Below are 101,076 nucleotides of genomic sequence, written 5' to 3' on the forward strand. Positions count from 1 at the left end.
GGGGAAGTCATTCTGGCTTATCCATGGCTTAGCCTGAACTGTGTGTGAACTAAGACAGCGTGTCTGACCCTCACAGCTCATCTGCTTTAACTATTGAGGTTAAGAACGTCTGTTTTGAAGATAAGAATGAGCAACTCCCTTCTCATGGCGTCCATGTTAACACTCCCTGTGAGATAAGGTTCCCTTCCTGGATACCAGGGAACTGCTGTCTCACTGTCTCTGTACCAAGTCTCTCTCTTTTGAAACCTTGAAGAAATGCACCCCATGATGAGTTCTTTGTTTGGGTGAGGTGTAAGATGATGCTGGACACTACCCTTCAGCAGAGCAGTTTCTCAGAGCTAGAGGGACATTGTCTCCCTTGCTATAGTCCTCAATTTGGCTCAAAGAAAACTCTTTCCTATTCTTATTACAGATTGTTTATTGCTTATGTCTGTGGACATAAATTCATTTGATCATCAAGGATCCCGAGAAGTAGGGGCTGTTAACTCGGGGACCACACCAAACCCTCCTCCTTCCCATTCCTCTTACACTACTCAACCTCTCACATTCTGCACATGACCCGAGAGACTCCAGTGTGGGGGAACTCCCAGGTCCAACTGTGTGCCAACCAGAAGATGGGGGCTTAAAATCTCTGCTGTTAATTCAAGCAACAAAAGCATTTAATGAGCATCACACCTGCATCCAGCCTTGCACAAAGGGATGGAAGAGGATAAAGGAGAAGGTGTCCTCCTCGTCCACTTCTTCAAGGAGTTCTGTTTGCTGGGAGAGCTGAGCGCCATGGCAGGGAAAGGAAATAATCTAAGAGGTCATGAGATTTTCTCTTGAGGAAGGAAAATGCCAGAGCAGGAAGTAGAGTGTTAAGGGGAAAGAGGTACTGGTGAAGGGTTGACTAGATTCTGATCTGCATCAAGGGACTCTCATGCTAAAACACTGGGCATGTGTGTGTGTGTTCAGTCATGTCTGAGTCTTTGTGACTCCATGGACTGTAGCCCACCAGGCTCCTCTGTCCATGGGACTTTTCAGGTAAGAACACTGGAGTGGGTTGCCATTTTTCACTCCAGGGTATCTTCCCAACCCAGGGATCAAGTCCATATCTCCTGAATCGACAGGTGACTTCTTAGCCACTTGAGCCACCTGGAAAGCCAAAACACTGGGCACAGACCATCAAAACAGAATTAAATTTAGTGATTGACTCCTAGAAAAACGTTTTTTTTTAATTGAGTTATAGTTGACTTGCTGCTAAGTTGCATCAGTCGTGTCTGACTCTGTGCAACCCCATAGACTGCAGCCCACAAGGCTCCCCCATCCCTGGGATTCTCCAGGCAAGAACACTGGAGTGGGTTGCCACTTCCTTCTCCAATGCATGAAAGTGAAAAGTGAAAGTGAAGTCACTCAGTCATGTCTGACTCTTAGCGACCACATGGACTGCAGCCTACCAGGCTCCTCCATCCATGGGATTTTCCAGGTAAGAGTACTGTAGTGGGGTGCAATTGCCTTCTCCTCCAACCTCTCTATGAACTACTAAATTCTACCCAACCAGACCCAACTGAATGAATGACAGAAGGAGAAAAGGCTATCAATGCTTTAACATCTGCGGTAGCCCAGGCTCCAGCAGTAGGCCATCCTAACTATAAATTGCCATGTTTAAACATTGTGCATTAAGATAGAATACTTGCCCTGGGTGTATTAACTCAGAAACATGGTGACCAGCATTGACTCATTGGCTATTCTAGCCCAGCAGTTAGATTTGTAACCAATTGCTGGTTCAGCCGCTCATCACTCAACAGACAATAAAGCAAGGAACAAGCTTCCACAGAGAGGAATGATGCTTTATTCAGAAAAGCCAGCTATCTCAGGAGAAGGTGGACTTGTGTCCATACCAGTTCTTCTCAGCCATGACAATCTTTAAAGTGAAAGTCGCTCAGTCGTGTCCGACTCTTTGCGACCCCATGGACTATAGAATCCATGGAATTCTCCAGGCCAGAATACTGGAGTGGGTAGCCTTTCCCTTCTCCAGGGGATCTTCCCAACCCAGGGATCAAACCCAGGTCTCCCACATTGCAGGTGGATTCTTTACCAGCTGAACCACAAGGGAATCTTTAAAGGGAAGATGATAATGCCTCAGTTAATCCTTTAGGCAGGAGGTAAGATTATCTGTCATTTCTCTGTTGCTGCTGACTTCTCCTTGTCTTCCCTGGGACACTATCTTACTCAGGAGATCCACCTGCAACTGGAGGTTCTCTTGCCCTCGTGGTCCACCTGCAAATTTACTAAGGGGAACCTAGGGGTAGAGAGTCAGTCATTCTTTAACTACTTAATTCTTCATTCTTACTCCTTATAATCCAGGAATCAGCAGGTTAGGTGAGGCATTGCGCATAATTAGAAAAGCAGAAAGTTAAATGTTGCCTAATGATCTCATCCTTATGATTAAGGTCTAAGGAAAATAGGGATGAGCAAACAGAAACGGGCAAAGGAGTGGCTTATAGTAGGTATATTGGGGCTTTTTAGACAGGATTCTAAGCACACTGACTAGACTGCAGTGTAGTATAAGCATAACTTTTATGTGCACTGGGAAACCGAAAAAAAAAAATGTGACTTTCTTTTATGTCAACTCTGTAGAAGCAAATCAGTAATATCTCCAAGGCTTCCCTGGTAGCTCAGATGGTAAAGAATCCACTTGCAATGTAGGAGACCAGGTTTGATCCCTGGGTCAAGAAGATTCCCTGGAGGAGGGCATGGCAACCCACTCAAGTATTCTTGCCTGCAGAATCCCATGAACAGAGGAGCCTGGCGGGCTACAGTCCATGGGGCCACAAAGAGTTGGACACAACTGAGAGACTAACACTTTCACATAACTGTATGAACTCATCACTTTGGGTCATATCATTTAATTGTTACAGAAAGTGCATCATTTTGCTTCCTGGAGAATTACCCACATTCTGGTTTGGCTGATTTTGGGGGTGGGAGGGAGGGGGGCCCTCACTGTGAGGCATGTGGGTTCCCCAACCAGGGATTCAACCTGTGCTCCCTTGCAACGAGGAAGTCCCTGGGTGACTAAGTTTTCAGCTTAAATGTGAATCTATCCCTAATGTCTGCTCTGAGCTCCTAGGTGATCTAGGGTGCAGGCGTGCAATGTTTAGTCACTCAGTTGTGTCCAATTCTTTGCAACCCCATGGCCTGTAGCCCACCAGGCTCCTCTGTCCATGGGATTCTCCAGGCAAGAATACTGGAGTGGGTTGCCAAGCCCTCCTCCAGGGGATCTTCCTGATACAGGAATCAAAACTGGGTCTCCTGCATTGCAGGCAGATTCTTTACCATTGGGCCACCTGGAAAGCAATTGATGTAGAGACTTGATTAATTCTGAGTCAACTTTTCATCAGGACTATTGTATGGGCAGTGTTCTGGGTTGCCTATCACAGTACGTTGGGTATCACATGATATCTGGCTTTCCCGCATCAGTAAGGGATCAACAACAATCAGGTGATGTCAACTTTTCCATCAAAGTTTCACCTGACAGTCTCATTCTCCATTCATTGCTTCCTAAGTCAGTAATTTCAATAGAACTTGCAAGGTAGTGACTTTCCTAATCCTATTCATTCTCCTCCATCTTTGTTTAAATTCATCTAATAACTTGTACTTGGTTTCTTGACCTCCATATCTCCTCCATATCTCCTTTACTCCACTTCAGTTGTTCCCACAAACAATCCTCTGCCCCATTATTACCAACTTCTTGCATGTCTGTAATCTCAGTTTCAAACATTCTGTTCTGCAGCAGCAACTTTCTGTCCTGTCTTTCGAGGTTTTAGTTCAACCTCACTGGAACCATTTATCAACCAACAATTACATATGACCCCTTCCCCCCACTTCTAACAATGCAGGAAGTTTTCTTTTCCTATTAAGAGTTCTTCATGAGCACTACTGTGTGACTTGAGGACTCTGGGATAGAAAAGTAAAGAAAACCAACCATTTACACTATGTTACACTTTGTCTCAACAAAGCTTGGAGAAAATATCAAAATGATCGCTTCTCTTGATCATTTTTTATTTTTCTACCTTAGTTGCTTATGGGGGTAAAAATAAAACGCCATTAGGGAGAAGCACAGATGAACTATTTATGGAGATGAGGAAAATTCACAATGGCTTGAACGTCTGTGAGCTAAGTATACTAGCATAAGTTCACTAAAGCAAAGCAATTCACAGCAGAACAAAACAAGCAGGGAAAAAAAAGCCATACAGATTTTGAAAAATAGCATCTATGAAAAAGTCTGTGGGAAAATAAAAGGAAATTAACCAATGACGACATCAAGCATCTTTAATGAGGTAAGCCAAACTGCACACATTGGGCCTAAAGGATGTGTGTGCATGCTTGTTGCTAAGTCGTGTCTGATTCTTTGCGACCCCACGGGGCCCGCCAGGCTCCTCTGTCCATGGGATTCTCCAGGCAAGAATACAGGAGTGGGTTGCCATTGCCTTCTCCAAGAAATGATCAACTTTATCTATTGCTATTCTTTTGATCAAAATCTAATTTGTCTGATAGCAATATAGCTACCCTAGTTTCTATTGTTAATATTTGCACAAAATATCTGTTCCCTTTCTTTTACTTCTAGCCTATTCATGGGCTAATATTTATGTGTAACTCTTTTAAAAAATCTTATTTGTTTCTTTATTTGGCTGTGCTGGGTCTTAGTTGTGGCCTGTGGAATCTTAGTTCCCTAATCAGGGCTCAAACCCATGCCCCCTGCATTGGGAGCCCAGAGTCTTGACCACTGGACCATTAGGGAAGCCCATAAAGTATAACTCTTGACATAATACATAGTTACCTGAGTTTCTTTCCCATGGGGCAATCTTTAGTTCTTATTGGAAATAAGTACAAGAAGGTGCTTCTTATGTGCAGGCTCATATTTTATTTCTTCCTCTATTTGTTAGTTACATCATAGTACTTTCTTTGTAAAGATTCATCTTACTACACACTTATGAAGCATGCAATTTTCTGTATGCATATTAGCTTTAAAACATTTACTTAAAAATTATACAATAGCAAAGTCATTGTGTCCATTGGCAATAAATACTAAATATTTATACTAAATACTTTCCACCTTCACAGTCCATAGAGGCTCAAAGCGCGCCTTGAATCAGCAGATACCTCCAGTGTATGGAGGGGCCCACACAGCATCTATTTCCTTTGGCTAAGATGCTTCATCACTAGGGGTGTTTTAGTCCAGAGTCTGGGAGGTGGAGGCTGGTGTCTATGGCTCATTGTTCTCCTACAAGCTGTGTTGGATCCCATATCCAAAGTATATGGCAAATCCTAGTAGAGAGATGAGACAATAAGAAGAAAAACAGAGGCTCTCCTCACTTATGAATACCCACTAAGCCTCCTATTATGGCGTATGGCACAGTTTAGGGAAGAAGTACTTAGAAGAGGATTGGGTTCAGTCACCCAAGAAGCCTCTTCACCCTAGACAGTCACTCACCAATGGCATTCCAGACACCAAATAGGGTCCAGGTCCAAGTAGTCATCTGCATCATCAGATAAACGTTCAGAAAGATGCTCACCAGTGGGAGGACAGGCAGAGCAGGGACCCGCAGGCAGAGTCAGTTCATCCCTGAACACAGCCCAGACACCTGAAAGGGAGACCCTTCCCCATGTGGGCGAGACAAGTTCAGTCCACTTCAGGCTTTGTGTTCCATGCCTATTGAGCCTGGTTTGTAAGCACTGAGTGTGGATCAGGGAAGAGTCCATTGGTTTCAGCAACTCCCCTTTTTTCTTGGTCCAGCAAAGGATGTTTAGACCTCAAAGCACACAGACTTCATTCACTCAAGGTGGATACTTTGGCCACATAAGGTCACCTTATCCTGAACGTAAGAGGACTTGGGCTCTGGGGCTGCCTCCGGATGATGACCGTGATCCCAGTGATGAGCAGCAGCAGCACAGCCACTGTTGTGAGCACGGGGTCTCCAGAGAACACATGTCTGGGCCACTGAGCCAGGATCAGGCCCAGGATGGTCAGCAGAAGAACCGCAAGGGTCAAGGAGAAGGAGAACAGGCTGGACCCAGAAGACAAAGATGTCAGGACCTCGGGTCACACCCCTCCCTGAAACCACCAACATCAGGAAGGGCCATCATATCTCCAAGACTACTCAACTGACAAAATACACACTCTCACTCCATCCAGTCAATTTCAGAATACAAATAAAGGGAAACCCCACTGCTCACCAAGCAGGAAGGCACATCCAGAGACAATCTGGACAGATTTCTGGGTGAGGGTGATGCTGGTAGGGAACCACAGGCTCCTTAGAATGTTTGAGGTTCCTGCTTCAGGTTCAGATTCCAAAGGACTTCCTTCAAGTACACACTCTATCTCAGTTTCTTCTTCCGTTTTCTTATTCTTACTTAAATTCTGATCTGGCTGGTACCTGAATTAGAGGTTTAAAGGCAATATTAACAGCAGCCACTATTCACACAACATCAGATTGTCTATTCCACTTCTTTCTTCTCTTGAACAATCAGAAGGCAGCATGAAGACACAGACCAGGATGACCTCCCCATCATCCCCATGACCCCAAGCCCCCCGATCAAGGTGTAATGGGGTCTCACCTGAGAGCAAGGACTGAGAAGGACACCATGGAGTAAGCGAGCAGGGACGCAACTGCCATGAGGTTTGCAATGTCGCTGAACTCAAAAAGTAATGCCATGATCCCTAGAATGGGGGAGCAAAAATGCCAGGGGTGGGATTAAGAAACCACTGGAACTGCACTTAAGGGAAATGGACCAAGGAAGGAGTGAGTTTTGTTTATTCACCTGCAAGGTTTCCAGAAGACATGATGGCCATGATGGGGATTTTTGTGTGACCATAGACCCGGACAAGTGCCCGGAAAAGGAGCCCATCCTCTGCCATTGCACGAATTAACCGAGACATGGGGAACATGTCACCTAGGAGGCTGGGAGAGAAAGTGGAGACACGTGTGAGGACGTGGAGAAGCAGGGGAGACCAGGGCATGCGCTCCCTAGTCTGGAGCAAGATGTCTTACCCTCTCATCTCTCAGTCCCACGGGCTGGGGTGCATGAGCATCTGACAGTAGACGGGGAGAAACCTGTGACACTGACCTGGACATAAGAGCACAGAGGATGCCAACAGCCACGACATATCTGGCAGGGCCCCAGCCAACGTGGAGAAAAGCCTCAGGCAAGGGGTTATAGTGATGAATCTGGTGGTAGGGCACCGTGAGGGTGAGTGCCGCTGAGACAGCAAAATATGCCAAAAAGCACATGAGGAGTGAGAAGAGGGAGATGGAGCACTGAGGCTTTAGGTCTCCTCTCTCTGCAAAAGGGGTAGAAGCAGCAGGTCACAAAAACACCATGGGGTAAAAGCACAGAACTGCCTAAAGCAGGCTAACCTTCTCCCAGCCTCTGTGCCCAAAGGCAGCTCAATTTCTGTCCAAACCCTGATGGGACACACGGTTACCACCTTACCTCTAGTGGTAATGTCAGCAAAACCGACAAATGCATAGAAACACATAGCTGCTCCTCGGACGACCCCCTCAAAGTCAAAAGGCACAAACCCTCCAGCACCTGGAGGGCCCAAGCTGTGGTGGGAGAAGGAGCAAGAAAGAATTTGGGTGAGGTGGGTTCAGCCATCACTTCTGGACTCTTCCCTCAATACCACAAACTCTGGAAACCCGCCATCTGGATCCACCAGCCTGGGTCTCTTTAGTCCCCACAAAATTCTCAGCTCCGACTCCCCTACACACACACAGACATTAATATGACCAAGGGTACCCTCCTAACCTATACATGAATACAGCTGTGGCCAATGTGTAGCCCTGATTCATGAGCTTCCAGTTGTGTGGGTCTCCCTTAATGAAGCCAGAGACGATGGTGAAGCTGAGAACCAAAATGTTGATGCCCGTGAACACTCTGTAAACCCAGGCTGACTCAGGAACTCCCAGAGCGAGTAGTACTGTAGGAGAGATGAAATATGAAACATGCACAGTAACGAAGTCCACAGAGACAGAGAGCAGCCTCGGCGGCTGGGGGTTGTGGGGGTGGGGTGGATGGACCGTGACTGCTCAGTGGATACAGGGTGTCTTTTGGGGGGAGATGAACATGTTTGAAACTAAAAGCAGATGATGGCTGGACAACATTGTGAATGTACTAGCGCCCCTGAATTGTACCCATAAGATAGTTAATTTCTTTTCTTATAATTTAAAAAAATTTTCATTTTATTTATATTTGGCTGTGCTGAGTCTTTGCTGCGGCATAACAGAATCTTTAGGTGTGGCGTGTGAACTCTTAGTGGCATCAGTGGGATCGTAGTTCCCTGACCAGGGGTGGAACCTTGGTCCCCTGCACTGGGAGGAGGAGTCTTGGCCACTGGACCACCAGGCAGGTCCTAATAGTTCATTTCTTATTGTGGTGATCATCTCACATAGGCAGGCCTATCAGGTCACCACTGTGGGATTTCCCTGGTGGCCCAGTGGTTGGGAGTCTGCTGGCCAATGCAGGGGACAAGGGTTCCATCCCTGGTCCAGGGACATTCCACATGCCAAAGAAAACTAAGCCCATGTGCTGTAACTACTGACCCCGAGCTCTAGAGCCCATGCTCTGCAACATTAGAAGCCCCGCAAAAAGAAGCCTGAGTATCACAGCAAATAGTAACCCATACGCTCTGTAGCTAGAGAAAACCTGTGAGCAGCTACAAAGATCTAGTACAGCCAAAAACAAAGTCACATTGCACACCTCAAACTTGCTGTGCTGTATGTCAGTTATATCTCAGTAAAGCTGGGGGAAATAGCAAAACAATAAATTTATGCTTTGTGAATTTCCTCTGAAATTTAAAAAAAAAAATCTTTGGTCTCAGTACCAAGACTAAAATATGTCAGTCTAAGTAAATGATTTTCACCTGGGATTAAATTTTATTCCCCAAACATTTGGCATGGTCTGGAGACATTCCAATTGTCAGAATTTGGGGAGAGGGTTTCACTGCTATCTAGTAAGCAAAGGTGGGGGACGCTACTCAGCATCCAACAATGATTTTTTAAAACATCCTGAAATCACAGAACAGCCCGCCCTACCAAGGAATGAACTGGCTCAAATTGTCAAGAGGGCCAAGAGTGGGAAACGATCCTCCAGATCTTGCTTTCCCGTCTCTCATAACACAGACAGTCCTTCCAGTCCTAGTCCCCACCCCCAAGTTTTTCCCAACCTCAGCTCCTCTCCATGCCCTATTCAGTACATCTTTTAAAAAAAAATATTTTATTTAATTAGTAATTGGCTGAGTTGGGTCTTATCTGTGGGATCTTTAGTTGTGACCCAAACAGCAAAGTTTGAGAATCAGTGGATAAGGAATCCACCTGCAATGCAGGAAACACAGGAGACATGGGTTCACTTCCTGGGTCAGGAAGATCCCCTGGAGAAGGATATGGCAACCCACTCCAGCGTTCCTGACTGGAGAATCCCACGGACAAAGGAGCCTATTGGGCTATAGCCCAAAAGGTCCGACATGACTGAGCAACTACACACACACACACACACACACACACACACACACACACACACACACACACATTCTCCAGTTGTACTGTGCAGGTTAAGGACTTGGGCCTAGTTGTTCTGTGGCACATGGGATCCTAGTTCCCTGACCAGGGATCAAACCTGTGTCCCCACATTGCAAGGTGGATTCTTAACCACTGGACCACCAGGGGAGTCCCCTCATCCCGTCTTATATCTGACCCCTGACTCACCCGCAAGCAGCAGCACCAGGCCCAGTGCCAAAAAGTCCGCATATGTGGCCAGCAAGTAGGGCACATGCAGAGGGAAAGTTCCCTCCAATGCCTGAGAGATGAGGTCCCCAATGAGGCTGTCAAAGGCGTACCTCCAGACGCTGTTTGTACACGCAGTGGCTGCAGCAGCAGAAGAATGAACATTCACAGACAAAATTGAACACCTAGTATGTGCCATGGGACGTATTTTGAAGGAAAAAATAGACAAAACATAATCTCAAAGATTTTTTTCATGGGGTATCGAGAGCAGACTGGGATGATTCACAAAATAGGTCCACTATTTAATATATTAGGAGGAGATCAGTGTTTCACAAAGGAAGAAAACAGGGAAGTTGGACCAGGAGGGCCAAAAAGGGAGGGATGAAATTTTAAATCAAGTGGCAACCCCCCAAAAACAAATCACTCAAAGGCAACAGCTGAGCAAAGACTCCAATATAATGAGGTGATGAGCCTGTGGGACACGCCTCCCTCCCACCAGTGCCCAGTTTCCTTTCCTCCTCTTTCTTAGTCCAATTATTTAAGGAAAGCAGGGGAGAGCTGAATAGAATGAAGTTGTGGGGTTTTCCAGCTACTGTTACCCACTTCCCCTAACAAGTCAGGTAACAAAGAGCCCATGAATAAGACCGAAATCGCATCTCCCAGTTTCCTGACCTTAGCCTCCATGCCTTTCCCCCCACCTGTCCCCTGGTCCCATCACCTCACCAATTAAAAATAACAGTATGATGTTCCAGCCAACGATGAAGGCCCAGAGCTGCCCCATCGTGACGTAGCTGCAGACACACGCAGAAGAGGAGCGTGGTACCCGGGCGTCAAACTCCACATAGCAGAGCCTCGACAGCAGAGAAGACAGGCCGGCCACCAAGAAGCAGATGACAATCGCTGGTCCAGCTACGTACTTGGCCACTGCACCAACCGTGATGTACAGGCCACCTCCCAGGTATCTGCCCACACCCAAGAACACCAGTTCTGTGGCACTCAGATGAATCTTGAGATCATCAGACTCCTTTATGGTGTCTGCCCCTCGCCTGTGGGCCAGCTTCTGATCAAACCAGCGAACATACTGACACAGCGTCTTAGACATAGTTGAGGAGGCTACAATCTGCTGAGAAAACAAGACGCAGTCATCCAGATTGCTTATCCGTCCTAGACCCTAGGAGTTAAAGTCCATGAAGTACTGGAGTGATGAGGGGCAGCTGGTTAAAGGACACATCCTTTAACCATGGGCAAGTTCTCCATCTCTGAGCTTTGAATTCTTCAAACACAAAGAAGCCTCTTAATGTGTTTCAAAATTGCTAGAAAGATCGTTTAAAGAGAAGTGACGGGGAGCAGAATGCTGCTGCTAAGTCACTTCAGTTGTGTCCGACTCTGCGACCCCATAGAAGGCAGCCCACCAGGCTCCCCCATCACTGGGATTCTCCAGGCAAGGACACTGGAGTGGGTTGCCATTTCCTTCTCCAATGCATGAAAGTGAAAGGTGAAAATGAAGTCGCTCAGTCGTGTCCGATTCTTAGCGACCCCATGGACTGCAGCCTACCAGGCTCCTCCATCCATGGGATTTTCCAGGCAAGAGTACTGGAGTGGGGTGCCATTGCCTTCTCCAGGGGAGCAGAATACATCTTCTCAAATGTGCCCCTTTGACTGGTTGACTGTTTTGAGCCAAAGGCAGTGAAGACCCAGCAGACTCAGGAGAAGCTCCTTGTGTCTCCCTTAACTGCTCAAAATAAGGTAATCAGCTGGTGAAGAGTCCGCCTGCAATGTAAGAGACCTGGGTTTGATCCCTGGGTTGGGAAGATCCCCTGGAGAAGAGAAAGGCTACCAACTCCAGTATTCCGGCCTGGAGAATTCCATGGACTGTATAGTCCATGGGGTCGCAAAGAGTCGGACACGACTTAGCGACTTTCACAAGGGACCTACAGCAGGAAGAGAGCTATCACCAAAGACAACTTTTTATTTCTAAAAGGATTATCTGCCTGGAGTGGCAAACATTTGTATACCAAACACTTGGGCTTTTTTGTTGTTGTCATTCAGTCACTCATCATGTCCGACTCTTTGTTACCCCATGAACTGCAGCACACCAGGCTCTTCTGTCTTTCACGATCTCGCGGAGTTTGCTCAAATTCACATTCACTGAGTCAAAGCTGCCATCCAACCATCTCATCCTCTGTCATCCCCTTGTCCTCCTGCCCTTAATCTTTCCCAGCATCAGAGTCTTTTCCAATGAGTCAGTTCTTTGCATCAGGAGGCCAAAGTATTGGAGCTTCAGCTTCAGCATCAGTCCTTCTGATGAATATTCAGGGTGAATTTCTTTTAGGATTAACTGGTTTGATCTCCCTGCCATCCAAGGGACTCACAAGGGTCTTCCAAGCATTTTCTCCTCCCATCTTCCTGTGGGTTCTCTTCCTCCCATTTGAAGCCCCAGATTCCTACTCCTTTCTCCTTAGCTCAGGGGAGGATATGAGCCTCAGTTGTTTGAATGTCTTGAGTCTCAGAATTTCTATGGGGCTCCCCAATGAAGCAAATTGAATCTCCTAATCTGTCTTTTTTTTTTTTTTTTTTTTTTGTCTGCACTGGATCTTAGTTGCAGCACGCAAGATCTTTCGTTGAGGCAGGTGAACTCAGTTGCAGCATACAGGGTCTACTTCCCCAACCAGGGATCGAACCCAGGCTCCCTGCAATGTGGGCACGGAGTCTTAGCCACTGGACCACCAGGGAAGTGCCTGTTTGCCTGTCTTATGTCAGTTTAATTATTAAACCAGCCAAAGAGCTTAGAAAAGGAAATTTCTGTCCCTGCAGAAGCAAAACCTTCCGACACAGTGCCCGGTTCACAGCATCTGCTTAATGGGCATGATCTGAGTGGATAAGAATGATGATTTCTTGGTTTTAAGCAAAATCAACCAGTTCTGCCATTTCAAATCCAGCTCTGCTATTTATTAGCTAGCTGCTATTGCACGTGCTATATACCATCTTTGTCCTGCTTTTCTCTATACCACTGGGAAAACTGTCCTTATGATCATTATTTCCTTCTGTCCTAGATAGGGATGAAGTGACTAAGGGGCTTGGTGATCAGAAATCACAGACTCCACCTGTTTCCATGACAAAGATCTTAAAACCTGGTAGCTTCCTGTTTCGTTGCCTGCAGAGTGACATGGAATAGGGACTCTGCTTTGGGGCAGAAGGAGATGGAATTTGTAGGGAGGGACAGACTCAAGCTCAGCTCAGTCAAAGCATCACAGCAGAGTGGCCTCCCAACTAACTGCCTGGAGGGACGAGGAAGTAACCTATACTCTGAATCAGAAATGAAAGGACTCTGTTTCCTGCTGCTCTGGGGTGTGAAATGTCCCCTCACTACACTGCTCTGCAGGGCTAGGCTGACCCAGTGACCACAAGTCACCATCAGGGGGCTTCCACCCCTGATACTCTGAAGTCCAAGTTTAGCATTTTGATTCAGAGCAAGCATTCAAAGAGCCAGGACATTCTGATTAGAATCTTGGCTCCTCGAACACTACTGTGCCTTTGAACAAGTCATACACTTCTCTGGACCTGTGTTTTCTTCTTGCTTAAATGCTGCTGACCAACCCCTGTGCACTGTGAGTAGGAGGAATGTAAGGTTCTCTAAAAAAAACTAAAAGTGAAATTACCACATGATCCAGCAATTCCACTGCTGGCTGTACACCCAAAAGAACTGAAAATAGGATCTCAAAGAGACACTTGTGCACCTATATTCATAGCAGCATTCATCACAATAGCTGAAAGTTGGAAGCAACTCAGATGTCCATCCTCAAAGAAATGGATAAACGTGATGAGGTCTATACATGCATTGAAATACTATTCAGCCTTGAAAACACCAACATTTCTGATACATGCTACAACATGGAGGAAACTTGAAAACATTATGCTAAGTGACATAATACAAATATTGTATGATTCCAGTTCTATGAAGTACTGAGAACAGTCAAAATCATAGAGACGGAAAGTAGAACGGTGGGAACTTGCCTGGTGGTCCAGTGGTTAAGATGGCCTTGCAATGCAGGGGAGACTGGTCAATTCCCGGTCTGGGAACTAAGACCCCAAATGCTGTGGGGCAGCTGAGCCTGCAGACCACAACTACTGAAGCCCGTGTGCTCTGGAGCCCTCGAGACACAACTACAGAGTCCTTGCGTCGCAACGAAAGATCCAGCATGACACAACTAAGACCCGGAGCAGCCATGTAAACAAATTTTAAAAAAGAAAGTAGAATGGTGGTTCAGCAGAGGGGCTGGGGAGAAATAGGAGTTATTATAAAATGGAGACACAATTTCAGTTTTACAAGATGAAAAGAGTTGTGGAGATCAGAACTCTTACAATGTACATAACACCTAACATTACTGAACTGTACACTTTAAAATGGTCAAAATGGTAAATTGTCTGTTATGTGTATTTTGTCACCATTTAAAAAATTGCCACTAATGCTGAATAATATAGTCAGCTTCACAGAGTTGATGGGTGTAGCAAACCCAAAAGTAATATACTATAAGTCACCATACAGTTGCCCCTCATGAATACCCAACTCCACAGAAGCTCAAGTTCCTTACAGTTTCCCCTGTATCTTCAGATGAGGCACCCACAGACACGGAGGGCAGACGGTATATAGAAGACTGAAACCAGGGGTCCACATGCCCATTCAGTGTATAAGGGTAATTATTAATATGGTTTGTACATAAGTCAAAAAAATAGGCTTAGATCGTCAGGATACAGGTCCAATTACCTCCCATCCCCTACACACACCTTTTTTTCACACACACTCCCAGCTCCCAGCTCCTGCTTTCATTGGAAAATGGGTCAGTCAGGGGCTGGGCTGACTGCCCCCTACATTCTGGGATTGCAGGGGTCTCTTTGGGAGGATGTGAACTCAGCGCCCAGTCTCCTACAGAAGAGGGTGACCCAAGACTTAATGGACCCTTGGAGCAGAGCCTGGAGCACTGGGTCAGTCAGGGAGGCTGAGGTTAAGCTGTGCAGGGCTGGAGCTGAGACATCTCCAAGAACTGAAGCGGGGAGTCCTGAGCACAGAAGACTGTCCTCACCCCTGGGTTGTTGGGGTGGAGATGGAGCTGGGCAGGCAGGGAGCATCTGCCATGTTGCTATCAGCCCTGACTCCTCTGTGGTTACCCTCGGGGGAGGTTCTGAGAGGTTTATTTTATTGTGGTAAAACACCCATAACATAACATTGACCATTTTAACCATCTTTAAGTGTCTGATCCAATCATATTAACTGCATTCACCTTTTGTGCAACCAAACTCCAGGACTTTGTTTTCATCTGGCAAAACTTAAACTCTGTACCCATTCAGCAAAAATTCCTGTTTTCTCCCTCAGTTCCTTGCAATCACCCTTCTACTTTCTGTCTCTATGCATCTGACTACACCAGGCGCTTCATTTCCGTGGAGTCGTATAGTATTTGTCCTTTCCTGTCAGGCTCATTTCACTTAGAAGAATGTCCACAATTCCCTTCCTTTCTAATGCTGAATAAACAGTACATACCATATTCCTTGCACACACTACATTGGCTTATCCCTTCCTTGGTCAGTGGGCACTTGGGTTGCTTTCATGTTCTAGTTATTGTGAATAATGCTGCTGTGAACTCAAATGTATAAATGTCTCTTCCCGAGTGTGGTTTCAATTCTTCTGGGTATATCCTCAGAGGTAGAATTGCTGGGTCATATGGTTTTAAGATTTTTATCTGCTGGTGATGGAGAAAATGTTCACATATTGAGGTATGGGGAAGTCATTTTGGCTTATCCATGGTTCAGCCTGAACTCTGTGTGAATTAAAACAGCCTGTCAGACCCTCATAGCGCTTAACCACTAAGGTAAAGAATGTCTGTTCTGAAGATAAATATGAGTAACTCCCTTCTCACAGCATCCGTGTTAACACTCCCTGGAAGATAAGGTTCCCTCCCCAGACACCAAGAAGCTTTTGTCTCGCTATGAACTAGGTCTGTCTCTTTTGAAAACTTGAAGAAATACACCCTGTCATGTTGATGTATGTCCTTTGCTTGGATGAGGTGGAAGACTGCGCTGGACACCACGCTTCAGCAGAGCAGTTCCTCAGAGCTCTAGGGACACTGTCTCCCTTGAGGGCCACAGTTTGGCTCAAAGAAAACTCTTTCCTATTTCGGTTATGTACTTTTCATTGATCATTTCTGTGGACACTTGAACTCATTTGATCAAGGACCGTGAGAAATACGAGCTGTAAGACTTGAGATCCCACTCAACCCTGCTCCCTCCCAGTCCTCTTACACGACTCAACCCCCCACAGTCTGCACCCGACCTGAGACACCCCAGTGTGGGGACCTTCAAGCTCAGCTGTGCCCCAACCAGGAGAAGGCAGCTTAACATCTCTGATGTGAATCCAAACAACGCAAGCATGGAACAAGCACCGTGCCTGCATCCAGCCTTGCACAAAGGGATGGAAGAGGATGTGACTTGGTCCACTTCTTCTAGGAGCTGTTTTCTGGGAGAGCTGAGCATACACACACACACACACACACATGCTTCCCAGGTGGCCCTAGTGGTGAAGAACCTGCCTGCCCATCTACCAGGGAGGGGATGTAAGAGACAGGGTTCTGTCCTTGGGTGGGGAAGATCCCCTGGAGAAGGGCATGGCAACCCACTCCAGTATTCTTGCCTGGAGAATCCCATGGACAGAGGAGGTTGGCAGGCTATAGTCCATGGGGTACAGAGTTGGACACCACTGAAGTGACTTAGCGCGCACACACACATACACACACACACACATGCATGCACACACGCATATATTTGTGTGTGTGTGTGTGTGTGTGTGTGTACATAGCTGTTGTTGGCCAAAATATTGGCTTTCTCTGCCCACTGAAAAAAAACATGTGGAGACAGAGTTTGGAGGTAATATACAGGTGGCTTTAATTCTCAATTGGCAGAGAAGGAAATAAAGTAGGTTCAGGCCTCAAGGACTGTGCCTCCCCTTCTAAGATAAAGGCTTAGAAGATGAAGGCTCACAGTCAGGAGTCAGTGAAGAGGAACCAAGATGGTAGGATCTTGTCTTCTTCCTCTTGCATTCTTTCAAAAACCATCATAGGCTGGGGTCAGTAGCCCAGTGATTGAGCTGGGCAGTTCGGTGGGTCTGCGGCCTTCTTTCTGAAACGTAACAAGGTGAAGGGAGTGTCATAAGGGTAAGCAAAGGGTAATAGGTGTGAAGTGCAGCTCCTCCACAATCAGGGGGCAGAAAAGCAAAGCCAGTTACAGACATGCAGAGTTAGGAGCAATTAAAGTTAAAAAAAAAAAAGGAAATGTTTAGGCCTGCTCACTGTTTTCTTTTTTCTTCTTTGTTCTCAGGAAAGGGAAAGAGAAAAACTCACTCCACTTTTTCCTTTTCACTGCCACATACCCAGCAGTGGACTTGCTACATCATATGGTAGTTCTATTTTTAGTTTTAAGAGACACCTCCATACAGTTTTTTTCTACAGTGGCTGCATCAATTTACACCCCTGCCAACAGTGTACATGGGTCCTGTTTTGTCCAAATCCTAGCCAACCTTTGTCATTTCTGTCCTTTCTGATGACAGCCTTTCTGACAGGTGCAAGGTGGCATCTCTCACGGTTTTGATTTCCATTTCCTTGATGATTAGCGCTGTTGAGCATCTTGTCACGTGTCTGTTGGCCACAGCATTTTCTCTTTGAAAAATATCTATTTAGTTCTGCTCATGTTTTAGTTGAGTTGTTTGTTTGTTTCTTTGATGTTGAGTTGTATGAGCTGTTTATATATGTTGAATATTAATGTATCATTTGCAGATTTATCTTCTCCCATTCAGCAGAAGAACTGACTCATTGAAAAAGACCCTGATGCTGGGAAAGATTGAAGATGGGAAGAGAAGGGGATGACAGAGGATGAGATGTTTGGATGGCATCACCGACTCGATGGACATGAGTTTGAGCAAGTTCTGGGAGTTGGTGATGGACTGGGAGGGCTGGCGTGCTGCAGTCCATGGGGTCGCAAAGAGTCAGACGTGACTGAGCAACTGAACTGAACTGAAGGGTTGATTGCTCTGAGTTATGTCTGATTCTGCAATCCCATGGACAGTAGCCCACCAGGCTCCTCTATCCATGGAATTCTCCAGGCAAGAATACTGAAGTGGGTTGCCATGTCTTCCTCCAGGGGATCTTCCTGACCCAGGGACCAAACCCAGATCTCCCACATTGCAGGCAGATTGTGCTTTCAACCAAATAAGAGGCCAGTAGTACATGTAATGGAGAAGGCAATGGCACCCCACTCCAGTACTCTTGCCTGGAAAATCCCATGGATGGAGGAGCCTGGTAGCTGCAATCCATGGGGTTGCTGAGGGTCGGGCACGACTGAGCGACTTCACTTTCAGTCTTCACTTTTCTGCACTGGGGAAGGAAATGGCAACCCACTCCGGTATTCTTGCCTGGAGAACCCCAGGGACGGGGGAGCCTGGTGGGCTGCCATCTATGGGGTCGCACAGAGTCAGACACGACTGAAGCGACTTAGCAGCAGCAGCAGTACATGTAAGTGCTTACCAGGTGGCACTAATGGTAAAGAACATGCCTGCCAATGCAGGAGACATAGAGATGTGGGTTCCATCCTTGAGTTGGGAAGATCCCCTGGAGGAAGACAGGGAACCTGCTTCAGCATTCTTGCCTGGAGAATTCCATGGACACAGTCCATGGGGTCACAAAGAGTCGGGGATGACAGAACAGCTAACACTTTCACTTTCTTTTTGGGGAACAAAGATACCATATGCCATGGAGCAACTGGATGGGAGAGCCACAACTACCGAGTCCAAGTGCCACAGCTACACTCCATGCACTGAAAGGAAAGATCCCATATGATAAATGAAGATCCTGTGTGCTGCAACTAGGACCCAAAGCAGCCAAATAAAAAAATGAAAAGAAAAACAAAACCCACAATAGCACAGCCTTGCGGTGCGGTAGGGGCAGGATTCTGCCCTGCCCATTTGAGATATATACAACGATACTTTTGAGCTATGTTGCAGATATTGAACCCCCTAGCCAGCTGAAAAAAGTTAACTGTACACTACCCATGAACACATAGACCCCAGACCAGTTGGAATCAGAAAGTTGATGATGCTGATTCCCAGTGACCTCACACCAACCCATCAGAAGAATGTCTATTAGCTCATCATGTTCTCCTCTTTGAACAATTATTATAAACCTCCTCTTACCCTTCCATGTCAGGACACATGGTTTTGAGGGCATTAGCCTGCTTTTGCCCCCTTGGCTCTATCTCCACTATTCAGTTTGGTACTTGGTTACAAAGGCTGGATTTTGGCTACCCTATCACATTGTATAGCTACCCAGGGCAATCTAATAACTTGTACTGTTTCTTGACCTCCTTCACTCTACTTCCATTGTTCCAACAAACAGTCCTATACTTCATTATTACCAACTTTTTGAATGTCCATACTCTAAATTTTAGCATTCTGTTCTGCAGCAACAACTTTATATCTTGTCTTTTTACTTTCACTTCCTATCTTAGAGCTTCACTCAACTATAACCATTTATCAATCACCCATTACCTAAACCACTTTCCCCCACTTCTAGCAATGCAGTTTCATTTTTCAATTGAAAATTTTTCTTTATCAACTCTACTGTGTGACTCTGAGTTTACAATAGAAAAGTAAAGAAAAACAATCATTTACACAATGTTACACTTTGTCTCCAGAGAAGGCAATGGCACCCCACTCCAGTACTCTTGCTTGGAAAATCCCATGGATGAAGGAGCCTGGTAGGCTGCAGTCCATGAGGTCGCTAAGAGTCAGACACGACTGAGCAACTTCATTTTCACTTTTCACTTTCATGCATTGGAGAAGGAAATGGCAACCCACTCCAGTGTTCTTGCCTGGAGAATCCCAGGGACAGGGGAGCCTGGTGGGCTGCTGTCTATGGGGTCACACAGAGTCAGACACGACTGAAGTGACTTAGCAGCAGCAGCAGCACACCATGTCTATGAAGTGGGGGAAGAGATTTTTAAAAAATGATCATTTTATTGATATGAATGATCTACTTTATCTGTTATTATCTCTTTTTTAAGAGTCTACATTGTCCGAGAGTAAAATAACTACCCTAGCTTTCTTCTGTTACTGCTTACACAGTGTGTCTGTTCCCTTCCTTTTACTTCCAATCTGTTTGTCCTAATATTTCAAGTGTAACTCTTGACACAATATACAGTACCCGAGTTTCCTTCCCATGAGGCAATCTCTGGTGTTTTTGCTGCAAAGAGCCACAAGCAGGATCTTCTTACCTGTAGGTTAATATTTTGTTTCTTCCTCTGGATGTTGATTATATCATGGTACTTTCTTTATGAAAGTTCATCTTGCTACACATTTGTGAAGACTGAACTTTTCATTATGCATAATATGCTATTAAAAGTTTATTTGAAAAAATGTACATATACAACACCAATGTGATTTTTTCCACTGCCAGTAAACATAGAGCTTTAAATGCATACACCATCACAGTCTGTCAGGGAACGTTTAATTTTAAGGAATCCTATATGTTGTTTTCTGTTTCTCAAGGGCCTTCTGTTCCTTATAAGTTCCTGGAAAACAGAAATGAGCAGAGCTGCACGCAGTTCTCAGGACTGAGGTCATGAGGTAGAACGCATACATGGATTCCTTTCAGTAACCTTTTTACTTTTCTGTAAAACTACTTAGTCATTTTCCTATTTCCAATACATGGATTGTCTTCTGGCCGTGACAATTGCTATTCCCCTAGTTAGTGTTGCTATGGACCTATGACTATTGTTATTCCCTTAGTTACTGTTGTTAAGCGTCTGGTTTCAGTGTTTTTTACTCATCTTTATTTTTCTGCCTAAAGCTTCCTTGTATAACAACATATAAGCACACGCTGCCATGAATAAAGTACCCTTGTTCCACTAGAGACTTGGGTCCCCCACGTCCTTCTTTTCTTCGCCTTCTTTTTGTTGACTCCTGTCCCCAGGTTCCGGTCTGTCAAGAAGACCATAACAACAGTCCACAGACTCAAAGTGTCCCTTGAACCAGAAGATAACTCCAGTGCCTGGAGGGATTCCACACGGCATCGATGTCCTATGGTTACAGTATGTTTTTGTAAAACACCAGGGATGTTTTTGTCAAGTCTAAGAATTGGAGGCTGGTGCCTGTGGCTCATCATTCCCTGCCATGCTGTGTCGGATCCCATATCCAAAGTATATGACAAATCCTAGTAGGGAAATGAGATGGTGAGAAGGGAAAGTAGGAGCTCTCATCACTTACAAATACCCAATAGACCTCCTAGTATGGTGTCTGACAAACTTTTGGGGACAAGATAGTAGGAAGAGTATTGGGTTCGGTCACACTTCTTTATCCCGGAAAGTCACTTACCAATTGCATTTCAGATGCAAAATTGGACCCAGGCCCCATAGGTGATCTGCATCATCAGGTAAATGTTCACAAAGATGCTGACCAGTGGGAGAACAGGCAGAGCAGGGACCTGTGGGCAGAGTCAGTTCATCCCTGGACACAGCCCAGACGTCTGAGAGGGAGACCCGACCCAACGTGGGTGAGAAGACTCGAGTCCTCCTCAGGCTGTGTGCTGAGTGCCTGCTGAGACTGTGTATGTAAAGCACTCTGTGTGGAACTGGGGAGGGACCACTGGTTTTAGCAACTTCTCTTCTCTGGACCAGGAGAAGATGTTTAGATGTCAAAGCCTGCAGACTGCATTCACTGAAGGTGGACACTTTGGACACATAAGGTCACCTACTTTGAAGTAAAGGGGAGAGGGGTCCTGGGGCTGCCTCCAGATGATGACCATGACCCCAGTGATGAGCAGCAGCAGCAGCATAGCCACTGTTGTGAGCCCGGGGTCTCCAGAGAACATGTGGCTGGGCCACTGGGCCAGGATCAGGCTCAGAATGGTCAGCAGGAGAACTGCAAGGGTCAAGGAGGAAGAGAACACGCTGGACCCAGAAGACAAATGTATCAGTGCCTTGGGTCACACCCCGCTCCAAAGTTGCCCACCCCAGGAAGGGACATCGTATCTCCAAGGCTTTTCAACTTCCAAAATACACATTCCCACCACCTCCTGTCAGTTTCAGAATATGACCAAAGAGAAATCCAACTGCTCACCAAGCAGGAAGGTACATCCATAGACAATCTGGCCAGATTTCTAGATGGGGATGGTGCTGGCAGGGAACCACAGACTCTTTAGAAAGTTTGATATTCCTGCTTCAGGCATAGATCTTGAAGGACTTTCTTCAATTACAGGCCCCACCTCAGTTTCTTCCTCTGTTTTCTTATTCTTGCTGAAATTGTGATCTGCCTGGTACCTGAATTAGAGGTATTAAAGCAATATTAAGAGTAGCCCCTACTGATCCAACATCACACAATCTATTCCCCATCTGTGCTGCCTTAAGCAGAGCAGGATTTTAGAAGGCAGCATATGAGCTGAAGATTACTACCTCCCTATCAGTTCCCACAAGTCCAAGACCTGCAGTCATAGTGCAGTGGAGTCTCACCTGAAGACAAGCACAGAAAAAGCCACAAGGGTGTAAGCAAGCACGATCCCAATTAACATGAATTCCACAATATCTTGGAGCTCTAAGGGTAATGCCACAATTGCTAGAATGAGGGTGGGAGAAGGGAATGAGAAACCACTGGAAAAGTCCAGGTGAGGGGAACTGATTAGAGAAGGAGTGGGTTTTGCTTATTCACCTGCAAGAGTTCCAGATGCCAGGATGGCTATGATGGAGCTGTGGGTACCGGCATGGATCCATCCAAGTCCCCGGAAAAGGAGCCCATTATCTGCCATTGCTCAGATCAACGGAGACAAGACAAACATGGCTCCAAGGAGGCTGGATAAGAAAATGGGAACATGTGGAGAAGCAGGACAGACCGGCCATCTGCTCTCTAGTCCATGTGAGGTGTCCTTCCCTCTTGTCTCTCAATCCCAAGAGACAGGATACCTGAGCATCTGACAGTAGATGGGGAGAAACCCATGACACTGACCTGTATAAAAGATTACATAGGAAGACAACAGCTATGACATGTCCGGCAGGAGCCCACCCAACATGGAAAGAAGCATGTGGCAAAGGATTGTAGTGATGAATCTAGTAGTAGGGCACCATGAGGGTGAGTGCCACTGAGACACCCGAGTATGCCAAAAAGCAGATGAAGATGGAGATCACCATGCTTAAGGGGACGGAACGCTGAGGATTTAGAGCTTATCTCCCTGCAGGACGGATGGAAGTAATGGGTCAGGAAACACACTGGGGTGAAAGCACAAAACCCCCTCCCTCACACACCTCACCTTCTACCCATCCCTAAGCCCAAGGGGAGCCCAAACCATGTCCAAACCCCCGATGGGACATACAATGACCTTGTTACCTTTAGTGACAATGACATCAAAGCCAAAATATGATCTGAAAAATATAGCTGCTCCGTGGAGAATCCCTTCAAAGCCAAAAGGCACAAACCCTCCAGAACCCAGAGGGCCCAAGCTGTGGTGAGAGAAGGAACGAGGATGAACATGGGTGAAGTGAGTTCAGCCTTCTCTTACTGGACTTCTCTGTTAACACCACAAGTCCTAGGCTCCAGGACTACCATCACCTGGATCCATCAGCCCAGGTCTCTCGAGTCCCCACCATGTTGTCAACCCGGCACACCCTCACCCCTCACACGTGTTACTAAGGTCAAAGATACCCTCCAGTCCTGTAGATGTCACTTGATCCAGATGTGTTTTTGTAGTCCTGTTCCGTGAGCTGCCATTTGAGCAGGTCTCCCTTAATGAAGCCAGAGATGATCATGAAGATTGGAATCAAAATATTCAAGCTTGTGAACACTTTAATAATCCAGGCTGACACAGGAACTCCAAGAACCAGTACTCTTTGGATAAGATGGAATAGGAAGCATCCAAAATAAATGAATATATAGAGACAGAAAGCAGATTAGTGGTCACCAGGGTCTGGGGGTTTTTGGACCAGGGTCGAGGTGGCAGATGGACAGTGACTGCTCAATGGGTACCAGGTTTCCTTTTCAGGTGATGAAAATCTCTGGAACTAGGTGGAGGTGATGGTTGTACAACACTGTGAATTTACTAGATGTCACTGAGTGTGCCCTTTATGATGGTTAATTTCTTACTGTGGCAATCATCTCACAACAGGGGGGATCTAAAAAAATCATGACATTGTGTACCTTGAATTTAGACAATTGTTTATGTCAAATATATCTCAGTAAAGGTGGGCAAGTATTAAAATTGTTAATTTTACACCATGAGAATTTCATCTCCATTGAAAAAACATCTTTGGTCTCAATAGAGAGGAAGGAACTTTTTTGGTCTAAGGAAATGATTCTGAGCAGGCATACTTTTGCCTTCCAAAGGACATTTGGCTCTGTCCGGGGACATTCTCAACACCTCAGTTTGGGGGAATGGGCATCAGGGGTATCTAGTGGGTAAAGGCCAGGGTTGTTGCTCAAAACTCTATAATGACTTGGAAAAAAAAAAACCCACCTTACAATGCACAGGACAACCCCCACACCAAAGAATGATCCAGCCCAGAATCTCTACTGCCAAGGGTAGACAACAACCGGCTATGTCCTCCCTTTCTGTCTCTCATATCTCAGACCCTTCTTCCCGTTCTAAGCCCCCCACCATTCCACCACTCCAATCCTTTCCCACCCCACTTCCCCCTCCACACCTCACTCTTCTATCACTGACCCCTTCTCACCAGTAATCAGCAGCAGCGGGCCCAGCACGACAAAGTCGGGGAAAGTGCCGAGGGCAGAGGGCATATACGGAGAGAAGGTTCCTTCTAACGCCTGAGAGATGTGGTTCCCAGTGAGGCTGTCAAAGGCGATGCTCCGGGCCTTGGCCACACAAGTAGTGCCTGCAGTGATAAGAGGAATATTCAGTAACACACATAAACACACATCCTCTGCTATGTGCCTTGGGATGTATTTTTTAAAAAAAATTAAGCAAAAACCCTATCTCAAAGTTTCTCTTCATGGGGGGAGGGGAGAGAGGGAAGGGGAAAGCAGACCCAAATGATTCACAAAATACATCAACTGGTTAATACCCTGAGAGGAAATCAGTGCTATATAAGAAAAGAAGACAGGGAAGTGGGACCAGGAGGGCAGGGAGATGAGGGTGAAATGTAAAATCTAGAGATAATGGAAATTCCCACAAAGACAACAGCTGAGCAGAGACTTCAATATGATGAGGGGGTGAGCCTGTGGGCCATGTCCCCCTCTCATCTACCCTCTACAGTTCCCTTTCTTCTGAGTTCTTGGTCCATCATTTAAGCAAAACAGGATAGAGCTGAGTAGAAAGAAGTTGAAGGGGTTTTGGCCACTATTACCAGCTTCCTGCTGCAAGGTCAACAGCAAGGGGTTTATACATGAGTATGACCCCAATATCACCTCCCTGTTCCTGGATCTTTAGCCCACATCTTCCCCCTACCCATCATCTCACCAACAAATAAGGACAAAATGAGGTTCTAGCCAATGACAAAGGCACACAGTTGTCCCATGATGACATAGCTATGGAGATACATAGAACCAACATGTGGTATCTGGGCCCCCAGCTCAGCATAGCAGAGCCCGAACAACACAGAAGACAGGGAGTCCACCAAGAAGCAGATGATAACTGATGGTCCAGCTATTAGCTTGGCAATGAAGCCAATCAAGACGTACACACCGGATCCCAGGCTTCTGCCCACACCCAAGACAACCAGATCTAGGATGTTAAGATGAGCCGTGGGACTCTCAGACTCTTCTATGGGCTCCAGCGGCCGCCTGTGGACCAGCTTCTGACCAAACTGGCGAACATACTGACACAGCATCCTAGACATAGTTGAGGAGACCATGATCTGCTGAGAAAACAAGACACAGAGCCATCAAGAATGTCCATCCTACACAAGGTCCTACTGTGTAACCCAGGAAACTCTGTTCAATATCCTGTGATAGACCATAATGGAAAAGAATATCAAAAAGCACCAAAATACATATATATAACTGAATCCCTTTGCCATACAGCCAAAGTTAATACATTATAAGTCAACTTTACTTCAACAAAATAAATGTTAGAAGAAAGAATGTCCATCTGCCCTTGGCCCTGGGAATCCAATTCCACAAAGCAATGGAGTGATGGGGAAGTGAGTGAATAGTGAGTCACTCAGTCATGTCTAACTCTTTGCGACCCCATGGGCTGTAGCCCACCAGGGCCAGGCCCCTCTGTCCATGGGATTCTCCAGGCAAGAATTCTGGAGTGGGTTGCCATTTCCTTCTCCAGGGGATCTTCCTGACCCAGGGATTGAACCCGGGTCTCTTATGTCTCCTGAGTTGCAGGCAGATTCTTTACCATCTGAACCACCAGGAGAGTGACGGGGAGCAGGTGGTAAAAGGACACACTTGGCAAGTTCTCCATCTCTGAGCTTTGGTCCCTTAAGCATAAATACACCTTTTAATATATTTCAAAGTTACTGGAAGGGTGGCTGAAGAAAAGTTGGGGGAGTAGAAAACATCACCCTAAAATGTGTCACTTTGGCTTGTGGGTTGTTTTGAGCTGAACACAATTAAGATGCTGCAGACTCAAAAAAAAAAATCTTTTTTCCTCTCACATTATGGCTCAAAATCATTTAGATTAGGCAACCTATGCCAGGACCTATTACCAGGGATAACTTTTTATCTCAGAAAGACTCTCCTGCCTGGAGCCGCAAATATTTTTTCCCAAGCATTTGTTCTACCCATTTTCCTGTAAGTTGTCTTCCTCCCTTTTGAAGCCCCAGATCCCTACTTCCTTCTCCTCAGCTTAGGGGAGTGTATAACCCTCGATTACCTGATTGTGCCTCAGAATTTTTATGGGCCCACCATATGAAGCAATTTGAATTTGTTAACCCTGATGCTAGGAAAGATGGAGGGCAGGAAGAGAAGGGGGTGACAGAGGATGAGATGGTTGGATGGCATTGTTGACTCAATGGACATGAATTTGAGCAAACTCCAGGATATAGTGCAGCACAGGGAAGCCTGGCAGGCTACAGTCCATGGGGTCTCAAAGAGTCAGACACAGCTTAGTGACTGAACAACAACACTTAAAAATGGCTAAGATGGTAAATTTCATGTAACTTGTATTATACACCATTGTTTAAATTGCTACCAATGGTAAATAATAGAACTGGCTTCACAGAGTTGCTGGGTGTGTGTGTATTAGTCATTCAGTCTTGTCCGACTCTTTGTGACCCCATGGACTATAGCCTGCCAGGCTCCTCTATCCCTGGGATTCTCCAGGAAAGAATACTGGAGTGGGTTGCCATTTCTTTCTCTAGGGAATCTTTGAGACTCAGGGATCAAAACCAGGTCTCCTGCATTGCAAGCAGATTCTTTACCATCTGAGCCACCAGGGCTGGGTGTAGCAAACACAAAAGTAATTGAATATAAATCATCAAACTGTCACCCCCTCATGATTACCCAAATCCATAGATGCCCAAGTTCCTTGCAGTTATCCCATATCTTCAGATGAGGAACCCACAGACACGGAGGGCAGAGAGTATAGTGAAGACAGAAATCAGTGGTCCACGTGTCACATTCACTGTATAAGGGTAATTATTGCTATTATATCGGAGAAGGCAATGGCACCCCACTCCAGTACTCTTGCCTGGAAAATCCCGTGGATGGAGGAACCTGGACGGCTGCAGTCCATGGGGTCACTAAGAGTCGGACAGCACTGAGTGACTTCACTTTCACTTTTCACTTTCATGCACTGGGGAAGGAAATGGCAACCCACTCCAGTGTTCTTGCCTGGAGAATCCCAGGGACGGGGGAGCCTGGTGGGCTGCTGTCTATGGGGTCGCACAGGGTCGGACACAACTGAAGTGACTTAGCATAGCATAGCATTTCTATTATATGAGTCAAAAATATTCACATATTGTCAGGACACTGGTCCAATCACCCGCCTCCTCCCCCACACACCTTTTTTTCACACACACTCCCAGCTCCTGCTTTCATGTAGAAAATGGGTCTCTCCAACCTCAGGCTGGAGCCAGGCTGACTCCCCCTGCACTCTGAGGTTGCAGAGGTCTCTTTGGGTGGATGTGAATTCAGCACCTAGTCTCCCAAAGAAGAAGGTGACCCAGCTTGGGGCTGGTGCACTGGGACGACCCAGAGGGATGGTATGGGGAGGGAGGAGGGAGGAGGGTTCAGGATGGGTTCTTAAATTTGTAAGGAATATATTAAATTATTTTTTTTTTAAAAGAAAAAAAAAAAAAGAAGGTGACCCAAGACTTACTGGACCCTTGGAGCAGAGCCTGGAGCACTGGGTCAGTCAGCGATCCTGAGGTTAAGTCATGCAGGGCTGGAGCTGAGACATCTCCAAGAACCAAAGCAGGGAGTCCTGAGCACAGAAGACAGTCCTCACCCCTGGGTTGTTGGGGTGGGGATGGGGCTGGGTGGGCGGGGAGCATCTGCCGTGTTACTATCAGCCCTGACTCTTCTGTGGTTACCCTTGGGGAATAGTTCCAAGATGATTTTTGTTCCAGTATAATATTCATAAAATAAAATTGACCATTTTAACCATCTTTAAGTGTCCAGTTCAATCACGTTAAGTACATTCACATTTTGTCCAACCAAACTCCAGGACTTTTTTTCATCTGGCAAAACCTAAACTCTGCACCCATTCATCAACAATTCCCCCTTTCTCCTTCACAGTTCCTGGCAATCACCCTTCTGCTCTCTGTCTCTGTGAAACTGACCACTCCAGGTCCTTTACTTAAGTGGAATCATAGAAGATTTATTAGTTGTTTCCTGTCAGACTTATATCACTTAGTAAAGTGTCCACAAGTTTCCTCCATGTTGTAGCCTGTTTAATATTCCCTTCCTTTGTAATGATAAATAATACTCTATTATTGGCGCATATCACATTTGACTTACCCTTTCTTGGTCAATGGCATTTGGCTTGCTTTCATGCTTTAGTTACTGTGAATAATGCTGCTATGAATAGGAGTTTACAAATAGCTCTTTCAGAGTGTGCTTTCAATTCTTTTGGATATATTCTCAGAAGTAGAATTGCTAGATCATATGGTTCTAAGATTTTTATATGCCTGTGACGGAGAAAATGTTCACATATTGAGGAATGTGGAAGTCATTTTGGCTCACCCATGTTCAGGTCCAGCCTGAACTGTGTATGAACTAAGACAGCCTGTCCAACCCTCACAGCTCATCCGCTTTAACCATTGAGGTAAAGAGCATCTGTTTTAAAGATAAGGATGAATAACTCCCTTCTCATTATGCCCATGCTAACAATCCCTGGGAGATCGAGTTTCTTTCCCTGACACTGGGGTGCTATTGCCTCACTGTCTCTGCACTAAGTCTGTCTCTTTTGAGACCCTGAAGGAATGCACCCTGTTGTGTTGATGCGTGCACTTTGTTTGGATGAGGTGTAAGACTGTGCTGGAAACCGGGCTTCAATGGAGCAGCTTCCCAGAGCTATAGGGACACTGTCTCCCTTGCTGTAGTCCTCAGTTTGGCTCAGATAAAACTCTTTCCTATTCCTATTACAGATAGTTTATTGATTATTTCTGGGGACACTTGAATTCATTTGATCGTCAGGGACCCTGAGAAGTGTGGGCTGTGAGACTCAGGACCCCACTTCACCCTGCTCCCTCCCAGTCCTCTTCTGCGACTCCAGTCCCCACAGTCTGCACGTGACCTGGCACACTCCAGTGTGGGGGATCCCAAGCCTAGCTGTGCCTGAATCAAGAGAAAGGGAGTTTAAAATCTCTGATGTTAATTCTAGCAATGAAAGCATTTATTAATAACAAGCATTGCATATGTGTCCAGCCTTGCCCAAAGGGATGGAAGAGGATGAAGTGGAATGCAACTTAGTCCTCTTCTTCAAGCAGCTCTGTTTGCTGGGAGAAATGAGTAGAAAGGCAGAAGAGAAACAGAAGGTAAGGGGTAAGGATGAATACGTCACTACACTAGGCACAATTATATCCCCCATAAATTTATCTTAAATTATGTGACACATCTATATTTAATAAACAAATAAAGCTTCTTCATTGTCTATTGGAAACCCACATTTACCTTGCCACCCTGCATTTTGTCTAGCTACCCTAAACTGATTGCCAAAGAAGTTCAATGATAAGGGAGCAAAAATTTACTTTGGCTCGGGACTTCACTGGTGGTCCAGTGGTTAAAACTACATGCTTCCGCTGCAGGTGCACAAGTTCCATCCCTGGTCCGATACTAAGATCCCACTTATCCCAAGGCCAAAAAGAAAAATCTTTTACTTTGGCTATATCAGATCAGATCAGATCAGTCACTCAGTCGTGTCCAACTCTTTGCAACCCCATGAATTGCAGCATGCCAGGCCTCCCTGTCCATCACCAACTCCCGGAGTTCACTCAGGCGCATGTCCATCAAGTCAGTGATGCCATCCAGCCATCTCATCCTCTGTCGTCCCCTTCTCCTCCTGCCCCCAATCCCTCCCAGCATCAGTCTTTTCCAATGAGTCAACTCTTCGCATGAGGTGGCCAAAGTACTGGAGTTTCAGCTTTAACATCATTCCTTCCAAAGAAATCCCAGGGCTGATCTCCTTCAGAATGGACTGGTTGGATCTCCTTGCAGTTCAAGGGACTCTCAAGAGTCTTCTCCAACACCACAGTTCAAAAGCACCAATTCTTCGGCGCTCAGCCTTCTTCACAGTCCAACTCTCACATCCATACATGACCACAGGAAAAACCATAGCCTTGACTAGACGGACCTTTGTTGGCAAAGTAATGTCTCTGCTTTTGAATATGCTATCTAGGTTGGTCATAACTTTCCTTCCAAGGAGTAAGCGTCTTTTAATTTCATGGCTGCAGTCACCATCTGCAGTGATTTTGGAGCCCAGAAAAATAAAGTCTGACACTGTTTCCACTGTTTCCCCATCTATTTCCCATGAAGTGGTGGGACCGGATGCCATGATCTTCGTTTTCTGAATGTTGAGCTTTAAGCCAACTTTTTCACTCTCCACTTTCACTTTCATCAAGAGGCTTTTGAGTTCCTCTTCACTTTCTGCCATAAGGGTGGTGTCATCTGCATATCTGAGGTTATTGATATTTCTCCCTGCAATCTTAATTCCAGCTTGTGTTTCTTCCAGTCCAGCGTTTCTCATGATGTACTCTGCATATAAGTTAAATAAACAGGGTGACAATATACAGCCTTGACAAACTCCTTTTCCTATTTGGAACCAGTCTGTTGTTCCATGTCCAGTTCTAACTGTTGCTTCCTGACCTGCATACAAATTTCTCAAGAGGCAGGTCAGGTGGTCTGGTATTTCCATCTCTTTCAGAATTTTCTGCAGTTTATTGTGATCCACACAGTCAAAGGCTTTGGCATAGTCAATAAAGCAGAAGTAGATGTTTTTCTGGAACTCTCTTGCTTTTTCCATGATCCAGCAGATGTTGCCTATTCGATCTCTGGTTCCTCTGCCTTTTCTAAAACCAGCTTGAACATCAGGAAGTTCACGGTTCACATATTGCTGAAGCCTGGCTTGGAGAATTTTGAGCATTACTTTACTAGCGTGTGAGATGAGTGCAATTGTGTGGTAGTTTGAGCATTCTTTGGCATTGCCTTTCTTTGGGATTGGAATGAAAACTGACCTTTTCCAGTCCTGTGGCCACTGCTGAGTTTTCCAAATTTGCTGGCATATTGAGTACAGCACTTTCACAGCATCATCTTTCAGGATTTGGAATAGCTCAACTGGAATTCCATCATCTCCACTAGCTTTGTTCGTAGTGATGCTTTCTAAGGCCCACTTGACTTCACATTCCAGGATGTCTGGCTCTAGGTCAGTGATCACACCATCGTGATTATCTGGGTCATGAAGATCTTTTTTGTACAGTTCTTCTGTGTATTCTTGCCATCTCTTCTTAATATCTTCTGCTTCTGTTAGGTCCATACCATTTCTGTCCTTTATCGAGCTCATCTTTGCATGAAATGTTCCTTTGGTATCTCTACAGACTTCCTAAATCAATCAGATGCACTTTTATTTTATTGATTTATTTTTTAATGGCAGAACCTTCTTTAGAAATGCTATTTCTTTGTTTCTTTATTTTCGGGTGCACTTGGTCTTTGTTGCAGTGCACGGGCTTCTCACTGTGGTGGCTTCTCTTGTTGTGGAGCAAGGACTCTAGGGCACTCAAGCTTCAGTAGCTGCAACTCTAGAGGACAGGCTCAACAGCTCTGGTCCAGGGACTTAGCCACTCCGTGGCATGTGGGATCTTCCTGGGCCGGGCACTGAACTCCTGTCTCCTGCATTGGCAGTGGATTAAGTCATCAGAGAAGCCCCTCCTCCATCTACTTTTATTTTATTTTTTTTAATTTAAATTTATTTATTTTAATTGGAGGCTAGTTACTTTACAATATTGTATTGGTTTTGCTATACATCAACATGAATCTGCCACAGGTGTACACGTGCTCCCCATCTTGAACCCCCCTCCCACCTCCCTCCCCATACCATCCCTCTGGGTCATCCCAGTGCACCAGCCCCAAGCATCCTGTATCCTGCATCGAACCTGGACTGGCGATTCATTTCTTATATGATATTATACCCGTTTCAATGCCATTCTCCCAAATCATCCCCCCTCCCTCTCCCACAGAGTCCAAAGACTGTTCTATACATCCGTGTCTCTTTTACTGTCTTGCATACAGGGTTATCTTTACCATCTTTCTAAATTCCACATATATGCATTAGTATACTGTATTGGTGTTTTTGTTTCTGGCTTACTTCACTCTGTATAAAGGGCTCCAGTTTCATCCACCTCATTAGAATTGATTCAAATGTATTCTTTTTAATGGCTGAGTAATACTCCATTGTGTATATGTAGCACAGCTTTCTTATCCATTCATCTGCTGATGGACATCTAGGATTCATCTAATAACTTGCACTCAGTTTCTTGACCTCCATCCCTCCTTCACTCTACTTCAGTTGTTTGACAGTCCAATGTTTCATTATTACCAATGTCTTGAACGTCCATAATCTCAGTTTAAGCATCCTGTTCTGCAGCAACAGTTTTTATCTTGTTTTCCTAGTTTCACTTTCTTTTTGTTTTACCCAATTATGATCATTTATCAATCAATCATTACCTCTAGTGCTTTCTTATTTTTCAATTAAGAACTCTTCTTCATCAACTCTATTGCATGACTCTAAGAGTCTCTGCAATAGAAAAGTAAAGAAAAATTATCACAATGTTACACTGTATCTCAATAAAGCTAGAGGAAAACAAAAAAAAATAATTATTTCTCTTCATCATGATGAAAGGATCCACTTTATCTTTTATCATTCTCTTTTTTTCAAAGTCTACTTTGACAGTAATATAGCTACCCTACTTTCTTATGTAACTGTTTGCACAAGGTATCTGTTCTTTCCTTTTACTTCCAGCCTATTCATGCAATGCTGGGCTGGAAGAATCACAAGCTGGAATCAGGATTGCTGGGAGAAATATCAATAAACTCAGATATGCAGACAACACCACCCTTATGGCAGAAAGTGAAGAGGAACTAAAAAGCGTCTTGATGAAAGTGAAAGGAGAATGAAAAAGTTGGCTTAAAGCTCATCATTCAGAAAACTAAGATCATGGCATCTGGTCCCATCACTTCATAGGAAATAGATGGGGGAACAGTGGAAACAGTGTCAGACTTTATTTTTGGGGGCTCCAAAATCACTACAGATGATGATTGCAGCCATGAAATTAAAAGACGCTTACTCCTTGGAAGGAAAGTTATGACCAACCTAGAAAGCATATTTAAAAGCAGAGATGTTACTTTGCCAGCAAAGATCCATCTAGTCAAGACTATGGTTTTTCCAGTGGTCATGTATGGATGTGACAGTTGGACTGTGAAGAAGGCTGAGCACCGAAGAATTGATACTTTTGAACTGTGGTGCTGGAGAAGACTCTTGAGAGTCCCTTGGACTGCAAGGAGATCCAACCAGTCCATTCTAAAAGAGATCAGTCCTGGGTGTTCATTGGAAGGACTGATGCTGAAGCTGAAACTCCAATACTTTGGCCACCTCATGCCAAGAGTTGACTCATTGGAAAAGACCCTAATGCTGGGAAGGATTGAAGGCAGGATGAGAAGGGGACAACAGAGGATGAGATGGTTGGATGGCATCACCGACTCGATGGACATGAGTTTGGGTAGACTCCGGGAGGTGGTGATGGACAGGGAGGGCTGGCGTGCTGTGATTCATGGGGTCGCAAAGAGTCAGACATGACTGAGTAACTGAACTGAACTATTTGTGCCCTAATATTTAAAGTGTAACACATACAACACATATTAATAGTTATCTGAGTTTCCTTCATATGGGGCAGTCTCTGTGTTCTTGCTGGAAGCAGGCATAAAGAAAATGTGCCATAAGATACGATCAACCTTATGTGCAGGTTTAATATTTTATTTCATCTTCTAGTTGCTGGTTAGATTGTTGTACTGTCTTTGTGAAAATTCATCATGCTGCACACTTAATGAAGCCTGCACTTTTTGTATGCATATTATTCTCTGAGAAGTTTACCTGAAGTTATACAATATTAAAGATATTTTGTCTTCTGCAGGGACTCTAAGTGCATCCCACCTTCACAATCCATAGAGACTCAGAGTGCCCCTTGAACCAGAAGATCCTCAAGTACACGGAGAGATTCCAAACAGCCTCTATGTCCTGTGGTTAAGATTATTCACCGCTAGGAATATTTTCTTTCTTTTTACCATGATTGCTACTGCTGAGGCTAAGTCGCTTCAGTCATGTCCGACTCTGTGCGACCCCATAGATGGCAGCCCACCAGGCTCCCCCATCCCTGGGATTCTCCAGGCAAGAACTCTGGAGTGGGTTGCCATTTCCTTCTCCAATGCATGAAAGTGAAAAATGAAAGTGAAGTCGCTCAGTTGTGTCCGACTCTTCACAACCTCATGGACTGCAGCCCACCAGGCTCCTCCGTCCATGGGATTTTCCAGGCAAGAGGACTAGAGAGGGGTGCCATTACAATGCTTGGTCATTTTTATTTTTAAAAAATTTTATTGGAGTATAGTTGATGTATAATGTTGTGCTAGTTTCTGCTGTACAGCAAAGTGAGTCAGTTATATATATACATATATCCACATTTTTTAAAGATTCTTTTCCATTTCATCCATTTCAGAGTATTGACAAGAGTTTCCTGTGTTCTACAGTAGGTTCTTATTAGTTATCTATTTTTGTATGTATATGTACTACTGTATGTATATGTTCATCCCAATCTCCTAGCTTATCATTTCACCCCTTCCACCTCTAGTAACCACGAATTAGTTTTCCACATCTGTGACTCTATTTCTATTTTGTAAATAATTTCATTTGTACCATTTGTTTAGGATCTTCATATAAGCAATATCATATCATATTTGTCTTTCTCTGACTGATTTATTTCACTCAGTATGACAATCTCTAAGTCTATACACATTGCTGCCAATGGCATTGTCTCATTGTTTTTAATAGCCGAGCAATATTCAATTGTATATATGTACCACATCTTCTTTACCCATTCCTCTGCTGATGGACATTTAAGTTGCTTCCATGTCTTGGCTATTGTGAATAAGCACTAGGGATATCTTCATCAATAGTCTGGGAGATGGAAGCTGGTGGCTGTTGATCACAGTTCTACCCTGAGCTGTATCGGATCCCATATCCAAAGTATATGACAAATCCTAGTAAAGAAATGAGATGATGAGAAGGAAAATAGGCACTCTCCTCACTTACTAATGCCCAGTAGACCTCTTATTATGGCTTCTGACAAAGTTTGGGGCAGACATAGTAGGAAGAGGGTTGGGTTCAGTCAGTCAGTAGTAGTTTTTATCCCAGAAAACCACTTACCAATGGCATTAGAGATGCCAATTTGAGTCCAGGTCCAAGTGTTTATCTTTGTCATCAAGTAGACATTCATAAAGATGCTCACCAGTGGGAGGACAGGCACAGCAGGGACCTGTGGGCAAAGTCAGTCCATCCCTGAATGCACCCTGGGTATCTGAAACATAAGCCATACCCAACATGGGTGAGAAGACTCCAGTCTGATTCCAGCTGTGTGTTCAGTGCCTACTCAGATGGAGGATCTAAAACACTTAGCATGGATCAGCAAAAGATCCATTTGTTTTAGAAATTCCCCTTCTTCTCTGGTCCAGAAAAGAATGTTTAGATCTCAAAGCATGCAGACTTCATTCACTCAAGGTAGACACTTTGGGCACATAAAGTCACCTTACCCTGAACATAAGAGGAGTGGGGTCCTGGGGCTGCCTCCAGATGATGGCCGTGACCCCAGTGATGAGCAGCAGCAGCAGCACAGCCACTGTTGTGAGCACGGGATCTCCAGAGAACACCTGGCTGGGCCACTGGGCCAGGATCAGGCTCAGGATGAGCATCAGAAGAATTTAAGGTGGAGGAGAACAATTTCAACTCCAGAAGCCAAATAGATCAAGAGCTTGGATCATATCCCTCCCGAAACCGCCCACCTCAGGAAGGGCCATCATATCTCCAAGATTCCTCAACTGATAAAATATATGCTCCCAACCTATCTTGTCAATTTCAGAATACCACCAAAGTGAGATCCTACTGCTCACCAAGCAGGAAGGCACATCCATAGACAATCTGGCCAGATTTCTGGGTGGGGATGGTGCTGGGAGGGAACCACAGACTCTTTAGAATGTTTGAGGTTCCTGCTTCAGGTTCAGAGTCCAAAGGATTTCCTTCAAGTGTAGGCTCCATCTCAGTTTCTTCCTCTGTTTTCTCATTCTTGACAAAATTTTTACCTGGGTGTTACCTTAATTAAAGATATGAAGGCAATATTAATAGCAGCTCCTACTCATGGAACATCATGCAGTCTAATTAAAATCTTTCTGGACTTCAGCCCAGCAGGACAATTATAAGGCAGTATGAAGGTAGATTTTTCCTCATCAATCCCCACGAGTCTAAAGCCCTCAGCCAACATGTAGTGAATTCTCACCTGAGGATGAGAACAGAAAATGTCCCGAGGGTATAAGCAAGCAGGACCCCAATTATCATGAGTTCAATGATATCACTGAGTTCGAAGAGTAATGCCATGACCCCTAGAATGAGGGCACGAACAAGGTGGGGAGGGAGTGAAAACCAGTATAAACATCCAAGGTAAGAAATTTGACCAGAAGAAGGAGTGGGCTTTGTTTACTTACCTGCAAGAAATCCAGAAGCCGTTATGGCCATGACAGGGGTGCCTGTACGGGTGTGGATCTGGGCAAGATCCCAGAAAAGGAGCCTGTCATTCGCCATTTCACAGATCAACTGAGACATGACAAACATGGAGCCCAGGAGGCTGGAAGGCAAAAAACATGTGAGAGGATGTAGAGAATCAGTACAGAGTGAGGCATCTCTTTCCTGTCTACATGTCGTAATGCATCTTGTTCTCTTGTGTCTCAATGCCAAGGGACAGGATACCTAAGAATCTGACAGTAGACAGGGAGAAAACCATGATACTGACCTGTATAAAAGAGCAAACAGGAAGACAACAGCCATGATATATCTGGCAGGGTCCCATCCAACATGGAGAAAAGCCTGTGGCAAAGGACTGTAAGGATGAATCTGGTAGTAGGGCACCATGAGGGTGAGTGCCGCTGAGAGACCAAAATACATCAAAAAGCAGATGAAGATGGAGATCACCATGCTCACGGGGATGGAATGCTGAGGATTTCGGGCTTCCTTGCCAGCTGGATAGAAGGAAGTACTGGATCAGAAAAACATACTGGAATGAAATCAGAAAATCCTCTTTCCTTTTGCACCTCCAAAATCTGGGTTCACCTTCTACCAATTCCTATGCCCAGGGACAGCCCACACCCCTGATGGGACATGCCATGACCATGTTACCTGTAGTGACAATGACTTCAAAACCAAAATATGCGTAGAAACATAGAGCTGCTCCTTGAAGAAACCCATCAAGGCCAAAGGGCACAAACCCTCCAGAACCCAGAGGCCCCAAGCTATGGTGAGAGAAGGAATGAGGAAGAAGGTGGGTTAAGTGAGTTCAGCCACTTCTACTGGATCCTCCCTCAAGACCACAAGTCCTGGGTTCCAGGATCCCCATTATCTGGATCCACCAGCCCAGCTGTCTTTAGTCCCCATCACGTTCCCAGCTGTACCCACAGCCCTCACTTCCACCCAAGTGCATTTCTATGGCCAAGAGTACCCTCCAGTCCTATAGATGTCACTGGATCCAGACGTGTTCGATCTGTAGTCCTCTTCTGTAAGCTGCCAGTTGTGCAGGTCTCCCTTAATGAAGGCAGAGATGATCATGAAGATTGGAATAAAAACATTCATGCCTGTGAGTACTTTGATAACCAGGGATGACACACGAGCTCCTGGAACCAGTACTCCTGTGGTAAAGATGGAATATGAAGCATCCAGAATAATCAAATCCATAGACACAGAAAGCAGACTAGCAGTTGCCAAGGGACTGGTTGGCAGAGGGTACCAAGGATGCTACTCAATGCCCAACAATGATTTTTCAAAACCTACAATGCACAGGACAGCCCCCCACACCAAGAATGATCCAGCCCGAATTGTCAGTGGTGCCAAGGATAGAAGCCGTGTATGTCCTCCTCTCCTGCCACTTTTGTTTCTAGTCCTAACCCCCCACATTCTGCCACCCAAGCCTTTCCATCCCCAGCTCCTGCTCCACACCCCACTCTTCTCATCCTGTTTCTGTCCCCTTCTCACCAATCATCACCAGCACCAGGGCCAGAGCGACAAAGTCTGGGAACGTGGCCAGGAAAGAGGGCATATACGGAGAGAAAGTCCCCTCTAATGCCTGAGAGATGTGGTTCCCAATCAGGCTGTCAAGGCTGTAGCTCCAGACCTTAGCCACACAGGCAGTGGCTGCATGGAGGAAGAAGAAGGAATATTCATTAACAAAATTAAGTACTCCTCTACCTAGTATCAGGGGATATCTTAAAAAAAGGACCAAATACGCAATCTCAAAGAATTTCTCTTTTTGAGGTGAGAAGAGCAGGCCCCAGATAATTCACAAAATAGGTCAACTACTCAATATGCTAGGAGGAAATAAATACTATGTGAGGAAAGAACACAGGAAATAGGAACAGAGGGACTGCAAGATGAGGGTTGAAAATTCAAACATAGGGGTAAAGGAAAATCCTACAAAGACAATTGACCAAAGATTTCAATCTGTTGAGGGGATAAGCCTGGGGGATATGCCTCCCTCTTATCCAGGGAACTCCCTACATTTCCCTGTACTTTGGGTTCTTGGTCCATCATTTAAGGCAAACAGGACAGAGCTGAGTTGAATGACATTGTGGAGTTTTCCTGCCATTATTACGCACTTCACCTCTGCAGGTTCAATAACTAAGTTCTCATGAAAGAGTGAAGATCCCAATCCTGTCTCTCAGTTTCCAGATCTTAAGCCCACATTTTCCCACTCCCCATCCTCTTACCAATAAATAAGGTCAGAATGAGGTTCCAGCCAGTGATGAAGGCATACAGTTGTCCCATGGTGACGTAGCTGTAGAGATACACAGAACCAGAACGTGGTACCTGGGCCCATAATTCGGCATAGCAGAGCCCAGACAACAGAGAAGACAGGGCAGCCACCAGGAAGGAGATGATGATAGCTGGTCCAGCTATGTATTTGGCCACTGCACCAGTCACAATGTACCTGCCAGCTCCCAGGCTTCTGCCCACACCCAAGATGACCAGGTCTAGAATGTCCAGATAAGTTGTGGGACTCTCAGGCTCTGCTATGGGCTCCAGCAGCCGCCTTTGGACCAACTTCTGACCAAACTGGTGAACATACTGATACAGCAGCCTCGACATAGTTGAGGAGGCTCAGACCTGCTGAGAAAGAAAGACACAAAGTCATCTAGAATGTCCATCCCTCCCTTGGCCCTGGGAGTCCAATTCCATGAAGCAATGGGGTGATGAGGGGCAGGTGATACAAGGACACATGGGGCAAGTTCTGCATCTCTGAGTTTGGTTTCTTCAAACATAAATAGGATTTTTCACATGTTTCAGTTATTGGAAAGTTTGCTTGAAGAGAAGTGAGGGGGAGCAAAATCCCTTTCCCCAAAATGTGCCACTTTGGCTCATGGATTTTGGGCTAAAGGCAATTCAGACACAGCAGACTCAGGAGGAGCTCCTTGCCTCTCCCTTAACTGATTGAAATATTAATAATTCAGATGGGGGAGGTCTATACTAGGAAGAGAGCTATCACCAGATAAGTTTTCATCTCAGAAAGACTTGTCTGCACATTTGTTCACCAAGCATTTGCTCGTCCCATCTTCTTGCATTGTCTTCCTTCCCCTCAAAGCCCCAGATCCCTACCCTCTTCTCCTTAGCTCAGAGTAGCCTCTGAGCCAGAACTGTCTAACTGTCTTGAGCCTCAGGGTTTTCATGGGGCTCCCAAACATAACAAACTAAATCTGTTAATCTGTCTCATGTCAATATAATTATTAGACCAGCCAAAGAATCTAAAAAGTAGAATGGTGGTTTTCCAGAGGCTGTGATGAAGGAGGAATTGGGAGTTATCATTAAATACAGACACAGTTTCAGTCTTACAAGATGAAAAGAATTCTGGAGATTGGTTGCAGAGCAATGTAAATATACCTAATTTTAGTGAACTATACACTTAAAGATGGTTAATGTGGTCAGTTCTGTTATGTGTATTTTGCCAGTATTTCTAAAATTGCTCCCAATGATAAATAATAGAGCCGACTTCACAGTTGCTGGATATAGAAAACTCAAAAGTGATTTAATATAAATCACCAAACAGGCTTCCCTCATGAATACCGAAATCCACAGATTCTCTAATTCCTTATAGTTGCCCCATGATACAGATGAGGAACCCACAGATACAGAGGACAGACAGTGTAGTGAAGACTGAAATCAGTGGTCCACATGTCACATCCACTATATAAGGGTGATTATTGGTTGTGTGTGTTAGTCGCTCAGTTGAGTTCGATTCTCTGCGACCCCATGGACTGTAGCCCTCCAGGCTCCTCTATCCATGGAATTCTCCAGGCAACAATACTGGAGTAGGTTGCCATTCCCTTCTCCAGAATATCTTCCCAACCCGGGGATAAAACCCAGGGCTCCCACATTGCAGGCAGTTTCTTTACCATCTGAGCTATCAGGGAAGTCCAATTGTTGGTTGTACATGAGTCAAAAAAAGTCCATATCGTCAGGACATTGATCCAATTACCCCTCTCCCCGACACACCTCTTCTCACACAGACTTATATATCCCAGCTCCTGTTTTCATCTGGAAAACAGGTCTCTCCACCCTCAAGTTGGAGCTGGGCTGACCCTCTGCACTCTGGGGTTGCAGAGGTCTCTTTGGGAGGACGTGAACTCAGCACCCAGTCTCCTACAGAAGAGGGTGACCCAAGACTTACTGGATCCTTGGAGCAGAGCCTGGAGCACTGGGTCAGTCAGGGAGGCTGAGGGTAAGCCTTACGGGCCTGGAGCTGAGACATCTCCAAGAACCAAAGCAGGGAGTCCTGAGCACAGAAGACAGTCCTCACCCCTGGGTTGTTGGGGTGGAGATGGGGCTGGGCGGCGGGGAGCATCTGCTGTGTTGCTATCAGCCCTGACTCCTCTGTGGTTACCCTCAGGGACTAGTTCCAAGATGATTTTTGTTGCAGTATAATATTCATAAAGTAAAATTTACTATTTTAACCATCTTTAAGTGTCCAGTTCAATCGCGTTAAGTACATTCACATTTTGTCCAACCAAATTCCAGGACTTTTTTTCATCTGGCAAAACTTAAACTCTACACCCATTCATCAACAATTCCCCCTTTCTCCTTTCCCAGTTCCTGGCAATCACCCTTCTGCTCTCTGTCTCTGTGAAACTGACCACTCCAGTGGAATCACAGAATATTTACTTAAGTGGAATCACAGAATATTTGTTAGTGTTTCCTGTCAGGCTTATATCACTTAGTAAAATGTCCACAAGGTTCCTCATGTTGTAGCATGTGTTAGAATGCCCTTCCTTTGTAACGATAAATAATACTCTATTGTTGGCACATATCACATTTGACTTACCCTTTCTTGGTCAATGGGCATTTGGCTTGCTTTCATGCTTTAGTTACTGTGAATAATGCTGCAGTGAACAGGTATTTACAAATATATCTTCCAGAATGTGCTTTCAATTCTTTTGTATATATTCTCAGAAGTAGAATTTCTGGATCATGGGGTTCTAAGATTTTTATATGTTCATGATGGAGAAAATGTTCACATATTGAGGAATGAGGAAGTCATTTTGGCTTATCCATGGTTCATCCTGAACTGTATGTGAGCTAAGACAGCTTGTCCAACCCTCGCAGCTCATCTGCTTTAACCACTGAGGTAAAGAGCGTCTGTTTTGGAGATAAGGATGAGTAACTCCCTTCTCATGGCGTCCGTGTTAACGCTCCCTGAAAGATAAGGCTCCCTTCCCAGACAGCAGGGAGCTGTTGCCTCGCTGTCTCTGTACTAAGTCTGTCTCTTTTGAAACCTTGAAGGAATGCACTCTGTCGTGTTGATGTGTGCGCTTTGTTTGGATGAGGTGTAAGACTGTGCTGGAAACCGGGCTTCAATGGAGCAGCTTCCCAGAGCTATAGGGACACTGTCTCCCTTGCTGTAGTCCTCAGTTTGACTCAGATAAAACTCTTTCCTATTCCTATTCCTATTACAGATAGTTTATTGATTATTTCTGGGGACACTTGAATTCATTTGACCATCAGGGACCCTGAGAAGTGTGGGCTGTGAGACTCAGGACCCCACTTCACCCTGCTCCCTCCCAGTCCTCTTCTGCGACTCCAGTCCCCACAGTCTGCACGTGACCTGACACACTCCAGTGTGGGGGACCCCAAGCCTAGCTGTGCCTGAATCAAGAGAAGGGGAGTTTAAAATCTCTGATGTTAATTCTAGCAACGAAAGCATTTTTTTTCATCACTTCTGCCGCAGCAACAAAAGCCTTTAACAAGCATCATGCTTGAGTCCAGCCTTGCCCAAAGGGATGGAAGAGGATGAAATGGAATGCAACTTAGTCCTCTTCTTCAAGCAGCTCTGTTTGCTGGGAGAGATGAGTACGGAGGCAGAAGAGAAAGAGGAGGTAAGAGGTAAGGATGACTACTTCACTACACTAGGCACAACCATGTCCCCAGCAAATGTACCCTAAATTACATGACACATGCACATTTAATAAATGAAGCTCATTCATTGTCTATTGGAACTTCAGATTTACCTTGCCCCCCTGCATTTTCCTTGGCTACCCTAAACTGGTTGCCACAGTAGATCAATGATAAGGGGAGCAAAAATTTACTTTGGCTCAGGACCTCCCTGGCAGTCCTGTGGTTAAAATTGTATGCTTCCACTGCAGGGGGCATGGGTTTTATATATATATATATACATACATATATATATGTATGTATATAAACTTTATACAGACATCCTAAATCAATCAGATGCAGTTTTCTTTTTTTATTTATTTAACAGTAGACTCCTGTTTTTAAAATTTGATTAATTAATTTATTTATTTTTGAGGGCAGTGGAGTCTCATTGCTGCACACAGGCTTTCTCTAAGTTGCGATGAGCAGGGGCTAAGCCCTGTCCAATGCTTTGCACCCCCATGGACTGTAGCCCACCAGGCTCTTCTGTCCATGGGATTTCCAGACAAGAATACTGGAATGAGTTGCCATTTCCTCCTCCAGGGGATCTTCCCAACTCAGGGATGGAACCCAGGTCTCCTGCATTGGCAGACAGGTTCTTTACCACTGAGTCACCAGGAAAGACCTTTTGGGAGGGGGGTTGTGACTATAAGGGACACAAGGTGCTGTTGTTACTCTGCATCTTGATCTGGGTGCTCATTACAACTGTATGCTCTATTTGAGAAAACACAGCAATGCAAAAAAACCGGTAATGACACATGCACTTCTGAAAAAGTATAGGGCATTACCATTCATAAACATAAGCAAACAGATAAATAAATAGCTGTGAAATGCAAAACCCCAGTCCTCTATATTACTTTTTCTGATTCCAATCTATATGAACTCACTCAATAGACAATAAAAGCCCTTCAAGTAACAGGTCTCACCCCTCAATGGATTAACAAAGTATTTAATCAGTAAATAACAGGTTTGGGGACGTCCCTGGTGGTCCAGTGGCTAAGACCCTCCGCTCCCAATGCAAGGGGTCTGGGTTCAATCCCTAGATAGGGAACTAGACTTCACAGGCCTGCAGCAACAGACACGGCAGTCAAATAAGTAAGTAAATAACAGGGTCTGTGGGAGGCAAGAGGAAAAAATTTCTTATAGTTGTATTTATTTATTTGGCTGCCGTGGGTCTCTGTTTCTGCATGCAGGCTTTCTCTAGTTGTGGGGAGCAGGTGCTACTCTTTGTTTCGTGTCCAGGCTTTTCATTGTGGTGGCTTCTTTTATTGCCAAGCATGGCCTCTAGGGTACTCAGGTTCAGTAGTTGTGGGACAAGGGCTTAGTTGCTCCCAGGCATGTGGGTTCTTCTCGGACCAGGGATGGAACCTGCCTCTCCAGCATTGGCAGGTGGATTTTTATTCACTGGGTCACCAGGGAAGTCCTGGAAAATTCTGATGAAATATTTCTTCCACTACATACAGATAATAGCGAGCATCCAGGAGGGTGTTTTTGACCAGCCGAGCCCTGTTCTAAGTTTTCCTTCATTTCCTCTTCACGACTCCCCCGTGGGATGGGTACTCTTCCCATTCCTGCATTACTGAGGAGACCCCAAAGAGGCTAAGCCCTAGAGAGTCAGAACCAAACCAGGAGCTCGGCCCTCAGGCTACACACAGAACCAGCAGAGCGGACCCCCCTGGAGCGGGGCCGGGGGTGGGGCTGGTTCATGCTCCTGGGGGTCACTAGCTCCTCCCCTTCGCGGTGCTCCTTATCACTTAGGCGCTGACCCTTCTGGAAAACCTGCTCATCATCACCTTGACCCTGGCCGACTGCCGCCTGGCCATCCCCCAGGGACTCCTTCCTGCGGCCCTTCTCGCTGCTGGAGGTGGGCTTCACCTCAGCCGTGACCCCGCAGCTGCTGGCCCACCGCCTCACGTGACGTGGGACTGTCTCTGGAGCAGGATGCTTCGCCCAGACGGGGCTCGACTTCACCCTGGGCCCCGCAGAGCCCCTGCTGTGGCTGGGATGTCCGCTGACCGCTGCCTGGCCACGCCGCTCGGGTGGTACCCAGCGCCCCGCACACATGCGCGTCTGCCCGGTCCTCGAACCCGGCGGCTGGGCGGACTGCCTCCTCTTCTTCACTGGGCCCCTCACCTGGATGTCCTCTCCCCGTCTGTGGCCCCAGCATCCTGGACCACTCCCTTTGCAACAGCATGCCCTTGCTGGAGCAGGTGTGCGCGGCCACCCGGCCCCTGCCGCTGGCATCCTTCCTGTGGCCGTGTGCACCCTGGCAGGCCCCGTGGCAGGGCCCGGCATGTCCTACGGCTCTGCATCATTGGCTCAGGCCTGCACCTGCCTTCCTCGAGGGGACTCCTTCTCCACCCACTCTTCCCACATCCTGTTGGTCTCCCTCACCTCCGCGAGCTGCTCAGCCTCCCCCGCCCCGCCCCTTCTCTGTGTACCTGAGCCCCAGGCAGACCACGTGGCTTGAGCTATAAAAAGGAGGGACTTTCTGCCACGCGATCATGTTGACCCTGGTGAACCCCGTCATCTGCTGCCTGAGGAATGAGCTGGTCCAGAAAGTTAGCAGGAATTTGCTGATCAAGGAGGCTGAGGTTTTCTCCCAAGAAACTCAGAGCCTAAGGTTTCCAGAGGGGCTGCTCGGTATTTAATCCATTTCTTTTTTTTCAGTGAAGGCCTTGGAGAAAAAGTTTCCTAGTGGGAAAGCTGATGGTGGTTATTTCTGCATTCTAGCAGAATAGAAGATGAAATGGATTGCTCCTCTGCTCAGAAAGCACAGTCATTTGGCAGTAACCATGGAGACTGGACATGAGTTTGAGTAAGCTGCAGGAGTTGGTGATGGACAGGAAAGCCTGGGGTGCTGCAGTCCATGGGATCACAAAGAGTTGGACACGACTGAGCCTCTGAACTGAACTGATGGAGACTGCTAGTCATTCTGCTTATCCAGTCTTCAGGTTAGTAACAGAAGACTTTGAATTTTATCCAGACACATAATGTCCAGTAACATTTCCCATCCTTCCTGCAGCTCCTTTGCTCTCATGACTGAGTCTTAGAGGATGGGGTGTACATGGAATGATCTATGTGTTTCATGAACTGTGATTTCATAAGAAAATTGCCTTCTCTCCATTTTTTTCCCCTCCCATCTTCCTGCTGCCTGGGGAATGTGATCTCTGTGGAAGGACAAAAGGTGGAAGCAACTGTCGAGAGTAGAGACTCCATCGAGCTCCCCAGATGGCTGGATGGTAAAGAATCCAGCTGCCAAAGCAGGAGACATGGGTTCGATCCCTAGGTTGGGAAGATGCTGTGGAGGAGGAAATGGCTACCCACTCCAGTATTCTTGCCTGGAAAATCCCATGGACAGAGGAGCCCGGTGGGCCATAGCCCAGAGGATTGCAGAGTCGGAAACAATTTAGCCACCAAACACCACACACCGCATCACTCTGGGTCCCTAGATGAGCGTGCGGAACAGCGCCGCCTGCTGGCCTTGCATCAACCGCAGACATCCTCTGTAAGAGAAAAGGAAAGTATCTTATCTCACCGCGAGGATTCTTGGTTACATCAGCTTACCATAAACTTCCCTGGTAATACAGCTATAAAAGAAAATTCTCAGAGTAAAACCCGGGCTGGAGAAGCCAAGATAAAGGGACAGAACCTGGCATTCCCTGGCCGTCCGGTGGTTAGGACTCTTTTTTCACCGCTGGTGGGTGTGGGTTCAACCCCTGGGCATGGGACTAAGATCCCACAGGCTGCACGGCCAAGGGAAAAAAAAGAAAGGAAGGAAGAAAAAGGTGGAAGAGAGAACTGCTGTGGAAGTAAAAAAGGTGTGCACTGGGGTGGAGAGGGTGTTCCAGTACAAATCAGGCTGGGCTCCAGGGACCACACTTGTTCAGGAATCCAGAAACCAGAGAGGAGGTGGGAGTTCTCCATTGCCTCCCTCCCTGTCCCCTCTCAGGTCTCACCTGTTTCCTCTGGAATAAACTTAGCTTTGTCAGTCTTACAGGTCTGTTCCTGGTGGTCGTAGGCTAATTGGGCAAGAGCAATACATATCAATAGCTGCAAAGCACTCTGTGTGCCCTGAAGGATAAGTCCAAGATCCTAGGAGAGCTTCTAAAGAGAGACATGAGCTGGTCTGTGATATTAAGAACCTGACAAATTTTCTTTAAGTACCACCCATTTTTGCTCTATGTTAATTTTTCAAATACATTTTATTTTTAAATTTATTTTTGGCTGTGCTGGGTCTTCATTGCTTTGGGGGCTACTGTCTAGTTGTGGTACGTGGCTTCTCATTGCAGTAGCTTCTCTTGTTGCAGAGCACGGGCTCTAGGGAGTGTGGGCTTCAGTAGCAACGGCCTGTGGGCTCAGGAGTTGCAACTCCCAGGCTCTCGAGCACAGACTCAGTAGTTGTGGCCCATGGGCTTATGTACTTCTCCACATGTGGGCTTTTCCCAGACCAGAGACTAAACCCATGTCTCCAGCACTGGCAGGTAGATTCCTTACCACTGAGCCACTAGGGAAGCCCTCTCAATGTTCATTTTCAATATCATCAGCAACAGGAACAGCAACAGGGCAGGAACAGTGGGAGCCTCTGGGGCAATGATCTGTTAATATCTGACTGTACCTCAAACCCACTGAGGGAGGGACCAGTCAGGCTGGGAGCTTCCTGCCAGGGTCTGTGGTCAGAGAGTGAGGACAGGGCTGAGGAAGTTGCACAACCTCGAGGGGCACAGGAGGCATGACTGGGACCTGTTGACAGCGGGGCCCTGGGCAGTGGGAGGACTGACACTGTGACAGCTTTGGGGAGCTGTGTGATGTCTGCAGGTCACTTCACTGCTTTGGCCTCTTTCAAATTGGAGCAGTAGTCTGCCGGGTTGATAAGTGCTTCCAGCTGCTAAGGGTTTAAAAGCTTGAACTATGGAGCCAGACTGACTTGAATTTGAAGGTCATCTATTTTCTAGCCCTGCTGTACAGGTCACATTCTCTGGGCCTCCCTCGGAGCCTCAGTTTCCCCATCTGTAAGCTGGGAGTGATGGTTTCTCTTTTTGGTCACTTGGTTATGAGCTGGGGATGCTGGTGGTGATGAGCATGTTTGGGCAGGGGGGAGGGGAGCGGTTAGAGCTTGATGTTTTATGTGACAACAAAGGGGGTGACAGAGGATGAGATGGCTGGATGGCATCATTGACTCAATGGACATGATTTGAGCAAACTCCGGGAGATAGTGAAGGACAGGGAAGCCTGTCTTGCTACAGTCCATGGACTCAAAAAGAGTCGGATGTGACTTAGCAACCGAACAACAAGGGTTTATGTAAGCCACCATTGTGATAGCCCATGGAGCAGCCTGTAGTCTCATTCAGTTGCTAAGAACTCAGCATTTTGTCACATCTCATGTAAAACAAGTCCAGCTTACAATGCGTTAGTGAGTAACGTAGATTATACCGATGATGGAGCTGAATGGGGGCAGAGAGAGTTTTCATCATACCGCATAGAGTAAGACAATTAAAAATTCCCTTTAATCACTGGGACTTACCTGGTGGTCCAGTGGTTAAGAATCTGCCTTACAATGCAGCGGACATGGGTTCAATCCCTGGGAATTTAAGATCCCACATGCCGAGGAGCAACTAAACCCTCATGCCAAAAATAGCCTGAGTACCACAACTAGTGAGTCTGTACATCACAATGAAACGAAGATCCTATGTGTCCCCAGCTAAGACCCAACACAGCCAAATTAAAAAAAAAAAAAAAAAAAAAAACTTCTTAAAGAAAAAGCAAGGATATGTCTAAAAAAACTAGGATATGTCTCTCCTACATGAGGGAATTTAGATTTACAGTCAACATGAAAATCGTGTCTCAGACTTCTGCCAGAGATTCTTCAGTATACTTTATCCAGCTTATGTTCAGAAGCTCAGTCCTGTCTGATTCTTTGCGAACCTGTGGACTGTCACTCACCAGTATCCTCTGCCCATGGGCTTCTCCAGGCAAGAATACTCGAGTGGCTTGCCATTTCCTCCTCCAGGGGATCTTCCTGACCCCGGGATCAAACCTGTGTCTCCAGCATTGTCAGGCAGATTCTTTACTGCTGAGCCACCTGGGAAACCCCCAAATTTCTTAACCTCCTTACATTTCTTTCCACTTATTAACACACTAGGATACTTATAAATAAAGATATGGCATTGCTGGGACTTCCCTGGAGGGTCAGAGGTTAAGACTGAGCTGCTTGGGGCACAGGTTCCATGCCTGGGCAGGGAACTAAAATCTCACATGTCAAAAAAGAGAGAAAGAGACAGAGATGTCATTGTCTACAATCAGAAAATCACATCTTCTTAGTGAGAGGGAAAAGTCTCAAGAAGTATTTTATGTGTTTCCTGAATTGGCTTAAAAAAAAAAAAAAAAACATTGTCCCTCCTTATCTATAGAAGCAGAAGTTGAAGTCATGCACTGGAATGGCTCTTTTCCTGTGTTTCCAGAAACAGTGCTGAGCCCCAGAAGGCCCCAAAATTGCCAAGTCTCTTCCTTCCCATGAGAAAGAAGGGTTTTCTTGAAAGAGTATTAGGAAACAGGTTAGTGATTCAGCTTCCCTCCCCTCTGAATTCCTAGAACTATGTTTTTCCCTCCTGGGAAAGGAGGGGAAGAGGTAAGGTAATGAGAGCGTCATCGGGGAAGCCCAGGTCTAACCCTTAGAGGGTGCAGACTAGCACCACCTTCTTTCTCACTCCCTGCCTAAGAACTCGTGTGACTCACCCCTGAATTCCTCGAATGCATTCCCTGTCTCAGGTCAGAGCCTGCACCATGGCTCCAGGCTGCCTTCTTTGGTTCATTGTCCATTATCACCCTGAGATATCTTCCCTGGTGCAGGTCTGACTGCATCCCTCCCATACTCAAAACCATTCCATATCGTACGAAGGAATATTGTTGCAGTTTAGTTAACAACTCGTATCCGACTCCATTGCAACCCCATGGACCGCAGTCCACCAGGCTCCTCTGTCCATGGGATTTTTCACCACTGAGTCCCCAGGGAAGTCCCACAAAAGAATATTATTCAGCCATAAAAAGGAATGAAGTGTTAGTCGCTCAGTCATGTCCAACTTTTTGCAATCCCATGGAATGTAGCCCACCAGGCTCCTCTACCCATGGGATTCTCCAGGCAGGAATACTGGAGTGAGTCGCTATTTCCTTCTCCCAGGGATCTTCCTGACCCAGGGATCGAAAGGTCTCCCACATCGTGGGCAGATTCTTTGCCATCTGAGCCGCCAGGGAAGCCCCTCCCCCAAAAAAGGAATGAAGTACTGATATATACTATTACATGCTGAACCTTGAAAACAAATATATAATATTGCCCATGTGTGGAATTTAGAAAAATGGTACAGATGAACTTATTTGCAAAGCAGAAACAGATGTAGAGAACAAATGTATGAATGCCAAGGGGAAAGTAGGGATGAACTGGGAGATTGGGATTGACATCCATGCCCAGTAGAGAACAGTGAGAACCTACTGTATACCACAGGGGACTCCGCTCAGTGCTCCGCAGTGATCTACATGGGAAGGGAATCCAGAAAAGAGGGGGTCTGTGTACATGTATGGCTGATCTATTTTGCTGTATAGCAAAAGCTAACACAACACTGTAAAGAATTTTATTCCAGTAAAATTAATAAAAAGAAAGAAATGTAGACCCTCACACCCACTAAAATAGAATTTTTATTTCAATAAGGTCTCCTGGTGATGCACATTAGGGTTTGAGAATCCCTGCCTGGAAACATGATTTTGCAATTGTAACCAGAAATGTTCACTAACCCCAGTTCCATTCCTTAACTACTAAAAAAAATTTTTGAAGCATTGTTGATTTACAGTATTGTGTTAATTTTAGGTATACAGCAATGTGATTCAGTCATATAATATATATATATATGTATATTATTCTATTTCACTATAGTTTATTACATGAAAAGCCATATTGTTTATATATGAATCCAACTTTATTCTGAGTCCAGAAAACTTGACTGGCCCTCACGAATGCCTCCCCTTTCCACCAAGCACAGGGGTCCTGTCTTTCCTTCTAGAAGCATTGGCAGTTGAAGAGGCAGACTTCCAGTGTAGATGGTGGTTGAGGAAAGAAGGAAGTGAGAACAGGACGATTAAAGCACGTCACAAGTAAGCGTCACAGCCAAACGGCTCATCTCTGAAATTCCCAGTTTACATAGACTATGGAAGGACTTACGCTGAGTCCTACTTCTTCACTTCCTCACCAAGCCTATAAAAGTTTTGGGTGAAGCTTAGAAAGCTTTTCCAAGCTCTCACTTGACCAGAAAAGCCCCAGGGCAAGGGGTTGGGGGACAGGAATGTGAAGACCATAGAGGGTGTCCACATTGCATCACTGTCCCTAGAAAGACCTAGAAACCAAAGCATTTCCCCCAAACCCCTTCTTCACCTTGTTGCTGTGTTCAAAACCATTCACTGCACTGAGGAAACCAGAAGGGAAAGAGACACGTGTACCCCAATGTTCATCGCAGCACTGTTTATAATAGCCAAGACATGGAAGCAACCTAGATGTCCATCAGCAGATGAATGGATAAGCAAGCTGTGGTACATATACACAATGGAGTATTACTCAGCCATTAAAAAGAATACATTTGAATCAGTTCTAATGAGGTGGATGAAACTGGAGCCTATTATACAGAGTGAAGTAAGCCAGAAGGAAAAACATAAATACAGTATTCTAACGCATATATATGGAATTTAGAAAGATGGTAACAATAACCCTGTGTACGAGACAGCAAAAGAGACACTGATGTATAGAACAGTCTTATGGACTCTGTGGGAAAGGGAGAGGGTGGGAAGATTTGGGAGAATGACATTGTAACATGTAAAATATCATGTAAGAAACGAGTTGCCAGTCCAGGTTCGATCCACGATACTGGATGCTTGGGGCTGGTGCACTGGGACGACCCAGAGGGATGGTATGGGGAGGGAGGAGGGAGGAGGGTTCAGGATGGGGAACACATGTATACCTGTGGTGGATTCATTTTGATATTTGTCAAAACTAATACAATTATGTAAAGTTTAAAAATAAAATAAAATTAAAAAAAAAAAAAAAAACCATTCACTGGCTCCCTGGACATCCTTGGTGGAACAGTGGATAAGGGGCTTCCCGGGTGGCTCTAGTGGTAAAGAACCTGCCTTCCAATGCTGGAGATACCAGAGACGTGGGTTCGATTCCCTTGGTTGGGATGATTCCTTAGAAGAGGGCATGGTAAACCCCTCCAGCATTCTTGCCTGGAGCATCCCACAGACAGAGGAGTCTGACAGGCTACAGTCCATAAGGTCGCAAAGAGTCAGACATGACTGAAGTGACTTAGCATGCAGGCATGCACAGTGGATAAGAATCTGCTTGCCAATGCAGGGGATGTGGGTTTGATCCCTGGTCAGTGAAGGTTCCATGTACCATGGAACAACTAAGCCCGTGTGCCACAACTACTGACCATCTCCCTAGAGCCTCTGCTCCACAACAAGAAGCCACCACAATGAAAAGCCCGAGAACCACAAGGAAGAATAGTCCCCACTCGCCACAACTAGAGAAAACCCACACATAGCGATGAAAACTCAGCACAGCCAAAACCTTTAAGAAAAAAAGAATATCCAATTATAAGATCCCTCCTTTCTCCCCATCCAACCTAAATCTTTCCCCAGCATAAACACCTGATAGCTATTTGAGCTACATCCTTCTCCAGACTGTATCTTCTTGGGGGTTGGGGATGGGGGGGTGCACTGCATGGGGTCTTAATTGTGGCAGGCTGGCTCCAGAGTCTGTGGGCTTAGTTCCCCCAGCAGGGATCATACCCACACCCCCTGCCCTGGAAGAGGGATTCTGAACTCCAGGATCACCAGGGAAGTCCTGACTATGCCCTTTTCATTCATCCGAGGGCAGCTTCCTGGTCTGAAGGAGATGAGATGTCTACCTCTGCCCTTGTTTAGCTGTGTGATGGTGGAAAATCCATGTACCCCTCTGAGTTTCTGTCTCCCTCATCAATACCTGGAAGAAAAATTTGCTCCCCTTCACCCACGTCTTATGTTCACATTTGCTCCCATGACATTGGTTAATGCAAGCGTCACAGCCAAGTCCGATATCATCGGAAAGGAAGTCTAATTCTCCCATAAGGAAGCGTGCATGCTAAGTTGCCTCAGTCATGTCTGACTCTGTACAACCCCTTGGACTGTAGCCCACCAGGCTCCTCTGTCCATGGGATTCTCCAGACAAGAATACTGGGGTGGGTTGCCATGCCCTCCTCCAGGGGATCTTCCCCACCCAGGGATTGAACCCACCTCTCTTATGTCTCCTGCATTGGCAGGTGGGCTGTTTACCACTAGCACCACCAGGGAAACGTCCCCTCACCCCCAAGGGCAGTAACTACTTTGATCGTTAGATCTACCTCGGACCCAGTGAGGCAAGGAAGACAGCAGGCAGGACAAAGAGTGTTTGGTCCAGGGAGCGGGGAAGAAGGAGAGAAGTGAAAGTTCTTTCTCACTACCACTCAAGGCCTCCTGCGATTTCCCAATCTGTCTCCACTTCCTCCTCTTCAAAATGGACCTGTTGGTGAGGTGAGGGTGTGGTGGGGAGGGGTGGGAAGGAATAGAAGGGGGAGGAGGCGCTATTTCAACAGAAGGACTGTCTGGGCGTTCACATCTCTGCCTGTGGTGATCAGAGCTGTGCATGTGGACTCGCTCCTCCCAGGTATAGAAACACCCCTCCAGCCTCTCTCCTGGAGGGCCCACAGCGCCCCCATGTCCCCAGCCCCGCTCAGGAGTGACCTGGGTCGCCTCTGCACCTACTTGGAGGAACTGGAGGCCGTGGAGCTGAAGAAGTTCAAGTTATACCTGGGGACTGCGACAGAAATGGGGGAGGGCAAGATCCCCTGGGGGCGGATGGAGCAGGCGGGTCCCCTGGAAATGGCCCAGCTGCTGGCAGCTCATTTCGGGCCACAGGAGGCCTGGCTGCTGGCCCTCAGCGTCTTTCATCAGATCAACAGGAAGGACCTGTGGGAGAGAGGCCACAGAGAGGACCAAGGGAAGGGTAAGGAGGTGGTGATGGCCCGGGCTGAAGCTGCCACCCACTGATTCCCTTCTTCTGTGTTTTTGTTTTGCTGTGTTTTTTTTTTCAAGATTTTTCTCCTGCTTCCTGTTTTAAAAATTAATTAATTTGTCTGCACCTGGTCTTACTTGTGGCATGTGGGGTCCTCGTTGTAGCATGCCAGTTTCTCTCTGTAGTTGCATGGAGGCATGTGAAATCTTAGGTCCCCCACTGGGGATTGAACTTGTGCCCCTTACACTGGAAGTCAGGTTCTTAATCACTGGACCACTGGGGAAGATCACCCTTCTCCTTCCTGATGATTGCTGGGCTCCCAAGAGCCACTCTAACCCATCCCTCTGGTGCCTGGAGTATCTCCCTCTATCTTCTTCACCTGGAAAACTCCTATTCATCAGTCAGAACCCTGAAGGCACTACTTTCTCTGTGATTCCTTTACTCATTTTCTCCCTCCCCCTGCTCAATAACCCTGGCTGGCTTGAAAACCCCACTTTTCATACTAAGTGCTTAATAAATATATATTTTGGAGTCCATGAAAGAATAGAAGATGCTCAATAAATAAGTACTGAATAAAAAAAATATGCCAGTACACATGTATAAAAGACATTTCAAAAATGCTAGTTTCTGGTGTGGGGCTGAAGGGGAGGAGGAATCCAAGCCGACTCAGAATGCCCTGGCTGAGGGATTAATCAGATGGATGGAGGTGCCAATCACTATGATCGATACCCATGGGCAGTGAGTTATTACCATGTAGACAGTTTGATGTAATGGAAGTTACTGTCGTGAAGGGCTAGTCAGATACATGCCAGCTGATCTGACAAAATGCCTCTTCCAGACGCTCCATCTGGTGGCCCACCCTCACTGGGCAGCGAGTCAGCATGTTCTCTGGACGTCTTGGCTGCCGCTCCGAGAAAAGGTGAGCCACGAGCCATGTAAGCTTGTGGAGCCACTATGGAAAACAGCATGGAGGTTCCTCAAAAAACGAAAACTAGAATTACCATATGACCCAGCAATCCCACTCTTGGGCATATACCCGAACAAACTCTAATTCAAAAAGATACACGCACCCCTTTGCTCACAGCAGCACCAGTCACAGTAGCCAAGACATGGGAATGACCTAAATGTCCATCGGCAGTTGAATGGATAAAGATAAATATATATATTACATCTTCTTTATCCATTCCAGCCTGAAGAAGCTGGAATGCTATTCAGCCATGAGAAAGAATGAAATCAGGCCATTTGCAGCAACATAGATGCAACTAGAGATTATTGCTCTAGGTGAAGTCAGAAAGACAAATACCATATGATATCATTTACGTGTAGAATCTAAAATATGGTGCAAATGAACCTATCCACAAAACAGACTCACAGACCTAGAAAACAGACTCCTAATTGCCAAGGGGGAGGTGGGTGGGGGAGGGAAGGACTAGTTTTGGATTATCGGATCCAAACTAGTCTATGTAGGATGGATAAACAACAAGGTCTTACAGTACCACAGTGAAGTATATTCAGTATCCTGTGATAAATCATAATGGAAAAGAATATTTAGAAAACGAATGTCTATATGTGTATAAGTGAGTCAGTTTGCTGTACAGCAGAGATTGGTACCACACTGTAAATAAATCAACTATCCCTGCCGTGTGCTCAGTCATGTTTGACTCTTTCGAGACCCCATGGACTGTAGCCCACCAGGCTCTTCTGTCCATAGTATTCCCCAGGCAAGAATACTGGAGTGGGTTGCCATTTCCTTCTCCAGGGAATCTTCCCAAGCCAGAGACTGAACCCACATCTCCTTCACTGGCAGGCAGATTCTTTATCACTGGGCCACCTATTAACGTAAAGTGTGAAAATCGCTCAGTTGTGTCTGACTCTTTGTGACCCTATAAACTGTAGCCCTCCAGGTTCCTCTGTCCATGGAATTCTCCAGGCCAGAATATTGGAGTGGGTAGCTGTCCCCTTCTCCAGGGGATCTCCCCAACCCAAGGATCAAACCCAGGTCTCCCGCATTGCAGGAGGATTCTTTACCATCTAAGCCACCTGGGAAGTTAAAAAAAAACAACAACAAAAAAGAATAGTTCCCATGTTGCTTCTGCTTCCCACAAGAAGGCAAGATCTGTGGTGTTGTACCGAAGTACCGAAGTTCCCAGGCTCCATCTAGAAAAGACTTCCAACGTCATCGCAAAGCAGATAGTTCACTAGACCACAGTTTGCATTAATGCATGCATTCATTAAAGGCTGCTGACCAATCTATCTTTCATGGTCCTTCATTCCTCTCCGTTAGATCCCCAGGAAACTTACAGGGACTACGTCCGCAGGAAATTCCGGCTAATGGAAGACCGCAACGCGCGCCTGGGGGAGTTCGTCAACCTCAGCCACCGGTACACGCGGCTCCTCCTGGCGAAGGAACACTCCAGCCCCAGGTGGGCCCAGCAGAAACTCTTGGACACGGGCCGGGGACACGCGGGGACCGCTGGCCACCCGGCCAGCCTCATCCAGATCGAGGCCCTCTTCGAGCCAGATGAAGAGCGTCCGGAGCCCCCGCGCACCGTGGTCCTGCAGGGCGCGGCGGGCATGGGCAAATCCATGCTGGCCCACAAAGTGATGCTCGACTGGGCCGACGGGAAGCTCTTCCAAAACAGGTTCGACTACGTCTGCTACATCAACTGCCGCGAGATGAACCGGGGCACCGCAGAGCTCAGCGTACGAGACCTCCTGGCCAGCTGCTGGCCGGAGCCCTGCGCACCTCTCCAGGAGCTCGTCCGCGTGCCTGAGCGTCTGCTCGTCATCATGGATGGCTTTGACGAACTCAGACCATCCTTCCACGAGCCGCAGGGCCCCTGGTGCCTCTGCTGGGAGAAGAAAGCGCCCGCGGAGGTCCTCCTGGGCAGCCTGATTCGTAAAAAGCTCCTGCCCGAGCTGTCTCTGCTCATCACCACGCGGCCCACCGCTCTGGCCAAGCTCCAGCGCTCGCTGGAGCATCCCAGGCACGTGGCGATCCTGGGCTTCTCCGAGGCCGAGCGCAAGGAGTACTTCCACAGGTATTTCCACGACAGGGAGCAGGCCAGCCAGGTCTTCAGCTTCGTGAGGGACGACGAGCCCCTCTTCACTCTGTGTTTTGTCCCCATGGTGTGCTGGGTGGTCTGCACCTGCCTCAAGCAGCAGCTGGAGGGCGGGGGGCTCTTAAGACGGAGGTCGAGGACCACGACGGCCGTGTACCTGCTCTACCTCCTGAGTCTGATGCAACCCAAGCCAGGGACCCCCACCCTGCCGTCCCCGCCCAACCGGAGGGGGCTGTGCGCCCTGGCGGCCCACGGCCTCTGGGAACAGAAGATCCTCTTTGCGGAGCGCGACCTCCGGGAGCACGGCCTGGACGCTGCCGACGTCTCTTCCTTCCTCAACATGAACATCTTCCAGAAGGACATCATCTGTGAGACGCTCTACAGTTTCATCCATCTGAGTTTCCAGGAATTTTTCGCGGCCATGCACTACGTCTTGGATGATGGAGCGAGCGGGTCCGGCCCCGAGCGGAACCTCAGCAGGTTGCTGACCGAGTACGCCTTCTCCGATAGGAGCTTCTTAGCCCTCACAGTCCGTTTCCTGTTTGGACTCCTGAACGAGGAGACCAGGAGCTACCTGGAGAAGACGCTGGGCTGGAAGGTCTCGCCTGGCGTCAAGACCGAGCTGCTCGAGTGGATCCGCCGCAAGGCTCGGAGCGAGGGGTCCACCCTGAAGCAGGGCGCCCTGGAGGTCTTCGGCTGCCTGTACGAGCTCCAGGAGGAGGAATTCATCCAACAAGCCCTCAGCCACTTCCAGGTGGTCGTGGTCAACAACATCACCACCAAGATGGAACACATGGTGTCCTCCTTTTGTGTGAAGAGCTGCAGGAACGCCGAGGTACTGCAGCTCTTCGGGGCTGCCTACCAAGCCCATGGAGAAGACGGGCTGAGATGGCCCCTGGCAACGTCGTAAGTATTTGCTGGGGCTCGCTCCCCGAGTTCATGTCCTTAGCCAAGTTCATGTTCTCAAAGCGGGTGACTTTTCCCTCCATCCTAGGAGATATTTGGCAATATGTGGAGAAGGATTTCGCTGTCACAGTTAGGGGAGATCAGACAGATGCTAGAGGTCTAGTGGGTGGAGGTCAGGGATGCTGCAAAAATATCCTATAATGCACAGGACAGCCTCCATCACTAACAACTATTTGGCTCCGAAGTGTCAACAGTGTCCAGGTCATTTTCTAGTTCTTAAACAACAAGAACAAAAACACTAACAGTTGCTCAGTGTGTCCAGCTCTTTGAGACCCCGTGGACTGTAGCCTGCCAGGCTTCTCTGTCCATGGGATTTTCCAGGCAAGAATACTGGAGTGGGTTGCCATGCCCTGCTCCAGGGGATCTTCCTGACCCAGGGATGGAACCCAGGTCTCATGCATTGGCAGGTGGATTCTTTACCACTGAGCCACCAGGGAAGCCCTAAGCAATACTTATTAGGACTAAATAGTGGCCTATGTCAAGGAGAATGTATCCAGTCAACATATATTATCCAGGGCCTTATATCTGTGAGCTGGGCTATCCCTTTTTTTCAGTTTTTTTTCCTTGTCCTTGCCCTGCTGGGCTTAGGAGATCTTAGTTCCCTGCCCAGGGATGGAACCTGGGCCCCTGGCAGTGATAGCACACAGTCCTAAGCACTAGACCTCCAGGGAATTCCCAGTGATTTTCTAATCTTACTATATGGTCTTTTTTTTTTTTTCTTAAAAGTTTTTTCACAATGAGGTGTAGTTGATTGACAATGCTGTGTTAGTTTCAGGTGTACAGCAAAGTGACTCAGATATATAATACATATATATATACTTTTTCAGATTATTTTCCATTATAAGTTATTATAAGATATTGAGTATAGTTCCCTGTGCTATACAGTAAGTCCTTGTTGCTGGGCATTTTTTTTTTTTTTTTATAGATTGAAGACAGTATCAATAAGCCAGCCAGTGCCCCTAACAGAGCAAACAGTCAATGGAGAAGGAAGATAGACAAAGAATAGTAAATAAATCAATAGGCAAATGAAATGAAATTGATTAAGGTAGTTGCAAACAGAGTTATCTATTAGGAAGAAAGTAAAACCGGGTAATATTATATAACAGACAGTGACTTGAAGGGGGAAGGGCAACATGAAAGGAGGTGGTCCGTGAAGGAAACTCTGAGCAAGTGACATTTTCTGTGTGTTTGTTTGGCTAGGACTTTGTTTTGGTTTGGGTTCCCTGAGGAATCACCTTAGAAGCAAAGATTTCAACGTAAGTGGAGTGGAAAGGAAACATTCTTGTTCCCTCTCCTCTCTTAGGTTGTGAAACTGGGGACTTATAAATTAGACTTACAAAAGACAAGATTTACAAGCTAAAAAAAAATAGAAGTTTAGTGGCACGTCCCTTCCTACTTACACGAGAATGGACCCAGAAATGAGTAACCCTAAGGGATCTGTAGAATTTGGGCTAAGGCATATATATATGGAACCTAGAGAGATGGCACTGATGAATCTATTTGCAGAGCAGCAGTGGAGACCCAGGCAGACAAAGGGAACAGACCTGTGGGCACAGTGCGGGAAGGAGAGGGTGGGAGGAGTTGAGAGAGGAGCATGGAAATATACATTGCCATATGTAAATTAGACAGCCAGTGGGAATCTGCTGTCTGACTCAGGGAGCTCGACCTGGTGCTCTGTGACAACCTAGAGAGGTGGGATGGGGTGGGAGATGGGAGGGAGGTTCAAGAGGAAGGGAACATATATATACCTATGGCTGATTCATGTTGCTGTATGGCAGAAAGTAACATAATGTTGTAAGCAATTATCCTTCAATTAAAAATAAATTTTAAACAAAAAGAATTTGGGCTTATGTACAGTCTTAACAAAAGAACAATATGTTTGTAGGGCTATGACAAGACTTGAGTTTCTGGTGTGGCAAGCTGTGGAAAGGCATATATGTGGGAAAACTGATGGAATAATCGTTTGTGCAGTCTCACAATGATTTCATCAGCTTTGGAACTGCGGGGGAAGAAGAATCCTCTTCCTTGAGGTTAGGGTCTCTGACTGGGCCTAAGAATTAAATTGACATAAGACAGCATTATGGGGGAAACACCCAAACTTTATTAAAAGAATGAAGACCGAAGAGCAGGTGATGCTGCTGGCCTGGGGACCACACTTGGGAACCACAAGTACAGATGAAAGGCTTTAAAGACCTCCCTGGGGCTTTCCCTGGTGGTCTAGTGGTTAAGACTCCGTGCTTCTGCTGCAGGGGGCATGGGTTTGATCTTTGTTTGGAACTTAGATTCCCCCACGCTGCATGCACTGCCAAAATAAATAAACCAATAAATTTAAAGAGCTCCCTGATAGTAACTCAATCAAGTAGTGGAGCTCTATGGTTTTCTGCCCTCTCTAAGTTGCTTGCTAATGCTTTTGGAAAAAAAAAAATTACAATGGAATATTTCAAATATACACAGAGTATTTATACAGAGATAGATAGATGAATATATATATTCATCATTTATTTGACCAGTTAGCAACATTTTGCCAAATGTGCTTCATCTATTGTTCCCTGTCTTGCTTTTTATTTTTCCTCAAAAAAAAATTTGGGGGGGATTGTTCCTGCTAGACTTGTGGAATCCTATTTCCTCAACCAAGGATTGAACCTGTGCCCCCTTCCCTCACCATGGCATCATCATTCCTAACAAAATTAACAATTCCTGGGAATTTCCTGGTGGTCCAGTGGTTAGGGGACTTCCCTGGTAGCTTGGACAGTAAAGCGTCTGCCTACAATGCAGGAGACCCAGGTTCAATTCCTGGGTCGGGAAGATCCCCTGGAGAAGGAAACAGCAACCCACTCCAGTATTCTGCCTGGAAAATCCCATGGACAGAGGAACCTGGTAGGCTACAGTCCATGGGGTGGCAAAGAGCTGGACACGATTAAGCAATTTCATTTTCACTTTCCAGTGGTTAGGGCTTCCTGCTGTTACTGCGAAGGGCCTGGGTTCAATACCGGATTGAACCCAGGAATGGATCAGCATAGCAAAAAACAAAATCAACAACCAAAAAACACAATTCCTTAATATCTTCTAATACTCAGTCCATATTCAAATATAGAGCTTCCCTGGTGCATGCGTGTGTGCTAGGTTGCTTCAGTTGTGTCCGACTCTTTGCAGCCCCGTGGACTGTAGCCCACCAGGCTCCTCTGTCCATGGGATTCTCCAGGCAAGAATACTGGAGTGGGATGCCATGCCCTCCTCCAGGGGATCTTCCCGACCCAGGGATCGAACCTCTGTCTCTTACATCTCCTGTATTGACAAGCAGGTTCTTTACCACTAGCGCTGCCTGGGAAGCCCTCAGGCTCAGTGGTAAAGAACCCACCTGCCAATGCAGGAGACACAGGAGACGTGGGTTTGATCCCTGGGTTGGGAAAATACCCGGGAGAAGGAAATGCTAACCCACTCCAGTCTTCTTACTGGGAAATTCCACGGACAGAGAAGCCTGGCAGGCAAAGAGTGGGAGACGACCGAGGGACTGAGCACACGTGCAAGGGCCAAACATCTCCGTAAACCGAACGTCCTGTCTGTCCTTCCCGCAGCCCCGAGAGGCACGTTTTACCTGACATCTACAGCGAGCAGCTGGCTGCTGCCCTCAGCACCAACCCCAGTCTGGTGGAGCTGGCTTTGCACAGCAACGCCCTGGGAAGCCAGGGGGTGAAGCTGCTATGTCAAGGACTCAGACACCCCAACTGCAGACTGCAGAACCTGAGGTGAGTCCAGGCTGGTCTGTGAGCTTCTGGGGGCCCTACCGTTCCATCTCAAGGGGCTCCGTCAGAAAGAGCATAGGTTGGGACTTCCCTGGTGGTTCAGTGGTTAAGACGTCCAGCTTCTACTGCCTGGGGCACGGGTTTAATCCCTGGTTGGGGAGCTAAAATCCTGCAAGCCGCGTGGTGTAGCCAAAAAACAAAAAATCATAGGATGATGTTTGCTTGAGGTCCCATAAGAAAGCACCACAGGCTGGATGACTTAAGCGATGGACTTTGATTTTCTCAAAGCCGTGGAGGCTGGAAGCTCCGGCTCAGCGCGTCAGCAGGCTTGGTTTCCTCCGGGCCCCTCTCCTTGCCTTGCTGACAGCCACCTTCTTCCTGCATCCTCTCAGGGTCTTTCTTCTTTGTGTGTCTCTGTCCTAACCTCCTCTCCATAGAAGGACACCAGTCATATTGCACCAGGGTCCACCCTCATGACCTCACTTTAACTTAATTACCTTCTTGTAGTGATGGAGAAAAGAAGAGAGAATGGGGAGAGGAGGAATAAATTAGGGGGTGGAGATTAAAATATACACACTCTGTTGTTGTTGTTTAGTCGCTGAGTCGGGTCCCACTCTTTGCGATCCCATGGACTGTAGTCTTGGCAAGAATACTACAGTGAGTTGCCATTGCCTTCTGCAGGGGATCTTCCCAACCTGGGGATTGAACCCACATTTCCTGCATTGGCAGGTGGGTTCTTTACCTCTGAGCCACCAGGAAAACTCACGTATAAAATAGATAACCAACAAGGATCTACTGTAGAGAACAAGGAACTCTACTCGGTATCTTATAATAACCTACAAAGGCAAAGAATCTGATATATATATATATATTCATATATGTATTCATATAATTTTTATATATGTATATATTTGGTATAGCTGAACCACCTTGCCTTGCTGTATACCTGAAACTAACAGAACTTTGTAAACCAACTATGCGTGCTTAATCACTCAGCTGTGTCTGACTCTTTGTGACCCCGTGGACTACAGCCCACCAGGCTCCTCTGTCCGTGGGATTGTCCAGGCAAGAATACTGGAGTGGTTGCCATTCCCTCCTCCAGAGGATCTTCCCAACCCAGGGATCGAATCTGCATCTTACATCTCCTACGTTGGCAGGCGGGTTCTTTACCACTGGTGCCACCTGGGAAGCCCCTTTACAAAACAACCCCAAATGAAATCACCTGGCTCTTTTCTTCTTTGCGTCTCAGGTTGAAGAGATGCCAAGTTTCCAGCTCCGTCTGCCAGGACCTGACTACCGCACTGATTGCCAACAAGCACTTACTGAGGATGGACCTCAGTGGCAATGCCCTGGGGCTGCTGGGTGCACAGCTGCTTTGTCAGGGGCTCCGGCACCCCAAATGCAGGCTGCAAGTGGTGCAGTGAGTGTCCCGCCCCCCCCCCCAGTAACACATTCTTCACCTCTGTGACCTCCTGGGACAAGCTGGTTGTGTCCCAGGGCTCGAAGCATCTCCCCAAATGCCAATCCCCAAACCCCTACCTCTCATCACAGCTGCCCTTAGACCCGTGACCTGAGATGCCACCCCTCCTGGCCTCTGCACTTTGTGCAAGTGTGCTTAGTCACTTCAGTCGTGTCTGACTCTTTTGCCACCCCATGGACTGTAGCCCACCATGTTCCTCTGTCCATGGGATGCTCCAGGCAAGAATACTGGAGTGGGCTGCCATTTCCTCCTCCAGGGGATCTTCCCGACCCAGGGTTCGAACCCAAATCTCCTGCTTGGCAGGCATATTCTTTACCACTGAGCTCAAATTAGAGCTGCCCTTAGACCCTTGACCTGAGACCCCTGCTCTGGACTCTGCATTTTGGAGAACCTGTTTTTGGCCTCTTCTGACCCCAGTCATTTCCACATGGTGAGGAGTCCCTGGGGCCACCTGCCCACCCAGAACCCACACCCTATTTATTGACCACATCCTGAGTACTCAGAACCCCAGAGGTCTCCGTGCAAAGATCCTTTTCTTGTGCAACTTCCTTTTTGTTCAGTGCCACTGTTTTCCAAAAAACACCCTGCCTTCCCCCTCTATGTCTTCATAACTACTTCATTACTACTACTCATAAGAACGCTCCATTTTTTCCCCATTTTTTAAGACTTTTTTTTTTTGAATGTGGACAACTTTTAAACTCTTTATTGAATTAGTTACAATATTGCTTCTGTTTTGTATTTTTGGTTTTTTGGCCACAAGGCATGTGGGATCTTAGTTCCCCAACCAGGGATCAAACCCAGACCCCCCCCCAATGGGAAGGTAAACTCTTAACCGTTGGACCTCCAGGGAAGTCCCCCAACACTCTACTTCTGACACTTTTATGTGTGGAGTTATCCCCACACGAAGGCATGTGACACCAACTGGGCGTCCTGGAGTTTATCTTGGTTCTAACACTATCTACCTGGAGATGGCGTCAGAGTAAGGCTTCATTACCTGGAACCTGTGTCCCCTGCATTGCAAGGCAGATTTTAACCACTGGACCACCAGGGAAGTCCCATGTTTTTGCTTTTGTTTTATCACTTAGGAAATTAGAGATTTAGGAACTCTGTGCCAGGAGCCAGAGCAGAGACCTATGTGTGTGTGTATTTTTTTTTTTTTTCTATTATCTCACTGCCCCTCATCTTATTCTTCCAAATCAACTTCTATTTACCCTTCAAGAACCAGCTCAAATTCTCCCAGAGAGCCTTCCCTCATTGCACACCACTTGCCAAAGCTGGGTGAGGAGGCCCCTCCACCAGGATGTTCAACAAACAGTAACTCACGTTGATGGAGCACTGACCATGTGTCAGGCTGGTTCTACACCCACTGCTTTTAATAAATTATGTAATCCTCACAACAAACCTGAGGCCGGCATAATTATTATCCTTATTTTAGTCTGTGACTTGAGACATGGTGGCACATGTAACAGAAAGCTGAGACCTGATGAAAACTCTCTTGAGGGAATTCCCTGGTGGTTCAGTGGTTAGGACTCTGTCCTCTCGCTGCCAAGGGTCAGGGTTCAATCCCTGGTCTGAGAACTAAGGTCCCACAAGCCACTATAGGGTGCAGCTAAACAAACAAACAAAAAACCCAAAAAACAAAACAAAATGCTCCTTTGAGGTCAAAGTATGGGGGGTGGGGAACAGGTTGTTGAACCCTAGAGACCTTGCTCTGAACTATTACTCTGTGTACACTGCCTCCATGAGACCACCTCTGTGTGTGTGTGTGTGTGTGTGTGTTGCTTAGTTGTGTCCGACTCTCTGCAATCCCATAGACCGCAGCCCACCAGGCCCCTCCGTCCATGGGATTCTCCAGGCAAGAACAGTGGAGTGGGTTGCCATTTCCTTCTCCAAAAGGAACTGTAGAAAGAAAGAAAGTGAAGTCGCTTAGTCATGTCTGATTCTTTGCGACCCCATGGACTGTAGCCTACCAGGCTCCCCCATCCATGGAATTTTCCAAGTAAGAGTACTGGAGTGGGTTGCCATTTCCTTCTCCAGAGACCACCTATACTGGATCATAATTACTCACTCATTTATCTTATTAGACAAGATTCTCTATCTGGAAGTGACAAAATCCTGTTTGTCTCTGTAACTTTAGGGACAATTGTAGGTTCATGTCCAGCTCTTTTGAAACCCCATGGACTGTAGCCCACCAGGTTCCTCTGTCATGGAGTTTCCCAGGACCCAAGAAAGAATACTGGAGTGGGTTACCATTTCCTCCTCCAAGGGTTCTTCCTGACCCAGGGATCAAACCCATGTCTTTTGCATTGGCAGGCAGGTTCTTTTCCATTGAGCCACAAGGGAAGTACATCAGCTGATTCGATGGCCAGGGCAGGAACCATCAGGATATGGAAAAGCAAGATGGTGCCCTCTTCAACTTTTCTCTTTCCTCCCAAGGTTGAGGAAGTGCCATCTGGAGGCCGGGGCCTGCCAGGAGCTCGCCTCTGTGCTCAGTACCAGTCGTCATCTGCTGGAGCTGGACCTGACAGGAAATGCACTGGAAGACTCAGGCCTGAGGCTCCTGTGTCAAGGTTTGAGGCACCCAGTCTGTAGGCTGCGGATTTTGTGGTGAGTTCTACCGGTGTCTCTGTAAATCTGACTCCTCCAGCAACCTCATGTGGGCTTCACTGTGGCTCAGAGAGTAAAGAATCTGCCTGCAACGCAGGAGACCCGGGTTCAAACCCCAGGTGGCAAATATCCTCAGGAGAAGGGAATGGCAACCTACTCCAGTATTCTTGTCTGAGAAATCCCATGGACAGAGGAGCCTGGCAGGGTCCATGGGTTTGCAAAGTGTCAATCACAACTGAACACACACACACACAGTTATTCTTAACTTTTTGAGGAACCATCATACTATTTTCCGTAGCCACTGGACCATTTTACATTTCCACCAACAGTGCAAAGAGGTGCCAATTTCTCCACATCCTCACCAACACCTGTTGTTTTCTGTTTTTTGGATAATGTCTATCCGAACGGGTATGAGGTGATATCTCACTGTGCTTTTGACTTGTGTTTTCCTAATGATTAATAATGTTGAACATTTTTTTTCACGTGATTTGTGGCCATTTATATGTCTTCTTTGGAGAAATGTCTATTTAGGCCTTTGGCCGTATTTCGAACAAGTCGTTTATTTGCAAACATTACTTTTAAGATTGGGGGCAGCCATTTGCAGCAACATGGATGGACCTAGAGATTATTGTACTAAGCAGTCACTCAGTGTTGGGGATTTTTTCCCTGGGACTTGGAAACAACGAACCTGAAAGAATGACACTCGGACAGTCTCTTGCAAGGACTGACAAGTTTATTTCTGCAATCAAGCCTGTTTATAAAAGCAGGAACAAAGAGCTTAGAATATACAGCCAACAGAATGCATACAGGGTTAACATCTAATCAGTAAAAATATTTCAAGGACAACACGCTCTAAGTGACCCATGTGCTTATCCCGTAACTCGTTTTCTCAAATAACATCCTTAATATTTATTATTAAATCTTGGCGCCGGGCATAACCAAAGGCAGGAAATGTTTTTCTGCCCGCAGCACACCAAGCCGGGATATTTCTGGCCCTTCACCATTTTCCCAAAGACTTCCTCCAACCGGCTATTTTGTACTGTGCTTCCTAACAACACAGAAAGAGAAAGACAAATAATATCACTTACAGGTGGAATCTAAAATGCTATCACTTATACGTGGAATCTAAAATATGACACAAATAAACTTATCTATGAAACAAACAGAGTCACTGTTGCAGACAACAGACTTGTGGTTGCAAAGGGGAAGGCAGGGTGGAGGAGGGAAGGACCGGGAGTTTGGGGTTAGCAGATGCTATTATAAACTGAATGGATAAACAAAGTCCTACTGTACAGCACAGGGAACTATCTTCAATATCCTGTGATAAACCATAATGGAAAAGAATATGAAAAAGAACACATACGTATAACTGAGTCATTTTGCTACACAGCAGGTATTAAGAGAACATTGTAAATCAAGTCTACTGTAATAATTTTTTAAAAAAGATTGGGGGAAGGGAGGATAGCATCAGCATTGTACAGGAAACACTCCCAAACTGGATTTTCTGCAGGTTGAAGATCTGCCTCCTCACTGGTGCTGCGTGTGAAGACTTGGCGTCCACCCTCCGCGTGAACCAGAGCCTGGTGGAGCTGGACCTAAGCCTGAATGACCTGGGGGATCCCGGGGTGCTGCTGCTGTGTGAAGGCCTCAGGCACCCACAGTGCAAACTCCAGACCCTCCGGTGAGTCCCCGCTTTCCTCACTTTCCTAGGAGTCCAAAGTCACAATTCCTGCCCTCCTGCCTGGGCTCAGGGGGGCTGTCTCCCTCCCCTCCTCTCCTAACCTCTAGCTCCCTCGGCCTCCTGTCAAAGGTTTTTCTGCCACAGGGCCTTTGCACAAACAGTTCCTTCTTCCTGGAATGCACTCCTTTTTTTTTTTTTCTTTTAACATTTATTTTATTATTTATTTATTTATTTAGCTGCCCCCAGGGTCTTACTTGCAGCATGCAGGATTTTTAGTTGTGGCATGCAAACTCTTAGTTGTAGCATGTGGGATCTAGTTTCCTGACTAGGGATCAAACCCAGGCCCCCTGCATTGGTAGCCTGGAGTCTTAGCCACTGGACCACCAGGGAAATCTCCCTGAGATGCACTTCTGCTCTGATTTCTCCTTTTTTTCACCCTGATAATACCTGTTTCATCTGTTAGGATCCAAAGCAAATGCTTCTTCTTCATGCACACCTTCTCCAATCCCTAGATAAGATTACTTTTAGGATCCTATTTGACCTTATTTTTCTGTGTCACTTATCAGAATTTGTGTGTGTGTTGTTGTATTCCAGAAGTACAGGAACAACATTGTGGCAACAACGTGTTCCAGTGACTAGCATAAGATCTGGCTCAGAGATTATATTTTTAAATGATGGAACAGATGAAAAAGCAAATTTAAAAAAAGAAAATGAGGAATTCCCTGGTGGTCCAGTGGTTAAGACTCTACACTTTCACTGCTGGGGGCTGAGGTTCAATCCCTAGTTGGGGGACTAAGACCCCAGAAGCTGCTGGGTGGGGCAAAAAAAAAAAAGCAGCAGGACTGTCAATTTCATCTTGCCCCTCCCCCATTCCCTCTCCCCACCTGTAAACACTAGTTTGTTCTTATGTCTTTGAGTCTGCTTCTTTTGCATAATATTCACTAGTTAATACGGTAGCATTTTCGACCCCATTAAGCTGAAGACATCTGGGAATTCCCTTGTGGTCCAGTAGTTAGGACTTCCTGCTTTCACTTCTGAGGACTGGGATTCAATCCCTGTTGGAGGAAGTAAGATTCAACCCCTCTCTTTCCCCCAGAAAACTTCAGAAGAAATGAGACAGTTCTCTCCTGTGCTTAATGTCTTCCCAGGCTCTGCATTTGTCGGCTCAGCTCTGTGGCCTGTGAGGGTCTCTCTGCTGTGCTTGGGGTCAGCTCCCACCTTCGGGAGCTGGACCTGAGCTTTAATGACCTGGGAGACCGCGGCATGTCCTTGCTGTGTGAGGGGCTGCGACACCCCACCTGCAGACTCCAGAAACTGTGGTGAGTGGCTGGGAGGCAGGACTGCTGGGTGTGATGCTGGTCCCTGGCGGGGTGGGAGGGGATCTGTCCTGATCTTTTTTTCTGTTGGACGGTTATCCTTCCATGCCTCCATCTCTCTGGAAGATACGAGATGCTCAGAGGTGGAAAGAAAAGCTGTGTGAATGAGTCGAAGAGTAATTTCATCCTCTGGAATGCAAACAGAGAGGCTAAATTTTTCCATCCAGTCATTGCCTCTAAACATGTTCTGTAAAATTCCCCTTTTCTCTGGGCATTTACTTGGGCAGATTTATAGCTTTCTGGTAACCTTTATGTAATAAAAGTTCAATCTGGGGCTTCCCAGGTGGTCCAGTGGCTAATAAGGCTCCTCGATCCCAATGCAGGGGGCCTGAGTTCAATGCCTGGTCAGGGAACTAGATCCCACATGCCTCAACTAAGACCTGATGCAGTCAAATAAATAATAAATAAATAAATATATATTTTTAATTCAGTCTGGTCCAGAATAAACTTCAGTCAAATGTTAATGAACCTTTCTTCCTTTCCCTTTCTCCCAATACCAGCCCATCCCTTCCTCCCAATCTATTTTTTTAAATTAATTGTGTTAATTAATTATTTTTGGCTGTGCTGGGTCTTCACTGCTTTTCTCTAGTTGCAAAGAGCAGGGGCTACTCTTTGTTGTGGGGCAAGGGCTTCTCATTGCCTTGGCTTCTCTTCTTGGGGGTCTATGCTGGTGGCTCAGATGGTCAAGAATCTCTTAGAGGCTCTAGGCAGGCAGACTTCAGTAGCTGTGACTCACCGGCTCTAGAGCTCTGACTCAGTAGTTGTGGTTGCTCCCTGGCATGTGTGATCTTCCTGGACCAGGGATCGAACCCCTGCTCCCTCCATGGGCAAGCAGATTCTTAACCACAGGACCACCAGCGAAGCCCAGGCTTATCTATTTTTAATTTTCTTCCCTTCGTGAATCTCTTGCTTATCTGGGGCCCTGGGTAACTGGAAACGAAGATGAGAGCTTAGGGACAGCATGTCTCCCTTTTATTTATTTATTTTTGGCCGCACTTGGGTCTTGGTTCCTGCGAGAGGGCTTTCTCTAGTTGAAGTACACAGGCTTCTCACTGCGGTGGCTTCTCTTTTTGCGGAACACAGGCTCTAGAGCACGGACTCAGTGGTTGTGGCTCATGGGCTTAGCTGCTCCTCAGCATGCGGGGTCTTCCCGGACCAGGAGTCTAACCCACGTCTCTTGCACTGGCAGGTGGATTCTTAACCACTGGACCAAGGAAGCCCCATCTCTCCCTTCATTGGTGCGGCTAGGTTCCCTCTGGGATGTCAGTTCCACCCCCTCCCAGTCTGGCAGGTGTCCAAATGATACCTGTCTCATGGGGATCATATGTGTGTTCTCATGGGGACCCCAGAGGAGGTGCTCCTGACATGAAATGATCTGGGTCAAGCTCTTTCCACAATCCCCTCCCCAGCTCTCACCATATGTCCTACTCCTGACCCTTCTGTGCCTGTGAGGTGGGTGATTATAGATCACCCACCTGGGTCTTTCTCTTCCATTTCAAGTCCTGAACTGTTGCCTTATACGTTGTTTGGAGGCACATATTGCTTCACAGCCTCAGCCAAAGATGAAAACATTTCCATCTAACATCCCAACTACAACAGCACTTCAATGCTACCTATTTTTACTGTAACAGCATGGAATACAAGAAAGAAACACAACTGGACAGAATAGAAACCAGAGAAAATCAGATGGCATAGTGTTGGGGTGGGGGGGGGGCAGGAAGCAGCCCAAATCATGCTGACTTCTTTAAAAAAAAAAAAAAAAAAGAAGAAGATGGGGGAGAGCATTGATCAAGTTGTGTAACTGGAAGTGTAGGTTTCAGGTATGGCTTGATCTAGGCATTCAGATACTTGATCTCCATTATCTTCTCTACTTATTGCTGTATTGGCTCCATTATGAGTTAAGGTTAGCCTTGATCCAGTACATGGTGGCAAAATGCCTACAGCTCTATAGATGACTTCTTTTCAGGTGCAAATTCTGAACAAAAAAATCTCTAGGGAAAGCATGATTCTGATTCACTGTTTTGGATGGATCCTGTGCCCAGAGGGAACCACTTGTGGTGGCTGGGGACAAGGAAACCAACCAGCTTAGCCCTTGACCCTATATCTACTGCTAGAGCTTGTAGACATTAATCCCTGAGATGGGGGTTTCAATGAGAAATTGGGATAGAATTACCAGAAGGAGAAATTCTTGGCTGCAGAACCAGGATATCTATTACAGATGGAGCTATGAATTCAGAAATCTTTTTTCTTTCTTTCTTTCTTCTTTTGTTTTAAAAAATTAATTTTGGGGCTTAAATGGTGACTCAGTGGTAAAGAGTCTGACTGCCAATGCAGGAGACACGGGTTCAATCCCTGGTCCAGGAAGTCCTCACATGTCAGGGAGCAACTAAGCCTGAGTGCCACAGCTACTGATCCTCAGCTCGAGAGCCTGTGAGCCACAACTACTGAGACCATGAGCTGAATCAGGTGAAACCCAAGCTCTGCAACAAGAGAAGCCACCGCAATGAGAAGCCCAAGCACCACAGCTAGGGAGTAACCCCCACTTACCACAACCAAAGCCCACACAGCAACAAAGACTCAGCACAACCAAAAATAAATAAAAATAAATAAAATTAAAAACTTGAATTTTTATTGGAGTATAGTTGCTTTACAATGTTGTGTTAGTTTCTACTGTACAGCAAAGGGGACTGTCTTTAAATGCCTTTATGAAATGCTTTCCCTCACCACACTGCCCTTAACCTGGACTGATCTGATTCTAGTCTGCTTCTTTCTTAAACTGATCCCTAAAAACGTCACTCTGATTCCCTATGAAGCTGACACTTTCCAACACAAACTGCTGACATTTTCAACCACTTCTCGTCTTCCACAGGCTCGACAGCTGCAGCCTCACAGGCAAAGCTTGTGAGGACATTTCTTCTGCCCTGGGCATCAACCAGACCCTCACAGACCTTTATCTGACCAACAACGCCCTGGGAAACACAGGTGTCAGGCTGCTGTGCGAGAGGCTGAGCCACCCGGGCTGCAAACTCCGAGTCCTCTGGTGAGAGATGGTCCCTGCCTTTGGAGGAGACAGGACCCGGGGCTTGGGGTCAGGAGTCGTGTCCCACTCTTTGTGATCTCATGGACTGTAGCCCGCCAGGCTCCTCCATCCGTGGGCTTCTCCAGGCAAGGATACTGGAATGGGTTGCCATTTCCTCCTCCAGGGTATCTTTCCCGGCCAGGGATCAAACCTGGGTCTCCTGCATTGCAGGCAGATTCTTTACTGTTTGAGCTACCAGGGAAAGCCCTTCCGTAAGATGATTATAAATTAAATTTGTTAACACAGGCTAGGGTCTTAAAAATGGGATGTAGCTTAGAGCAAGCTTATCTCCCAATAAGATTTGATTTACAATGATGAACTACTTAATGGAATTAACATATTGTAACCAAGCAGGATGTATAAGAGATTTGCTGTAAGGACTGAATGCCACCATAGTGGCCTGGAATATTTCCCTTCTTGTGTCCTCAGGTTGTTTGGAATGGACCTGAATAAAATGACCCACCGAAGTTTAGAGGCACTTCGAATGACAAAACCTTACTTGGACGTTGGCTGCTGAGTAGCTGGGCTGCTGGTTCTTCTCTTGAAGTCAGGACAGAAGAGGACCATCCCAGGACCCATGAATCAACGTTGACCTCTGTCTCTTTACTTCCTCAAGAGACAAGATCCTCTGCAGGATAATCTTTGCTGCTTGGGGTTTGTGCGATTGCTGGGCAAGAGGGTGGAATTTTAGTTTGGAGAATTGGTGCCATGGAGAGAATTCAAGGCAGGGTCCCAGATGATTCTAGAACAGAAGCTCTCAACTGAGGGTGATTTTTGTCAGCCCCCCTCCAACCTCCCCTTTCCCAGGACACCCGGCATTGTCAGAGGACACTGGGCTGGGAGAGTTGTTGGCATCTTGTGAAGTCCTGCTATAAATATCCTAGAAAATAAAAATACACCGACAGTCCCCACAACAAAGTGTTAGGGAACTGTTGACCATAATCACCCTCCTTGGCCAGGTCTGCTTGCCTGAGTTTTCTCACAACAGGAGGTCCCGATAAGGAACTTGGTGCTGCTTATTGGTTATCCATCTTAAATATAGCAGTATATTATCCATCCCAAACTACCCCTTCCCCTCTGGCAGCCCTAAATTCATGAGCAAGCTGAACTAGGGGTAATCTGACTCACTTAAAGCAATCCCTAGGCTGTCATAAGGGCTTCCCAGGTGGCGCTAGTGGTAAAGAATCCACCTGCCAATGGAGGAGATGTAAAAGGCGCAGGTTTGACCCCTGGGTCAGGGAGATCCCCTGGAGGAGGGCATGGCAACGGTATTCTTGCCCGTAGAATCCCACGGACAGAGGAGCTTGGCAGGTTACAGCCCATAGGGTCACAAAGAGTGAGACTGAAGGGACTTAGCACATGCACAGGCTGTCATAAAGCTGAAGGCTAAGGAAACTTGTGGGCATACAAGTTGAGAGTACACCTTAAGGTGAAGGTATGAGTTTTCTGGCTTTGTAGTCAGAACTGCGTCTCCAGCATTACAGGCTGATTCTTTACTGATGAGCCGCCTTAGTTTAAAACTAGCAACACAGGACTCCAGGATTTAATTACTGGACACTCAAGGTTCCATGGCTGGAGTGGTTTGGGGAGGACTACAGGGCACTTCTGAGATGGGATGTCCCAATTATAATGATTTCCCACTACGAATGAGGTATAACATTTAGAAATTGTGAATCACCATTATTACACACCTATAACCATATCAACTGCATTTTAGTAGATTTCAGAATTACCTAATTATTATCAATAAAACTTTACATGAAGTTGTATCTCTAAATTCAATTCTAAGCACAGGAGTCCTGGCAACTGACTTTCCACATTTACCTATAGGTTAAGCATCTTGGCAAACTGCTAGCCCATTGATTCTAAGATCATAGTTCAGCCACTTGAACTTCTGAACAAATTTAATTCTTAACATTGAGTGTTAAATAGCCAGACTGTTTAGTTGCTAAGTCACGTCTGGCTCTTTTGGGACCCCATGGACTGTAGCCTGCCAGACGCCTCTGTCCACATTTTCCAGGGAAGATTACTGGAGTGTGTTACCATTGCCTTCTCCAGGGGACCTTACTGACCTCTAGGACTAAACTCAAGTCTTTTATGTCTCCTGCATTAGCAGTTGGGTTCTTCACCTGAGCCACCTGGGAAGCCGCATCAGATACAAACTGCCACTGTAGGCAGATTCTTTACTCCTCTGAGCACCAGGGAAGCCCTAAATTAACACCACTTAGACACTTGTTTCGGAGAAGGCAATGGCAGCCCACTCCAGTACTCTCACCTGGAAAATCCCATGGATGGAGGAGCCTGGTAGGCAGCCTACCAGAACAGGACTGAAGTGACTTAGCATGCCCTTGCTTAACACTGCCAATCTGTGTGGAGCTTGTCAGAAAGCTAAATCCCCTTTTTAACTCCCCTTTTTAAAAAATACTGGGTATTTTATGCCCCAGGTGCTACTAGCCAAAACTTGGGGAAAATATGTTGACCACGGCAGCCATCCCTAAAACACTATGGAGATGCTCCACCCCAGCTGCAAAGGGATGGAGGATCACACAGGAGGTGAGAATTAAGCAAAGAGCTTTATCTGCTGCTCACAATTTCTGATTCAATGAGTACATGTCCCCATCCCCGTGGTAAAACTGCATCCACAAAACTAGTCCCTGGTCCCTAGTTTGAACCAGGAAGTTTCTGGACATACTTTGTGTGACCTTAGTCCCCAACCCAGGGAGAGATTGCTAGAGGCCTAGAAACCACTTCCAGGGCTTAATCCTATGAGGAATTAATGTTTTCCCCACTAGGGATCGAAGCTGCACCCTTAAGAATGGTCTAGGGACCCAGAGACCCCTGGAGGCACCCACTGAGATAGTCCCACTTTCCAGCAAGCCCCCAGAAACTCCTCATAGTGTTCAAGGACCAACTTTGGAAATAAATGACTGGAAAAATAAACAGGACACAATATAGGTATACTGTTTTATTAATATTTATGACATTAAAATTTGTTTTATTAACATTTATGACATTTATGACATAACATTTGACATTAACAATTATGATAATTGAAATAAAATTATGATACGCAGAGCTTTTAATTGAGCAAGGGACGGGGGAGCCTGGTGGGCTGCCATCTACAGGGTCGCAGAGTAGGACACGACTGAAGCGACTTTGCAGCAGCATATTGAACACGGCAAATTACAGACAAAACCCCTGGAATTGGAAGTAAAACCCACCATTGATGAAACAGAAGTCCTTGGTTGCTGACAGAATCTCCGACTTGAGTCGGTAATGAAGAGCAGGATCGGTAAACGCGAGCAGATATCGCAGATTCCAATCCTTAGATGGTTTCCCCGAGCAGGGACGCTCGAAAATGGGAGCACTTTCCAGTCACAAATCGGCAAGCACCCCCATTTTGAGCATCCCGGTCTGGGTTACTGGAACCAGTTCTGACCCTTATCCTAGGAAAGACCTGTCATTGGTGATCTCTGTAAAAGTCATTGGTGTAAGGAGACGTTAAGCAAACTTTATAGACAACTTTCATACCAGGCCCCCAGTTAGTTTTCACCAAGTGGAAGCTACTCTCTCAACCGGTAACACTCAAAACATGGCGGCACTTCCCTTCGTAAAACGGAAGTGCCCCCACAGTTTGAGTACCACAGGCTGAGAAGTTGCGGGCCAGGATCACTAAGTAAAGGAATTAGAAGACAGAACGCTTCAAAGGATTAACACTAACCCAAACCGCAAGAGCAAGAGGGAAAGCTAACATGAAGTCCGATTATGAAGCTCGTGTTTACCCCCCGCCCCTGCACTATTACCATAGTACTAGAACTTCGGTTAAGGAGAGTTAAATGCATGCTGAGGTTATTCGACTACACTTTGCCTTGGACTTCCCAACCAAGTCCTCTGCATTTGAAGCACGGAGGCGGGGAAGGTACAATCCCTGGTTGGGAACTAGGACCCCTCATGTCACGTCGCGCGGTAGTGAAAAGTTCAGGCTGCCTCAATTTACGCTGAAATGAGGCAAGAAAATTCCCCTCCCTAGATGTCGCTGGCTAAACACTATACCAACTTTGGGGACACAAAAGGTCAGCTACCAGAAGAGAATACACTAGGCTGGGCGAGTCGGGGTGGGATTCTCGGTGGTTACGCCTCTGTACTTTCAATGCAGGAGACGTGGGTTCGATCCCAAGTTGGGAATATCCTGCATGCCTCCTGGCTGGAAAAAAAAAAAAAAACACGAAAAAAACTATTACAATACATAAGTGCAGTTTAAATGAGAAAAGGTAGCTTCGAGTCAAACTAAGAGGTAACAACCCAGTGCAATTTCAGAAGACTGAAAGCAATAAAACTTACTGAAAATAGACGAGCAGCTGGAAAGAGAAAAGGGTGAACAATTTAAGGAAAAGAATGTGCAGGTGATACTCACAAAAAGCAGGATTTCATTGCTTCTCTAGCCAGGAAGTAAGGTCTCAGACCTGCCGACCTCTTTTATAAGCCAAAGACCCAGCCTTTGCGGGGAAGACCACTCCCCTCCACAGGTCTCCACCCAGACCCACCCTGCCCCATTCTGAGTGAGACCCATCCTCCAGTATTTTTTTTAAAACCGTCGACTCCTTCATTGTTTATACCATCAAAACAAATTATAAACAAACTAGGAAAATACATAGAAGTACCCCCAAAGAACATAACTGTACCTTCTGGGGACTCAGTTATTCATTCAACTACTATTTACTATTTAGCAATATTTGTTGAGCACATAAGACATGCCAAGGCATGCTTGTTAGTGTCTGGGGTGTTTGGGGTGAATCAAACGACGGATTTTATAGTCTAGAATACTGTTTTTCGACTGAGGGTATTTTTTTTCCCTCCCCAGGGGACATCTGGCAAAGTTTGGAGACACATTTGGTTGTCACAACTGGGGAAGGCAATGGAGCACCTTCAGCCTTTTGTGGATAATGCCAGGGGTCTTGGCAAACATTCTAAACTATGTACAGCGCTTTACAATGTGAATAGTGTGGAAGCTGAGAGACTGAAACCTAGAGGAAGGGTGATGGAAAAAAACAATCAAGAACACGTCTAATTCTGTTCATATTATCTCTGAATCTCTGTGTATTCATACAAAGCATTGGTGTAGGGATCGCTTCGGAGTTCTTTAAATCCAGCACCCCATTAAAAGGTATTTTAAATGTTTCTTTTTAGCAACTATGAATATTACAATTTCTCAAAATATTTTCAGTATCTTTTAAAAATGTGCAGTTTTACTAAATTTATGTGTATTATTGAGATCTGAGTATTCTCCCTGTAAGAAATTCTGGACAAAGATAACAAGTCCATGGGATTTACTAAAGATTGTTGGATAAATTTCAAAAACTATATAAATAAAATGGTGAAACCAATAAATACATGTGCCTTAATGCTTAATGGCAATACAGAGTATATCTTTAGCCTATTTCATTAAGCCCCTGTTAGACATTTTCAATTTTTACAAATTTAGGATAATTTATTAATAGTGCTATAATGAGCATTTTTAATTAATATTTTTATTGGCAAATAGTTGATTGGCAATGTTGTGTTAGAATGAGCATTTTAAAATATTTCCCTTTCTGTTTTTTCTTTAAAGAATTTTTTTTTTTTTTACAATGAGCTTTTTTTTTTTTTTCCCGGCCACCCTGAGAGGCTTGTGGGATCTTAGTTTCGCAACCAGGTATCAAACCTGGGCCCGTGGCAGTGAAAGCATTGAGTCTTAACCATTGGAACATCAGGGAATTCCCTAAAATGTGGATTTTTGAGAGCAGCTTTGGTAAAAATGGAGACATTGGTTTCCACCCAGATCTAACCTCGCCACTCCTCTCCACCTGGACCCTCTGCTCTGTCCCCAAACCCAGCAAGGTCCTTTTCATCACCTTCTTTTCTCAGCCACTGACAGCTTTTTCTTCCTGCCCTTCACCCTCATGGAGCACGTTCAGGGCCGACCCCTATGTGTCTCTCACATTTCAAGGGCTTAGCATTTCTCTTTGTCTAATCACTAGCCACCAGTTCAGTTACTTGTCACAGTTGTCCTTTGAGCTCAGCTCCCACAGGGCACAGAGGTTGGTCTTATTCACCTATAGCCCCCCACCCCCAAATCAGCCCTGGGGCCCGAGCTTAGTAAAAATGCAAGAAGCATTTGTTCTTAAGGGTGAAAAACTATTAATGCAATTGACTTTAAGAAATGTGAAACAAAGACTTCCATTCAAAGTTGATTTTAAGTCAATCCCGTGGAGAAGGAAATGGCAACCCGCTCTGGTATTCTAGCCTGGGAAATGCCATGGACAGAGAAACCCGGTTGCAAGAATCAGACATGACTTAGCAACTAAACAACCACCAACGTGCCCATTAAAATCTCAAGTTAATATGTTTATTAGCTGCTTTTTTCCAATTTTCCCCCAGCTTTATTGATGTACAATTGATTTGTTAACTATTAAAGTTTTATTGATGTATACTTGATTTATTAACTGTTAATGAACCTTAAGTCTCAAGTTAATATCTTTCCTCTTTGAAGGTATTAGTCACTCATTCCAATCCGACACGACAACCCCATGGAATGTAGCCTGCTAGACTTTGCTGACCATGGGGAGTCTCCAGGCAAGAATACTGGAGTGGATTCCCATTTCCTTCTCCAGGGGATCTTCCCAAACCGGGGGTTGAACCTGGGTCTCCTACATTGCAGGAACATTCTTTACCTTTCCTCTTTACTGAGCCACTTTTTTTTTCCTTCTTTATTTTTTTTTTTTGGATTAAAAAATTTCAAAGATTTAAGAAATGAGATTTGATAGCCTGGGGTGGCTGGGGGAGACTAGGACTAAATGGAAAAAGTTTGCTAAATCAAACATTCTTCCTGCAGAATTGAAAGCTCTTCATTTGCAAATCAGTAGACCTTGTTGTCATTACAATCACCTGGTCTCTCCACCGTCCCCACCCAATTCATACCTTTATCTGGCTGGTCTGCATACCAGTAAGAATAGCTTAAAAAAAAAAAATCCTCAACAGTTTTTGAAATCCTTTTGTGTACAGAGTTCTTTGCTCAACAGTGAGGTACAGCCTGGAGGTGAATGGGTGATAATCGTGTTTTTTAAAAGGATTCCTACAATTTAATGTAAAATTACTGCTTTGTGCTGAAGTTGAGAAGAAAAAGTGGGGGGAAGGGAGGACTATTTCCAGACTAGATGAAACACTTTAGAAGACCTTACCTGACAGCTGAAATTTATTAGACATCTTTTAATATATCTGGCCACCTCATGCGAAGAGTTGACTCATTGGAAAAGACTCTGATGCTGGGAGGGATTGGAGGCAGGAGGAGAAGGGGACGACAGAGGATGAGATAGCTGGATGGCATCACTGACTCAATGGACGTGAGTCTGAGTGAACTCCGGGACTTGGTGATAGACAGGGAGGCCTGGCGTGCTGCGATTGATGGGGTCGCAAAGAGTCAGACACAACTAAGCTACTGAACTGAACTGAACTGAATATATCAGGGCTTCCCTGGTGGCTCAAGGATAAAGAATCTGCCTGCCAATGCAGGAGACTTGGATTTGATTCCTGAGTCAGGAAGATCCCCTAGAGAAAGAAAAGGCAACCCACTCCAGGATTCTTGCCTGGAGACTCCCATGAACAGAGAAGCTTGGTGGGCTACACTGTGTCCAAAGGGTGACACAGAGAGTTGGACACCACTGAGTAAGGCGATACTCAATATGGCCTTCAAAACCAATCAAGTACGCAGTTATGTTAGAACATCAAGTGAGTGCTAAATCCCTTCAGTCGTGTCCAGCTCTGTGACACTTGGGACACAGGTAGCCCACCAGGCTTCTCTGTCCATGTGATTCTCCATACAAGAATACTGGAGTGGGATGCCATGCCCTCCTCAAGGGGCTCTTCCTGACCCAGGGATCGAACCTGTGTCTTCTGCGACTCCCATGTTGCAGGCCACCAGGCCCCATGTTGGGCCACCAGGGAAGCCCTAGAACATCACAGGATATGGGAAAGAAATAGAGCAAACTTTTGAGAGTTGTAATGATACAGACACGAAACATAGTAGGTCTACTTGTCCAGAATTTTCCAGTTCTTTTAATTGCTTTCTTCCCTAATTGCATTGAATCGTGCCTCTTCAAGGACACTTCATCCAACCAGCTTTTCTAAAATAGCAATTCCATGGAATTTCCCTGATGGTCCAGTGGTTAAGACTCCACACTTCCAATGCAGGGGGCACGGGTTTTATTATTGGTCAGGAAACCAAGATCCCACATGCCATGTGATGAGGCCAAAAGAAATACATGGAATAAATAAAATGGTACAGTTATGACTGATTCACGTTGTTGTATGGCAGAAACCGATATAATGTTGTAAAATAATTTTCATCCAATCAAAAAATAAATAAATAAATGAGCATGAACACATGAATATATTTCAGAAAGTGTCAAAGTTAGTGCACATTTGAAAAAAAAAATTGTAATTTTTGACATTCACCTCCATGCTGTATCTGGAGTACTTGGTATGCATAATTAGCTGATATTAAAAACTCATTTGCTTATTTCTTTGTCATCTGTTTCCAAAACGAAAATGTAAGCTTGATGAAGGAAGGACATTTTCTATTTTGTTCAGAACTGTGTCCCCAGTGCTTGGTCCATCACAGACTTTTGAAAATATTCACTGAATAAGTGAATCTGCCAACTGGAAAAAAAAAAAAAAAGAGTCTGGGAGAACACTTTAGAAAATGCGAGAATCCCTGTGAATGTGAATCTGTGTAATGATAATTTTACATTTTTTTGTTTGTAAAAACAAAAAGCATTTTTTTTACATTTTACATGTTTTTGTTTGCAAAACAAAAAGCAAACCTCTACTTTTAGTAACACCCACTGAGAACCAAGGGAGACGGCAATGGCACCCAACTCCAGTACTCTTGCCTGGAAAATCCCATGGATGGAGGAGCCTGGTAGGCTGCAGTCCATGGGGTCGTTAAGAGTCGGACATGACTGAGAGTCTTCACTTTCACTTTTCACTTTCATGCATTGGAGAAGGAAATGGCAAACCCACTCCAGTGTTCTTGCCTGGAGAATCCCAAGGACAGGGGAATCTCGTAGGCTGCAATCTTTGGGGTCGCACAGATTTGGACGTGACTGAAGCAACTTAGCAGCAGCAGCAGCAGAGAACCAAGAGGAAACCTTAGGGAGGCATTTCAAATGTTGATCACAGTCACTTAGGATGGGGTATGCTTGGAGTCACATAGCCCTCATCGAGAATATTTGTCAGGCATCTTAAGAGTTGTGTCCTGGTTTTCACCTTGATTATTTTGCATTTCCTTCAGGGTTCTTTACATTGTGTGGATAAGAAATTCATTTAAAGAGTATATGTTTTTATGACTTTTGCCTAATTTAACCATCTATATTCAAGCTTTGTGAGGAAGAAAGTGTTAGTCTCTCAGTCATGTCTGTCTTTGCAACCTCGTGGACTGTAGCCCACCAGGCTCCTGTCCTTGGGATTCTCCAGGCAAGAGGACTGGAGTGGGTTGCCATGCCCTTCTCCAGGGGATCTTCCTGACCTGGGGATTGAACCTGGGTCTGACTCATTGCAGGCAGATTCTTTACCATCTTGAGCCACCAGGGAAGCCTGTGAGGATGGCCATTCTAACTAATATTGGTGATGGAATGAATGTAATTGCTAAGAGAGAGGAAGGTATGAGAGTCATGAGCTTCCAAGTGTCAGAGGTGTTCGAATGTGTCTGACACTGTTGTTAACACCGAGAAGACATGAGTTTGCCTCAGCTTTAGATGGAAGCAAAGTCACGAGTTTTAAGTTTTTTTCTTTTTTGGCCACCCACGTGGCATGCAGGATCTTAGTTCCTAACCAGGGATGGAACCCATGCCCAGAGCAGCGGAAGTGTGGAATCTTAAACACTGGACCACCACCAGGGAAGTCCCAGGGGTTTTAATTCAGGGGATTCTGAAGGCGAATCTTGTAAGATCTTGCAAACCACTTCACTAATCAATTTCTCCAGTAGACACACAGCCACATAGTTTGGGGTGGCCTGTTCTGTATTCTTTCAGGGTACAAATTTTCTCAATAGGGGAGATGGATTGAGAGAATATCTGATTACAAGTTCAGTTTTTAAGTCGTGTCTTTGTGACCCCATGGACTGCAGCACTCCAGGCTTCCCTGTCCTTCACTATCTTCTGGAGTTTGCTCAAATTTATGTCCATTAAGTCGGTGATGCTATCTAACCATCTCATCCTCAACCGTCCCTTTCTCCTTTGGCTTTCAGTCTTTCCCAGCATCAGGGTCTTTCTCAAGGTGAAATGGCGATTTACAGCCAGAGTGTTGAGTGAGGGGGTCAGTGGATGCAAAATCCTTGAGAAGAGATACCAAAGTGAAGAGGGGTCTTACCAAGTGAGTCTAATAGGATTCTCATTAAGGCAGGTCAAGGACTCAGAGATTAAATGGAGGGAGAGGAACTTGATCTGGCATGAGAGGTGATTAGCTCTCAAGGGTCAGGGAAAAGATTTAGCAGGATTCTTTGCTAAGACCCGGAAGGCAGGCTCAGGGTCAAGGGCAAGCTCATTATTCCCTCAATTACAAATTCTACCTGTGGGGCAGAAGGACAGATTTCGTGGGGCCAGGCTGCGGAAATTGATGCAAAAGCTAATGGCGACGGATGGGGGTGGCAATCTGAAAGGGAAAAGGGGACTTAAGGGCAGAAATTCCTTCCTTCTCCTCAGGAAAGAGGTTCAGACCCTCATTCAGCACAAATAATGAGATTTGATAGCTGTTTCAGAGAGTATTTTGAATATCACCAGCACACAAAGAGTAGGCAAACATCTGTTTAATAAAGGCAAATTTACTATGAAAGCCCTAGGGGTGGGGACTTGACTAGGTGGGACTTACTCTCATTCTTTGGATTTCTAAGAAATGACTGAGCCAGAACAGTTTTTTAATTTACGGCTTTTTTTCTTTTTTAAAAAAAGAAACTTAAAAAAAATTAAATAATGAAACTTTTCCTTTTGGAACAAGTTTAGATTTACAGAGAAACTGCAACATGTAGAGTTTCCACTATGCCTACTCCCAGTTTCCCCTATACATGAATACATTATAACTCCAACAAGGACTGAGAAACCCGCGCAGCCAAAGGCAGAAGTGGAGCCTAAGAAAACAGGACAACTGTGTGTAATGCGATGTTCTGAGTGGGATGCTGGAACAGAAAATGACATTAGGTTAAGGTTAAAAAAAAAAAAAAAAACCTAGGGAAAGCTGAATTAACCATGGACTGCAGCTAATAATGGGATTCCCTGGTAGCTCAGACGGTAAAGCGTCTGCCTGCAATATATTGGCTTTTTAAATGTAACAGAGCACAGAGAACTGGGTACTCTATAATAACCTAAATGGTAAAAGAATTTGAAAAATAACTGATACCTATAAAATTAAATTTTAAAATACATCATTAGTACATTGGTAGAACACACATGTTACAGTGAATAAACCAATATCATTACTGTTATTAGCTGCAGCCCATCAGTTCAGTTCAGTTCAGTCGCTCAGTCGTGTCCGACTCTTTGAGACCCCATGAATCGCAGCACGCCAGGCTTCCCTGGCCATCACCATATCCCGGAGTTCACTCAAACCCACGCCCATCGAGTCGGTGATGCCATCCAGGCATCTTATCCTCTGTCGTCCCCTTCTCCTCCTGCCCCCAATCCCTCCCAGCATCAGAATCTTTTCCAATGAGTCAACTCTTCGCATGAGGTGGCCAAAATACTGGAGTTTCAGCTTTAGCATCATTCCTTCTAAGGAACACCCAGGGCTGATCTCCTTTGGAATGGACTGGTTGGATCTCCTTGCAGTCCAGGGGACTCTCAAGCAGTCCATAGTTAATTTATATTTCCTTAGCTTTGCTATTAGAACATTAGTACAATAAACTTGTTACATTTAATAAGCCAATATTATTATCAGCTGTAATCCATGGTTAATTCGGTTTCCTTAGGTTTTTTTTGGGGGGGGGTTACACTTGGCTGGGAGGGTTTCTCAGGCTTTTATTTTGGGACAGTTTTGAGGCCTTCTGCTCAGGTCTTATAGAATGTGCTTCAGCTGGGATTATGTGCTCAGTTGCCCAGTTGTGTCTGTCTCTTGGGGACCCCAGGAACCCTAATCTGCCAGCCTCCTCTGTTGGGATTGGTCTCCTGTTTTTCTCATAATTAGATTAGGAGCCTGGTGGGCTGCAGTCCATGGGGTCACAAAAGTCAGACACAAGTGAACGGCCTTAAGAGTTTACATAGAGAGCCTGGGGACTTCCCTGGTAGTCCAGTGGTTAAGTGGAGAAGGAAATGGCAACCCACTCCAGTATTCTTGCCTGGAGAATCCCAGGGATGGAGGAGCCTGGTGGGCCGCCGTCTATGGGGTCGCACAGAGTCAGACATGACTGAAGTGACTTAGCAGCAGCAGCAGCCAGTGGCTAAGACTGAGCTTCCAATGCAGGGAGCACAGATTCGATCCTACATCCCACAAGGTGCTGCCAAAAATTTAAGAAATTTACACATTAAAAGAAAAGAGAGAGACAACCTGTTCCCAGAATAAAGCTACCACCAGCGATGTCTACAAAGAATATGTGGCAAGTATGTGTGTCGAGAAGGGGGAGAACCTGGAGGCCTGGAGATCAGACTCCCCTCTGAGTTCCATGGTCCCAGCCCGGCCCTAGCAAATGTTTGTTTACCAAACATTTGCTTTCATCTCCATGTGAATTGCCCTTCTCTCAAGTCCCATTCCACCAGCCTCAGCATCTTCTTTTGTCTTAGCTGAAGGTGGCATTTTAAGGCAAAGGTTTGGGCCAGTCTGGCTATTTACTCCATTTTCCTCAGTCTCCCTCATGTATTGTTGTTCAGGCGCTCAGTCACATCCCAGTCTTCCCCCTGCAGTGGTAGCGCCGGGTCCCAGTCACTGGTCCACCAGGGAATTATTGATCCCATGTCAATTTAGAACAAGAGAACCTAGAAGAGGAGAGGCACATTTCTTCCTTCTGGACAACACTGACCAAGACTCTGTCTTTGACTTAAGCTTGATTGAGTCAGGCTCCCCTGTAGCCTCTTAACTACACCTTGACCTTGACTTGCCCGTGGCCCTCCCAGTCCAATCTTGGCAAAAAAATATGCCTGTCTCCACCCCACCCTTGTTAACCGATAACTTCTGATCTCTGATCAAATTCCTCATCCAACACCCCTGATGTCTAAACCCTTGGCTGGCTTTCAGCAAGAATCCTGTTAAGCGAGTTTAGTAAGTATCCCCCCACCATGAGGTCTCCTCCTGGTAATTTTCCAGCCACTCACTCACCTTTACTCCACTGTTCAGGCTCTGACTCCCTGAATTTGAGCCCAATCTCAATCCCCCTGGGCTTCCCTGGTGGCTCAGATGGTAAAGAACCTGCCTACAATACAGGAGACCCAGGTTCAATTCCTGGGTTGGGAAGAAACCCTTGGAGGAGGAAATGCCAACTCCCTCAAGGATTCTCCTCATGGACAGAGGAGCTTGGTGGGCTCTAGTGTCTGGGCTCATAAAGTATCAGACTCAACTGGGCACAGCACATATTCTTTTCCAAATTCTTTTCCAATTTAGATTATCATAGAATTTTGAGCAGAGGTTCTTGTGCCATACAGCAGGTCCTTGATGGTTACCTGTTTTAGAATAGCAGTGTGTACGTGTCCATCCTAAACTCACAGTCTGTCTTTCCCCCTTTCCCCCCCTGGAAATCATAAGTTCCTTCTCTAAATCTGTTAGTCTGTTTCTGTTAAGTCTTGTCAACTTAAAAAAGAAAGAAAGCACTATGTGAGAGTTGTGAGTTAAGTTTTCTTTGGGACAAAATAAGGACTGCAGTCTAGAGACAGACCTCAGATAGCTCTGAGAAACCACTCCAGAGAGGCAGGGGGAAGGTCAGTCTGTATGTGATTTTTGGGAAGAGAAGTTATGCAATCAAGCACTTTTTTTTTTTTTTCTTTTCTGCAGAAGGTTTCTGCTAATCACGAGGAGGAGCAGATATCACCAAAAAGGATTTTAGTGCTTTCCTAGATATGAGGAGATACAAGAATTGGGCTCATAAAATCAGTTCCTGAAAATATCTAAATTTCTGAAGACCTGTCCTGCCAGTTTTTCCACTGAGCACAGCGTGCCTCCTTTCTGTGAGCTCCTTTGAAGGGCAACAGCTGCCACAGCTCACGATTTAGCCCTTGTAGAGTCAAGTGCGAACTTGCAGTTGATCGTCTGTACCCTTTTTTGGCTTCACGGTGCCACTTATGGGATCTTAGTTCCCTGACCAGGAATTGAACCTGGGCCCTCAGCAAAAAGTGTTACCAAAAGCGTGTGTGGGGTCTGGCTGCCTGCCACTCAAAAGCAAATAATCAGGCCAGGTTGGTGGGAAGGAACGTTTGCTTTATTTCAGATGCTGGCAACTAGGTTGGGGGAGGATGGTGGACATCGATCCAAAGGCCGACTCCACCCCACCCCAAAAGGGGATGAGAGCTTTTATAGACAGGGGGAGGGGGGCTACAGGCGGAAACAGCACAGTCCTCTCCAACAGTCATCTTCAAATTGGTCATCAGTGGTCTGAGCAGCATCAACTTGATTGTGTTAGGTACAGTTAACCTTCAGTTTCAGGGTCCATTTTTTCGCATTTCTTTCCAGTCAATTGTCTGAATTGTGGCAGCTCATGTCCAGGGTGCAGTCCAGTTGCCCTGTAGTTAACTTCTCCACCTGCTGCTTTGGTATCTATAAGACAGCTCACAGCCGGGGGAGGCAGGTCCCAACGGCTTTCGGAGCTGCAGCCGCTGTTTGCGCCCACTTTTCCGACACTATGCTCCAGTTCTTGCTTGGATTTACTCTTGGCAATGTGGTGGGAATGTATCTGGCTCAAAACTATGACATACCAAACCTGGCTAAAAAACTTGAAGAAATTAAAAAGGACGTGGATGCCAAGAAGAAACCCCCTAGTTGCTGAAGCCAACTCCAGCACTGCCTTCTGGATAAACTGAGTCTACTGCTCTCCAGGGCCTCCTTTACCATTTGAACCAAAAGCTTTTGTTTTAATCTCCAGCCTCCACAGTTTTCTTTTTCGCTAGACCTTGCATTGCCTCACAGCACAAAAGGGGCCAGAAGTTAAGAGCAACCCTTATTTCTCCAACATCCTCACTACTTCCTTCCTCCTTCCAGCCTCTTGGGAGGTCCTGAGAATGAAATCATGGTGCTCGATTAGTTATCATACCTTTAATTAGTAGTCTCTCCCTTATTCTTTGGGATTTCTACTACCTTTTTCAAAAGAAAAATGGATGAGTTTTATGTAGTTGATGAGATCCAAATGATGCGTATTTCAGAGTCTGGTGATTATAATGGGTTTTTAAACATTTGGTACTAAATTATATTGTTTCACAGTAGTAATTAAAATGAAAATCTGGAAGCTAGTTTCTGTGAATTATCTACTGATTTTATATCATCAGGAAGCTCCATAGTTGCTAATTTCACCAATAAATCAATTTACTATTCATTAACCAAGAAACTGTTCTGAGAATCCTATCAGGAATTGGGGAATTTAAAAGTATTTAAAATAATGGTCTTTGTCTTCAGTAGAATTCATAATCTAGTGTGCCTGTTTTTTCTAGATGTATTTGATCAATCTCTTTTCAGTCATGAGAATCATAGTTAATGCGATTACAGATACTTTTGACATTACATGATAGATCTATGAGAAATTGTCTATAAAGGAAATTTTCTGCATTTTTATATTAAAAAAGTGTATACATTATAACTTTAGAGTGATTCTCATAAGACTTCGTGTTTTTCTCCTGCAATCAGAAATTACTTTTGTAATTTTTCAACGCATAATCAGTCCATAAAATTTTTTAGTTGTAAAAAAATGTTTAAATACATAACTTTCCTCTGGGTCAATACAAAAGTGATTTGTATTATCCTCCAGCTCATAGTTCCTCCCACTGGAGTCAGACACTGTCACTAGTTTCTTGTATCCTTTTGGGAAAGATTTTGTGCTTAAATACACACACATACATGGGGGTTTTATACAAATGATAAAAAGCTGTATGCAGAGTCTTCCCCAGTGGGGATCATTACATGGCCGTCTGGAAGGGACAAAGGACTGCTTTCATTTTTCGGCTGCAGAAGGTTGTACTGAGCGAATATACTATAATGTATTTAATCCGCTCCTGAGAAATGCTAAGTTTTTTCCTGTCTTGCTACTACAGTGGTAATGTTAAACCTGATGTTATACTTGTCAATGCAGGGGGATATCTCCATCCTGAAGTCCTAGAAGGGTGATGTGCACTAAATATAAATAAAGTCCCATCTCACTGGGCATTTTGTTTCAGAGAGCTTGTTGGGCAGCTTCACTGATAATGCCATTTCTGAGGACATTTTAGCAGAATCAGTAAACTGGAAGAATGGCTTAGAGACCTTTTTTTCAGACAGTGATGCCACTGTTACTGTGATGATAAAATGAAGTGATTCTGCTTCTCTTGGAAAACACGGATCTTTCATACATGGAGATGAGTTTTGTCCCTGTTAAGTTGTACTGGTGTGTGAGACAGATTAGGATCATATTTTGGACTGACTTGTCCCTTGAAGTGTGATCGGGGCAAGCAGCTTATTTTTCTGAAACTGTTGCATTCTCTGTACCTACCTCAGAGGGCTTCCGTGAGAAACAGCTGAAATAATGTGTGATGTGTAGCACAGCGCTTTGAAAATCAGCCAATAAATAGTAGATACTTGTCCAAAAAAAAAAAAAAAAGACAGCTCACAGATATGGCTCAGAATATTGTCCATAGCTCTTGAGAGGGAACTAAAGGTCCTTGACTATGTTGAATGACTACATTATTATTTAGTCTCCTTTGATTGTTTTCCTTTGTTTCAGCATTTCTCCTTCTCTGATCACACTTATTCTTTGACTAAAGTCTTCCACGGGCAAAAGGCAGGCAGAAGATACGGTGTGGGGGGCAAGGACCAAAGCATGGAGTCCTAATCACTGGACCACCTGAGAATTCCCAAGTCTTCACCAACTTTTAACAAGTGTCCAGTGGATTTTTTTTTAATACTTGTTCCAGAACCCGCACGGTTAAACACTCAGAACCATACCATTTATTCTAGGATTCTACACTCAGATGGGTTTTACTGATGATGTACTTTAAGAAAAAAGAGAGAGAACATGCTACAGTGATGAAAGTTTGGAGATAAGGGAGGGAAGGGATGGGCCATGAAGGACCTCTCTACTCAGCCCTGGGAATCATCTCAATAATTAGGTCCTGTTATCTGCTCTCTGGACTCATTTTTACCATCAACTGTGTTTCCAACACAATAACCATTAGCCATGTGTAGCTCTTTAAAATTTAATTAATTAAGAATTCAGCTCCTCACAAGGTCCTACTGAATAGCACAGGGAATTGTATTCAGTATCCTGAAATAAACCATAATGGAAAAGAATATTTTAAAAATTTATATATATGTGTAACTTAGTCATTTTGTTGTACAGCAGAAATTAACACAACATTGTAAATCAACTTTATTTCAAAAAAAAAAAAAAAAACAGGTGGGGAAAAAAATTCAGCTCCTCAGTCTGGAGTTGCCAGGCAAAATACAGGATGAACAGTTATATCTGAAGCTTCGGAAATTCCCCAGAGGTCCAATGGCTGTGACTACACGTCCACTTCGAGGGGCATGGGCTTGATTCCTGGTGGGGGACTAAGATCCTGCAAGTCTTGCAGCAAGGCAAACAAAACAAAACAAAAAAAGAGGATTCCTTCGAGATCTTGTAAGGGGTCACAGGAGCCACCAAGGTTAGTCTTGTACGTGTGTATGAGTTGCTTCTGTCCAACTCTTTGCCAGGCTCCTCTGTCCATGGGATCTCCCAGGCAAGAATATTGGAGTGGGTTCCCATTTCCTTCTCCAGGATATCTTCCTGACCCAGGGATCAAAGTTGCGTCTCCTGCATTGCAGGGGCATTCTTTATATTCTGAGCCCTGCTGATCCTCAAATTCAGCTAGAATAAAGTTTTCCGTTTTTTTCTTGGATTGACTGATCTTTCATTGACAGAGAAGAGGTCTAGAAAATATTCCAAGGTATTACAGCTCCTGGAAAAGAGATTTCAGATGTTCAGCTCATTTCAAAGAACTGAGTCTCCTGAGCTAGATGCAAAAAGACATTTTTAACACAAAGAAGATAGCTTACTTAGCAGGAAATTCCTCTTGGATGACTCTAGAATCCTGAAGAGGTTTGAGGGTAGGGCTTAATCTCATTTTCTTTTGCATCTGTTTAGGATTTGCTAGGACACTTTTTTAGTTTCCAAAATCCAATTTCACTGAATATTCCTGAAGATTTCTTTTGAGCAATTTATTTGTTCATTAGGTATTAGTTGAAATCTATTTTCTGGGTCCTAATTCACTGGTAAGAAAGGGAGATATAATCCCTTAGTACTTGGGGTCCATGCTCAAAAGCTCAGAAGCTGAGCTATGGCCACTGGGTGGAGGGGACAGTATGGGGTGACTCCTCTGGTCTGAGATCCTATGAAAGACATTCTAAAGAAAGCTTTGGGAGGAAAAACATTCCTCTTCCAAATCAGGTCTAGTAGCTGAAGGCCAGAAAACTAACAGTAGCAAGATTAACAGGAGAAAAGAAGCTTATTAACAAGTGCATGAGGGACCTCCCAGTATCGAGAAACGAGAGAAACTTTTACATAAGGCTTCCCTGGTGGCTCAGATGGTGTAGAATCCGCCTGCAATGCAGGAGACCTGGGTTTGACCCCTGGGTTGGGAAATCCCCTGTAGGAGGGCATGGCTAATCCAATCTAGTATCCTTGCCTGGAGAAGCCCATGGACAGAGAAGCCTGGCGGGCTACAGTGCACCGTGTTGCAAAGAGCAATTAACGCTTTAACTGGAGGGGAGCGCATAAGGGCTTCAGTGGGAGGGTATGGAAAGTTCTATGGGGCTTTTTGATGCTAGGGCTATGGGCCTTCTGCCTTGGCAACTGAATTTACAGGAAACTTCCCTTGGAGGAAGTGGTTGAGGGCAGCTATTTTGGGGGGAGGCAAATGAAGCTTATCTAAGATTTCTTTCTGCACTTTCAGCAGCTGAATTGTTTTTATTTTGGGATAAATATAATTTTGGGACAAAAGGAACTTCCCTGGTGGTCCAGTGATTAAGACTGCTTCCACTGCAGGGGTGAGGTTAAAATCCCTAGTTGGGGAACTCAGATCACATTTGTCTCACAGTACAGTCAAAACAAACAAACAACACACACAGGAATAAGGATAGTTTGGGGATTAAAGATTATTTTACGTGAACTCTGGGATTCCATGTGGGCCCCCATTTCAAAGGGAAGTAAGACAGGCAAGCATAGTAGGGTGAGGGGGTATGTAAAGGTGTTATAAAAACTCACATTCACAGGATAAAAAGTTTAATCTGAAAAGCTTTGTTTTGGAGCCATTGCTATGCTATGCTATGCTATGCTAAGTCACTTCAGTCGTGTCTGCCTCTGTGTGACCCCATAGACAGCAACCCACCAGGCTCCCCCGTCCCTGGGATTCTCCAGGCAAGAACACTGGAGTGGGTTGCCATTTGCTTCTCCAATGCATGAAAGTGAAAAGTGAAAGTGAAGTCGCTCAGTCGTGTCCGACTCTTAGCGACTCCATGGATTGCAGCCTAACAGGCTCCTCTGTCCATAGGATTTTCCAGGCAAGAGTACTGGAGTGGGTGCCATTGCCTTGTAATGGGTACAGAAAGAGATAAGAATATTTTATGGAAAGTGGACCCCAAGGGAAGAGTCTTGTGCATAAATACAAGTTTTCTTGAGATGTTGAGCTGCCTTTGATACTGGATTTTAAGTTTCTTTACCTCTGAAGGGATCTGTTCTGTTTACCTTTGAAATCTTCGTTACTTTGGCTAAGTGAATATAGTCTCCCAGTGATCTATATGATTGTATCTGACTGAGTGTTATAACCCCTTTTGAAATTTGTCCACAAAACTTCCTGCTGCTGCTGCTGCTGCTAAGTCGCTTCAGTCGTGTCCGACTCTGTGCGACCCCATAGACGGCAGCCCACTAGGCTCGTCCGTCCCTGGGATTCTCCGGGCAAGAACACTGGAGTGGGTTGTCATTTCCTTCTCCAATGCATGAAAGTGAAAAGTGAAAGGGAAGTCGCTAAGTCGTGTCGGACTCTTAGCGACCCCATGGGCTACAGCCCACCAGGCTCCTCCATCTATGGGATTTTCCAGGCAAGAGTACTGGAGTGGGGTTCCACTGCCAAGGCCTGTGGCTTCTAGCACCCTGGGCAGTGAAAGCCAGAGTCCTAACTACTGGACTGCCAGAGAATTTCCTCTTGAATGTTTTTCCAGATTTTATGAGGCTGGAATGGTGGGGCTGGTGAGTAAAGCTGAAACTTCATAGTCAAGAACCCGATTTCTGAAATAGAAGCTCAATGAGAGCAGAAGAAGTGGGTGACAGAGGATGAGATGGTTGGATGGCATCACTGACTCAGTGGACATAAGTTCGTGCAAACTCCAGGAGATGGTGAAGGACAGGGAAGCCTAGTGTGCTGCAATCCACAGGGTCACAAAGAGTCAGACATGACTGGAAGTGACTTACAATATAGCAGATACCCATTTCACAGATGGGCACACTGAGACCCCAGCAAAATGTGGTCCCAGCTCACAAATCAGCTAACTGAACAGGAAAGCAAATTTGGGGTGAACGTGGAGAAAGAAGAGGGGCTGAGTAGACTAGAAACAAATTTTGAGGAAGAGGTGTAACCCCCCAGGAAGACACATGTCTGCAGTTATCCCAGGACTTTATTTTGGAGTGAAAACTTCTGTTTAGTGAGTGAAATCTGTGACTCAACATGCTTCAGCTACAAATTGGCACTTGCCATCCACCTCTACAAGGATTAAATCTGATGCTACTGCAGCTGCTGACCTTCAACACCCCCTGAAAGGAGCTCAGGGTGGAGAGCAGAAACTGTTGCAGAGAGGAGGCCAACTCTGACTCCATGCTGGAAACTGTTTCTTCGGCTTGCCTTTGTTATTATAATCATACTTAATGGCTTGCCTGGAGGACCCTGCCCTTCTGCCTGTCTGTAAACTAAAGTGCCTTTGTTCAGCTCAAGGAGAGATAATGTGCTCCTCCGCACCTGTGAACAGAACAGATTAACACACCCCTTCTGAAGGCTGGACCCCCCCTTGGAGACGTTTTGCAGGCCTGAAGACCCTTCCACTTCTTCCTCTCTGCCTCTCCGTCTCTCGCCTTTTGACTTTAGTCCCTCATTGCTTCTTTCTCTCTGATCTGGAAAAGAACCTGGCATCCAGACCCCAGTAAGATGGTGATTTTGAGGTGCTAGCCTGCCCTCTTCTCCGTCTGCCGGCTCCCGATTAAACTCTCTTCTTTGCTTCAACACCTCGCCTCTCCGATTCACTGGCCTATTATTGTGCAGCAAGCAGAGCAGCTTGGACTCAGTAACAAAATGAGGTAGTCTGTACTCCAGGAAAAACTGGCAGGACAGGTCTTCAGAAAGATATTTCCAGGAGCTGATTTTATGAGCCCAGGTCTTGTATCTTCCCGTATCTAGGAAAGCACTAAAATCCTACATGGTGATGTCTGCTCCTCGTGACTAGTAGAAACCTGCAGGGAGAGAAAAAAAAAAAATTGCTTGATTGCATATACTTCTCTTCCCCAAAATCACACACATAGCTGACCTTCCCCCTGCCTCTTTCGAGCAGTTTCTCAGAGCTGCCTGAGGTGCTGTCTCTCCAGCGGCAGTCCTCATTTTGCCCCCAAATAAATTTACTTGGGGGCTTCCCTGATGGCTCAGTGGGTAAAGAATCTGCCTGCAATGTGGGAGACCTGGGTTTGATCCCTGGGTGGGGAAGACTGCCTGGAGGATGGCATGGCAATCTACTCCAGTATTCTTGCCTGGAGAATCCCTATGGACAGAGGAGCCTGGCAGCTACAGTCCATGGGGTCGAGAAGAGTCAGACATGACTGTGCGACAATCACAAGCACACAAACGTCCTTGGCTCCCAACTCTCACTACGTGCGTGTTTTTAAATCAACACAAGCAATCCATTGTTTGTGCCACCTGGGTTGTGACTGTCTTCTCCATCAGAGTGGGAGCACCTCAAAGCCAAGAACAAGACAGACACGTCTCTGGATTCAGCGTGGGTGCTGATCTGCAGAGAGCTTGCTGAGTGGCTGAAATGGACCAGTGAGTGATTTCAATGAGCCCTGGTTCAGAAGATCTGGCGGAGGAGCTCAGATTATGGCTCCATTTAGCAAATCTGCATTCCCAGTGCGTAAAGAGCATGTGCTTACATTTATTTACCCCGGACATGGCTAACGCAGTTCTCATAGTGACTTCAGGACTCAGAGATGTCAAGCCCCTTGCTTAAAAATCTAGAAGCTCCTATAAGCCAGGATTTACACGCTGACTCCAGATCTAATTTGTGTTATTACCCCATCTACTGGAAGCTTCTGGTATTTTTTTTGTTTTTGTTGGGATTTTTTTTTTTTTTTGGCCTCAGGTTGTTAATTGTCGTTCAGTCACTAAGTCCCGTCTGACTCCTTGTAACCCTATAGACCGCAGCACGCCAAGCTTCTCTGTTCTTCACTATCTCAAGTTTGCTCAAACTCATGTCCATTGAGTCCGTGATGCTATCTAACCATCTCATCTTCTGCCGCCTTCTTCTCTTTTGCCTTCAATCTTTCCCAGCATCAGGGTCTTTTCCAAAGAGTCCACTCTTTGCATCAGGTGGCCAAAGTATTGCCTCCCAATTAATGAGATAAGGTTAATGTGATAAGATTATCACAAGTAAGCCATGATGTCAGTCACTTTACATAGATTTCCCACTATGCCCAATTTCATTTTTTTCAATGATGATATTGAAAATTGCATTTTCTTTCTGTAAGGTATATAAATTAGGATTTAGGATTAACATATGCACACTACTGTATATAAAATAATCAACAAGGACCTACTATATAGCACAGGGAATTTTATTCAATACTCTGTAATAACCTATATGGGAAAATAATCTGAAAAAGAATAGATACATGTATAACTGAATGAGTTTGCTGTACACCTGAAACTAACACAACATTGTAGATCAACTATACTCAAATAAAAAATAATTTTTAAAAAAATGGAGGTGAGGGGGCATGGGGAAAGGAATGGAATTCTCTTCTGGTCCTATGGTTAAGACTTTGCTTCCACTACCAAGGCAGGGTTAGATCCCTGGGTGGAGACCTCAGATCCAGCATTCCACACAGCACAACCAAAAAAAAAAAAATTCCAATGTTATGGAGTTATAGTCAGGGTGAGTGAGAGTGGCATAAAATAAGGGGATGCTAGATCATTCAGATCAGCCCTTGTGAACAGAGAGGACTGGGGTACATCCCAAAACAAATGATCAAATATCTTTGGAAATCTGTGCCCCCAAGTGGGCAAAAGATATGAACAAATAGTCCATGGAAGTGAAACTCGTTCTGCTGAAAAAAACCAGTGAGAAACCGAACTGCTGAAACATTGAGGCTGTACTTCAAAGTGAAAAATCCTATGGCAACAATTAAATCCAAAAAGCATTTGCTGGCTTCCCTGGTGGCTCTGAACTGTGGTGCTGGAGAAGACTCTTGAAGGCCGATTGGACTGCAAGCAGATCAAGCCAGTCAATCCTAAAGGAAAGCAACCCTGAAGATCCATTGGAAGCACTGATGCTGAAGCTGAAGCTCCAATACTTTGGCCACCTGATGCAAAGAACTGACTCATTGGAAAAGACCCTGATGCTGGGAAAGATGGAAATCGGGAGGGGAAGGGGACAACAGAGGGCGAGATGGTTGGATGGCATCACCGACTCAATGGACATGAATTTGAGCAAACTCCGGGAGATGGTGATGGACAGGGAAGCCTGGCGTGCTGCAGTCCATGGGGTTGCAAAAAATCGAACACAACTTGGGGACTGAGCACACACAGAGACGTGTGCAGGTCACTTTGGATAGAGGTCAAACTTGGCTTGTTGATCTTCATCCATTACCTGTTGTATACCGTCCCGTTCTTTCATACACACTCCCATTCCTCAGACTTAAAGGCCTTGATTCCAGCTGCTGAAGGATCCAGCCTGCAAACAAGCCCCTTCCTCCTGCTGCGTCTCACTGGGCGGCAGCATCTCACCCAGAGGAGGATGCTCTGTGAGTATCCCTTTTTGCACTTGCCCTGCATCCACTCTGGCCTCTCCAGGATTTGCTCTGCAGCTAGACCACAATGTTCTTTTCAAAACGCACATAATTATCCTGACCTAAACCCAGCTCAAAAAAAACGTTAATGGAACCAAAGTCCTTGTAAAGGCAAATTCTTACCAGCCCTTACAGGGACTTAAATAACTATCCCTGCAAGCTCTGAATCATCATTACCCCTCTCTGTCTCATTAGATGTCAACCCCCCTCACTGTGCTTTGTTGCTTTTCTGAAGAGGGCTGTCAGCCTGATCCACTCTGCCTGGAATGCTTTTAGCTAGCTAATCACCACCCTGTGTGTCCTTTTAAAGGTAAATGCCATTTCCTCAGAAAATATGTTCCTGGCAAGACCAAAGTACCCTCTCTTTTTCTCTGCAAAACAGACCACATTTTTTTTTTTTTTGCAGGGTGTGGTGGGTCATACTCAGAAGCTTCTATTGTAATGATTTTTTTTTTGAAGATGGGAACTTTTTTAAAAAATGAAATAAAATGTTACAAAATGAACAGGAAGCATACCAGGTATAAGCATCTGAACCAATTCCAGATCTTACTGTCAACTGGCAGGAAATAAAGACCAATGGTCATTGCACCAGGAAGATTTGGCCAGAAAAATCCAGACCATGGGACACCCTTACAGGTCAAATTGCTCAAGTTCTACAATATAGACTAGAACAAAGGGAATATAATTTATGGGGAAGAGTCTGGGTGATGGGGAAGCAGCAGAAAAGGGAAGATTCTTCATCGATCTCTATTTTATTTCATGATGTGATTTTCTCTGCTCTGCTAGGACCATAAGTTCCTTGAGAACTGTTGTCATTCTTGAGTTCACCCATCCCAACAGTAGTAGTGTTTGATGTAGCTTCTTGCCTCCAAACATGTTTCTCAACCAGAAATGATGTCTTCCAACGTGGGACTTAGAGCTGTCTGGCCACATCAACAAAGGTGCAGAGATGGTTCTGTGAGGCAAGTGCACTCACAGACCTCTGGGTGGCAGAAGAGGTGACCACATAAAATACAGGATGTTAAAAACAAAAAAAACACAGGATGCTCAAGACTTCCCTGGTGGTCCGGTGGCTCAGACTCTGCTCTCCCAATGCGAGGGGCCCGGTCTCGATTCCTGGTCAGGGAACTAGATCCCACATGCTGCGACTAAGACCTGGTGCAGCCACATAAATAAAAATAAATAGCAAAAAAAAAAAATACAGGATGCTCAGTGACATTTGGATTCTGAGTAAACAATGAATCGTCTGCTATTCAAAGAAGTATTCTCACATATTACAGGCTTAAATAACAGATAATTTCCTCACTTCAATAGCAACTCATTTTTTTCCCTATAAGAATGTCCCAAATGAGGGCTTCCCTGGTGGCTCAGATGGTAAAGAATCCTCCTGCAATGCAGGAGACCCAGGTTCGATCCCTGGGTCAGGAAGATCCCCTGGAGAAAGGAATGGTAACCCACTCCAGTATTCTTGCCTGGGAAATCTCATGGACAGAAGAGCCTGGCTGGCAGGCTATACAGTCCATAGCATTGCAAAGAGCTGGACACGACTGAGCTAACACTTTCAAACATTTTCACATGTCCCAAATATTCAATATATGGGACATTTATATTAAAACATCATCCATTGTTTATCTGAATTTCAAATTGTACTGGATATCCTATAGTTCACTTGTTCAATCCAGCATGCTATCAGGGTAAGCTCGTCTGGGGAATTCAGTGAGACATCTCTCCAGAAGGTTTGTATTTTCAGCAAAAACTTGGAATGTGGAAATCTCACCGAAGGGATTGTATCGTCATGGCTCTTCATCACTTTCAGAAACCCTGCCAGATCCATGAATTCTCCACAAGGTCTAAAATATGGGCAGGAAGGATGGTTGGACTGGAGGAACTGGCTGGGTTTGGGCAGGTCGTCTGTCCAGAGTGTGCATCCTGCCGGGCTTCTGACCTTCTGTACCAAACTTCTTCATCCACCTCCCCCCACCCCACCCCATATCAATCTCTTTCATTCTCAGCCTCCTTACCATCATTGTTGTTATTGACCCCATGGACTGCAGCACGCCAGGCTTCCCTGCCATCACAAACTCCTGGAGCTTGCTCAAACTCGTGTCCATTGAGTTGGTGATGCCATCCAGCCATCTCATCCTCTGCTGCCGCCCTTCTCTTCCTGCTTTCAATCTTTCTCAGCTTCAGGGTCTTTTCCAGTGAGTTGGCTCTTAGCATCAGGTGGCCGAATTATTGGAGTGTCGGCTTCAACATCAGTCCTTCCAATGAATCTTCAGGTATTTCCTTACCATGGTTACACGTCTTACTTTATCAAGGGCTCAGCTCCAACGCTGACAGGACATCCAGACCAACCCAGCCAGGACAGCTGCTCCCACACCCATCCCAGTTTCCTCTGTGCCTGGGTGAATTTTCATGGTACTCGTTACCAGACAAACCATTTATACCTGACTACATGCTAATGGGAGCTACCCAGGTGGTACTGGTGATAAAGAAACTGCCTGCCAATGCAGGAGATGTAAGAGACTTGGGTTCGACCCCTGGGATGGGAAGATCCCCTGGAGGAGGAAGTGGCAACCCACTCCAGTATTCTTGCCTGGAGAATCCCATGGATGGAGGAGCCTGGTGGGCTACAGTCCATGGGGTCACAAAGAGTCAGACACGACTGAGCATGCACACACATGCTAATGAGCTGCACCGGAACTGGGAGCTCTTTCATTTAATGTTGTAAATGAGTAAAACAAAAATGAACCCAAGCTTTTTAGGGCTGGTGATTCATAGCATAAGGGTTTGAAAAGAGTGGATTATGGCCGTGCTGCAGAAGAAGCGTATCTGTTTGAAGATATGGTCTAGAACACAAACTAAAAGGAAAAGGGAATCAACGAATCTTCAAGCGGAACACAATTTTACTAACAAGGTGTTAGTGTAAACGGAAATTTTCATGGAATAAGTATGACCCATATAGAGGAGTTTAAAAAAATTTGTTTGTTTTATTTGGCTGAGCCAGGTCCTAGCTGTGACATGCAGGACCTGCACTTGTGACATGTGGCATCTCGTTCCCCAGCCAGAGACTGAACCCAGGCCACCCACATTGGGAACATGGAGTCTTAGCCACTGGACCACCAGGAAATCCCTAAAGGGAATATTTTACCTCCCTTGGTTCCCAGGATGAGCAGTTCTTGGAATGTAACTCCAGATTCCAATAATGTTGTTAACTGAAGGGCAATTCTGCTTTTTTTTTTTTTTGGCTCAGAAAAAAATGCAATGTATTAGACATGCATGGTTTGTACCCAACCATTAGGTTAGATTTAACAATCTCTATGGGCTTCCCTGGTAGCTCAGTAGTTAAAGTGTCTGCCCACAATGAGGGAGACGTGGGTTCGATTCCTGGGTTGGGAAGATCCCCTGGAGAAGGAAATGGCAACCCACTCCACAATCTATGGAGATAGACATAGAGGTAAGTGATTACTCAGCTTCAGTGTATCATTTGTAGTCCAGGTGAGATCATCCATAATAGAATCTGAGATGTTTCAGGGGCTTCACTGGTGGCTCATTAATAAAGAATCTGCCTGCAATGCAAGAGGCCCGGGTCTGACCCTTGGTTGGGAAGATCCCTGGAAGAAAGGAATGGCTACCCACTCCAGTATTCTTGCCTGGAGATTCCCATGGACAGAGGAGACTGGTGGGCTACAGCCTAGTGGGTCGCATGCTGCAGGATGTGGCCACAAAAAGAAAAAAAGAAAAAGAATTAAGTAGTTTAAGAATGCTTGATTCTCTGCCCCTAGCTTCCTCTTGGTAAACTTGCAAGTGGACCACAAGGGCAAGAGAGCCTCCAGTTGCAGGTGAGTCACTTGAGCAGGACAATGTCCCAGGGAAGACAGAGGGAATCAGCAGGCTTGTGGCAATGGACAAATGACAGAGAATCTGACCTCCCGGCTTAATGATTAACTGAGACTGTTTCCCTTTAAAGATTGTTTTGGCTGAGGGGAACTGTCACGGACAAGTCCACGTTCTCCCCAGATTGCTGGCTTTTCTGAAGAAAGAATCTTTCTTCTCTATGGAAACCTGTCACTTGATGTATTGTCTGTTGAGCAGTAAGTGGCCAAACCTGCCGTCAGTTACAGATCTAAGTGCTGGGCTAGGATAGCCAATGAGTCAATGCTGGTCACCTTGCCTCTGAGTTAATATACCCAGGGTGAGTTCTCTCTCCTCATGCATGAAGATTAAACGTGGTAATTTATAGTTAGGATGGCCTACTGCTGGAGCCTGGGCTAATGCAGATTTTAAAGCATCGATAGTCTTTTCTGCTTATTCATTCAGCTGGGTCTGGTTGGGTAGAGTTTAGTAATGCATAGAGAGGTTGGGTAATGCAGGAACATCTAGGCACCTAATTCTCTTGATGTCTGGTTAGACTTAGAAATGCCCTGAGATATCAGGAACTGAGAAAGCCAGGGTTCCCTTAATTCTTTCAGAATCAATCAACATTCTTCCTTAGATATGAAATGACTTAAATATTTCACAACTGGTGAGCAGAATTGTAGTTTGTCTGTGGAGGTATCATGCCACTTAGAGGCTAATTCCTATAACAGATGGATAGTGTCTAAACTCTCCATGACAGCTTAAAGTGAAAGTGATAAAACTCAGGGCGCCTGCATTGTAAGCAGACTCTTTATACCCTTTGAGCCATGAGGGAATCCCCTACTTTGTGTGGTTGCCTTTAAAAAAAAATTTACAATATTGTAAGTCAACTATACTTCAATTAAAAAAACACAGTCAATATAAGAG

The 101,076-nt window shown here is 45.7% G+C and overlaps 5 protein-coding genes across 5 annotated transcripts; 2 read left to right on the plus strand and 3 right to left on the minus strand.

Annotated features, from left to right (window-relative positions):
• Positions 1-5,845: 5,845 nt before the first annotated feature.
• On the minus strand, positions 5,846-10,863 carry LOC113875824 (cationic amino acid transporter 3-like). The gene is made up of 9 exons (XM_027514493.1): positions 10,485-10,863; positions 9,744-9,902; positions 7,789-7,960; positions 7,460-7,586; positions 7,108-7,304; positions 6,802-6,941; positions 6,598-6,700; positions 6,357-6,416; positions 5,846-6,047 (listed from the first exon to the last, which is right to left on the minus strand). The coding sequence occupies exons 1-9, from the start codon at positions 10,861-10,863 to the stop codon at positions 5,846-5,848; spliced, it is 1,539 nt and encodes a 512-aa protein (XP_027370294.1).
• Positions 10,864-24,799: 13,936 nt separating this feature from the next.
• LOC113876379 (cationic amino acid transporter 3-like) lies at positions 24,800-25,699 on the minus strand. The gene has a single exon (XM_027515524.1). It carries the CDS (start codon positions 25,647-25,649, stop codon positions 25,281-25,283), a length of 369 nt encoding a protein of 122 aa, XP_027371325.1. The 5' UTR covers positions 25,650-25,699; the 3' UTR covers positions 24,800-25,280.
• A 9,109-nt stretch (positions 25,700-34,808) lies between these two features.
• LOC113876046 (cationic amino acid transporter 3-like) lies at positions 34,809-41,343 on the minus strand. The gene is given in 12 exon segments (XM_027514855.1): positions 34,809-35,490; positions 35,657-35,765; positions 36,040-36,206; positions 36,397-36,596; positions 36,780-36,882; positions 36,985-37,124; positions 37,290-37,515; positions 37,673-37,785; positions 37,992-38,178; positions 38,522-38,680; positions 39,253-39,652; positions 41,208-41,343. Coding segments are annotated over 11 exon segments (1,830 nt in total). The 5' UTR covers positions 39,632-39,652; positions 41,208-41,343; the 3' UTR covers positions 34,809-35,443.
• A 12,333-nt stretch (positions 41,344-53,676) lies between these two features.
• NLRP12 (NLR family pyrin domain containing 12) lies at positions 53,677-74,187 on the plus strand. The gene is made up of 10 exons (XM_027514494.1): positions 53,677-54,023; positions 54,871-54,951; positions 56,317-58,000; positions 61,636-61,806; positions 63,053-63,223; positions 65,720-65,890; positions 67,401-67,571; positions 68,720-68,890; positions 71,817-71,987; positions 72,456-74,187. The coding sequence occupies exons 1-10, from the start codon at positions 53,735-53,737 to the stop codon at positions 72,541-72,543; spliced, it is 3,168 nt and encodes a 1,055-aa protein (XP_027370295.1). The 5' UTR covers positions 53,677-53,734; the 3' UTR covers positions 72,544-74,187.
• A 12,619-nt stretch (positions 74,188-86,806) lies between these two features.
• STMP1 (short transmembrane mitochondrial protein 1) lies at positions 86,807-87,827 on the plus strand. The gene has a single exon (XM_027514856.1). The coding sequence runs from the start codon at positions 86,875-86,877 to the stop codon at positions 87,016-87,018; it is 144 nt and encodes a 47-aa protein (XP_027370657.1). The 5' UTR covers positions 86,807-86,874; the 3' UTR covers positions 87,019-87,827.
• Positions 87,828-101,076: the final 13,249 nt, after the last annotated feature.

This window comes from Bos indicus x Bos taurus, chromosome 18 (genome assembly GCF_003369695.1).
Source record: "Bos indicus x Bos taurus breed Angus x Brahman F1 hybrid chromosome 18, Bos_hybrid_MaternalHap_v2.0, whole genome shotgun sequence".
Classification (NCBI taxonomy): Eukaryota; Metazoa; Chordata; class Mammalia; order Artiodactyla; family Bovidae; genus Bos; species Bos indicus x Bos taurus.

Bases quoted from the DNA above. Each gene is read 5' to 3' on its own strand.
- LOC113876379 (XM_027515524.1), bottom strand. From the start codon at position 25,649: ATGGTCTCCTCAACTATGTCTAGGATGCTGTGTCAGTATGTTCGCCAG.
- LOC113875824 (XM_027514493.1), bottom strand. From the start codon at position 10,863: ATGTCTAAGACGCTGTGTCAGTATGTTCGCTGGTTTGATCAGAAGCTG. The intron at 6,942-7,107 runs GTCAGTGTCACA...TTTCTCTCCCAG, and splicing joins CTCTGTGCTCTTATGTCCAG to CCTCCTAGGTGACATGTTCC. The intron at 6,701-6,801 runs GTGAATAAACAA...CCCCCATTCTAG, and splicing joins GTCTTCTGGAAACCTTGCAG to GGATCATGGCATTACTTTTT.
- STMP1 (XM_027514856.1), top strand. From the start codon at position 86,875: ATGCTCCAGTTCTTGCTTGGATTTACTCTTGGCAATGTGGTGGGAATG.
- NLRP12 (XM_027514494.1), top strand. From the start codon at position 53,735: ATGTCCCCAGCCCCGCTCAGGAGTGACCTGGGTCGCCTCTGCACCTAC. The intron at 61,807-63,052 runs GTGAGTCCAGGC...TTTGCGTCTCAG, and splicing joins TGCAGACTGCAGAACCTGAG to GTTGAAGAGATGCCAAGTTT. The intron at 67,572-68,719 runs GTGAGTCCCCGC...ATGTCTTCCCAG, and splicing joins TGCAAACTCCAGACCCTCCG to GCTCTGCATTTGTCGGCTCA.